This window comes from Rhinolophus sinicus, linkage group LG15 (genome assembly GCF_036562045.2).
Source record: "Rhinolophus sinicus isolate RSC01 linkage group LG15, ASM3656204v1, whole genome shotgun sequence".
Lineage (NCBI taxonomy): Eukaryota > Metazoa > Chordata > Mammalia > Chiroptera > Rhinolophidae > Rhinolophus > Rhinolophus sinicus.
In genome coordinates, this window is record NC_133764.1 from 3,638,221 (window position 1) to 3,780,636 (window position 142,416).

Here is a 142,416-nt window from a genome sequence, read left to right on the forward strand (position 1 = left end):
GACAGCTCTTTTAACTAATGTGCATACGCGACTTTAGAAACTTTCCTTAGGCTACCTTTTCTCTCCAGTGATTATGGTTCTGTCTGCTCATTGTTTCTTATTGGAAGGGGGGGGGCGGGGTGTGGTTCAAGGTTGTTTTCCCCAGCTGCTGCTTCCGGCTATGTGACTACTGACTACATCTTCACATTAATATCTTTAGATGAGTGGAAATTTTTAATTTTGATGAAGTTCAACGTGTGATTTTTAATTTTATTTTATGGTTAGCATTTTTTGGTCATGTTTTTAAAAAATCTTTGCCTACTCCAAAGGTCATGAAGAATTTTCTCCCTTTTCTTCCAGAAGCTGTATAGTTTTAGCTTTTATACGTAAGTCTGTGATCCATCTCAAATTAACTTTTGCGTATGATGTGAGGTAGAGACTAGTTTCATTTTTTTCATATAGATATCCAGTTATCTATGTCTTAATCCTCTCTCTGGTCCATTGAGCTACATACTTACCTTTACACCAAGACCACTCTGTCTTCATTACTTGCTTAATAACTTAGTTATGAAATCAGAGTGAGTCCTCCAGATTTGTTCTCTAAGATTATCTTGGCCCTTCCAAGTCCTGTGCATTTCCATATAAAGTATAGAATTTGCTATTAATTCTTACAAAACAGCCTGCTTGATACTCTATGCTAGCAACCATACTTCTATGAAAATCTCTTAGTTCCTCCAATTTAATATTCCTAGCTTCATTCCTTTAATTTTCATTCTTTTACTACCACTCTCCTGAGACTTAGACAAACTAATATTTTTCGTATTATTCTAGTTATTTCTCTTTTTCTATTTTTTAAATATTTTTATTGGAGAAGGGGAATAGGACTTTATTGGGGAACAGTGTGTACTTCCAGGACTTTTTTCCAAGTCAAGTTGTTGTCCTTTCAATCTTAGTTGTGGAGGGTGCCATTCAGCTTCAAGTTGTTGTCCTTTCAGTCTTAGTTGCAGGGGGCACAGCCCACCATCCCTTGTGGGAGTCAAACCGGCAACCTTGTGGTTGAGAGAACGTGCTCCAACCAACTGAGCCATCCAGGAGCTAAGTGGCAGCTCAGCTCAAGGTGCTGTGTTCAATCTTAGTTGCAGGGGGCGCTGCCCACCATCCCTTGAGGGACTCGTGGAATTGAACTGGCAAACTTGTGGTTGAGAGCCCACTGGCCCATGTGGGAATCGAACCGGCAGCCTTCGGAGTTACAAGCATGGAACTCTAACCGCCTGAGCCACCGGGCCGGCCCCTTGAGTTAATTTTTGTATGTGGTATGAGGTAACAGTTTATGTTTATTATTTATTTATTTAGCATACAGATGTCCAATTGCTCAAGAACCATTCATTTAAGACTTTCCTTTCCCCATTGAATTTCCTTGGTATCTTTGGTGAAAACTTGTTAATAAGTGAGGTCTATTTCTGGACTCTTTAATCTGTTAGGTGGATTACATGTCTATCCTTATGCCAGCACCACACTGTTTTGATTATGGTGTATTTACAGTAAGTTTGAAATCAGGTCAGTGGTCCAATTTTGTTCATTTTATTTCAAAGAATAGCTTTGGCTAGTCTAGGTCCTTTCAATGTCCATATAAATTTTAGGATCAGCTTATCAATTCCTATTTTTTAAAAAGCCTGTTGTCCAAGACATGGAAACAACCAAAATGTCCTTTGATAGGTGAATGGATAAACAAGTTGTGGTATATATACACAATGGAATACTATTCGGCGGTAAGAAAAGATGAAATAGGACCATTTGTGACAACATGGATGGATTTTGAGATTATAATGCTAAGCGAAATAAGTCAGACGGAAAAAGCAGAGAACCGTATGATTTCACTGATATGTGGTATATAAACCAAAAACAACAAAAGAAAAAGACAAACAAATGAGAAACAAAAACTCATAGACACAGACAATAGTTTAGTGGTTACCAGAGGGTAACGGGGGAGGGGGGTGGGAGATGAGGGTAAGGGGGATCAAATATATGGTGATGGAAGGAGAACTGACTCTGGGTGGTGAACACACAATGGGATTTATAGATGATGTAATACAGAATTGTACACCTGCAAGCTATGTAACTTTACTAACAATTGTCACCCCAATAAACTTTAATAAAAAAAAGAAAGAAAAAAAAAGCCTGTTGGGATTTTAATAGTGAATTACATCAAATCTATAGATCGATTTAGGGAGAACTGCCATCTTAACAATATTGAGTACTTCAATCCATAAACATGGTATATTTCTCCATTTGGGCAGATTAAGAGGGTTTTTTTTTCTTATTCTTATTCCAGTGTGTTTAGGAGCTGATAGGTATGGCTTAGTGGGCCATAAGTGTTTCTGTTTTCAGCCCTTACCTCAAGAGATGTCTAATAATGAACGTTTGGTTTTGTTATTCTTTTTTAAAAAACACACACAAAAAACACACCTCAAAACAGATCAGTTTCATTTTCTTCTGGAAACACTTTGTTTCTTAGTGCCCGGGGTTTCTCTGGAGCCATTCTGGGGCCTGAACCTCCTCTCTTCCCCCTTGGTGATCCAGCTTTTTTATTACATTCCTAGAGCCATTTCTCAGACTCTGCTTCTCAACCCCACATTAATCTATTCAGACACCAAGGCCTTTTACGCTCTCAGTACTCTGGACAGAGTGCTTTTAAACCCTCTGTCCACCATCATGCCCTCAAATATCCATCTTGTTTCTTTACTTTTCCTTTTGTCCTGGGCTGTATAAGGATGGGGGATAGTGGGTGGGAAGAAGGGCAGGACCACCCAATGAGCCAGGTAAGAGCTGTGGCTGAAGCCAGAGCCAGATGTGTCTCCTAGGAGTTAGGAATTGACCTTCTGCATCAAAAGGGTCACTGGCCTCCTATGTCTTCTGGTGTCTGAAGGAGTACATTTGTATATTGGAGGGCTCCTCCAGGCAGTTAGGAAACCCCACATGCTCTTGTGCCACAGCACCCTCTACTGGAGCCCCAACATTGACCCTCTGAAAGAACACTTCCTTTTGGTTGGTCTGGGAAGGAGTTATGTCAGACAGCCAACAGATGCTCATTGAGAACCTACTCTGTGTTAGGCATTGCTCTGTGTAACCATGAATATGAGTCTCTGAGTGCATTGGGCTTTCAATGTAAAATATGAATAAACTGAATAATATCAGGTATTGATAAGTGCTCTGAAGGCAAGAAAAGAATAACACCGTGCAGTATGGCAGGATAGTTAAGAAAGGCCTCTCTGAGGAAGGGGCTTCTGAGCTGAAACTTGAATGATGAGTGAAAGGGAAGGTCAAGCAGAAGGAATAGCACAAACGCTGAGACCAGCATGAGCTTAGTGCATCTGGGAGATGTGTTGGCTCGAAACTTTAGGTGTTCCCTGGGTGAAATTCACAATTAGCCCCTGTACACGGAGGACGAAAGAAAGAGGCAGACCATTACAGATAGGCAGGTGGCGGGTTCAGTAAGCAAGGAAACTTACATATGAGGCTTGGGTGGCTGCAAGATGAGTAGATCTCCACACCTGCCCACTAGAATCTTAAAAGTTTATATAGAGGCCTTAATTGGGGTCAGTCATGTATTCAGTCCAGATGGTCTCAACAACACCTTACTCTCTCAAGGCTGCTTCCTTGAAATGGCTCCTAGTGCAGGAACAGTGGGCGGAATGTACCTTCCAAGGTCAGGGGAGGGGGTAAGGAGCCTCTGATTGTTCTGGTCCAGCTCAAGGGTCACTGGAGGTCACATCCTCTTGATGACCTTCTCCAATAAGATGGATGGAAGGTTGTCATGGCAGGATTAAAGTGTCTAAAGGGGAGGTGGAGATTGAAGTTGAGAGCAAGGCATGTGTTGACCATGTTGACCTGTAGGCCATGGTAAGGAACCTGGATTTTATTCTAGGTGTAATAGGAAGCAGGGAATAACAGACAGTGAGTGATGTAATTTGGGTTCCTGGATTCTCCAGCAATGGAACATACCCACTCTAGATTGCACTGTTTGGCTTGGGGTTAGGAGGCCCGAATGCAGAAGAGACTATCAGAAAAACTATCTTCTACATGGCTACGGAATCTAACAATGGTGAGATGGGGGAGGCCTCCCAATAAACAGCGAGACCTCAAAGTCATGGCTACCTGTATGGACATTAGCCTGCATGAAGCTGTGTCTCTGAGCTAGGCGGTTTGAACCTTACTCTGGCATCCTGGTGAATCCGACTCACAGGGCTGCCCAGGGAAAACTTCCCCCATCCCTACCAGCTGGGGCTGAGCATGTCCTTTATGCCAACATTGTTTCTTATAAATGCCTCTATTATAGTGTTTCTCATATGGTATTTGAGTTATTTATTTACATGTTTCCTATTTAGCTGGATGATGAGCTACTTTAGGACAGGTACCAAGTTGTTCAACTCTGCTGTGTGCTGAGGACACAGATGACTGTTAGATGAGATATTTGCGTGGGGTGCAATTGAGGACAATCTTGAATAACTAAGGCATTTGGATTCGTTCCTGGAGCAACTCATTGCTGTTTCATCCTTAACAAAGACTGCTTTTGAGACACAGTATTAATGGTGGATTGTCCATGAATGGGCATGTGGCCCATCTAGTCTAGATATTTTTACCCTTGTTCTAAGCCATACCATCTGAGATTTTTGACAAACTGGGTTGGATTCTCATAGAACAGCCGGGCACAAGTCTATACCAAGGGATAAAGCTGTAGTATCCCTATTTTCCTTACAGAAAATAGCTGTAGTAAAATTCATTTTTTCACAGCTTTGAGATATAATTGACAAATCACATTATGTAAGTTTAAAGTGTACATGATTTTATATATATGTAATATAAATACATGTATGTATACATAAATGATTAACACAATAAGGTTACTTAACACATCCATCACCTCACAGAGTTACCTTTTTATGTGTGTGCACTGAGAACATTTAAGATCTACTCTCTTAGCAACATTCAAGTATTGTCAACTATAGTCATCATGATCTACATTTGACCCCCAGAACTTATCCATCTGATTGCAGAATATTCTTGATTCTTGCCACTGGGGAGATGTAATAGAGGCCTTCATCTATTCATCAGAGAGCCTCTTTGTAAGAGTTTACACAAGACATTTCTCTCAGAAAAGGCTCTGTTTCTCTTGGATAATCAACTTCACTGTATCTTAGGGATAGTGTGATATATGTCTTATCATGTTTCCCTCTTTGCTTTTGCCACTTAGGTAACTTAGCACTAAAGTTACAGACTATTTCTAGTAACCATAAAGGACCACTGGAGACAATCAGCATAGGGATTAAGACATTGGGCTTTGAAGTCCGGCACCTGAATTGAGATCTCACCTCTGCCACTTCTTAGCTGTGACTGTGGGCCACTTATCTAGTTTTTTCCAAGTATTTATAAAATGGGCACCATCGCATTATTTACTTTGGGAAGTTATTTTCTTGGGAAGATTAAGGAATACAATGCTAAGCATAAGTACTGGCACAAAAATCAACACAATTATAATCATTTTCACTTTATGGTAAATGGTTCAGATTCCTCCTACCTTTAGTATTTTCTGGTTTCTTATATACACACACACACACACACACACACACACACACACACACTTTCTGCTTCAGAATTGTGTAAATTGGTTGCAATTTTTTTTTAATCCTTTTTTTTTAAAAAAGGAGGTGCAGCTCACAGTAGCCATGTGGGGATCGAAATGGAAACCTTGTTGTTATCAGCACCATGCTCTAACCAACCAAGCTAACTGGCCACCCTGTAATTTTTTTAATCTACTATAAGATCTACTACAGATAAGAATCTCTAGAAAACCTGCCATAGTAATAATTAAATCTGCTTCTGGGAGGTTCTCCCCCTCACCACAGGATAGCAAGGGAGCATATTTTATATGTCTGACAGGATTAGGAAAACAGAAAAGTTGTGTGTCCTGCTTGAGGCATTCATTACTTCGGGTGACCCTTGGTCATCACAGCTTCATTACTACTAGTAATGTCTTTTGATATACCCTCTGACAATATATCTGTTTAGATTCAAAGGGCAGCACTTAATTTCAAAGTAAGTAAGGAATCTGTTCTTTAGCTTCCATTTGGGTTCAAGTAAATTCAAACAGAGGGGATCTGTTAGGATTACCTAATGCCTGGTACATTAACATAATTTAAGAAGTCTCAAACTTGGTATATGTTCATATTTTATAAAAGGAGACTCTGATATTTACCTTTTACAACTTAAAAAAAAAAATTTATTGTTGAAGTCAGTTTACTTTTACTTCCCGAGATGCCTTCATCCTCATCAAGGATGTACCTGAGCTATCTCAAGGACTGCTTTGCCAAAGGTTTGTCTAATTTAACTTTGTTATAGCTCTGTTGAAGTATAAATGATGCACAATAAGTTGCACATATTTAAAGTATATAAACTGGTAAGTTTGGATATATGCTTACACCTGTGAGACCATCACCAAAATCCAAGCTAATTAAACATTTCCCTCACCCCCCAAAGCTGCTCCTGCCTTTTTTTGTTTGTAATCTTTTTTTTTTTTTACTTTTATTTATTTTAAGTGTGCCTTTCCAGGACCCATCAGCTCCAAGTCAAGTAGTTGTTTCAATCTAGTTGTGGAGGGCGCAGCTCACAGTGGCCCATGTGGGGATCGAATGGACAACCTTGTTGTAGGAGCACCGCGCTCTAACCAACTGAGCTGACCAGCCGCCCCTGCTCCTGCCTTTTATAACCCATCCCACCTCCTTCCTTCTCCCTGCCTCCATCCCCAACTGCCCACTCATCTGCTTTCTCTCTAGATTAATTTGCATTTTCTAGAACTTTATATAGACTAGAATCATATAGTTTATACCCTTTTTGTCTGGTTTCTTTCACGCAGCATAATTATTCGAGATCCATCCATGTTGTTATGTATATTGATAGTTCATTTCTTTTTATTGCTGCAAAATACCTATTGTATCGATATACTACAATTTTTTTAATTACATGGATTTATTAATAATGTAATTGATTGTGTCTCTCTCCATGCTAGTTGGGAAAAATAAAACAAAACACCAAAATATTAAATCTGTGGTCCACCTCTAGCAAAAGGACAGACTTCAAGGCTAGCATTTTAAATACTAATCTCACTCCTAACTTCGTTTTCTTTTTTCCTCTCCTTTTGTTATAAGTTCCCTACCCACCTATGTTTCTTTTATTTGTTATATTATATACATTTAAGTCAGTTGTCTTGGGTATTTGCTGAAAGAAGGACTAACTACAAGTAAACAATGCTATTTTTATTTTATTTTTATCAGTTCTTTCCTCCTGTTTCTTTAGGGATGTTGGATTTTGTTGACCAGGTCACTTACAATGCTCATCATCTCCTACGTGGACAACTGCCTCCATCTCTGGGGTGCTGGACTCTAACCTCAACCCCCTTCTACTCACCTGCTGTGATGTCACCAAGTTATCACTCTTCCATAGAAATCTAATCATGTCATCCCCATGTAGAACACTTGCAGGAAGACTCTAAAGTACTTAGCAGAGCAAGGCATATCCTTCATTAGTCATTCATTCTTGCAACAAATATTTGCGAAGTGCTAATTATGTACCAGGCTCTATGATACCTGGCTAGATGGGGAGGAATGGTGATAAACCAGAGAGACATGGCTTGTACCTTCATGGAATTTATATCCTAGTGAGGGAAACAAAGAGATAAACAACTACGTAAGTAATGTAATTATGGATTGGATAAACATGTCATTGTTATGAAAGCAATAACTAGGGTGCTGTGACTGAGTCCTGGAGCAGGATGTATGTCAGAGAAGGTTTTTCTGAGGCAGTGACGTTTACACCACCTAAAACCTGAGACAAAAGTGGCCATGGGAAGAGGTCTAGGCAAAGGAAACATCAAAGACAAAGATCCAGAAGTGGGAAAAGGCTTAGATGGCCAGTATGGCTGCAGGAAGTGAGGGTGCTGGAGAATTAAGCTCTGCCAGCTTCTCCAGTCTTACTTCCAAAACCACAGCCACGCTAAATCACAGACATGCATAGCTACTAGCCATTTCCTCAACATACCACACCTTCTCATTTTTCACCTGCTTCCTTCTGGACAATCCTACTCCTCCTTGTGATTCGGATTCCAAATAATACCTTCACTGAAACCTTTGGGTTCCTCTCCTACCCTCCTCCAGGCAGCTACACTGCTACTTCTCCTCTTTGCTCCACAGTCTATACGTACTTCTCTTTTTCATGCAGCTAACATGTATTGAGTGCTTTCTATCTGCTGAGCATTGTTCTAAGCACTTCACCTGTATAAACTCAACCTTATGAGGCAGGTTCATTTAATCCTCAAAAATTCTACTCCCAGACAAGAACAAGCTTAAGGAGTTCATCACAACCAAACTAATATTACAAGAAATGTTCAAGGGATGGAGGAGGAGGGGGAAGGAAGGAGAAAAAGAAGGAAAAGGGGAAGAAGGAGAAGATTAAAAATATGAATAATAAAATGGGAATAACTTCATACCTATCAATAACTGCTTTAAATGTAAATGGATTAAATGTGCCAATCAAAAGACACAGGGTGGTTGAATGGATAAGAAAACAAGACCCAACTGACTCTGGGTGATGAACACACAATGGGATTTATAGATGATGTAATACAGAATTGTACACCTGAAATCTATGTAATTTTACTAACAATTGTCACCCCAATAAATTTAATTTAAAAAAAAAAAAGAAAGAAAGAAAACAAGACCCAAGTATCCATCGATAGATGACTGGATAAAGAAGAGGTGGTACATGTATACAAAGGAATATTACTCAGCCATAAAGAGAATGAAATTTTAACATTTGCAACAACATGGATGAACTTAGAGTATTATGCTAAATAAAATAAGTCAGACAGAGAAAGACAAATACCATATGATATCACTTATATGTAGAATCTAAAAAACAACATAAATGAACAAACAAAATAGAAACAAACTCATGGATACAGAGAGCAACATGATAGTTTCCAGATGGAACGGGGGTGGGGGGGTATAAAAGGTGAAGGCATTAAGAAGTACAAATTGGCAGTTATAAAATAGTCAGGGAGATGTAAAATACAACATAGGGAATACAGTTGTCATGCAAGGTGGCATGCGGGGTCTCTGGTCCCACTCCCCACATAAGAACGCAGGACATGGTGAGGCCAAAAAAGAACACCCATGGAGCCATAGATAGGGGAGTCATACCACTATAGTCTCACTGGCGGCTGCGTTGGAGACACAAGAAGCAGGAGCCACACTATCCGCAACCCGCCATCCACTTGTCTCTGCCAACCAACCTCACTTGCTAGCTGCAATCCGCCCTGCTAACTGCAATCTGTGCTTGCTAGCTCAGCCACCATCCTCTTGCTAGCCCCCATTTGCTGCTAGCATATCCACAGCAGTTATATTAGTGGCCAATGGCTCACTGGTTACAGCTGACGGCCAACTAGCCACAGTTGATGGCCATTTACTACCTGAGCCAGCACCTTCCCACGTGAGGCCGAGAGCCTGGAAACTGCACTCCTGGCTGTGCCCACAACAGTCAATAATATTGTAATAACTATGTATGTTTTCGGGGGAGTACTAGACTTATCAGGGGGATCAATTTGTAAGGTATATAAATGTCTAATCACAATGTTGTATACCTGAAACTAATGTGACTATCAACGGTATTCTTCAAACGGTATTTGTTGTGACTATCAACAACAACAAAAACCAAACAAACTATGAGCTAATAGGTATTATTACTAACTCAACCATGTAAATGAAGAAACTGAGGCCCAGAGAGGTAATTCACCCATAGTTACACAATGAGTAAATAGTAGAGTCAGGATTTCAACCAAGACAGTCTAGTTTGTACTTTAACTACTAAGCCTTTTTTCCCATTCAAGATTGATAATAGTAGCTAACATTTATCAAGCATTCCCAAGTGCCAGGCTTTCTTAACTCTTGATATGAATTAACTCATTGGATCCTCCAACAACTCTTTGAGATAGATACTCTCAGTCCTCACAACAATACACTTATTGGTGCTAACACCATGACTCTCTTGGGTGGGGTCCATGTCCTGTCCCAGTCAGCAATCTCATTGCCTCCCACACCCAGAAGTTGCTCAACAAATGTCTGCTGAATGAGTGAATAAACCAGCAGAACTTGTGTCTTTCTCTTGGCTCAGGATTCAAACTTCTAGAATACAGTGCCTAACAATAGTTACTTGGAGAAAATTATGATAATAGATTATAGATCTGTTGTAGTAAATATGCACCAAAAACTGATTAATACAAAGGCTGGCTTAATATGCATATTCTCTGAATTTCAAAGGTGAGATAAGGAAATTCCTTTCTGTTATCAGAGATTGTATTATGTATTAGAAGATGTACTAACCAACCCCTCTGACAGCAAAATAGGGGCAAAGGGCTGTTTTCAAAACAGCACCCATAATAAATCTAATCCATGTTTGACCCACCCAACAAAAATAACACAAAAATTTACAAAACCGTCTATATCTTTTGTCTAGCTATTCTGTTCTTTCACTTGACAGCAAATATTAGACACAATAACTAGAAGTTTAAAATGTCATTTCAATCTCAGAATAAGTTCATGACCCTAAAAAACAAATTGGGAAGAGTCAATGGTAATCAGAAAAAGAAGGATAACTCCTTCAAGTCTAAGGGAGTGGTACAAAATCAATTTATCAAAACAAACAATAGCTACTATTGCCTTGTCAGCTCTGGATACCTAATATAATTTTCTGACAGATTAGGAAATTCATACAGCAAGGCTCAGTTTCTTGGTCCATTGACTATGTTGAGAATTCCCTAGAAAAGTATTGGAAAAAGAAAATATCAGTCTTTCAAAGGATAAGCTCTGTAAAGAGCAAGGAAACTAAGCAAAGGAAACAGAGCAAAGGAAAAAGGCAAAGAGAAAGGAATGGAAATCACATTTGTTCAAATCTACTAAGTGCCAAGTGATTTACCTAGATTTAGGACTCCGTGTCTATAGATATTCCTATTACTGACCCTAAGCCCAAGCCCTGTCTCGAGGAAGGCCCTACCCAAAATTCGCTGAACCCCTAGTCATCCCTCATTAAGACTTTATCCCTGCCTTAAAAACCTTCCCCAAGATTCAGACACAACCCTCCCTCCCGAGGACCAGGCTACCCTTGAGGATGCGGCCGCTCATTACCATCAGAAGGACCCCTCTGTATCGTCTCCTCCACCCTTCCGCCACCTCCTTATATCATCCCTCAACACCCTCCATTCCTCGCTCCCATCGTCCACGGTCCCCTTCTACTATTCCTCACTCCAATCCCCTACTCAAACAGCCGCTTCCCTAACACAACAGATTGCCTCTCTTGAGAGGCCCTCCAGGAAAAACGCCAACACATTAGTCTTCTCAAAGAACTCCGTGCCCTTGAGGCTGAACTCGCTGCACTCTCTGGGCTGCCCTTTTCCCCGTCTACCCCTAAAACGAGCTCCTAAACAAAAACCTGTCCTCGCTTTTCCGGTCACTGCAGACAGGCTGCAGAGGTAGGTCCCGATACTCAGACCCCTGAGGACCCCCAAGAGGAGGATACCAGAGGGTCCGATAATGAGGCTGAGGAACAAGATAACCCCCTCAGAGGAAGAAACGGAACCCCAAGAGACAGACAGCGCTACCGCCCTTTAAACATTAAATATTTAAAAGACTTAAAGGCTGCGGTCCACGCTTATGGCCCTGTGGCTCCCTTCACGGTAGCCTTGCTGGAAAGCCTCACTGACCGTTGGCTAACGCCAAATGATTGGTTCACTTTAGCTCACGCCGCCCTGTCTGGCGGTGATTTTGTTTTATGGCGCACAGAGTATGCGGAAAACACACGAAAAATGGCTGAACGAAATACTCAGAGCCAGTCCTCCCGCTCCTGGACTAGAGATCGCCTTCTCGGCCGACCGCCCTATAACACCAATGAGACTCAGGCCGCCTTCCCCCAGGCTTGTTAGCTCAGGTCCAAAATGCCGGCCTCAAGGCCTGGCGTAAACTCCCACCCAAAGGGCCCACCAGCACCTCCTTGGCCAAAATCCATCAAGGGCCTGACGAATCCTATTGCGATTTCATCAGCCTCCTAACTGAGGCTGCCGAGCGTTTAATTGGAAAAGAAGAGTCAGATAGCGCCTTTATTAAACATCTTGCATTTGAAAATGCCAATGCCACCTGCCAAGATGCCATCCGCCCCCATCGCAATGGCTCCCTCTCAGACTATATTAAACTTTGTTCTGGTGTCGGGGCGTCTCACGCCATCGGTCTAGCCATTGGAGCTGCACTAAAAAGCTTCACACAGGACAATCAAAAATCCTGTTACAATTGTAAACAACCTGGTCATTTTGTCCGGGAATGCCCTTGATGTAGGCTTCTTCCCCTTAAACTGCACCGCTATTGTTAATTCCACTGCTCCTGCCTGCCCCGCTCCTAATCATGTTTTCATCTGCGGCAACGGCCTGGCCTTCACGGCCCTCCCCACCAATTGGACTGGCCTCTGTGCACTGGCTTTTCTCTTGCCAGATATAGATATTCTACCCGGAGATCAGTCACTTCCTATACCAGCCCTTGATCTTTTCCCTGGATGACAGAAACGGGCCCTCGCATTTATTCCCCTTATGGCAGGACTAGGTATAACCGCTGCTATGGCCACAGGTGCTGCCGGGGTAGGAGTGTCCGTAGACACTTATCAACGGCTCTCTCTCCAACTTATTGATGATGTTACCACACTATCAGATACTATTAATGACCTTCAAGACCAGGTCGATTCCTTAGCAGAAGTAGTACTCCAAAACAGACGAGGGCTTGATCTTCTAACAGCGGAACAAGGGGGATCTGTTTAGCTTTACAGGAACGATGCTGCTTCTATGCCAACAAATCCGGCATAGTGCGAGACAAGGTCAAGAGACTCCAAGAAGATCTTCTTCAACGCAAAAACAACTTCTTGACAACCCCTTTCTAACCAGTTTTAATGGTCTCTTGCCTGTCCTCCTCCCCATCCTTGGTCCCATTCTAGGATTACTCCTACTTGTCTCCCTCGGACCTTGGGCATTTAATAAACTGACAGGATTCATCAAACAACAAATAGATAACATTCTGGCCAAACCTATCCATATTCATTATCAACGCCTGGCCACGATGGACCATCCGGAAGGTAATTACAACCAGTTACAAACAGGCTCCAGCTATATAAACTTATAGCAGACACGGTGGCTGAAAACGTGTCGGCCCGATCTAAAGGGCTTGAGCACCAGACGGCTGCAGCGACTGGGTACTGCAAGGGAGGGTCCCGATTGACCCAATTTCAGCTCTCCCTGAACTCATGCCCAGACTACATAGGGGTTGGTGCCTACAACAAAAATAACTGCCCCACCCCTGGTCCACAAAAGGCACCGGGGGCTACGCTATTATTGGGACCGTCTGAGGCCCCTGAGTTCCGTCTTGGTTAAGGCTCACTCTCTTAAAAAGATAAAGAGAGAGGAGATGTAGGAGCCTGACTCAGAGAAACTATGCTATCCGGCAGCACATGACCTAATTCCTGGAACCATCAGTTTGCCCTTAGAAGGTCACGTCTCTGATAAGTAAAGCCCCTTCCTCATTCCGCTCTCTCCTTCCTCATTCACTCCCCGCCCAGTTTACCCTAACCCATATAATCTTGTAGCTGCAATAAAAAATTTGAGGCTTGATCAGAACTTTGTCTTGCCTCCATTTCTTCGCGCCTCCTATTTTCTCTTTTCAGGGTGTCTCCCTTCGGTCCCTGTTGAATGCCCCGCTGGTCGGGGCAGTGGGGGGGTATAAAAGGTGAAGGCATTAAGAAGTACAAATTGGCAGTTATAAAATAGTCAGGGAGATGTAAAATACAACATAGGGAATACAGTTGTCATGCAAGGTGGCATGCGGGGTCTCTGGTCCCACTCCCCACATAAGAACGCAGGACATGGTGAGGCCAAAAAAGAACACCCATGGAGCCATAGATAGGGGAGTCATACCACTATAGTCTCACTGGCGGCTGCGTTGGAGACACAAGAAGCAGGAGCCACACTATCCGCAACCCGCCATGCACTTGTCTCTGCCAACCAACCTCACTTGCTAGCTGCAATCCGCCCTGCTAACTGCAATCTGTGCTTGCTAGCTCAGCCACCATCCTCTTGCTAGCCCCCATTTGCTGCTAGCATATCCACAGCAGTTATATTAGTGGCCAATGGCTCACTGGTTACAGCTGACGGCCAAGTAGCCACAGTTGATGGCCATTTACTACCTGAGCCAGCACCTTCCCACGTGAGGCCGAGAGCCTGGAAACTGCACTCCTGGCTGTGCCCACAACAGTCAATAATATTGTAATAACTATGTATGTTTTCGGGGGAGTACTAGACTTATCAGGGGGATCAATTTGTAAGGTATATAAATGTCTAATCACAATGTTGTATACCTGAAACTAATGTGACTATCAACGGTATTCTTCAAACGGTATTTGTTGTGACTATCAACAACAACAAAAACCAAACAAACTATGAGCTAATAGGTATTATTACTAACTCAACCATGTAAATGAAGAAACTGAGGCCCAGAGAGGTAATTCACCCATAGTTACACAATGAGTAAATAGTAGAGTCAGGATTTCAACCAAGACAGTCTAGTTTGTACTTTAACTACTAAGCCTTTTTTCCCATTCAAGATTGATAATAGTAGCTAACATTTATCAAGCATTCCCTAAGTGCCAGGCTTTCTTAACTCTTGATATGAATTAACTCATTGGATCCTCCAACAACTCTTTGAGATAGATACTCTCAGTCCTCACAACAATACACTTATTGGTGCTAACACCATGACTCTCTTGGGTGGGGTCCATGTCCTGTCCCAGTCAGCAATCTCATTGCCTCCCACACCCAGAAGTTGCTCAACAAATGTCTGCTGAATGAGTGAATAAACCAGCAGAACTTGTGTCTTTCTCTTGGCTCAGGATTCAAACTTCTAGAATACAGTGCCTAACAATAGTTACTTGGAGAAAATTATGATAATAGATTATAGATCTGTTGTAGTAAATATGCACCAAAAACTGATTAATACAAAGGCTGGCTTAATATGCATATTCTCTGAATTTCAAAGGTGAGATAAGGAAATTCCTTTCTGTTATCAGAGATTGTATTATGTATTAGAAGATGTACTAACCAACCCCTCTGACAGCAAAATAGGGGCAAAGGGCTGTTTTCAAAACAGCACCCATAATAAATCTAATCCATGTTTGACCCACCCAACAAAAATAACACAAAAATTTACAAAACCGTCTATATCTTTTGTCTAGCTATTCTGTTCTTTCACTTGACAGCAAATATTAGACACAATAACTAGAAGTTTAAAATGTCATTTCAATCTCAGAATAAGTTCATGACCCTAAAAAACAAATTGGGAAGAGTCAATGGTAATCAGAAAAAGAAGGATAACTCCTTCAAGTCTAAGGGAGTGGTACAAAATCAATTTATCAAAACAAACAATAGCTACTATTGCCTTGTCAGCTCTGGATACCTAATATAATTTTCTGACAGATTAGGAAATTCATACAGCAAGGCTCAGTTTCTTGGTCCATTGACTATGTTGAGAATTCCCTAGAAAAGTATTGGAAAAAAGAAAATATCAGTCTTTCAAAGGATAAGCTCTGTAAAGAGCAAGGGAAACTAAGCAAAGGAAACAGAGCAAAGGAAAAAAGGCAAAGAGAAAGGAATGGAAATCACATTTGTTCAAATCTACTAAGTGCCAAGTGATTTACCTAGATTTAGGACTCAATTTAACAATGTAGGATGACACCTGGTCCACATGTTTTCTTTGCAGACAGGGACATTAAAAGGCTAAAAATGTTAAGTAAAATACACACAATCATAGGACTGGTATAAAACCAAGTTGGAAATCTGATACAGTTGTATTTCATTCCAAATGTCATACTCTTTTTGCTGTTAACACACTGCCTTAGGTAGGAACTTAACCCAGCATTCATTCCTCCTTTCACATCCCTCCATTAACAATTACAAGTCATATTTCACTGCCTCTTAACAGTTCTTCACAAAAGGCTCCTTCATTCTCATACCAATGGAATTCTAATGGCCAAGTCTACCAAACTGTCAGACCTGCCTGCCTCCATGTCCCCTTTCCTACACTCAAATCCCGTATGAAAACAAATAGGCTCGTATTTATAAGGTAAACTGAAGGGGATTTTGTAAAGCTTTTTTCCTAAAAGAAATCTTCCTATCATATTGGTAAAATTTTTTAACTCTGACAATACTAAGTGCTGTTGAGGATACAGAACTGTGGGAACTCTCCTAACATTGCTCATGCAATTGTAAGTTAGTACAATCACTTCAGAAAACAATTTGGCAAAGTTTAGTAAAGTTTCAGATACACCCCAAAATTCTATTCCTAGGTACATTTCCTAGAAACGTTCTCATGTATACAAGGATATATATGAATGCTTTATTTCATTGCTGGGAAAGTAAAATGGTGCAGCTGCTATGGAAAACAATATGGTGGTTCCTCAAAAAATTAAAAATAGAACTATCTTATGATCAAGCAATTCCACTTCTGGATATACAGCCAAAAGATTTGAAAGCAGGGCCTGTCGTGCGGGGCATCCGGCGGGGTCTCTGCTCCCGCTCCCCACAAGAGAACGCAGGATATGGTGAGGCCAAAAAGGAACACCCACGGAGCCATAGGTAGGGGAGTCATACCACTATATACTCGCTGGCGGCTGGGTTGGAGACACAGGAAGCAGGAGCCACACAATTCGCAACCCTCACTGCGCAGCTTGCTAGCCCAGCCACCATCTTCTTGCTAGCCATTTGCTGCTAGTGTAGCCACAGCAGTTACATTAGTGGCCAATGGCTCACTGGTTACAGCTGACGGCCAACTAGCCACAGCTGATGACCAATCACAGTTGATGGCTATTTACTACCTGAGCCAGCACCTGTCTGTGTGAGGCTGAGAGCCTGGAAACTGCTTTCTGGGGCTCTGCCCCCACAGGGCCTCTAACAGATATCTGTATACCCTTGTTCATAGCACCATTATTCACTATAGCCAAAAGACTGAATCAACTGAAGAGCTCATTGACAGATGAATGGATAAACAAAATGGAATATTCCATGCTATGGAATATTATTCAACTTTTAAAAGGAAGGAAATTCTGATAAGTACTACAACATAAATTAATCCTGATGACATGTTAAATGAAATAAGCCGGTGACCAAAGGACAAATACTGTATGATTCCATTTATATGAAATACTTAAAGTAGTCAAATTCATAGGAACAGAAGATAGAATGGTGATTGCCAGGGCCTGGGAGGAGGAGGGAATGGGAAGTTATTGTTTAATGGGCATAGAGTTTCAGTTTTGCAAGATGAAAACAGTTCTGAAGATGGAGGTGGTGATGATTGCACGTGAATGTACTTGGGGCGGCCAGATGGCTCAGTTGGTTAGAGCGTGAGCTCTGAACAACAGCGTTACCGGTTCAATTCCCACATGGACCAGTGAGCTGTGCCCTCCTCAACTAGGCCCTCCTCAACTAGATTGAAGACAACAAGCTGCCGCTGAGCTTCCGGAAGAACGGGTGGCTGCCTCAGTTGGTTAGAGCGCTAGCTCTCAACAACAAGGTTGCTGGTTCAATTCCCACATGGGATGGTGGGCTGTGCACCCTGCAACAAAAGATTTATAAAATGGTGACTGGACTTGGAGCTGAGCTGCGCCCTCCACAACTGGATTGAAGGACAACAACTTGTTGCTGAAAGGCACTGGAGAAACACACTGTTCCCCAATAAAAATAAAAAATAAATGAATAAATAAATAAATATTAGTAAGATGGTAAATTTTATATTGTATTTTTTATTACAATAAAAAAACTTTAAGTGGAAGCAAAATAGTAAAGGGTTAATTAAGATTTAATAAAGTTGGGTGGTGGTTTTATGGTGTTTGTTATTTTATCTCCAACTTTCATATGTTTGTAATATTCCATAATAATTCAAAACATTTTTAAGTAACTATTTTTAAATGGACAGATTTCGGTAATTTTGAGGCCCAATATAAAAATAATATAGAATTTTGTTCTGTGTTCATTTGGGCATTCAATATAAAAGTTGCTAACTCATTGGTAATAAATTAGGAGTTAGTCTCATACTTCTATTGAGATAAATTGCAAAATGAGAAAATGATAAACCACAGACTCCATATGTTAACTATCAACTGATAATGTCAAGAAAACAACTGTGAACGTATAACTGGAACACAGTTTTCTCACAGATTTTATTAAAAGACATCTAGCTAAGTAAAATTACTTAAGAGTCTCAGAATCAATTCCTCTTTTCTTTCAAAGGAACTGGCTAGGCAAAAACCATTTGCCAATGGAGATTAAGTACTCTTTATGCTTTGTATTTTTAGGGCCTAAGACTGTTGCAAATTTGATGGGGTTTTTTTCCTAGTTGAACAAAAGGGAAAACTGCACTTTAGGGCCGGCCCAGTGGCTCAGGAGTGGGAGCACCGTGCTCCTAACGCTGGAAGCCACTGGTTGGATTCCCACATGGGCCAGTGAGCTGCGCCCTCTACAACTAAGACTGTGAACAACAGCTCTCCCTGGGGCTGGGCTTCCATGAGCAGCCTGTGGCCAGCATGAATGGCTGGCAGCCCTCGTGGGCCGTCAGCAGCCAGGGAGAGCTGCTATGAGCAGCCTACTGATGACTGGTGCTGGCAGAGCACAAGGCTCATAATACCAGCATGGGACAGGGAGCTGTGTCCTACTCAACTAGACCGAGAAACTACTGCTTGAAACAGGGAGGGGAGGGCAGAACAAGGGGTGGGGGAAGAAAACTGCAGTTCATTCACTGAACAAACATTTATTGAGCAGGATGCCAAGTATTTTGCTAGATTTCAAAATTCCTGATCTTTGGGATTTTGTCTTTCTATACTTTAGTTTACAAATTACCTTTTACAATTTACTACCAGGAATATTACTAAAAGTTTCATTTGTAAATAGATCATAAAAAAATTTCCTCGTTTATTGTACAAGGACAGCACCCGCCTCCCTGCTGAAAACATTTTACTTTGTTGAGGTTAGCAAATGACCCACTTTGGCAAAACATTAAACCACGGGGCTGTATGACTAACCTGGCAACTGCTAGAACTCCCAGCAAAGTCATCGGTATCAATCATGAGATCTCCACTCTGGATCATTCTACCAATCAACATATGACTCAGGAGAAGCTGCTAGTAGGTGAAACAAGTTCACTTACTGTTAGGTTTACAAAAATAAAAATTCATATTTTGTAAAATAAACATCAACTACCTCCAAGTCCAAAATTACCTTAAAGAAACTTTATTTCTATCCCTTGATTATTCAACAAAGTAGCTCTTACCAAGTTTTAGTAAATTTAACTTAAAGCTGTCTAGGTGTTAACTCATCATATACCTGTTTATATTGTACATTTATCGACATAGTTTTAATGCTAATCTTAGAAATGAGGGCGGGCGGCGGTGGCGGCCTCTGGGCAGCAGAGGGGGTTCCGGGGCTGAGTCTGTGTCGTCGCCGGCAGCAGAGGCGGCACCATGGGCACTGGGTAGAGGGCAAGTTGGCCGCCGCCGCCCGTGGTGGTGGGAGAGCCCCTTTGGGGGAGGGGGGGAGGGGTGGGGGGAGGGAGGGGTGGGGGGAGGGAGGGGCGGGCAGCCGCTCCGCCGCCGCACTTTTTAGATTTTTTGCGTGTCGCAGGGGTGACCCTTCGGCATTGCAAAAATAAAATTATTTTTTAAAAAACTTTAAAAAGAAATGTAATGACCTTTTCTAAGTGCTATCTAATATGTGTTAATGCAAACCTTTACACTACTTCTTAGGAAGATTGGTATTACATGACAAACAGCCATTTGCGTGTTTATTTACACCCCCACCTCCATGACTCAGACACAGGGCTGCGTGGCACCCCCCCACCCCCACCCCGCTCCAAACAACCTTACGTAAGTTCCTCGCTCCTTGGGTTGGTTATCTCCTTGCCACAACCCAGCGGACACGGGAGACAGCCTCGTGGTCCTAGCTGGTTGGCAACAAACACATTAATGGGAGAAATACCTTCTTGAAAATTAATTCCCCATCTCGAGGAGGGTTTTCAGATCCTTAACCCACATTTCTCTTTTTCCCTACCAGAGTTTGGAGAAACAGCAAAGAGGGGGGAAGGAATATTTGCAAGTTTTGCCGGAGCCCGTTCTAAGCCGTTTCGTTTCGCCTGGAGCCGGAGCCTCGCCGCTCTGGGCCTGAAGGCGAGAGGCCTCCGCGGTGGGGTGGATGCGGGTGGGGGCTGTGAACCCGCAGCGGGTGTTACCACTAGAGGCTAGATGTCCTTTATAAGGATCGAGTGCGACAGAAAACCTCTAACTGTAAAAAGCGGGATTAAAGTTCCACAACCCTGTTCTAACCAAGATCCCGCCAGTGTGTGAGGGGCGCGCCCAAGATCACGGGGAGGTGGGCTTGTGCTTCACAGAAGACACGGGGGAAAACAGCTGCCGGCCGCGCCGCGCCGCCCCTAAGCACCTCCAAGACGGGAGCGGGGCGGCATTCCCGAGAATGGCACCGCGGATCCCCCTGCTTCCTCCTTTAAGGGCCGAAGAACGAGATCTGGGGTTTGGAGACGAATCAGACGACCCCACCATAACCTCTCGCCGGAAACACCCCCTTCCCAAAGGCGCGCCACTGTGGCGCACGCGCACTCAGTCACTTAGCAACACTGTCTCCACCAGCCGGGAGCCTAGCAACAGCAGAGCCGCCGCGTCCCCCACCAATCAGCGTCAGCCTCGCCTTTACACGCCTCACCAATCAGCGCCGGCGCTGCAAAGAAGTTTCCAGAGCTTTCGAGGAAGGGCCCCTTTACTCGAATTCATCCGCCTGATAATTTTCCTATATTTTCCTAAAGGAGGAGAAGTATAGCCTGGAATAGAGGGAAGTTGATTTGTTCGGGTCCTTTTTCGGCTGTGAGGGGTTTGGGGCTCAGTGGACGGGCCTAACTGCGTCACTGGAGGTGGTGCCGAGAGAACTACTTTCTGCGGCGCATGGACACGGCGGCTACGTAGGCAGTGATTAGTACGCAACAGACGTTGCATAAATTTCAGCTCCGCCGAGTGCCGGAACATTCGGAAGCGAGTGGCATCGTTGGCTGGTCGGCTGTTCCTGGTGAGGTGAATCGACGTGCTTCGATCTGCGGTATCTTCGCATTTGCTAACAGGTACTGACTGACCCGCAGCCTTCGAGACCTGGGAGGGGTGGAGAGGGCGCCTAGATGAGGAGAAGCTGGCCAGTTCTTGAGGTTGAGGGGGCCTCACAGAGAGGAATGGGGGGAGGGGTAGGCGAGATGACGCGGCGCCGGGCCTTTCCGGAAGAGTGGGCCTTGTTTACGTGAAGGGAGCGGGGGCGGTTGGCGCGCGTGCGCGGGCAGAGGCTAACGGATACTTAACCGATGGAGATTCCATCGTGTCTGCTTCAGAGGGGGAAAGCGGAAAAAAGGTATGGTTTCTAGAAACCTTTTAATTTTGAATCCGTGGAGGTGTCCCACTCCGTCTCGGTTTAAACGGGAATTTTTCCCGTGTCCTGTGAGGTTTTCTTCATTTTACGAGCTGTGCTTAGGTTTTGGGGAAATTGCTGGAGAGAGGAGTACTGAAAACGTATCTGCTACAGTTGAGAAATTTCTGGATGCTAACTTCAAACTGCTTTTGATTTCTCTAGCCGGTTTAAGTTGAAGTTTTGACTAAAGAATTCTTTGACTAATTTGTCTAATAAAAATCGGTGGTTTGTGAGGGATGTAGATTGTTTAAGGTATTTTCGAGAACAGGGTTAATGATTAGTTTTAAAGAATTGATTACATGTGAAAGCAGTAAGTGTAAAGATCCTGAAGTGATACACTTTTGCTTTGTAAACTTTATAGGTCAAAATGCAAATTTTCGTGAAGACCCTGACTGGCAAGACCATCACCCTGGAGGTGGAGCCCAGCGACACCATTGAGAATGTGAAGGCCAAGATCCAGGATAAGGAGGGCATCCCCCCTGACCAGCAGAGGCTCATCTTTGCAGGCAAGCAGCTGGAAGATGGCCGCACTCTTTCTGACTACAACATCCAGAAAGAGTCGACCCTGCACCTGGTCCTGCGTCTGAGAGGTGGTATGCAGATCTTCGTGAAGACCCTGACTGGCAAGACCATCACCCTGGAGGTGGAGCCCAGCGACACCATTGAGAATGTGAAGGCCAAGATCCAGGATAAGGAGGGCATCCCCCCTGACCAGCAGAGGCTCATCTTTGCGGGCAAGCAGCTGGAAGACGGCCGCACTCTTTCTGACTACAACATCCAGAAGGAGTCGACCCTGCACCTGGTCCTGCGTCTGAGGGGTGGTATGCAGATCTTCGTGAAGACCCTGACCGGCAAGACCATCACCCTGGAGGTGGAGCCCAGCGACACCATTGAGAATGTGAAGGCCAAGATCCAGGATAAGGAGGGCATCCCCCCTGACCAGCAGAGGCTCATCTTTGCAGGCAAGCAGCTGGAAGATGGCCGCACTCTTTCTGACTACAACATCCAGAAAGAGTCGACCCTGCACCTGGTCCTGCGTCTGAGGGGTGGCTGTTAATTCTTTAGTCTTACGTTCATAGTGCCCAATGATGGCATTACTCTGCATTCTAGCCACTTGCCCCAATTTAAGTTTAGAAATTACCAGTTTCAGTAATAGCTGAACCTGTTCAAAATGTTAATAAAAGTTTTGTTGCATGGTAGCATATTTGGTGTCTGTTGTCGTGAAATTATGTAGTGATTTAGGAACTAACTGGTTAATGTGTTCAAGGAGAAGGGGGTTTAACTTGAAGATGGTTGATGTGACCAAAATTAAGTCATTTGACTTGGGTAAACATTGAGTGTTCATGGTGTGGAAACTTTGTCTAAGTCTTGTGCTTTTCTCACTAGTGCGTTAGACTTACGTGTTTAACTTTAGTGTGTGAAATACAGCCCTAATCCTGTCTGCTGCATGTGAAGTCAGCCAAGAATCAAGTGGAACCCTAGTCAAGTTTTGAAAGAAGGCTGGCTGGTGAGAAAGATGACTTGAAAGCAACTCAACGGGTTAAAAGGTATTCTGATCTAAGGCAATTTGCTGATACTGGAGTGTTAGGTAGCAAATGAAAATGGTTTTTCATAACCAGCAGATTTTAGTGACTGGCAGCTTTATATTAATGTAAAGAAAAAAGATGGACAGCAAATGAGATTCTTTAATTTGGGACTTGATGAAAGACTTCTTTAAACCTAACAAGTAGTTCTCATGCTGCCATACCAATAAACACAAGGAAGTATATTTCTAATATAAGATATTTGAGGGAGTGAGAATCTATTTGGCCATTAGGTACCCTTTATTAAAATGTTTTTAATTCCACCACCTCTCACTTTTATAATCCCCTGCAGTGTAACCAGTAAACGTTTCTTGATTTGGAACAATAGTGGGGAGTGTATGTAAGGGAGAAATTGGAAGTCCTGGTTATCTCAAAAAGTTCATACCACAGTTGGGAAATAACTACTGGTACTTAAGCTGATGTGATCACAAGTGTGCTGTTAAGTGGAAAAACATGTAAAGGATCACCTAGAGGTAATTAGGATCATTATAAAAATGTAGAAAACCAAGCATCGGGCCTAGAAATAATGCCTTTGATACGCCAGGTACACCTCAGAAACAGCCTGGAAATTCACTTTGAGCGTAAAATACTAAATTGGGTTTCTTCATTAAGTTAGACACGGGTGATAACACTTAATTTTAGACAGTGAATTTAATTCTTCAGTTCTTTGGAGCGGTAGTAAAATACTTGGGCCAGGAAGGGGAAAAACTGTATTAAACCCTTGAGGTGGTAATTAAAATCGAGCCTTTAAGCCTTTAAAAGACTAAAGGGAACACATTGCACTGTTAACGTTAGGTGCTCCAGTCCCAGTCCCAACGTTTAACAATTGACTTGCCCAGGGCTTAGTTCTTGTTAAGGGCAAACCAAGGACTGGAATCCAAGTGTGTCCTGTCAACTCTGGCTTAGCTTTTAAAATCTGAGGTTTTATTAGGTTCTTTCCCCTTCAGAATGTCTTCACTAGTGCTTTTAAGCAGGCCTTAGAGTAAAATTAAAAACAGGCCCTTTGGCTAGTAAAGCTGGGTTTCAAAGATTAGTAGTTGTTTTTCTCACATTTTCCTTTACGTCTGACAAAAGCCTTGATTAGTAAACCTGAAGAATAGAAGCATTTCACTGAATAAAGACATGGTGGTTTGGGCCAATAGGACTCGCACACTTGTCATTTCTACCAAATCTTCACTATGACTTAAAGTGCTTAACCAAGTCTGGGGGCTTGTGAATCCCTTGAGAAAGTTTCAGCTGTCGCTGCCCCAGGATCTCTTCCATAGGTATCCCTAAAGTTATTCATGGATCTCAGCAAATTCACATGCACACAACTTGAAATTGGAGCAAGGAAAAGGCTCTCGAAATGTGTCTTTAACCTGTGATTTCAAATTGATTTTTGGAAGTGGGTTAATCTGGGCCTCAAACCTTACTCCACACTGAGTAAAACAGGCAATTGTTCATGGTTCCTGCTCACTCTTTAACTGCAGGTAAGGGGCCAGCAATGCTGTGGGGAAACGTGACTGAGAGTGGAGCTTTGCTTTGGGGTGTCAGGGATAGAAGAGTTAAAGATTTGTTCATAAATCTGAATCCAAGGTAACTCCGTCTTACCAACTATTCAACTTTATGTTCATTGTCCAGCTACCTTCTTACCTAATAGCCGGGAATCTCAAAGTTGTTGGTCCAGATGCCAAGGAGGCCACGGGAAGGAAAAGATGTTAGCCTGTGGTGCAAATACCTCACTGGACCTCCACACCCTTTATGAGCCTCAAAAACAGTGCCCCAGAGGGTTGCTTATGGGACCTTTGTGACTTGTTAGGGCAGTGTCCAAAGTATATGTGGGTCAGTCTTCTAAAAATTTAAACCCGTTTTATTTTGGACCTGTGCTGTTTTCTGAAAAGCGAATTCCATGTGTTTGTCAGAATTACTTGTGTTGCACATCATCATCATACATCTTGAGATCTGAGAGTTTGCAGATCAAACTGCCACTTAACCATCCCCAACTGTAATCTTCACTGTCTACCTTTCTACTTAGGAATTGGATTAAAGAAGGGTTTCTGTTACTATGTTCTTTCTTGTGATCTTTCCTGAAAGAATGCTTGCACCTGTGTGCAAAGATAAGTTAAAAGATAAATTGGCAGCTGAAAGCAAGTCCCAGGTGCTGGTCTGTAGCCTGATGCCACTCCAAGATCAAGTTTTCACCAGTTCTCAGTGAAATGAAGAAAATGAGAACACTGGATTATATGTAAAAGTAAGTCCATTCAATTTAAAAAAACTATGCCCTCTATAGAAATGTTCCAGTGTAATGCAAGGATTTAGAGTGTGGCTCTAGAGACACGATTAAATCTGGCTGCACTTACTGGCTTGTAACCTTGGGCAACTAATCTATCCTGTCAGTACATCAGATTCCTTATCTATAAAAGGGGTTAGTTATACCTGTCTCAGAGTAGTTACAAGAATTACATGTGAAGCGCTAAAAACTTAACCTAGTACTTACAATGCTATTTTAACAAAATTAGAAATGACTTACCATCAAAGAAGAGTGGTTAGATTATGATAATGCAATAAAACAGAAAAGGCGGTATGAACTGGCATAGAATATTCAAGAGAATAAAAAATACTATATAAAGATATGTGTGCACAAGCATACAGAAAAGTGGGCCCGTTTAACACTGGTTGCTTCAAGAGAGTAAAGGTGGTTGTGAAGGGAGATTTCAACTTTATATTTTAAAATCTCACCCATAGGCTTTGAGGAGGACTGAAGTCACTTCGTAGCATCAACATTGTTCACAAACATTCCTGTCAAAGAGCCAGCAATGTACTCCTGCCCTGAAATCAGACTGTGCTTCAAAATAGAAGAGAGTAGATAAGTCTCTGGTTCATTCTCTGATCTCCCAGGACCTCTAGAAACTACATCTCATGAGACTTCCTGAACCTCAAGACCTTCTTTTTAATTACATTCTTCAAATAATTTGAAGGGGCAGGCCATGGCTCCCTTTTAATTAGGCCCAGCTGACTCCAAACGGAAGCTTTAGACAAATGTTGATTTTGGGGAAAGTATCTTGCACTTAGTGCAACAATGTTAACGGAAGTAAGTTTTGGAATTTTCCTTTTTCATACTTTCTTGATCCCATTACTACCCTTATCTTCCCTCCCCCTCTCGCCCCACCCCTTTTTTTGTCACCAGAAGTTGAGTGGTGAAATTCACTTCCCAGCTACTAGGTCTCAGCCAACCCCTGTAATTTGTTCCAGCACATACTACTATGACCACACAACACCTACCAGGACTCCTCTTAAGGAACCCTTTTACCTTCAGAAATTTCTAATATCAGTGTTTCCGGAACTTTGTCTTCCAAACATTTTTATTACCACTGTGCAAAGTATGCTGTAGTAGAAAGGGCTCTAGAAGTTGTTGCCTTCTTCCTGAAAAATTACAATGTGCACTAGCATATTAAAGTCTCCAAGAAGTTCTGCCTTAAAGGAACTTGGTTAATCCAGGGTTTTCCAGTTTCTAATTTCACTTTATTTCACCTTCCTTTTCAATCAGTTAAGATCCCTCACATTTTCAAAACACTGTTCAAGCCATGACCTTCCCTGTCTCCCTGTCTAGCCCTACTGATTATACATGGTTCCAGGCTTCTTTCAGGACAGATTCGTGTTCCTGTGGACTCAAGATTTGCCACAAATGGCCTGGATATTCTGCTAAAATAGAACAGCACAAATATAAAACAATATATTTTCCCAATTCACAGAGAAATGGATAAAACTATTTTCAAGTTAACTTTTTCTTCCATAAGCTGTTCTTATCAGTTGGTACCTGCTATGGCTTGTCTTCAAGCAGGTGTTAACAGGCAAAATAATAGTAAATTTGGACATGTAATTTTTTAAAAAATCATCTGAGTTTGTAAAATACAAAGGTGACACAAGCTCTTGATAAAACATGTCTAGTGATATATAAGACTATCCAGTAGAAAGCTAAAAATTCTCTCTCACTTCGCCTCACATCCCCAGAGGAAACTACTTAATGAGAATATTTTCCATTCATTTATTCATTCAACAAATTTAAGTGTCTACTGTTATTTTCAGCATTGGAAATGCAGTAATGTTCAAACTGACCAAGTCCCTGCCCTCATGGAACTTAGAGAAGAGAAGACAGACAAATAGGTAAATACATCATATTTTAGATAATGATAAGTGCTACAGTGAAAAAATGAAGAATAAAGGACATCGGGTGGTCATGGAAGGCCTCAGATATACGATGACATTTGAGCAAAGGTCTGGAGGAAATGAGGAACTTACCTCATGCTAACTGGGGATGAGGGAAGAGTGTTCCATGAAATAGAGTATATCACATGCAAAGATCCTGAGGTAGAAGAAAGCTTAAGTTCAAGGAACAGTGAGATGGCCTGTGCAGCAGGAAGTTAGCAAGAAGGGTAGAATGAAATCAGAGGTAATATCATTTATCCATTTATAAGGCTACTGTAATGATACATATTGTAGGTGTCCTTCTGGACTGCTATGCCAATACAAACATGCATATGTGTGTACACGTCCCCATATATATTACTTCGTAATACATTTCCTTCAACCTTGTTAATGTCTGCATAGTAATTCACAGTAGGTATACCATTTTTTTCTTAAATAATTTTATTACTTTCCTAATTATGAAAGTAATACATATTCAATGTAGGAAACTTGAGAAATACAGAAAAAGAAAACATCCATTAACCCTATATCCAAATATACTCTATTTGGCATATTTCCTATTTTCCAAGTATTAATTTTTTACTTAAATAACAGTGAGTTCCAGTTGTAAAGACTCAATCAGTAGATAGTTATGTAAGAGTAAAACGCAGAAGTACTTTTTCAGTGCTCCTCCCCCAGCTCCTCTTTCCACATTTATCTTTTTTCTCTGTGCCAGTTGGTAAAAGTTTGGTGTATTTACCACCAGACTGTTTCCTATGTGTTTACATATACTTATGTGTTATATAAAATCATACTTTTAAAAGTATACATAAATAGACTCATACAGAACATACTCATTGTTTGGAGACATTCCATGCCAGTACATATAGATCTACCTCATTTTTTTCTGAATTGCTACAATGTACTCATATTTCGTAGTATGAATATCCCATATTTATCCATCTCCTTACTGATGGATATTTAGATTTTAATTTTTCACTATTAAAACAATGCTTCAGTGAACATCCTTGTAAATGTCTTTTATTGCTGTATCAAAAAAGTAATTTATCTGTTAAAATTGTGATAAATAGTGTTTTTCACACTATTATTTCACTTTTTGTTTATGGTGTCTTTTGTAAAAACAGAAGTTTTCCAATCTGAAAAAGAATCTGGCAATCTTTTTCTTTATGATTTCTGGGCCAAAGAAATAAGTGAAGGTGTAAGACTTGTTAATAACTATAATATGTTTTTTAAAAACAGGAAATCATACAATTTCTACACCCTTCTGGGTGAAGAGTGTTCCAGGAAGACGAATCTGCCACCCCATGACTCCCAGAGCATAACAGCATTCTTTCCCCGCAGGGATCAACAAACCAGTGACAGAGACTCTTTGGAGCTGTTGCTTGCCTACTGATTAGTGTAACGTCTGTCTTAACGCCCAGGTCGGTAGTGGTTTTGACAAACGCCTTTTATATCACATAACTATACTTTGCCAAGTATCCTGAACACTATTATAATTGTTTTCTATCACTCATGCGATAGCCCCATGCTTCTTTATAAGTTAAATGTGTTTCAAAATAACATGACTTTGAAATACTTATAATGCTATTACAAACAATGAAGACATGAGGGTGCTCCAACCAATGTAATTCTGTAGAAGTTAATATCAATATTTTAGGGGGGAAACGCAGCCCTTTGTTGATGAAACTAGTCAATTTTGCCTTGTTCTTACTGATGTTTTGGGTTTAAGATTTTACCTATTTTTTTTCAAAATGAAAATATCTTGGTTCATATTTTTTTATCTTGTTAAAGAAACAACACAACACATATTCATCATTTTTGAAAAATCAGATAATCTAGAATAGTAAAAAGAATAAAGTAAAATAACCTGAAGAAATTACCTGAATTTCCACCAACTAGAGGTAACTATTGGTAACAGTGTTTTTTTTAAAGGAGGTTCATACAATGTTTTGTTTTATATCCTGGTTTTTCTACTTATTACACATGGATATTATTAATACTTTCATTTAAATAGCTGTATAGCATTCTATTGTATATATCATAATTTATTTAATCTATATTAATGATGCATTTGTAGACAACTTCATTATCAACACCTTTATAAATGCATTTCTTCACATTTTTGTCAAAAGATAAACAAACCAGGAAAAAATATTTACAGCACATATAAAGGGCTAATTTCTTTACTACATAAGGAGTTTCTACAAATACATCAGAAACAAATTGACAATCCAATAGAAAAATAGGCAAAGAGCAGACAGTTCGCAGAAAAGACAATGGTTCTTAAACATATGAAAAGATGTACAGTTTTACTTATAGTAAGAAAAATGACCATTAAATGTATGAAATAGCATTTAAAAAAAATCTTTCACTTTGGCAAAGATAAAATAAGACTGCTAATACACTATTTCCAAGAGAGTAGAGAAATACATGCATTGCTGATCAGCATAAATTGGTAAAACCTTTTTAGAGGGTAATTGGTAAGTACCTATGAAAATTTGAAATGCACATACCTGTTGAACCCAGCAATTCCATTACTAGGAATTTTTCAGCTACTGTGTTTCCCCGAAAATAAGACCTAGCCGGACCATCAGTTCTAATGCGTCTTTTGGAGCAAAAATTAATATGAGACCTGGTATTATTATATTATATTATACCCGGTATTTATATTATATTATATTATATTATATTATATTATATTATATTATATTATATTATATTATATTATATTATATTATATTATATTATATTATATTATATTATATTATATTATATTATATTATATTATATTATATTATATTAAAATAAGACCGGGTTGTATATTAATTTTTGCTCCAAAAGACGCATTAGACGGCCGGCCCGGTGTCTCAAGTGGTTGGAGTTCCGTGTTCCTAATGCCAAAGGCTGCCAGTTCGATTCCCACATGGGCCAGTGGGCTCTCAACCACAAGGTTGGCGCTTCAACTCCTTGTGACTCCTGCAAGGGATGGTGGGCTGTGCCCCCTGCAGCTAACAATGGCAACTGGACCTGGAGCTGAGCTGCGCCCTCCACAACTACGATTGAAAGGACAACAACTTAACTTGGGGAGAAAATCCTGGAAGTACATACTGTTCCCCAATGAAGTCCTGTTCTCCCTTCACCAATAAAATCTTAAAAAAAAAAAAAAAAAAAGACGCATTGGAACTGATTGTCCAGCTAGGTCTTATTTTTGTGGAAACACGGTATTCTCACAAATGTGAACAAAGCATGAACACAGGTGTTCACTGCTGTATTCTAAATAGTAGTAATACATTTAAAACAACCTAAAGGTGAATAGCAGTATGTGTTAACACCTGTGTAAAAAGGAGGTTATTTATACTTTAATGATTTTGCATGCACATAGAATAAGTCTAAAGAATACATAAGAAATTGCTAATGATACATGTCAAATATATTTTAATAAAAAAGAAATTGCTAACAATGATTTGTTCCAGGAAGGGAGGCGGGAAGGGATACATCCTTTTCACTATATAATACCTTTTGAACTTCTTGAATTTTTATCATGGGCTGATATTATCTATTCAAATAAATAAATAAACAAAATTCACATTTATTTGATGAGTGAGGTTTAGTACCTTTTCTTTCCTTTTTTTCTCCTGTAAACTCTCTGTTCATATCTTCAACTTTTAAAAATTTTCTTCCATTGTCTTACTTATTGGTTTGTAAGAGCTCATTATATGTTTAAGAATTTTTACTCTTCGCTGCAGATACTGCAATTGTGGTTAGTGGTTACATTTTAGAATTTCAGTTTTCCCATAATTATGAGGCATTTAAGGCAGTTTGCCAGGATCTTAAAGACACAATCCTGTGTTTTTATGTGGTTTTCCATCCACACCAGTGCATATTTGTGCATTTAGGTGTCATTTCCCAGCTCCTTGGGTGGTCCTGGAGCTGCACCTTCCTTCCTGTTCCTGACACTGGAGCAAGGGTCTGGGCTCCAGGTCAATAGCTGGCATCCAAAAGAGCCTGAAGAAAGGCGAAGCCTAGCAGAGCTGGGCATCCATCCTCCTTGCTTCCGATCCTCCTCTGGGGATGGATGTGAACTTGCTGCTGCAAGGGGTGGGGTAGATTCTGGGACTAGATGGCTCTGCTGGCAATGGCAGTCAGTGCACAGTGGCCCCAGCCTTCAATTTCTCCAGTATGTGGAATGGAGGTAATGCTCCCAATTACCAGAATTGCTTTGCTTGGGCCGGCCAGTGGCTCAGGCGGTTGGAGCTCCGTGCTCCTAACTCCAAAGGCTGCCGGTTCAATTCCCACATGGGCCAGTGGGCTCTCAACCACACAAGGTTGCCAATTTGATTCCTCGAGTCCCTCAAGGGATGGTGGGCGGCGCCCCCTGCAACTAACAATGGCAACTGGACCTGGAGCTGAGCTGCGCCCTCCACAACTAAGACTGAAAGGACAACAACTTGACTTGGAAAAAGTCCTCGAAGTATACACTGTGTGGGGACAGAGCCCCAGAAAGTAGTTTACAGGCTCTCGGCCTCACGTGGAAGAGTGCTGGCTTGGGTGGTGAATGGCCGTCGGCTGTGGCTGATTGGCCGTCGGCTGTGGCCGGTTAGCCGATTGGCCGCTGGTATAACTGCTGCGGCTAAGAAGGATTGCCGAGGATTGCCGAGGAGACGAGCAGAACCGAGCAGAGCCGAGGAGAGCGGAAGAGGAGAGCCGAGAGAGAGGAACAGAGGAGAGAGTGGAGAAGAGTCGTTGGTCGGTCGGTTGGCGGAAAAGTGGACCGCAGGTCGGCGTCCGGTGGGCCCAGCCTCCAGTGAGACTGTGGTGGTATGGCTCCCCTACCTGTGGCTCCGTGGGTGTTCCTTTTCGGCCTCACCATATCCTGCGTTCTTGTGTGGGGAGCGGGAGCAGAGACCCCGCAGGCCGCCCCGCCTGAAAGATGGCTCGGCAAGAAGGCCTCCGCGCACGACACACTGTTCCCCAATAAAGTCCTGTTCCCCTTCCCCAATTAAATATTTAAAAAAGAGAAAGAAAGAAAGAACTGCTTTGCACCCTGAGTCAGAGTGGAAGATACTGACCATTACATCCAACAAAGGGGATGCTTGAGCAATTGGGGGGGAAAAAGACTTTTGGGACTGATCTGAGGAAGACCTTACCTCTAAGGTAGAATACCCTCTCCCCATCATTCCCGGCAGTCTTTCAACTAACCCAAGTTTCCACCCCCACTTTATGGGTTAGCTGGAAGCTTCCAGCATGTCCTGTTTCACCTTGGCTTCCTGCCAAGCAGCACGGCACCCCCTCCTAGCCCCATGGCCTGAGTGTAATCTCCTTTAGAAGCTGAAATGGCCTTCTCTCTTTTGCAGCCAGTACTTTAATTTAGAAGTGCTGATCGTCTTTTAGATAATGCTACTCTTCTCCGTCCTCCCCCGACCTTTTCTGGAAGCAGCTTGGCAAAGTTTACTGGAACAGTATGTCTCCTTGCCACCACAGCAGCCACCACCTCGAGAAGGGAAAAGACCCTGAGCCACCTGAGAGCATGACCAGTGGAGCTTAGAAAAACGGGTGTCTCAAGAGACAAGAAGGGAAGGGCTGAAGGGGCAAAAGTGGGGGCTGGAAGTGCCTACGGAGCATGCACAGCAGTGCGTCTCAGTCTCTTCACTTCTCTGAGCCTCAGCCTTCCCTGGGCTGCTGATACCTCTACTGTCTCTTCTCTTTTGTGCAAAACCACAAGAATGCTGCTCTGGCTTCCAGTAATGTGCTGATGATTTCCTCTAAGTGGCTGCTCCCCTGCAGACTGACTTCAGCCACCTAAAATAATTTACTTGTTTCACTTTCAGCTCTGTCCTCTCCACTGTGTTTCAGGCCAGAGCAGCACAGCATGGCTCCAAGGGCTGTCTACTGGGCCCAGGTGAGCAGGGCTGAAGTGGGTCTTCTGACTTGGAAATTTACATTGAAAGAAGGGGCCTGTGCCTAAAGACAAACCACAAAGTAAATAGAATATCCCCACAGGCCCTCTCAGATGATCCCAAACCACGGAATGTAAAGAAGGTGGAGACTCACACTTTCTGTGGGGCATAGTGTAGGGATGCCTAGAAATACGCAAATATCACCCCTTCCATTCTGGAAAGGTGAGGCCAAACAGCTCTGTGTGAATCCAGGCCCAAAACATCTGAGGGAGTGAGTATGTTGTTTTAAGTCTTACTCTAGAGCCTCATATTTATAGAAATAGAATTGGTCTTTCTTACCCTGTGCCAAGTGCTAAGGCTACCCAGACAAATATGCTCAGTCATCGTGTGGAAAAAGGCAAGTAAACCGACACTTGTAACATGGGATGATAACCATAATGCTAGGTCAGGGTCAAGCAAGACTGAATTAGCATAGCTGCTGGCCCCTCCCCAAGAGAAGGAATGGTGTGAAAATCTCTTGGGGAGATAGGATGGGTGTGTTGTTTTGAACTGGGAAGATAAAATGGAGGAGTGGGGTTCTGCCCTTGTTTCCCCACCACCATTTCCTTGGAACACATGGTTCCTGCCTCCACCTCTGCAGTGACTCAGGTCTCTGCTCCAGGAGCATTTAGAGCCAAATCAGGGCTTCCCAGAACTCCTGTGTTTGGGAGATGCTAAGAAAAACATGTGAAGATTGACTGGCTTCTGGCAGTTGGCTACTCATCCCCCCCTCAAAACACCCAGGCCTAGGGAATGACATTTTAGGGGTGAGTCCTCATGCTGCTGCTCTCTGGAGAGCAAAGTGTGAAAACATGACTTGAAGAGTATTTTTGTGGGGTGAGGAGTGACTGACTGTGTTTTACTTTCCTAGTCACCTAGCAGAAACCCAAGCTTGGATGAGTCCCAACACCTGCCTTCTCCCTGCCTGCCCCCAACTGCTGGGAGTGGGGGTGGGAGTGGGGGTGGGAGGGTGGGAATCCTACAACTAAGGAGATTGGTTTCATTTTAAATTCAGGATTGCAAAACTCAAGGGGGTTCTAAACAATGCCGGGCAATTATACTCTATTTGTCTCAGAGGTGATTGCTCTATTTTCTTTCTTTTTTTAAGATTTTTTTTTTTTTAATTGGGGAAGGGGTACAGGACTTTATTGGGGAACAGTGTGTACTTCCAGGACTTTTTTCCAAGTCAAGTTGTTGTCCTTTCAACCTTAGTTGTGGAGGGTGCCATTCAGCTTCAAGTTGTTGTCCTTTCAGTCTTAGTTGCAGGGGGCGCAGCTCACCATCCCTTGTGGGAGTCAAACCGGCAACCTTGTGGTTGAGAGAACATGCTCCAACCAACAACTGAGCCATCCAGGAGGCAGCTCAGCTCAAGGTGCCATGTTCAATCTTAGTTGCAGGGGGCAGAGCCCACCATCCCTTGCGGGACTCGAGGAATTGAACTGGCAACCTTGTGGTTGAGAGCCCACTGGCCCATGTGGGAATCGAACCGGCAGCCTTCGGAGTTAGGAGCATGGAGTTCTAACCGCCTGAGCCACCAGCAGGCCCTCTATTTTCTTTCTTTTACTCCCCCCCCCCCCAGAGCTCATGATCTAAACCTCACTTTTTTAAGTAAACAGAGGCCATCAGATTTTCCCACACTTGGCCTGAAACCTGCCCACACTTGGACCTGCCTTGCCTTCTTGTCTTCTGTTACCTGAACAGAGATGAATCCCTCCACCTGGGCCACCCATCCTCTCTCCTTCCCAAGGACTTTGTTCTTGCAGGTACCCTCCTTCCCTGCATTATCAATCTCTCCCTACTGCTGGATCATTCCAACAGCATACAAATAGAATCTTTTATTTCATGTATCTTTGATCTTCAAACAAACAATCCCCCCACCCCAGATCTCCTTCCAGTTACACCTTACCTCCCTGCTTCCCTATATGATGAAACACCTCCAAAGGGTAGTCTGCACATTGTCTCAACTTCCACTTCTTCACCTTCATTTTTTCTGGCTCCATATTGTCTTTTAAAAAAAGAAATAAGGGCAACCAGTTGGCTCCGTGGTTGGAGCGTGGTGTTCATAACACCAAAGTTGCCGGTTCGAGTCCCACATGGGCCAGTGAGCTGTGCCCTCCACATCTAGATTGAAAACGACAACTTGACTTGGAGCTGAGCTGCGTCCCCCACAACTAGATTGGGGGGAAAAAAAAGACAAAGACTTAACATCCTGGAAAAACACACTGTTCTCCAATATTCCCCAATAAAAAAAATAATAATTAAAAAAATAAAGAAATAAAACATCGTAGTTATAGTTGGGCTCCCAGTTTAAAAATGGCTTTCTCCTCAACCCCCCTAAAGGATCATAAGAGAATAGAAAGGTGTAAATCCTCAAGGACTAAAAGAGTAGGAGAGGAAACCAAGCAGAAGTATGGCCAGCAGTGTTTGTACCACAAACAGTAAATGACCACTCATAATTCAGTAGAGAAGCTGAGACCTTCGTGCTCTGGGGACCCACAGACAGAGGAGACCCTGCTGACTGGGGGAATAAAGTGGACATCTGTGTACTAAACTTTTGGAACCATGACACCACCCTAAGGGGTGCTCAGGCAAGCCCCATCCATGCATCTGGCTTTTGGTACCAGACATTTAGGAAAGACTCTACCAGGAAAGGCAGAGATTCACAAAAACAAACAAACAAAAAAAACGGGACTAGGCAAACAGAGAAAATTCTGATGTACGAATTTTCCCATTCTCTTTCTAAATCTGAGCCCTAAGTGCTGCTTTCAGAGAGTGGTCAGCATGAGCACCCAGGTCGGGCGGGGTCCTGGCTAATAACTTTTCAGAGATAGGCTTTAGTAGCAATAAGGCAGCTCCTGTTGACTCTAGGGAGGGTCTAACACTCAAATTTAAATCATTATCCATTACTTGCTATAAAGCCTAAATTTGAGTGGCATTTCTGAAATTTCCTAAACTCTTGTTCCAAACTCCTGCCCCTGGTTCTTCAGTCAACTTGTCATTTCCTCTGCTATGACCTGAATGTCTGCGTCCCCTGCATTCTAATGTTGAAATCCTAATGCCCATATGTAATGGTATTAGGAGGTGGGGCCCTTGGGAGGTGCTTAGGTCAGGAGGGTGGAGCCCTCATGAATGAGATTAGTGCCTTATAAAAAATGGACACAGCCAGAAAGTGCCTGGCTGTGAACGAGGAAGAGGGCTCTCAGCAGGATGGGACCATGCTGGTACCCTGATCTTGGACTTTCAGCCTCCAGAACTATGAGAAATAAGTTTCTGTTGTTTATAAGCTGCCCAGTTTGTGGTGTTTTGTTATAGTAGCCCAAACGGACTAAGACACCTTCAAAAGCCTAACCCAGCCCATCCTTCCCTTCACAGGCCTGCAGTACCTCCCCACCCCAGGCAGTGGCAACAAACTTTTCTCAAAGTCTAGGGGTGGGTGGGTGGGTGGAGGGTAGGGGTTGGTCAGATACTGCCAAAGGGAATTGTAGCAAGAAAAAGCTATACAGGATCTTAAAAGCCAGGGATACACAAGGATGGTACATACTGTGTGATTCCATTCACAAGACAATTCTGGAAATGGCACAGCTACAAGAATAGAAATCCAATCAGTGGTTATCAGAGCACGACTGTGGGGGAGGGGAGGGCAAAGGGGCCCCAGAGCACATTTGCAGGTAAAGAAAATGCTGTATATCTTGATAACTGTGGTGGTCATACAACTGTATATACATTTGTCAAAATTCTTTGAATTGTCAGCGTAAAGAAGGTGTAAATTTTTTTAAATTGCATAGTAAATTTTTAAAGGGTGTTAATTGTGGTCACACAGCAGCCTAGCCGTCTGTCCCCCCCCCAACCTTTCCCTAAGGAAAGAAGAAGTTGTGGGACTGTGCCTCTCTGGGATTGAGTTTATAATATCCTGAGTCTTTCCATCTGGTCTTCAAGAGAAGGGTCTGTTGTCAAAGACGAGTAAGATTCCTCGCGGGAGGGACAACTCAAGCCAGGCGGAACCCCGTTGAGACCCCAATGAGATGCTATAAGAAATAATAAAAAGCAGCCTTGCCCCTCCTTCCTCTTGTTCTTGTGGGAAGCTGCTGCTTGGCCCTGCCACTCCCTCTCACCTTATTGTGAGAGAGGCCCATTAGAGCATTAAGATCAAGCTCTTTCTGCTCAGCTCATGGGACACTTTCACCGCGAGAGACTCTCTCCCCCAGGGTGGTGCATACCGCACCTTAGTCATCTTGGGACGACATGCTTCGGCTGCTTTGGGACAAATAATTGGGTATTGAAATCATTTTTTTGAAATGGTGTAAGAGTTTCACAGACCCTGCCTCTAATCATGTGATGCTCATTGTTTGTAATCAATAAATACTGTCAGTGACCCGACTCGGGGCTCCAGTCTCTTGAGGCTGCGAGTCCCTTGGTCCTCTGTGATTTAACTGTATATGAGTCTTTGTCTCTTTATTGTAGTCTAACCCTCGCCGCCTCCCTCGCCTTCCCATGGCTTGTGTTGTGCAGGTCGGAACAGTTAATTATAACACAAGAAATCTGACTTTTTTTTATGAAACAGGTGGAAACGCAAAGGGAGATCAGATTGCCTGGGTTCAAATCCCACCGCCATCACTTACAATGTGCTATGAGTTACTTCATCTCTCTTACTCTGTTTCCCCTTCTCTGAAGTGGAGATACCAAGGGGATCTACCAGCCAGGGTGGAGGTAAAGACTTAAAAAGAAAATGCCGTTAAAAAGCCTGGCTGACAAGCTCAAGAGCGCTCTTCCAGCTTTTCCCTGGTGCTCTCCAAGCCGGAGGGAGGTGCTAACTGTTCCCATTCCTTGGGTGCACCCCTCTAGCAATCACCCGCTTCCTTGGGGGAAGACAGAGGCCACAGGCCCTGATACCCTCACTGGCCTGCTCTGTGACTAGGGGAGAGAGTGGGGCTTGAGGAGCGCGGCTCCCGCGTCCAAGGGGAGGGCCTCTAGTCCTCCCACTCCTGAGCCTGGAGCCTCAGCCATGCCCTCGGACACTTGTCTCAGAAGCTCTGGAAGTGCACGTCGGATGCGCACGTAGAAAGGGGGGTGGGGGGGCTCGTCTGGGCCTGGGAGACGCGAAATGGGGGAGTTGCCGGGAACTGGGACAGTGGGGGCGGTGCCTGAAGGGCGGTGGAGGGAGCCAAGGGGTGGGATGTGGCCGGGCGCGGCTGAGGGGCACCTGGTGGTGGTGGGGGGGGGGGGAGTTGGGAGGCAGAAAGGTGCGGTTAGGGAGTCTTGAGAAGGGGTGGCGGAGTGGGAGAGGAGCTGCAGCGGCCAGCTTGTGTGGGGAGGCGTGTCTGCGGTGGTGGGCGTGGAGAAGGCGAGGCTAGAGGGGAGCGAGGCTGAGGCGCGGTGGGGTGGAGTCCTGGGGGGGTGGAGGGCCGGGATGCTGTAGGTAGCGGACGGGGGCAAGGCGGCCGGCCTTTTGCATCCCCTGCATCCAGCCTCCGGGCTGGACCGCGGATTCTTTGGCTTGACCTCGGACGCCGCCCAGATCATCCTTGTCTCGGTTCCTGGCCCGGACTGATCCTGCCTGCGCCTGGCCTTTCTCCTTGCCTCTGTCGCAGGTTCTGACCTGTCCTGTCTCTGGATCTCTAGGCCTCAGTCTCTGTCTTCTCTGTCTTGACTGTGTCTCTATGACTGGCGGGAGCTTCCTCTCTCTGCCTCATTTTTATCTCTGCTCAACCTTCCCCCACTTTTTCTCTGTTCTGGGTTCCCAGATGGTAGAATATCCCTTTCTCCTAGTCTTTTCGGTAGAAAAACCAGATATCCATTAACCAAAACAGGGGCTGTTGCAAATGGGCCCAGCTCCAGCCCAAGGTTGGGGAAATTCCCCAGAGGCTATGGGTTCAAGCTGGAGCTCCCAGATTTGGCCCAGGGCCTGGCTGTGGCTCTTCTGGGTCCTGGGAGAAAGACACCACACATCCGGGCCTGGCTGAGCAGTGGCCTCTGGGACTCAGAGTGCTCCCTGGGGTGGTGTGGGAAGGGACAGAGCACTTTCCATGAGACCTAAATTTCTCTCAGGCCAGACAGGCTGTGCCCACACCAGCAGGACTTTGGTCCCCTTCTCCTCTAGGAGGCGCCCTTGGCCTGGATGGCCCTGTAAGGCCCCTGCCGCTCTGAGGACCAAGGCCACCTTCGCTAGCATTTTTTCCTCCCCACTGTGAGCCTTCTCCTCTATCTCTGTCTCCCCATTTCCAGGAAGCCGGTCCAGCCTACTAAGCTGGCGTGTTTCTATTTCTTTTCTGTCAATCTCAGACACAAACGGCTCAGGGAGGCTGTGTGGTCACACAGCAGCCTAGCCGTCTGTCCCCCCCAACCTTTCCCTAAGAAGACGTTGTGGGACTGTGCCTCTCTGGGATTGAGTTTATAATATCCTGAGTCTCTCCATCTGGTCTTCAAGAGAAGGGTCTGTTGTCAAAGACGAGTAAGATTCCTCGCGGGAGGGACAACTCAAGCCAGACGGGACCCCGTTGAGACCCCAATGAGATGCTATAAGAAATAATAAAAAGCAGCCTTGCCCCTCCTTCCTCTTGTGGGAAGCTGCTCCTTGGCCCTGCTACTCCCTCTCACCTTATTGTGAGAGAGGCCCATTAGAGCGATAAGATCTAGCTCTTTCTGCTCAGCTCATGGGACAGTTTCACCACCAGAGACTCTCTCCCCCAGGGTGGTGCATACCGCACCTTAGTCATCTTGGGACGACATGCTTCGGCTGCTGTGGGACAAATAATTGGGTATTGAAATCATTTTTTTGAATTGGTGTAGGATTTTCACAGACCCTGTCAGGCGGGAGACCCTGCTCGCTGCGCCATTTGTCGTGCAGGGCGTCCGGTGGGGTCTCTGCTCCCGCTCCCCATACAAGAACGCAGGATATGGTGAGGCCAAAAAGGAACACCCACGGAGCCATAGGTAGGGGAGTCATACCACTTTATTCTCTCTGGCGGCACTATACTCTCACTGGAGGCTGGATACACACTGTCCGCAAACCGCCATCCACACTTGCCAGCCCAGCCGCCATCTTCTTGCTAGCCCCATTCTTTTTTCTCTTCTCCTCCTTTTTTCTCAAACCGCCATCTTTTCCTCTCCCTCTCCTAGCATAGCCACAGCAGTTATATTGTGGCCAATGGCTCACTGGTTACAGCTGACGGCCAACTAGCCACAGCTGATGGCCATGCAATCACAGTTGGCCATTTACTACCTGAGCCAACACCTTTCTATGTGAGGCCGAGAGCCTGGAAACTTCTTTCTGGGGCTCCGCCCCCACAGACCCTGTCTCTAATCATGTGATGCTCATTATTTGTAATCAATAAATACTGTCAGTGACCCGACTCAGGGCTCCAGTCTCTTGAGGCTGCGAATCCCTTGGTCCTCTGTGATTTAACTGTATATGAGTCTCTGTCTCTTTATTGTAGTCTAACCCTCGCCGCCTCCCTCACCTTCCCATGGCTTGTGTTGTGCAGGTCGCAACAAGGCTGCATCTGGCCAGTAAACATGGCCCAGCCCAGACTCTGGACCAAGTTTTGGAGTTAGTACAAGGAGAAGCAAAGTCTTTAGGTGCAGGCTCTGGCTTGTCCAATTGCCTCCCCACAAGTCCCACCATTCCTTCCCTCTAAGGCCAGAGCAATTCCCACCTTCCAAACTCTGAAACCTCCCACACTTCTCTTTAGAATTTACATTAATTATGCACAGTCTTTAGACATCTCTTGCACATTTGAATAGGATTCCGATAGCGATTTCCCCCATTATCTGAAAGTAGAGTATTCCTATGAAGACTTTCGCAAGCTGAAATGGTATAAAGCAAAGGAGCAATTACAATTAGTTGATATGGAAAAAATTTTGAGCATTCCCAGATCCAAAAATAGCCTGCCAAAGGACACCAAATAAGCTCAGTTATGTCCAGTTTTATGCTAAGCGTAACACCCTAGTGAGCTGTCTTATGCTTTTCTTAGGACACATCTTGCTAACGGATGCACAAAATTGAGAAAAAGCGCAGATGCTCACAGACACAGTTCAAAGCTGTGGCGCTTGATGCTGAGATGCTGAGGGTAGGTCCCAGGAGGATCTTGGTGGCCACTCTCCCTGCTCAGGGTGGGCAGCCTCAAGGGCTTCCTGCAAAACAAACACTGAATGTGATTTTCTCTTACCTTTTTTCGTAAAAGCAAAAGTCCTCTTCAAATTTTTTTTTGGTTAGCAAAAATAGGTACTAATGTAGGTCTTTTCATTAAAGCAAAATGGTGTAATGTGAACTTTCAAAATGCAGGGATGTCTAGGGTGGGGATGGGGAGAAGGTGAGGGGATTAGAAAGCACAATCGGTACCCATGAGAATGCCACAGGGAAACGAAAGACAGTTTGGGGAATATAATCAATACTGTTGTAAAGATTTTGTAGGGTATCTGATGGACACTTCTTATTAGGGAGACTACTTCATGGATGGTGTAGATGGCTGACCACTGCGCTATACACCTGAAGCTGAATAATAATGTCAACTATAATTATATATATATATATATATATATATATTCACAGGATGTGGAGTACAGCATAGGGAATAGAGTCAGTGGAATTGTAACTGATATATACGATGTCAGAGGGGAAGTAGTTTGGGGGAGGGGGGTTATCACTTTGTGAGGGGTATAAATGTGTAACTATTACATTGTTTTGTACACCTAAAACTAAAAAAAAAAAAAAAAAGCAGGGATGTCTGTATTTGTTTTTTCAAAGCCAATGGTAAAAAATTCAAATAGTACAAATGATACTGAAAAGTAAATTGCCTTTCCATCCGTGACCCTTAGTTCCCCTCTCCAAAGCATATTTCTGACACATTTTTCTGACCTCTCTCTTGTTTTTATTAAAATTGATTCTGAAAATAAATTCAAGTAAAAGATACATTGCTTTACAAAAAGTGACTAAGTGTGAAATGAAATGCATAGGAAAGATATTGCATAAAGGCTGCTTGGGTAGATTTTCCTTGTGTAGAGAATAAGCTGGGTGAAGCTTCTTGAAATATGGTTCCAATGACATTGGGATTAAGGACGCTTTGCTTCTTTGCTTGATTAATTTTCCCCTAAAAACACAGGAATTCTTCTCTGCACAGAGGCCTTTAAAAAAAAGACATAATTCTCATAAAATTCATCAATTTAAAGTGTACAATTCAATGGTCTTTTGTATTTATTTTTTTTAGGAACTAAAATAGAAATTTATTTATTGAGGGCAAGTGGATGCAAGCCTTGGATATAAAAGTCAAATGCTTATCTGGCTTTAATTGACTTTTCTTTCTCTTGTCAAATGCGGTAGGATTTTATTTGTACATTTTCTAAGGGTCCCAATCTCCTCATGAGATCCTATACAGGGTGAAGCTGTGGGGCAGAGATTCTTTAAGCAACCCTTTGGGAGAACTCTCGCCAGGGCAGGAGTAATTTCTGAATGCTGCCTACTTCTTTTCCTTCTGCTATATGTGACTATATAAAACAGTCATTGTCCGCAATGGCGAGCCCAGCAATTAGTGAAAAGTAGTTCTGGAAGCCTACTTTGCCATCTTAGCACTGGCCCAGGTCCTTCATTATCCTGTCGACAGCCAAAGGGTCTTTTTGATTTTCAAAATATCCATGGAACTCCTTTTCTATGAATACTTTCAGGTCTTCCTTTGTTAAGTAGCCTTTATCCCCAGCAAATTAGTGAAACATGAAAACCATGTATTCTACGGCATGTTCCATTTGAGATGGCATTTGGGTGAGGTCTGTTGAAATCTTGGCCAGAGACGTGGCGGGGAGGCTCGGCTGGCTGAGGTGCATGGCCAGTGAAATCTTTAGTATGCAAAGAATTGTGCAACCACCATCACAATCAAATTTAGAACATTTTCATCACCCCAAAAAGAAGCCCTATACCTATTAGCACCCCATTTCCTCCCAAATCCCCTTGCTCTAAGCAGCCTCTAATCTACTTTCTGTCTCCATAGATTTCTTTATTTTGGACAGTTCATATAAACAGAATCATGCAATATGAGATCTTTTGTGACTAGCTTCTTTCACTTAGCCTAATTTTTTAAAGGTCATTCATGTTGTAGTATGTATCAGTAAGTACTTCGTTGCTCTTTTATGACTGGATAATATTCCACTGTATGGAGAGACCACATTTTGTTTCCATTCATCAGGTGACGGGCATTAGGGTTGTTTCCAATTGGCTATTATGAATAATGCTGCTGTAAACATTTGTGTATGAGTGCTGTGTGGACATGTGTCTCCATTTCTTTTGAGTACATGCCTGAGAGGAATTGCTGGGTCATATGATAACTCTCTGTTTAATCTTTTGAGGAATAGCCAGACTCTTTTCCAAGTGGCTGCCTCATTTTATAATCTACCGGCAGTGTATGAGAAAGTGTCTGGCACATAGTGAGTGCTCAGTAGGCATTTGTTATTATTAAAGGTGAAACCAAACAATGAATAAATGTTAACAATAGTGGGTAATGAGTTATGATCAGAGAAGTACAAAGGTGTCATGGGAACACATAGTGGGAACCCTAACCCAGTCTAAGTTCTGCAACAGGCTTCCCAGAGAAAGTTTTGTTTAAATGGAGATGTAACAGATGAATAGGAATTGGTGGGAATAAGGATAGTGTTTGTGTGTGTGGTGGGGGGGAGGGTTCCTGGCAGATGGAACAGCTTGTGCAGAGGCTCAGAGGCAACAGAAGAGAGACTGAAATGTGTTCAGAATATCTAGAACAGTCCTGTCTCATAGAATTCTCTGTGATAATGGAAAATCTCTGTACCTGTTCTGTGCAATATGGTAGCCACTAACCAACCAACTGTGACTATTAAACATTTGAAAAATGGCTAATGTGACTGCAGAATTGAATGTTTAATTTAATTTCATTATAATTGATTTAAATTTAAATAGCCACTGTGGCTAGTGACTATCATATTGACAGCACAGGTCTACAGTGTAACATGCAAGACAGGGTTACAATGAGAGATGAAACTGGAGTCATGAGAAGGACACCCAGATTGTACAGGGGTGTGGAGTTTGCATTTTATTCTAAGCACTGGGGGAAACCATTGGTTGGGAGTGGGGGACTTAAGCCAGTGAATGAGGTGATCTGGTTTTCATTTTTGGAAGATAACTCCAGTTGCTGTAAGGAGAATGGATTATGAGGGTGAGGGTGGGGCAGGAATGAAGCAAGGAGACCAGTCTGGAGGTGGCTGCAGTCTCCCAGGGGAGCGATGATAGTGGCTTGGACCAGGCAAAGACAGAGATAAATTTGGTAAATTTGGAGTGTGTGTGTGTGTGTGTGTGTGTGTGTGTGTGTGTGTGTGTAGAGGGGGCTTGCTGATGGTTTGGATTTTTGGGTGTGAAAAATAAGGAAGTATCTACGGCTTCTACCTGGATGGTGACTGTGTCTCCAAACCCCAGGGTTGAGTTCAGACTAGGGCAGTACATGCCTGGCGCCTGTACCCCCTGCCCTCCACCGCCCATGCTGGAAGCACCTTTAACTAGGGGAAGTCCAATCCTCAGTGCCCACGGCTAGTGACCTTGGGGAGGCCCCAGGAGGTGGGAAAGTCCCCTCAGACTGTTGGGTGGGTGGATGGGGTGCATTCCCAGGGGCATGTGCTGGACTGAGCCTCTCCTCTCCTCTCCTCTCCTCTCTTCTCCCTGGGGGCCATCCACATCAGCTCTCCCTGCCAGTTCTCAGTCTGAGCCACATGTCTGTTAAGAGGCTGCGGTGAGGAAAGGGAGAGGCAGATCGGTGTAGTGGGGCAAGACCCCTCCACCATGCCAGCTCCCAGTGGAGGTAATGCCCCAGCACCCAAGGGTTGCCTCTAATTACCCCATCCCCATCTTGGGCCTCAGTGGCTAGACAGTAAGGGTGGGGAGGAGATGGGGCGCGTCTCCCAGAGCAGGGTGTGGCCAGTGATCCAGATGGTCAGTTGCTGAAGGCCACCCTGTCCTGACTGGGGAGTTAATCCCCAATCCCCACCAGGCAGGCTGGTGGGCTGAGGGCGTGGAACACCGAGAGGCAACAGCCCATCAGCCCGAGCTCCCAGTAGGCTGGGGAGGTGCTGCAGCTCCTGAGCTGTCAGGCCTCGCCGCCCCTCCCGGCTTCACTTCCTCCCGCAGCCCCCGCCGCCTCGGAGGCTGCGGGATCCCAGAGCCGGCAGCCAGCGGCCGCCACACCCTAGCTCAGCCGTGCGGGGTAAGTCGGAAAGACAATTCTGGGGGCGTCTGAAGGGCGGGGCCCCCAAACCTGACAGTGAATGATGGGGTGGGATCCCCAAGTGGGTTCCTTGCTTCTGCAGCCCTGATCCAGGGTCTAAGTGGGGCTCCCGTTCCCTCTATCTGCACTGCTAGACCTCTTCCTTCCCCGCCAGGGTGGGTGGGGGCTCCAGCATGGAGGCAGGGGCTGGACAGACAGCTGTTGCTGCTGAGGTCTGTGGTGGTCTGCGGAGCAGCCAGGGAGGCGGAATGGGGTGGGGTGGGGTTGGGACATAAGCCAGCTAAACGGTGTCCGTCCCAGGAAGAAAGCCCCAGCATGGGTAGAAAGATGGTGGGTCAAAACTGCCTGTTGAGGCAGTCAGCCAGGTCCCCACCTCCCCTGCTTGTGTGAGAAAGTACCCCACCCAGGTTCCTCAGGGCTGGGGGAGCCCGAAGCTGGACAGAGAGAGCCCTGGCCCTGCCACCATCCCACCCTCTCCGCTTCCCAACCCCGTGCTCTTTCTGTTCCCTGCTCCCCTCTCCCACCCTGCTGTCTCCCCACCCATCTCTGACTTTTTCTTTCTGCTTCTACCCACTGGGGGCACAGGGACTTCCTCTCATCCCCACCCCCCACTGTGGCTTACACCTTGCCATGCAGTGGGGGCTGTGGTTTCAGTTCTCTTGGGAGAGTGAGATAGTGCTGTCAGTAGAGCTCCGCCAAGGGCCTGAGGTGGGGCTGCCGCTCAGAGGGGGCTTGGGCAGCCAGCAAAGGGTCTCCCTCTCCACTCTGAAGCTACTAGAGACCCTAAGGCACAGAGAGGTGACATTTGATGCCGTCAGAGATGAGTCAGACTGAAAATACAGATGGGCCCCAAAAGATTTTAAGAACTGAAGAGGAAGTCATGATAGGGTGAGGTGGTTTTAGACCAGACTCTGCCAGCAGCTACCCTGTTTCCCCAAAAATAAGATCTAGTCGGACAATCAGCTCTAATGCATCTTTTAGAGCAAAAATTAGTATAAGACCTGATATTATATTATATTATATTATATTATATTATATTATATTATAAAGACCTGGTCTTATAGTAAAATAAGACCAGGTCTTACAGTAATTTTTGCTCCAAAAGATGCATTAGAGCTGATGGTCTGACTAGGTCTTATTTTCGGGGAAACACCATAGTAACCTTGGTAAAGTCACTTCCCCTTTCTGTGCCTTAGTTGTCCTGGCAGCAAAATGAGGGGTTTGATAGACTAGTGGTTTTCCAACGGTTTCCCCCAGAGCGCCCTCTCTGTGGTGAAAGACTGAGTGACGCACTCCCACCTGACAACTGCACTTTTATCTGTTGTGAATATTGACTACTGGGCAAGATGTTGTGTAGAGAAAGGGTTGTGCTGTTGATGCAAACATTTGTTATCCCTGGATCAGGAGCTGTGGCCTCTCATATCAGGAAGTCCCAGAGAGAAAGTCAGGAACAATCATGGCCTTTCCTATGGGACAACGTCAGAGAGGCCAACCTCTTGGGTCCCTGTTCCTACCCTGTTCCAGGACACAGCGCCATCCTCACGCCAGGAGACTCCTTCCCTCTCTTCCCTCTGCCTCCCTCCTTCCTCTCCACTTCCTGTTGGGCTGAGCTCCACACAGTGGGTGGTTCTAAATGTACTTAGCTTCTAAACTTCTCTTTCTGCAGCCCCAGCCAGACCTCCTACCCCTCCCTACCTGGGGCAGGGAGGAAAGAGGGGACTTTGAAATCTCTGTCTCCATAGAGGTTCCAGCTGGACAGAGCAGCTTCCACACGTCAGGATGACCTCACCCTCCAGCCCTCCGGCTTTCAGGCTGGAGACACACGATGGAGGTGAAGAAGATGGTGCTGATATGGACAAAGGAAAGCTGGGCCGTGGAGATGGGCCACCCCCCATGGAGTCACGTTTCCAGGAAGAGGATCAGAACTTCTCCCCTCAGATCAGAGTGAATCTCAACTACCGCGGAAAGGGAGCAGGTGTCAGGTGAAGCAGCAAATGGAGGTGCAGCCCTAGGGCCCCTCACTTACATCAGAGCACCCCTGTGGGGTCCTCCATGAGGCTCTGATGGTTCTTGGGTCTGGCAGGCTGAACTCTGCTCTGCTTTCTGGGGTTGCTCCTTCTGGAAACTTCCCTATTCTTGGCCTTTTGCTTTCTGAGGTGTTCTTCATAGGGACATACTCTTCCAATTCCAAGTATTCAACTGAACTTTGCATCCCCCTGTGTGTGCCCTGGCCCCCACCCTGTCATGTCCCAGTGACAGATGGTAGCAGGATCTACACTCCAACCTGATGAGAGAGTCAAGGACATCTGTGTCCCAGGAGCTCCTGGGTTCTGCACCAAGGCTGACCCTGTCGCCCAGGGCATGCAGACGCTGGGGATTGTGGATGGTGGGCTTCTCCTGAGAGTCATCTTCACTTGGATTATCCTGTGGTCTCTACCAGTTTAGATTGTGTGAGCCCACTTCTAGCCCTGTGGGAAGGGTGTGGGGGTACACCTGCCATCCCCCTCAGTGTGAGGTCTGACATACGAGGTCTGACCAGGAGAAGTCTCATGGTTCAGGCAGGACTCTGTCAGAGAAGCCCCTTCCTTCCTCCTCATGCCTGGGACGCAGCCACCCGCTTTGGCTTCCCAGCCCAGACCCCCTATATTGTTTGTGCTGCAGGAGCACTGTCAGATTCAGACCAGGACAAGAGCGGATGCGTGCGAGGCTTTCAGGAGCTGGGGAGCCTCCCTGACAAGCAGAATGGGCCCCTTGATGCCCTTTGGTGTCTCAATCTGTGCCCTTGTGGGGCTTCCCTACCCCGAGAATATGATATTACTCTGTAACAGGAAATAACTTTGTCCAAATAGTCACTTCCCCTGGGTGGACTACCCAGAGGGCTCGCTAGTCAGCCACAGAGCCCTCTTGGTCATGTTGTGGCCACGTGGTCTGCTGGGCAGATGATGGTGCATCTGACCAGGCCAGGCAGACATGCAGCTTCCTGGTGTCGGGGAGGCAGGGCCGGGTCACATGAATACGGCTTAGGACACTTTCGGATACGACTGATCCCAACAATCCCCTCACTCATCAGCGTTGACAACCCTTACTTGGTTGGCCCATTCCAGGGGAGTCATGAAACTAGGACTTGAGGGTCCCTAAAGTGTCAAATAGCACACACACACCTTTGTTTGTCCCTTCATATATGCTGGTCATGGTGCCAGAACACCCCCCGCCCCCATGAGCTTGTTTCTGTGAATAGTGACATGCCCAGGAGGGGGTACCCCTTCCCCTTCCCTGTCACCAGACACGGCTAGATTCTGAAGAGCTAAAAGGACGCTTCTGGGACCTTTCCCGGAAGTGTGGCTTCTCAGTAAAACTCCAATGAGCATCTGATAGGTTTCAGTGCTGAGCCCATTGTCTCTGAGAAACTTCTGTCTGCCCAGCCTAGAGTTTCTCTGGGGTTAAGAGTCAGGGTCTGGAGTTAGTTAGACAGCCCCCATGGGAACCCGGTTCTGCCACCTTGTGACTTTGGCGAAGTTACTTTATCTCCTTGTTTGTCTAATGGAGAAAGTAGAGATTCCTGCCCCCAGGGATGAAGTGTGCATTAAAAGGTGCAGATACTCCATTATTAGCCCACAGTGGTTTCTGAGAGGATGAGGGACTTTTCTCGATTCCTTTGTTGAAACCAGCAGTGCATATAGCCCCCAACAGTCTGTGGGCACCTCCTATAGCCCCATTCCGACCTGGATCCCAGCTCAGGAGCCATGACAATTTCCTATGCTGAAACTGACACTGTGGGATTATGAGCCTATTACGAGATCATCAAGGCACCCGATGCTGAGAAACATCTGTGATGCCTGGAGCCACAGGGATGCTGGGGACCAGAGCTTTGGGCAGTCCCCCTCTCCCCTCCTGGGGCTCTGAGCACTTGGGGTCTCCTTGCTTTGCCCTGGGAGGGCAGAGGTCCTCAGAAAGGCTCCCATGGGGCTCCTGGACCTGCGGGGCGCACAGTGCTCACAGGGCTCCCTGAGATGGGGAGCTTTCTGGGGGGCCTGTGGCTCTTCTACAGCATCATTCACAAACTACATTCCTGCAGCCAGCCGGACCCAAACCGCTTTGACCGTGATCGGCTCTTCAGCGTGGTTGCCAGAGGTGTCCCTGAGGAACTGGCTGGGCTACCAGAGTACCTTCGCCGGACCAGCAAGTATCTTACCGACAAGGTGTACACAGGTAGGCCTGTCCTACGGGCCAGAGCCTCCATGTCTTGCCAGCTGTGCTGAGACTGAGTTGGCTGGATGGGCCTTGACCATGGTCAGGAGCCAAGGGGCTGGTGTTCTTTTTCTTTCTTTCTTTTTTAAGGGTGAGTGTCCTTAGCAGCCCTCCTGCCGGAATAGCTGCAGGGGGACCTTGCTGACAGAGCCAAGGACGCGGCTTATAGTCCTGGCTGTGCCTACCACTTTCACCCACCCCACCAGCTCCTGGCCTACCTCTGCCACCTGCAGCCCATTTCAGTGGCTGAATGGATTCTGTGGGGATCCTCAGTGCATTCCCTCTCCCTTCCTTCCTTCCTTCCTTCCTTCCTTCCTTCCTTCCTTCCTTCCTTCCTTCCTTCTTTCCTTCCTTCCTTTCTCTTTAAATACAGCATTGTTGAGATATAATACACATATCATATACTTTACCCATCTCAGAGCACTCTTTTCCCAAAATCTAAATATCTTTATTGTTTGGGCTGATTGGAAAAATAACTTGTGCATCCTAGAAGATTCATAACAATGAAATGCATAAAGCTGAGGGTAAAAAGTCTGTCATCCCGGACCCCTGTTAATAATTTGGGATACATCTTTTCAAACTATTTAAATATGTTAGGTATATAAAGAGGGTGCCAAAAACATGTATACACATTTTAAGAAAGAAAAAAACCTGTATTAAAATTACACTGATGAGCACCACTTTGAGCACCTCTTGTAATTGCAGAAGTCAAACGTGACTTGTATTCATCTTTTGTTATCGGTATATATTGAGTATTTTAATTTTAATACAGTTTTTTCCTTTCTTAAAATGTGTATACATTGTTTTGGCACCCTCTGTATTTACTAAATGGAGTTGTGCCATGTACACTAATTTTTGTAATGTGCTTTTTTTGCCCCGTACTACATCTTGTAGTATTGTCCATTGCCATATGTATGCCTCTAACTCAGTCACTTTACAACTGCAGAGTTTTCCATTGTTTAGATTTACCATCATTTCATTAACTAATTCCTTATTACTGGCCATTTAGATTAGTTTGTAGTTTTTGGCCTCAGCAATACCATGTGCCAGACCCTCTGTGTGCTAAGCATTTTGTATATAATTCTATTTGATCCTGACAATAACCCCGGAATATCCCCATTTTACAGTGAGAAAAACAGGTTAAGAGAGGCCAAGTGACTTGCCTGAGGAGACAGAGCCATTAAGTGGTAGAGCCACTGAACAAACACTGCTCGGAGTGTTCTTGTACAGACAACATTGCACGTAGGACAAATTATGTCTTAGAAACAATTTCTCAGGCAGAAATGGTAGTCAGTGGAGACTCAATACCCTGCGTCATGGCTATGCTTCCACCAGTCATGTGTGGCAATCTTTTTTTATCCTCCCCAGGAGCACTTTGGAGCCTGGGCTCCCTGTGCAGGCTGGCAGGCAGCCCAGCCGCTCCAGCCTAAACACCCTGGTGCCCCTCCCCCCTTCCCCCACAGAGGGCTCCACAGGGAAGACGTGCCTGATGAAGGCCGTGCTGAACCTTCGGGATGGGACCAATGCCTGCATCCTGCCGCTGCTGCAGATCGACCGGGACTCTGGCAATCCCTGGCCTCTGGTGAATGCCCAGTGCACAGATGAGTACTACCAAGGCCACAGTGCCCTGCACATCGCCATCGAGAAGAGGAGCCTGCAGTGTGTGAAGCTCCTGGTGGAGAATGGTGCTGACGTGCATGCCCGGGCCTGCGGCCACTTTTTCCAGAAGAAAAGCCAAGCGACTTGTTTCTATTTTGGTGAGCAGTCTTTCTTGGTTAAAGTGAGGCACAGAGGGGGGTCACACGGTTAATGGGTAGTAGAGCTGGCCCTTCAAACCAGGTCTGTCTGATGCCGGGACCCCTGCTTCTAATCATTAGGTGGCTTGCAAAAGCCATTTGTCTTAAGAGATGTTTGCCATTGTCTGGCCAAAGAAGCTCACCACACACCCAAGCCTGGACCAGGGCTGGGGAATGGTTGCTAGAACTGGCCTGTGACAAGACTCAGCCAGACAGGGCCTGGCTAACGGGCGTCTGTGTTAGGCAGCAGTGGGTCTAGGCTCTGTTGAAGAAAAGAGAGAGAGGCAGGGGAGATGGGGACCTTGGTGATGGCAAAGAGCTTTGGTCCCCTCTCCCTTGTGTCAACACCCACAGGGCTGCATTTACCAGCACTCATAGGAGAAGGCACTGCTGCCTTACGTGGGGCCTGGGACCCCAAGACTATGCTCCATACTTTCCTAGGGGTGCTTGACCCATTTCGAGGAGGCCTGGCCTTCTGTCTAAGGAGTATGAGGTGGAGGCAGGTGGAAGCTGGGAGGCCTGAGTCTCAAGCTGCCTCCTTGGCTCCCAGGTGAGCTGCCCCTGTCTCTGGCTGCGTGCACCAAGCAATGGGATGTAGTGAGCTACCTCCTGAAGAACCCAAACCAGCCTGCCAGCCTGCAGGCCACTGACTCACTGGGCAACACGGTCCTGCATGCCTTGGTGATGATCGCAGACAACTCGGCTGAGAATAGCAAACTGGTGATCCAGATGTACGACAGCCTCCTCCAGGCTGGAACCCACCTCTGCCCCACCGTGCAACTTGAGGACATCTCCAACCTGCAGGGCCTCACGCCCCTGAAGCTGGCCGCCAAGGAGGGCAAAATCGAGGTGAGTGGCTGGCCTCCCCTCCCCACCTTTCCAGGAAGCAGCAGGACTCACCCTGAGATTTCTACAAAAAGAGCCTGGGGTAGTGGCCTAGATCAGTGGTCTCCCCGCTTTTCGAATGAACACTCCTATTAGTAAGAACATTTTCAGCACGCATGTGTGTATTTATTGATAAACTATATCTGAACTTACATATTACATTTAAAACACAGGGATTTAAAAAAAAATCATTTGGGTTTCTTGATTAGGAGACAGTCTTTTCATATACTTGCCTATTCTGCTATTAAATTTACTCTTAAGTTTTCTTCATCTTGATCAGTAAGTATTCTTTGTAATGAACATATTAGCATTTTGTTTACTATAACAGTTCCAAAATTTTCTCCCAGTTCAACATTAATTTTTATGATATTTTTTGCCACACAGAACTGTTACATTTTTATGTATGTGAATGTAATTATTTTTTCCTTTAGGGTTCCTTGGTTTTGCTATTGCTTAATCCTTTTGCAAGGTTATATATCTATAACCTTATGTGTATGTTATATCCATATTTTCTTCCAGGCTTTTACAGTTTCATTTTTAATGCCTAAAATTTTGATTTATCTGGAAGTCATTTTGGTCTAACGAGTAAACACGATCCAGCTCTACCTACCATTTTCCAAATGGCTCACCAGTTGTCTGATCCTTACTGCCAAAGCTGGCTTCATGGGTATACAACCGTGCAGTTTACAAAGGGGCCTATGCTTAAAATTCAGGTATTTTTGAAGGCTAAGATAACAATAAACATAAGTAGAAGTTTTGCTATTTTATTCCTGCCCTCCAAGGTTCCTGGGGAGTGGGAACCTCCCTTTGTTATCTATGTGGCCTGTGGAAGCTGCTCCTCAACCTGGTCTTCCCTTCTCCCCATTCCTCATTTGTGAAAGTAAATTACTTCTTCACCTGTTTGGGTTAGTGACTCTTTCTGGTCTGTTAAAAGCTCTGGACTCTGACCACCGAAGGGCACACACATGGGCAGCTGGTAGCCTCTGATCTCAAGGGTCCTTAGGGACCCCTGGGCTGGAGATCCCTCTGCCGTGTGAGGAGTCCATGCAAGAGGCCAAGGGGCAGGAGTGGGGAAGGAAGAGCTGTGCTGGCTGGCAGACCTGGGCATATGTGGGCAGGTAGGAATGTCCACACTGTGGCTGAGCATGTGTAGATGTATGTAAGAGTTTATACATACAAAGACCCATCTGTACAGTGTGTGTGCACGTGTCTGCTGCAGCTCTGCAGACAGTGGGTAGCTCTGCTGGGTGCTGAGTGTTTCCCAGACTCCCAGTCAGTGCTGGGAGGTAGGCAAGCAGCCAAGCTCACGTGGCCTGCCCTGCAGATTTTCAGACACATCCTGCAACGGGAGTTCTCGGGACCGTACCAGCCCCTTTCCCGCAAGTTCACCGAATGGTGCTACGGGCCTGTGCGGGTGTCGCTGTATGACCTGGCCTCTGTGGACAGCTGGGAGGAGAACTCAGTGCTGGAGGTCATCGCCTTTCATTGCAGAAGCCCGGTGAGCCTGCAGGGGCAGGGGTGAGTGGAGGGGGCCTGGCAGAGCTCCCTGCAAGGTCCACAACTCAGGCTGTCTGCTGGACCACACCTGCCCTATTCCGTGCCAGTGGGAGTGTGGCTGCACGTCCTTGTCCCAGTTGTTGGGTCCACACTCATTCCACACTCCAGTCCCACCCGAGTGGAGATCATACCAGGGTCCTGGTGGCTACCACTGCGGGCCTTTCGTTGACCAGCACCTGCTCTGGACCGGAAGGAGAAGCCCTGGGTCACTCCCTAGCCATGACGGTGTGGCGGCGGCAGGTGGGGAGGGTTACTTGGGGCTCCCCTCTCTCTCCCCTCCATTCCTTCAGCCCTTGCATTGAGGCCAGCATGAGTGGGCCCCTACGTATACCTGCTGAACGGACCCTGGCTCTCACATTCCCACCCCAGCACCGACACCGAATGGTGGTTTTGGAGCCGCTGAACAAACTGCTGCAGGAGAAATGGGACCTGCTCATCCCCAGATTCTTCTTCAACTTCCTGTGTTACTTGATCTACATGTTCATCTTCACCGCTATTACCTACCACCAGCCTGCCCTGGAGAAGGCAAGGCTGGGCCCGGGGAGGCGGGGCACATGGTAGGGAGACCTCTTGGAACCAGCCCTGGGAGGAGCTGGGGCAGGGATGACCACTTCCACCTTGCAAATGCTGACGCTGAGGGTTTGAGTGCTTGAGTGATGTGCTCAAGCTCTTACCCAGCTGGTGATAGCGTGGATGCCAGCAGCCCAGGAAGAACAGTAATAGTTAATACTTAGTGTATATCATATGTGAGAAAGTATTCTAAGTGATTGACAGGTGTTAGCTTATTTAATTCATGTTCACAACAACCCTCTGAGATGATGAACTATTATCATCCCCAGTTAACAGTTAGAGAAAGGAGGCACAGAGAGGTTAAGTAACTTACCGAGGGTCACACAGGCTGTAAGTGGTGGAGATGGGATCTGAATCCAGACAGTCTGGCTCCCAACCCCATGCTCCCAACCACTATGCACTGTGCCTCTCAATAGACTAGAATCCAGGGGTCCTGCCCCGGAGCCCATGTTCCCTCTACTGCTTCGAGTGGCCTCTCTACAGCTCAGGCTCTCAGCTGTGGCTCTCAGAAGGTGGGCTGTTGGTGGTCCTACCCAAGTATCTCTTCACAGGCCCTCCTCCCCATGAAAGTGACAGCTGGAAACTCCATGCTGTTGTTGGGCCATATCCTGATCCTGCTTGGGGGCATCTACCTCCTCATGAGCCAGGTGAGGGCTCCTCCTATCCCCTCCCCCCACTCCCCCTGGCTCCCAGTCCACCCAGGAACAAACCTAGAACTACAAGGAACCTCAGAGTGAGTTAACCACAGTCCCTTTGTTTACAGGGACACCAAATCCGATAGCTGGTTGCACCCTGACCTGCGTCCTCGCAGTTGAAGGCTTTGCCTTCTGGGGCTGGGTCCTCTCCCTGCTATGCTTTCTGAGGTGCCCACAGGGTAGCAAATGGCTCCTATGATTCCTTGACAGTGCCCGCTCTGCTCCTAGGGAATCGAGCTAGAAGCCCCCACCAGGTCCCTGGGCGGGGGCATTCCTCACTCAGGGAGCACAGAAGAGTGGGGGCTGGCGGGGCTCAGCCCAACACCCCCAGCAGGGCCTCTTCAGTTGAAAATGCTGCAAACTTGCAGGAGACAAGCTGGGCCATGGCATTGAGACTCTCTCAGAGGGGGCAGAACCTGGGCACCAAATCCAGGTCGGCTGGAATACAGGGTGGCTCCTGGGAGGCAGGGAGAGGGAGAGACAGGAACTCTCCCCCTCATCATATGTACTACATGAGTTCTTCACTTGGATCCACAAGGAGCCAGGAGACCCCTGGCATTCCCTGGGTGTCTGTGGGTTGCTGCAGATGGGATCCAAATGTTTTGGAAACAGGATCCAAATCTTAGCGATCAGCAAAATTCATGGGCCTCTCCAAAAAGTCAAAGCTGCTGCCAGAGCCCCCGGTGTGGTCTTGGCCAAGCTCCCACAAGGCCAGCAGTCAGGGGCATAGTGGGAACCTGTGCTGAGGCCCTGAGGGCCCACAGGGCTGCTGTCGTGGCCTGGAGAGCCGGTTTCACTCCCTTGTCCTCCTCCCTCCCCCCGCAGCTGTGGTACTTCTGGAGACGGCGTCTGTTCATCTGGATCTCGTTCATGGACAGCTACTTTGAAATCCTCTTGTACGTGAGTCCTCACTCCTCCTTCATCTCAGGCAGAGGACACCAGGCGGGCTTTAGAGGGGAGGACCCAGGGCCAGGGAGCTCCAAGGGGTTGGGACCAGAGCACAGGCCAGACTCAGGAGTCCGGCTGTCCAGCCTGGGGCTCACTATACACGTACTCCCATTCTTGTAGATCATTTACCAAGTTCTTGCTATGCACCAGTGGAGCCTGGACTCTTTACCTGTCTTGTCTCATTGAATCCTCACAAATGCTCAGGCGTGATTACTACATATTACCCTATATTACGGCGGGGGGGTCTGGGGGTGAATTCAGGTCCCAGGGATTAAATAACTCGCCTGGGATGGAGGTCAGGACCTGACTGCGTCCAGACAGATGGAGGACTTCTTATCCATCGGACTGTCATGGGAGAGGCAGTGGTGGTCAGCACTGGCCAGTGGGGGTGAAGGGGTCCTTGCCAGGTGGCCTGCAAGCTGACCCACACTCTGCCCCCACAGTTTGATCCAGGCCCTGCTCACGGTGCTGTCTCAGGTGCTGTGTTTCCTGGCCATCGAGTGGTACCTGCCCCTGCTTGTGTCCTCACTGGTGCTGGGCTGGCTGAACCTGCTTTACTATACACGTGGCTTCCAGCACACAGGCATCTACAGCATCATGATCCAGAAGGTGAGTCTGGGGTGACCCCGCTGCAGCCAGACTGGGAATGGCTGGACCCCACAGTTAAGTGGGATTCCTTTGGGCCTCAGCCGGCAGGCACCTTCTTCCACAGCTAACCTGGGCAGAGGAGAACCTAAGCATGTCTGCCTGTGCATCACGCACCCAGACACTCGCTGAATGTAAGCATGAGTATGAGCGTGCCCATGCCTGCTCTCACTCTGCATGCATGAGCCAACGCCTGCACGTGTGTTTGCAAGTGCCCACACAGGAGCTACATGCATCTTGCACACCGAAGGAGCAGAGACAATGCACACAAGCTCACCTGTGTGCCTGTGCCAAGGGACAGCTGGGCATATGGATATGCATTTATTTATTTATTCAACAAATGTTTAGGACGTATGTACTATGGGCCAGGCCCTGTTCTAAGTGTTGTTCACTAACAAAATAGACAAGTCCTTGCTCTTTTGAAGAGGACATTCCTGTAGGGGAAATGGAAACACTAAGAAAACAAATGAAAATGTTACAGACTGCCAAACGCTATGAAGGGAATACATAGCACAGTGTGATGGAGGATGGCTGGGCAGAGAGTGCTTCAGACAGGGTGGGCTGGAAGGCCTCTGTGAAGTCGTGACAGCTGAGACCTGAAAGAATGATTCAGCACAGACTCAAGGAAGAAGCATTTGAGGCAAAGAGAACAGGAAAGAAAAAGGCCAGAAGCAGAACAAGGCTGGAGTGCGTGAGACAGAGCGAGGAGGCTGAGGAGAGTGAGGGAGAGGGAGGCAGGTCGAGAGGCCCTGAGGTTTTTAGAACATTTTTAAATTGTGGTAAAATATACATAACAAAATTTACCATTTAACCATTTTTAAGTGTACAGTCACATTGTTGTGCCACCATCCCCACCATCCATCTCCAGAACTTTTTCATGATTTCAAACTGAACCTCTGTACCCATTAAACACTAACTCCCCATTCTCACCTTCCCCCGCCCCTGGCAACCACCACTCTACTTTCTGTTTCTATGAATCTGATTACTCTAAGTGCCTCATAAAAATGTAATCATACAGTTTTTGTCCTTTTGTCACTGGCGTATTTCACTTAGCATAATGTCCTCCAGGTGTTCATCCATGTTGTAACGTGTCAGAATTTCCTTCCTTTTTGAGACTGAATAATATTCCCTTGTATGGATACACTACATTTTGTTTATCTATTCATCCCTCAATGGACCCTTGAAAAGGGAAGCATCCACCGTGTGATCTCATGTAGATTTTTAAAAGACCCTTTGGCTCAGTGTCGCTCCATAGGGCCCAGTGTATGCAGATGTTTATGTGTGTGGAGGGGACGGTGTGTACATGGAAACCCATTCCGAGGGTCGGGGGTCATGTCTGGTGGCCCACCCACCCACCCCGCTCCTGGCGCGTGTGTTCTAGGTCATCCTGCGGGACCTGCTCCGCTTCCTTCTGGTCTACTTAGTCTTCCTCTTCGGCTTCGCTGTAGGTAAAGGCCCCCCTCTGGCCCCTGCTCAACCCTTGCCCACCCTGTACGCCCTCAAGTCTGCCCATTGGCCTCCCCTGGCTGAGGACCCCCTTCCACCCTCCTGCAGCCCTGGTGAGTCTGAGCCGTGAGGCCCGGGGCCCTGGGGTCCCCACAAGCTCCAATGCCACGGAGGCACTGCGGCCCCAGGCAGGACAGGAAGGTGAGGAGGACAGCTCGGCCCCGTACGATGGCATCCTGGACGCGTCCTTGGAGCTCTTCAAGTTCACCATCGGTATGGGCGAGCTGGCGTTCCAGGACCAGCTGCGCTTCCGCGGGGTGGTGCTGCTGCTGCTGCTGGCCTACGTGCTGCTCACCTACGTCCTGCTGCTCAACATGCTGATCGCCCTCATGAGCGAGACTGTCAACAGCGTCTCCACCGACAGCTGGAGCATCTGGAAGCTGCAGGTGCCCGGGAGGCTCCTCTCCCCCTGCCCAGGTTCTGTGGAAAGTGGGCAAGACTCAGCTGAGCTGGGCCCCTGCAGCAGGGCCAGGGCCCCAGGCGGGCTTGCCCTTGTCAGGGTCTCCATCAGCCACTCCTTCCTTCATAGGGCTGCTGTGAGGATTGAATAAGCTTAGCTCTCAAGCCCTTAGGCCAGTGCGTGGCACACAGTAGGTGTTCACTGTGTTAATTATTATCAGCATCATGATTATGAAGTATTTCTTGAGTGCCTGCAATGGGGCTAGACATAGTTCTAGGTTCTAAACACACAGCAGAGATATTAAAACAAAGTCTGCCCTATGAGCTCCCATTCTGTGTTTATCGTATGTTAAATGGGCAGTTTGGTGGGTGAGGCAAGCAGGCTGTGCAGTCCTGGGGCTGGCCCGGCTTGGAGGAGTTGGGGGACCAGAGGTCCCTGAAGCCGGAGGCTGATATGACACCCACCTAAAGTGGAAGCAAGAGCTGCTTCTTGACACGGGAAGGGTGAGGGGTAGGTCTGGGCAGCTGGTGCAGAGAGAGCCTTGCCCAGGAGGCTGGAGTGTGTTACCAATTCACTGCTCACCCTGTCTCTCTGAGCCTCCGTGTCCTCCCCTGCAAAGTTCTATGTTCTACCTACCTCGAATGCCAGTGGGAAGGCACTTGTGTGGGGTAGAGCAAATGAACCTCCTCACCAGGTGGTGTGAAATTCTGGAAACTGTAATGATGCAATAGCAAGTAATTGCTGAGCACTCTTTACGTGCTGACTTCTCCCGAACTACCAGATACAGTGTCCTCAGTCTTTAAGTGAGGAAACTGAGATTCCCAGGGGGTGAGGGCCTAACACCACACAGGTCATCAAAAGTTGGAGTGGATTCCAATCCATGCGCTTAGTGGACTTTGGGTTGTACTGGAAAGTGCTGTGTTGCATCTTCTTGACTGCTCTATCCGATGCGTCCTTTGTCCCCAGAAAGCCATCTCGGTCCTGGAGATGGAGAATGGCTACTGGTGGTGCAAGAGGAAGAAGCAGCGGGCAGGTGTGCTGCTGACAGTTGGTACCAGGCCGGACGGAAGCCCCGATGAGCGTTGGTGCTTCAGGTGAGTGAGAGGGCAGGGAAGGGCAGCTGGTGCCGCCAGCCTTAGTCTTCTGAAAACCAGGCGACCACTGCCATGACCCAAGGCTGCTGGGAAAGGAAGGGCTTAGGAGTGATGGGGACTCTGCCCCGCCTTTCTCCCCCCCCCACCCCCGCCCTCCCAAGGTGAGGTCAGGGATGCTGGATCTCATAGGCCTGGGGCTGCCACTGCCTGGTGCCCTACCTGTCTGGCCATTGCCTGTCCCATTGGCTGAAAATGAAGGTCCCTCCCTCGTGGTCCCTGACCTATCCTTCTGGCCTGAAATGGGGTACAATTAGGAGGCCAAGAAGCCAGAGGGACACTCAGGTTATAGCACAGCAGCCTTGCCCTGGCTGGTCTGCTCTGCCCTCCCAACTCCCTCACCTGGCCACGGAGGCTACAACCCTTCCACAGGGAACAAACTCTTCCATGCCCAGGGAAGGCATGGGCACTGAAAGAGGAAACCTGGTGACAGATAGACACATTTTCATGAGGCAACAGTTAAGCAAGGAGAAGGGAGGGTCTTAGGCATGTAGAGAGTAGCGACATAGGGCCCCAGAACCTGGGAACGCAAAGGCATACCTGATCTGAACTCTTCTCTGGATGTTCAGGAAACTCAGGTCACTGTGAACAGTCTGAAGGGACGGATGCCTGTTCTTCCATGTGGGCACCTGGTCCAGAGGGCAGCAGGCTGATAGCTGCAAGCATAGGGCTAGAGGGGATCGTGGGTGGCCCAGTGTCCTGTGCAGGAGGGCAGAGAAACCTCACCCTCCTTGCAGTCTCTTTGTCCACTGGAACGTCTGTTCAGTCCACCCACTCAGGAGCTGGGGCCCTTCTCCTGGGGCAAAGGTGGCTGCACCGTTGGCATCCTGTAGCCTCAGAACTGCTCTGTCATCCTCAGGGTAGAGGAAGTGAACTGGGCTGACTGGGAGAAGACGTTGCCTACGGTGTGTGAGGAGCCTTCAGGGCCAGGCATCCCTGGTGAGTAGCCTTGGTGAGAGGCTGTGCGTGTGTGTGTGTGTGTGTGTGTGTGTGTGTGTCTGCCTGCCTGCCTGGCCACACAGCCACGGAGAGTCTGGGGCAGGATCTCTTCTGTGGTTACTCCCCAGCTCCATTCATTTAAAAAGACTGACGCTGTTAAAGTGGTGCTTCCTTCCTGTCCTTTCCATCCTCACCTCTTAGCTGGCCTGTTTTCAGGCAGTCACCTGGGAAAACCTCTGAGGCTGTTAGTACTTTCACCAGCCCAACCTTCATCCTGTCCTGCTTCCCGCCTCTTCATCTCCATCCCCTCCTCTTGGCAAGTTCCAATCCACTGCACCCTTTGCCCATTCAAGTGCCAGTCCTGGGCTGAGCCTGGAGAGCCAAGTTAGGGAGGGCCCCCTACTCAGCCCATAGCTTAGGTGGCATCTCCCTGAGCCCCCACTGGCTCGGTCCCGGTCAGCCTTGCTGACTTGAGCACCTGAGCTTTCCCCCACTACACGAGCCCCCAGCCCTTTCCCACCTCCAGCTCCTACATCTCTGAGGAGAAGCCGCTTCCTATGCCTTTCCCACCTCTCATGGCCGGCGTCTTCTCCACTCTAAAACGGCCTAGTATGGCAATGGCGCCTCCATCCCCACCCTGCTGCTTCTCACCAAGAGTGATGCCTGTTCCGAGGACTAGGTCTCTCCACAGCATTCCATTTCTGGAACCTTCAATAGCTGCTACCCTATCTTCCGTTAGCTCTCCTCCTCTCTCATTCATTGTCCGACAGACTCCACTTGCTTGTGCCTGTAGCCCCAACCCCTCCTACCACAGCCTGCTGTGTCACCCATGACCGCTGTGCAGGGGCTCCTCTGGCCTCCTGCTCCAAAGCTCACTGGTTTCCTAGGCTCCTGGGTCCCTGACCAAGGCCCTCGCAAACCCATGTGTTTCCTGCCCACCCTCTCTGTGTGTCTTCCTTAATTCTGTCTCCCGTCCCTGCACTGTCAAAACTCTGAACGTTACTTTGCTCCTCCTCTTGCCTCAAGCATTCCACACCCCAATCCCACACCCCACTGCCTGCTACGGCCGCCAACTGGACATGCCCAACAGGAATAGCCTTGGGGCTGCACTAGCAGGCAACATGTATGTAACCCCACCCCCTCCTCACCCAGGTGGGAGGCCTTGATGGTTTCTGCCCCCACAACCTCTGTCTGGTGCTGTGTCCTCCAGGCTGCCCAGGCCGCCACTTGGCTTCTCCGCCCTCGCCCCTCATTTCTCCTGATCCTGCAGGGCTGCTCATCCTGCACCCTGACCTCCAGACAAGTCTTTCTGCTTCAGGTTTATCCCACTCCAATTCCTCAACGTAGACAAAAACTACACACGGCCCTCATTACACTATGCCTCCCACTGCCTGGAAGGCCATACTCGTCAGTGTGGAAGTCAAAGACCAAAACTGTTGTCCAACCATTCCCCACACCTCCCTCCATGTGACAGCCAGCCTGTCTACCATGCTTCTTGTTCTTTGCTTCCCTTGGCCCTTGTCTGTGCTGGAAGTGCCCTTCCTGCTCCTCTGGGTGTCCAAATCTGCCTCCTCTCTTACGGTTTGGGTCCCCTCTCTCCTATGAACTCTCTAAACACCTAACTCGCACTTCCCTCTAGCTCTTCAGCAAGCCTCAGGTGTTCTGGTTTCTAATGCAAAAGGCTGTCACCTCCAGAAACCTTAAGCTCCTGGCAGGAGGCCCCTCACTAGCACAAGGCAGGAGTTCAGGAAACGCTTGTGGAAGAAGGGAGGCAGAGAGAGGGATTGCTGGGGACTTCAGAATCCCCTGCTGTCACAGGTCATGATGTGGTTTCATGGCTATGACCTCCTCCTGTTTCCCTAGCACTTGCCTCCTGAGGACACACCCCAAGGGCCAAGTCACAGTGCTTTTCATCCCATTTACAGGCACCATGAAGAACCCTGCCCAGCCCGGGGAGGACAGTGCCTTGGAGGAAGATCATCTGCCCCTCCAGCTCCTGGAGTCCCACTGAGGGCCCAGATGCCGCAGGAGGCAGGCAGGGCAGAAACGGGGAGTATCTCCAGCCCTATCTGATGGCTCTGGCTCCAGGGAACTTTAGTGGCAAATATAAATAAATATTTTCTCATGACTGACTATCCTGGAAACATTATTTGAACAAAGTTACTATGCCCTTGGGCTGGTCAACATCTGCATGACTCTGTGGGCACAAGCCTGCGTCTGGGGCTGGGCTGTTCCCGCTCTGGGCACAGGACATCCTCACCTGCTGCTCCCAGCCTCAAGACTGTTGTGTTCCTGCGTGCAGGTAGCTGGCTGAGGTGCTGTGCCCGTTGTCATGGCAGACATGGTGGTGGACATGGGCAAACACAGCCACCTCTTCTCCCTCCCCCACAGCCTCCAGACACCTCCAAGATGTTTCTCCAAGCCTTTGAGCTCCTTGGCTTAGGTCAGACTCTGGATTATTGCCTTCTCTCCCCATTGGGCTTCCTGCACAGTTTTCACCCCTGTAAGCCATTCTCTGCAGGGCAGCCAGAGGGACCTTCCCTTAGGAAGAGAAGAGAAGCATGGTACGTCTGTGTTCTGAAGGCTTGAGAGGTGCCCCAGTGCTCACAGGATGCACTAGCTGGCATCCCCAGCCCTCTGCAGTTTTGCCCAAGCATTTCCAGACACCTCTTCTCCCACACCCCTGCTGCCCCCCATGTTGTCCTTGGCACTTTCAATAAATTCTTCATGGAGGCTGATGGACCTCCTGCGTGTCTCACCCCTTGACCTGGCTCTCGCTGGAAACCCCTTCTGCAAATAAGATCCTACATTTATTTCTAAGATGAGCTCAAAAATTGTCTCATTATAACTTTTCCTATTTATTCCAGTCAAAATGAATTGCTCTCCCTTAGGGTAATGCGAGTTTATAAATTGTGTATGCATGGATTGCATTGTGTTTTTTTTTTAAGTGGGAAAGACCTGAGCATGTTCATATGCTGAAAGGAAAGCATTAGCAGGTTTCCACTGCTGGTGAGACAGGAGCATGGATAGAGAAGCCTGGGTGAGTCAGAGGAGAAGGCTGGCTCGCTCCTCAGAGGTCATTCTAAGGAGGAGGTGAGGGCTGTCAGAGCGCAAGGGTGGAGCGGCCCCGCGGATATTTTGGAATATTTGTGGGGGGAGAGCAGACTGGCAAAGCTTCTTACCGTGTTTCCCTGAAAATAAGACCGGGTCTTACATTAATTTTTCCTCCAAAAGACGCACTAAGGCTTATGCTCAGGGGATGTCATCCTGAAAAATCATGTTAGGGCTTATTTTCAGGTTACATCTTATTTTCGGGGAAACACGGTTGAATTAGGAGCAGCTACTGCCCAGCCAAGGCTCTGCAGGGTTTCCAATACATTATCTCATGTGATTCTCAGCACAACCTTCTGTGGCGCCGTTGTCTCCTTTCCAGATGAGCAACCGCAACCTCACAAAGGATGAACTTGCTCAAGGTCACGCAGCGAAGCAAACGCGGGGCCAGAGCTTAGACCCAGCAACCGCGTTCCAGCCCCTGCGCAGGCGCCCTCGCACCTCGCCGCGCGCCTGTGGCCCAGAATTCCCGAGGCAATGGAAGAGACCATCGGCTGTACAGTAGGGGGGAAACCTTGGGTGGCAGGGAGCCTGTATTGTTAAATGGTGTGGAAGTTCCTGTGAGTCTTTGTCAGTATCACCCTCCCTTCTGTGACGAGTGGAATGTTCCAACTCCTTAAGGGCCTGGGACACAGCGGAAGCAACCTTTTCATTAAAGCTGTTATGGAGGTGAGTTGTGTTTGCCTCTGGCTCTGGCAGCTGGTTGCAAAGGCAAATGAGCTAGTGCCTTTCAGGTTTTTGGAGGATGTTTTCGGGAAGCTTAACTGGAGGGCGGAGGGCGGCTTCGCCCACGTGGGCTTCCGGGCAGGCGCCGTGGCCGGGTGTTAGGGACTGGCAGGGCCGCGGTGGGCCGAGGCTCACGGACAGCGTGCGTGTTTGACCTGCAGGCCCGCCGCCCTCGCTGGAGCCTGAGGAACCCGAAGGCCGGGACCCCTTTTCCTGGGCTCGCCGTAAGGAATGAGCAAACCCGAGAAAACGGGGTATGTCGGGGTCTAACTGCACCGGAGGGCGCTGCACGTGGGTGGTGAGGGTTGTAATGGGACCACGAGGAAAACTTGCTCGACTGTCCTGATGATACTAATACTAGGAAGTGCCGTCAGATGCGATAACTGACGATTTTTATGCCTCTGACCGCAGTCGCTGAAACCCCGACAGTTCAGTTGCCTGTAACTACCAGAATTTGTCCTAAATGCACATCCGTCTAACATTTCAGGTGGCAGACCCGCTGCAGAGTATCGAAGTCGGCAGCATCCCACCCTGAGGTAAGGCCTAGTCTAGGTATGGTTTAACACGGAACTTAGCTGTAGCGTTTGTTACTTTAAATGCTCTGAAATGGCCTGGTATAGTTGTAATTTTTATGTGTTTAACATAATTATGCATTACTTTGTTGCGTAATTGCAATGGAAATGGCTGCCTTTAACCTGAAACTAAACTGCAGCGATCTGCATAAACAAACTCCATTAAAATATCCCCTGGCTGTTTTTAAGGGAACATTTAGCATAATTCCAGTTAATGTCCAGGGCTCTGGGGCAGTACTGGGAATGGAGAGGTGCTTGACTGCTCTGATGAAATCACTAATAGGAAGTGCCGTCAGAAGCGATAACTGACGATAACAATTCCTGGCTGACTGCAGTCAAGTCCTCACAGGTTGCTGGTGCCGGGAGTAAGTTGCTCTGAACTGTGACTCTTAATTTCTATATTCACTCAGGTTGCAAGTTAGTGAGGGACCGGCAACCATTCAACAGCTGAGTATTGGAGTGGGGAGCATTGGCCTTGAGAGGTAAGCTTTGGTCTGCAGAGCGATTAGTGGTGGAGGATGCTTAGGTGTTAAGTTGAATGATGTAAAATTACTATTGGTCAGATACTGGCAGTGGAGCAGAGTGCAGAGCAAACTCAGGAGTTCCTTTTTTACCTTATGGCTATATAATCCCGAGCAAATTGCCGGAATACTATCAGATGTAGTTTTCCTCCTCCTTAAAGAGTCTACGGTTTGTGATGTTTAAAGTACTGTAACTAAATGGTTACACCCAAGAAGCAAATTATGACTAAGTTCTTAAGGACTTTTGTTTGTTAGGATGGACGTAGATTTGTAGTTGAGGCTATGATCAGAACTGCCTCCAGTTCTTTAGCATTTGCTGTCTGTCTATGGATGCTCTATTCACTCCCCCAGGTTTTGAGTGCTGAAGGACGATCGGTACCATTTCAAAGTTGGTGGTGGCAGTGGCAGCGGCTGCTCACCCTGAGAAAAGAGGTAAGATTTGATCTGGACAGTGGCTACCCCCGTGGTAGAATGAATGAGCAGCTAGTTTTGTTAAAATTGATTTGTAGAAAAGGGTATCAAATGATGAAATCACCCAAAATAGCTGGAATTACCGGCAGATTGTGTAGTGGTGAACCTAAGGTTTTCTGAAGATATCTTTTATACTGTTGAATGACTGTTGTTTGGAGTAGAAAGTAAAACTGATACTTAGTTTCTTTGCAGGCTAATTTCCCAGAGAATGGTCAGCTGTGCTGCCACAGGGGCAGAATTTGAAGTCCCAAGGACCAGTAGTCACCATCAACTTGGACTCTGAAAACCAAGGCTTCAATTTTTGGTGTAGAAACATGCCCACCTTGTGCTGAGTATCAACAGGCCATTCTTACCAACATGGAGCTGAGAAAGGAATATGGCAACCTTTTCTAGGACAGGCACTTCTGGTGTCATTAAATTCATGAGCTTTCTAGTATTATCCCTTGCTCAAAAAGGAGCTCCTGTATGTAATGTACATTTGAATGTATAAATCTGTTAGATTGGGCAAGGGTCTGAATTCTTTAAGCTGGAAACATTTCCTCCTGAAATTTCCATGCATAAACTAACATTGTAATAAAGGATGGTCTTTGGTATTGGTTCTTAAAAATGTATTTGAAGAAAAAATATTTGATCACTGCTGTCAAATATTAGCAGTCCAGGTATGAGCATTTATCAGCTTCCCTGTGGTCAGTCTGAGCTGTCTTCCCCATAACTTCAGATTTTGAGGGCAAAAATCCCATAGCGTTTAAGGCATCCATACACTTGAATATGCTCCCTCTAGCCTGCTTGCCTTGCCAAATCCTTAAGCAGTGCCAGGCAGACCCATCTTGCTGCCTTCCCAGTCTCTCTGGACTTGCTGTCTATACTTGGGTCTAGGTCTTGCTTATTGTACCTAGAAGGGATTTTTTTTTTTTTTTTAAACTTGGTGGGCCTTGGATAGGGAGGGTTAAAACCTTGGATAACTCTTGAGAACTTTCAGTTCTTCCACCTTTCCTGAGGCACTAAATCTGCCAAAAATTTATAGGAAGTACTCTTAACCTCATCCTGGTCCTCCCAGTAGGTTTTGGGAATGTGTTCAAAGTGTCGGATTATTTTAGGGGCTTAGAAGCAATTTTATGGTAAAGGGGTCCTTAATCCTTTTTAAAAGCCTCCACATGAGCGACAGTGGAATCCACATTAAAGTCTGATAGTCTAGGGCAGGGGAATAGTGTCGGGTTTGAGTAGGCCTTTCTGTGCATACCTGTGGGCACCATCTGCCCCAGATCCCCTAGGGTGCTATGTATTGATGGGGGTGTTGGTCCCATGGACAGGCCCCTGGAATCATGGGTTTGAGGGAAGTCAGTTAACAGCCCAGGGTTCCACAAAGAGGAGGTAGACAGCCGTCAGTCCACATGGGGACAAGGCTTCTGGAGTCTGGCAACCTGTCCCCTACCCCAGCCTCCTTCAGTCAGGAGTTAGAGTAGGAAGATTCCAACCTGACTTGTGCAAGGGCACAGATCAAAGTCCTGGGTTGGATGTAGGGCCCCAACTCCACCTTTGCTGGAGTAGATAGCTCAAACAACACAGCTCAAAACTTGCAGCATCCATTAAATCTGGGCTGATACCTGGAGCCAGAAGGCAGATAATGGGATTGACAAGGGGGGAAATGGAGTGAGAAGTATTACACAGCCCCTCTTCCAGGTATTACAATGGGCTTCCTATGGGTGGGGCTGCCCAGTGCAGTACTGGGTTACAGCCTGAGCCCTGCCCTGTCCCATACCCTTAGTCCACCTCAAGCCATCCTACCCCAGACTTCCTGGTGAGGGCCCCCACTTTCATGTCACGTCTGAGCTTCACCTGCAGTCTCCCTGCCCTCCTGGTCTTGGGCAGGAGCCACAAGGTTCCATCTAGGGTCCTCCTGACCCACTGTCCCATCCTGGACCTCCTCCCCACCGCCTGGGCCTTCACCCAGCTCCAGGATGGTGGGTAGGTGGCCCTGCTTCGGGGAGCGCTTGCGCAGGCTGAGCAGGAAAGGCTGGGGCAATGAGAAGATGTCCACGTTATTGCCCAGGTCAATCCACGTCACACTGGGGAACTTGCTGGGGTCCTTAAGGGTGTCGGTGAGGTCACGCAGCAGGGCTCGTGTCAGCCGGTTGCCATTGAGGGCCAGTGTGGTGAGGTGGGGCAGTGTGCTGAGTGCCGGCAGTAGCTGGAGGACCATGTCATCTGTGAGGCCTGTGAAGCCCAGCTCCACGCTATCCACCTGCTCCCCACATCGCTGCAGGTAGCTGCTCACCCGCTCCAGGTCACGGGAGGTCAGCGGGATGCCCGACAGATCCACTGTGTTGTCCAGCGGGTTCCCAGCCAGGACAGCCTTGAGGCTGGAGGGGAGAAAGGACAACCAATGGTCAAGCAAGTAGGCAGGCCTTTTCTCCAGAGGCAGCAGTGATAACACCGTGCAGCCAGCCTCTTCTCCAGGGATGGGAGGAAACGGACCTCTAATCCCCTGGCACATCTCAGCCTGGCTGGGTCCAGCTGGCTGGAGCCTGAGGGACCACGGGAGAAGCCCAAGTGTTTCTGCAGGGGCCAAGCGTTCATTCTGGTGTCACAATACCTGGACTTTTATCTTCTTTTTCTACTCAGGGTGACCTTTAGTTTGTTCCTTAACCTCTCTGCCTGTTTTCCCGAAAAATGGAGCTAATTGAGTGCTGCGACAGGGTCCTTATGTGAAGTAAGTTAATAAGTGCAAAGTATTTAAAACTGCCTTGTTTAGGTGAGTGATGAATTAATCACTTGGGCTGAGCTTCCTGCTTCCCCAAGAGTGGCACAGGATCTGAGGCTTCCCTTGTCAAGGCCATCTTCCCCACCAGATGGGGGATCCTTAGGGAGAGCCCTGCAGGACAGCAGGCGGGGAGCCTGGGAGCTGCTGGCTCCCAGAGGCTGAGTGCTCTCCTCTCTGCCTGCTGCCACTCCTGCTCTTCTTTCTTCCTCTGCCCCTTGCTCTGGGGCCATAGCTCCCCATTTCCAGGTACCCCAGGCAAGCTCTTAGGCCCCACCTGGGACGGAGAGGGAAGAGGGAGGGCGTGTTCACAGCCTGCACACATTAATAACAGCAGCCCAAGCAGGATCACAGCTGGGACTTCCTTTCTGCAAAACCTGTGTCCTCAGGATCTCCTGGAGCTGGAAGGCTGCCCACAGTTTGCTCATCTTGCCCAGCCCCAGGGAGTTTGAAGGTAAAGCTCTCAAGGCCTGACATGTAAGGGCTTGGAACACTGCCTGACATTTGTTTAGCGTGATTTAAGTGTTTGCTGTAATTCTTATCAATGTCATTAATAAAGCAGGCCTATTACACCAGAGAAATAGGTAGTGTGGCGGTTAACAGCCTGAGCCTGGGGTTTGAATCTAGTAGTCCTGCCCCTTACTAGCCGGCTGACTAACTAGTCAAATGGCAGAAGTTACAGCCCCTACCTTGGTCAATCCTTCAGCAAGTGTTTGTTAAGCTCCTACTAGGTGCTGCGTGCTGCCCTAGGCACTGAGGCCACAGTGGTGAACAAGATGGGCAAGACCCCCATTTTCATTCTGCCTGAGGGGGGCTAGACAACAGACAAGGCAATGTGAGTGAAGTGAGAGAACAGCTTGGGAGGCATGGCTACTGAGGGAAGGCTTCTTTGAGGGGTAACATTTAAGCTGGCACGCAAAGAAAATAGCACGCCATCAGAAGGCTTTGGTAAGAGTTCCAGCAGGAGTGCAAGTGCAAAGGCCCTGAGGCTAGAAAGCTTGGTGTGTATGAACCAGCAGGAAGGCCAGCCTGGCTGGAGTATGGGAGAGTGGAGGGGAGAGACCAGAGGGGCTGAGGGCCCATCATATAGGGCCCTGTTTGCATTTCACTCAGTGTGACCTGGAAGCCACTAAAGGGGAGCGAGGCTTCTGAGGCTTCACACATAATGAACTGAGTGTATGTGTGTATGTGTGTTGGGGAGATAGAAGAAGAGGCCCCTGGATCCCAGCAGGGCAGCTCAAACTTCCAGCTCTTAAATCCTAAAGAAATGGCTCACAAAGTCTCATGGCATTTCAGGTTCCATGGGTCCTCCTGGCCTGCTCTGTCCCCAAATATGGCCACTGCCCTCAGCCCAGTGGGAGCCTCACTTTCTCCACCTGGGAAGGCCTCCCCTAGGATTCACCTCCTGCTCCCCAACCCCCAACTTGGAGGGTGGGGTTGTCCTGAAGGGAAAGGAGCTAGAGAGCTTTTTTCTCAGTGAGGGGGTGTCCTTCCCCTCCCCAGCTGCAGGACCTGGAAGGATGAGCCCACGGCAGCATCAAGGCCCTGCCAGTCTTGCAGAACCCAAGGTGCTCTGCCCCCATGGTCACTTGCAAGAAAGGCAGAGGTGCTTCCTCCTCCAGAAAGCCTTCCTTCCAGCTCCCCTCCACTTGCTTCCTGTCACAGCGCACAGATTGTGTCCCACGTGCCCCTCTCCCCCAGTTTTCAGAGGGCCACAAAACCCCTGAGGGTCCTCACTGCTGCATGGGCCAGGGATATGCCTGGGATCTGGGTTCCCCTAGGGGATATCCAGGAGAATTAGGGGGTGGGGGTTCCAAGAGTGTGTCCATGTTCAGTGCACCAGGAATTAGAAAACTTATGCCACCCCCTGCACCCATCCATCAGAATGGGCCCAATACTCCCCAGCTCCCACCCCACAGACCAGGGCCCTGCCTCCAGTGCCTCTCATGGCTCATGCCCACCTGTAATGCCCTCCTGGCTGCTTTCTCTCACCCCTGAATTGTCTTTTAATTTCACCTCCTTCAGGCAGCCTTCCAAGACAACCCTCTCTGGTCCAGCTCTTCCCTTCACCCCACTGTCCTGGGAGCGGGTGCTGTGCACACACCCAGCCTGCCATAGACTGACTGTGGGCTGCTCTTATAGGCCGGGTCGGGTGGAGGGAGGAGGGGCAGGGCAAAAACACTTCAGGTGACCATGACTCACCAGGCCTGTGGCTTCCTCTTCACCAGCCCCCGGTGCCGCCTCCATTGGGAATGGGGGCTGAGATGGTATGTCAGCTGCCGGCACAGCTTCTCCATGGCGCCCAGGGCATCGCCTTCCTGCAGAGGTAAGCACAGGCGGGGGTCCCTGTGTTGCTGGAGCGGGAGGGGGGGAGCCCAGGCCCCATCTCCAGCTTCCTGTCCCTGCAGGAAGAGCATGGCACCCCCAGGCTGAGGAGGGAGGCCTGATAATTGCTGACTCAAGGTGGGTGCCCTTAGCAGAGAGCAGTGGTTGCAAACTGATCTGCACAGTAGTTTTAGTTTTTGTGAATTGGTTGCTAATATAAAAAAAATGGAGATTTATATAAAAGTCTGGATTCCAAGTGACCTGACAATTGACTAGAGCTGAGTTGCCAGCTGATTCCTTAGCCAGGATTCACCATGGTCCTTGCCACTCCCCAGCGTCCAGGGCCATTCTGCTCATTCACTGGTTCAACAAATATTTATTGAGCCCCTACTAGGTGCCAGGCACTTGTTCTAGGAGCTGGGGACACAGCCATGAACAAATGTCCTTGCTCTTGTATTTCACATAGAGGAGGAAAGTGAAATATTTTTACCATGTCTTTTACCTCTGTCAAAAGTGGGAAAATAAAGGAATGAAGGGGCCACGTCTTTCCCAGCCCAATTTACTCATCTTTGTTACCTGTCTGGCCCATCAGCATTTGATTGGAGACCCTGGGTGCTATGGCCTGAATTTTGTCCCCCCAAAATTCTTAAGTTGAAGCCCTAACCCCAGCACCTCAGAATGTGACTGTATTTGGAGACAGAGGCTCTAAAGAGTAAGGTAAAATGAGGTCATGTGGGTAGGCCCTAATTCAGTGACTGGTGTGCTCATGAGAAGAGATGAGGACACAGACATATACAGAGGAAAGACCACGTGAAGACACAGGGAGAAGACGGCCATCTACAAGCCAAGGAGTGAGGTCTCAGAAGGAACCAACCCTGCCAAGCCCTTGATCTTGGACTTCTGGCTTCCAGAACTGTGAGAAATAAATTTCTGTTGTTTAAGTGGTATTTTGCTATGGTAGCCCTAACTAATACTCTGGGTGAAAGGGTGCAGCAGAGAGATATTAGAGACTCCAGCTCCATTCCACGGGAAGTCAATTCAATAGTCACTGAGCCCTGGGACAGTGAGCGGCCGAGAGCATGTGCTCCTGCCAGATGGTCCAGTGCCAGGGTCAAGGGCCGGAGTGCCAGGGCTTAGATGCAAACCCACGTGTGATAGCAACGTGGATGTGGCGAGGTTCAACCATTAACCCACGTCCAGTGCTCGGCAGAGCACCTGGCACAGAGTGAGCACTCAGTAAACTCTAGCTTGAGTCTTATTATCATCATCATCACCACTCTGCTAATGGAGAAGCAGCATACTGAGTAAATAAGAGCATGAACTTGGCACCAAAGTGTGGATTCAAATCCTTACTGTGTGACCTTGGGCAAATCGCTTGACCTCTCTGATCCATACCTGTGAAGGGTTAATAGTACTCACCTCACAGGGGATTTTGTGAGGATTAAATGAATGATTACTTGTAAAGTGCTCTGAATACAGCTCAGCACATAGTAAGCTCTCTAGGAATGCTCAGTGAATCAATACTGTGCTGTACTGTAAGAGTAGCACCAACACACGGAACTCTGGCAGGGTAAAGAAGGAAGATTACTTCCGCCCAGGCTCAGATTTGAGGCTTTTAAGAACAGATGGACTAGTTTGTCCCTTATCCAAGGGCTTGGAGGATTAGGGGGGTGTTACAGGTGTGGGGGCAGGTGACAGTCTGAGGCCTGACTTCTTGCTACTTCCATAGCTACCACTTTGGTCCAAGCTACTATCGTCTGTCATGTAGGTTAGTGCACACAGACATTACACTAGGGCTTTATGGAATTCCCACAACACCCTAGTGTAGTAAATGCTTCATTGTTCCCATTTTACAGAGGAGGAAACTGAGGCTCAGAGAGCCAGGGCTGATGGAAAGGCAAGAGGAGGAGACTGAGGGAAGGAGACAAGAGATAGGAGGTAGGAAGAGAGGAGTTGAGTGTCCAAAGAGGTGAATATCTGCACAGGGATCCAGCAGACCAAGGAAGGCCCAAGACTGAATGGAATCGGTTTAGAGGAAACCTCTGGTCTCTAGTTCTCCAAGAGCCTCATCGCTTCCTACTGCCTAAGCCTGCCTGGGAAAGAAGCGAATGTCACCTGCCACTCCGAGCAACTGCATTTACAACTCCTAGAGCTGACATGTCCTGATTCCTAGACTTCATTTCTTGCTAAGCCTGGACATATGTTGTGTGTGATGGGAAATAATGGGTAGTGAAGCAAGCAGGGGCTCCATCATGGGGGTTGCAAGGGAATCCCTGGAAGGGGAACAGCAGGGTCACATGTGCATGTTAGGGCCACCCCTCTGACTGGGAGATGGAGAAAGGGGTGGACTGGAGGCAGAGAGGGTGACTCAGGGCCAGGCCCATCTGCTTATGTGTGGTTTGGGGCATCCCCACCAGACCCATGGAAAGGGCTGAAAGTGACTCAGGCCACCACACTTGACTGACAACGCACAGGATGGAGAGGGTATGAGCAGGGCGGGGATGAGGAGGGATCTTGGCTTTGGGCTTGGGACCTAGATAGAAGGCAAGAGGCTCTGAAGAAGCGGGTGAAAAGGCAGGACAGAGGGATGACCGGCTCCTGTGGGGCCATGTGGAGTTTGAGGGGCCTGTGGGACCTCCAGCGGGGAGATGTGATTACATTTATGAGGCTGGGGCTCAAGACAGGCCCAGGCTGGACGTGTCCATTGACATCTGATTAAAGTCCCTGGCCAGGAAACGAACCAAGAGTGAAGGGAGGGGGAATAGCTGCAACCTCAATGGGGCATAGACACAATGGATGTGACGGAACAGAGAAGCAGAAGTAAGCAGAGCCATGGACGCCGAGGAGAGGGGGGCGGGTGGGGCTGCAATGAGGAGGCCTTGGCCAGCACAGGCTCCGGGACGGGCGGTCATGGGAGGGGCCAGGGTGAAGGCCAAGTTTGGAAGCCAAAGGGAGAATGGGAGGTGACAATGGGTATGGTGATCTAGAGACACAGTTCTTCACCTGGGACTCACACTCTGGGATCACCAGGGAGCTTTAAAAAACAACTGCCTGGGTTACCACAGCAATGGGTGAGCAGTTCGGGTGCAGGTTTTTAAAAGCTCTCCAGCTGATTCCCCTGTGCTGACAAGGTGGAGAAGCACTGCGTCATACACTTTAAAACAACAAGGACCAGTGGGTGGGATCTGGTGGTCTGCCCAGCGTCTCTCCTGGGACTGCCCCAGGACAGAATGTTGCCAGTCTCCCACAGCACCTGCTCCAAAGCTGAAAACAGCTCCTCAGCTTCAGCTCCTCCTCCAGCCAATTACCATGGTTTCTAAAATCAGGGACCACGGGCTCTCCCTCCATCATCTAGGCCTGGGCATCTGGGCCTTGAAGGAAGGAACAAGAGAAAGAAAAGGAGGCAGAGCAGCGGCCGCAGCGTGCCGGCACTGCCACCAGGGGGCATCCGTGCGCAGGGCCAGGCACAGGGCTGACGGCACTCCTGCCCCCTGCACCTGGGAGACGCCCGGAGCCTGTTCCTCTTCCACTAAACCGGCACAAGAGATACAGTCACTTAACAGAGGTGATTTGACACTAAACGTGAGCTAGTATCTTCACAGAAGTGAGCGCTCCCCTCTGCTTGTCTGGACTAAGTAAACAGCTAATATTTCTAGAGCATCTAATACATATGGTAGGCATCGTCTCTGCGTTGCACACATGAACTCACAACAATCCAATGAAACACGGGCTACTGTTATTCCCACTTTACAAACGAGGGAACTGGAGCATAAAGAGGTTGAGCCGATTGGCAAGCCACACAACGTGCAAGATGGAATCAGGATCCAAACCTCAGCAGGCTCTGAGGCTGGGGCGCCCAAACTTCCATCCGGGCCTGCGCTCTGCTCTGCCCTCCTGGCGATAATCTTTTGCTTAGGTTAGTTCAAGGCGTTTCTATCAACTGCACGCAGAATAGCCATAAGCAGGCCCATCCAATTTTTTCTCAACTCCATCCCTTTTTGAAGCCCCTTCTAGGCCACCCTCCAGTGGAGAACAGGACAAAGCAGGCCAGGCCCAGACATGGAGTAAGAGGAGAAGGTGGGGAAAGGAGGAAATGCTGTTTCTGTGTGGTCTCAGCAGTAAGAAACAGCTGCCTCGCAGGTACAAAGCAGCTACTTGTGCAGCCCTGCGTGCCCCTTGTGCAACCCTGGCTGGGGAGCTCTGACAACAGGCACCGCATGTTACACACGTCCATGGGCCCTGCACCCAACACTCTGATCCATTTTCCCCTGGTCCCTCTCTGGGACCTTCTGAAAGTGCTGCAGTCCAACAGCCCTTTTGCGCAACCAGACCCCACTCCCACACCACAGCTGAGTGGTCCAGACGTGGGCATTGGAATCATGATGAGACAGGGACATACCCCTGACTCCTCAGGGCTGGACACTGACCTGTAATTGGGGAGCCACCTTGGCCTTATTTCCTGCCCTGTGGCCTGGGAAAGAGGGAGTGGGGAGTGGGGAGTGTGGTGTGGGGTAGGGTAGGGTGGGAGGAGGTAGCAGAGGGGAGATGTTTGCGCTGTTTGTCTGTAGTTTTAGTCCCTCTTTCAAGCTTGGCTGCCTTTGGGCCCCACAAGACTCCTCAGTATCAGGATAAATTCTCTTCCTAGCTTGAGGCAGCCCAAGTAGGCTTCTGGTACTTGCAGCAGAGTCCTAACCCACACTGGAGGCTCAAAAGCAGTTTTCGGAATCAATTCTGCAGCTCTTCCTCCCACCCATGAGAAAGGAAGGAGAAGGCAGGAGAGAGGCAAGTCAGGGGTGCCGGGCACTGTACTGCAGGGTGGAGTGTGGGGCAGGGCAGCAGCCTCTCGGGAACTGCCCAATGCTGGGGGCCCTGGAGAAGAAGCTGAGGGACTCTCACTCACCTGTCCGGGAAGATGCTGAAGGCAGACCTGCACTCCCCTCCAAGAGGGGTCCCATTGTAGGGACACTGCCCCATCTCTCAACTGTCAGGCAGTGACACCCACCTGCCATCTTCACTACCCCAGGCACATTTGTTTGCTGAACCCAGGAGCCAAACAAGCAATGCCTTCCACTGCTATATGCCCAAAGGCTTCCCTCATTCATTCATAAATTCATTCATTCATCAAATACCGACTGCCTGGCCTACTCTGCACTGGAGACCATGTGCTATGTTTTCTGTTTACTCTCTCTTCTCAGTCCATTCTCTGCCCTTTTCTGTGCTCTGAAGGCTGAGCTCCACAGACAGCATCACACATCCAGCCCTTTTGCCCCTGGCTCCCATTTAGGTTAAACTAATGGGAGCAATTAGGAGAGAGATGGGAAGGCAGGGAGAGAGAAAGGTCAAAAGATTTATTTTTTCTCATGCCCTTCCTGCTTTAACATGTATGGCAGCCAGCTTCCAAGAGAGCCCCCACGACCCTGGCCTCAACGTGGTCTCCTTCTGTACTATCTCGGGGCTGATTTGGGCCATCAGTAGAATATGGCAACAGTCATGGTATGTTATTTCTGAGACTAGGTCATAAAAGATATTATGGCTTCTGCCTTGCTTTCTCTCGGATCACCCACTCTGGGAGGAGCCAGCTGCTATGATGTGAGGACACTTAAGCAGTCCTATGGAGAAGCCCACATGGCAAGGAACTGAGGCCTCCTGCCAAAGACCATGGAATGTGCCGTCCTGGAAGTGGGCCTGCCAAGCTCTGTCAAGCCTTCGGATACATGCAGCCTTGGCCAATGTCTTGAGAGACCCTAAGCTAGAACTACCTAGCTAAGTTGCTCCAGAATTCCTGACCTACAGAGGCTGTACAACAGTAAATGTGTGTTGTTTTAAGCCCTTAAGTTTTGGGGTGACTTGTTATACAGCAATAAAAAACAGCACGGTTCTGGAAGGCATTCTCATCCTGGCTCCAGCCACACAGCTTCCACCCATTGCCCCTTCCGTGGTAACAACTTCCTGCTGCTGCTAGAGTTTGGGGTCTCAGTGTCACCTGTTCATTTCCTTGATCCTGCCCACAACCCTGGAAATAGCTCCTGAATAAACTCTCTTAAAAAATCACAATGGAAAGGGTCTCCTGCTTCCTGGCAGGTCCCTGCCTGGTGCAGGATGTAACTGTGAACAGGACAGATGCTGTATCTTATCCTGCTGCAGTTTATATTCCAGTGTGCAAAGCAGACAATATGTTAGCCAACAAATAAATAAGCAAGATAATTTTGGAGACCAGTGAGTGAAATGAAGAAATAAACAGGGCCTGAGATAGAGGCTGACCAGGAGACCAACGCGAGGTAGGCTGATCAAAACGGCCACTGAGAGGTGACGTTCAGGCTGAGTCTGGAGGACAGGGAACCTCAGACAGAGGAGACAGGTGTGGTCAGGCACGATAGCGAAGTCCCTAAGGTAGGAAAGGATCTGGATCCCCCAGGAACAGAGAGGAGGCCCATGCGGCTGGAGCAGAGTCAGGAGGGTGGAGAGTGAGAGAGATGAGATAATATGGGAAGTTCTGGCAGGGCCAGGGAAGGAGTTTGAGTTTTACTTAAATTACAACACAATGCTGCACAGAAGCTTTTTTAGCAGGTATATATATGATCCAATTTACCTTTGCAATGGCTGTCTGGCTGCTCCCAGAGCCTAGAGAGGAAGCCCAAGAGTCCAGCCGGAGGCTGACCCAGTAGTCCTGGGAAAGCAGGACATGGCCGAGACTGGCCAGGATCCAGGGCCTCCAGCAGGGCTAACCCCATCTGGCTGACTCTGGAAATCTGGGTGGGAGGCCAGCCTGGTAATTTCCAAGACTCTGAGCCCACAAGGGCTGGGGTCTACGGTTGTGTCTTACTTGCCACATGTCCCACAACTGACCTGCGAGGTCTGAGGCCCCTGCTTGGCATGTGGTCAGTGCTCGCTGATTAGTCACACCTCAGCTTCTGTGCACGGAGTGGTTAGCTGTGCCAGGTACACACCAGTGCTTCGAGAATCATGTCACTGAACACTCAAAACAGCCCTACAGGAGAGAGTATTGTTGGGTCCACCTCAGTGGAGAAAATGAGGTTCAGCTAATTAAGTGATCTGAGAAAAGTTACCGGCAGGCAGTGAACAGAATGTTTGTGTCCCCTCATTTCCTATGTTGAACCCCAATCTCAATGTGATGGTGTTTGGAGGGAGGGCCTTTGGGAGGTAATTAGGATACGATGAGGTTATGAGAGTTATAAGAAGAGGCCAGAGAGTTAGCTCCCCTTCTTTCTGCCCCATGAGGACAGAGCAAGAAGGCAGCTGTCTGCAAAGCAGGAAGAGGGCTGTCACCAGGAACTGACCATGCTGACACCCTGATCTTGGACTTCCAGCTTCCTGTGAGAAATCAATTTCTGTTTATAAGCTACCCAGTCAATGGTAATTTGTTGTAGCAGGCTGAGGTAAGACAACCCAGGTATGGCTCCTCTTTTCCCCACCCAGATGGAAGGGACAGATCGCAGTGCTGGACCCTTGGCCACCCCTGCTTCTTAGGCCTGTCCTGTTTCTGGGGTCTGACACGCGCAGTTAACCACCTGCAAGCCCTTCCTGTATGGAGGGAGGCGGGGTGCTTGGTTACTCCCACAGGCTCCTGCTCCTCCTGGACTGGCGGCATCCGTGTGAGCCCCAAGTGAGCTCTGACAGCCCAGAGACCCAGCATCTGAGCACCCTGACCCGTGCAGCACCGGGGCCCAATTCCCACCTGGGGTTCTCACCTGGAGTGTGGCCTTTCTCAGATCACTTCATTACCTGAACTTCACCTTCCTCAACACTAAACGGGGCATAAAAGTAACATCTCTCCTATTGAGCTGCTTTGCGTGGCCTATAGCCTGTCACGCTCTCACCTGTGGGTAACTAAATCCATGCCCCAGAAAAGGCAGGGGTCTTATACCTGCTGAGCCAGGTATAATCTGAATGAGTGGAGAGGGTGGTTCCAGCTCCAGCCTATGCCCGTGGCTCCTGGCACCAGCTCCTCTTCCTTGGCCTCGAGGATCCCAGTCACCAGCCCTCCTGACAGGCTCTTACCTCCGCCTATTTGAGCCCAGCACTCCTGCCTTCTGCTGCATCCCCACCAACCTGCCCCCACACCTGCTCCCAGCCCTCATAGCTAGCCCCCAACCTCCGAGTCTTGGCACCAAACAGTCCAGAAGCTGGAGAGAAGACCTAGACACAGTCCCAGATGGCAGGTCAGCCCCAAGCAAGGTTCCAGCCCCCTGAGTGACCGTATTCAAGTCCGCATTCAGGCCGAGCGAGGGGTGGGCTCGGGAACCGCCTCCTCACTCTTATCCCAGATCCTACTCTGAAAGAGGAAGCGTCCTCTCAGCACTCCTTGGACCTGCTCTGGCTTCCTGTCCCTGCCACAGAGGAAGCGCTTCTTTTGGAAGCTGCTGGAAAATGAGGGATGTAAGAGAAGGAACCAAAACAACACAGAGAAAAGCTCAGGCATGCAGCTGCCCCTACCCCTGGCCCTCCCTTCCCTGCGAGGGTCCCAATGGGCATGTCTGGGTAGGCCAGCCTGGCACCCAGCAAGGTTCCATGGCCCAATCCGGGCCCTGGAGCCAGGAGGAAGAGGGGCAGACCCTCCCATCCAGAAGGGGCTGAGCAGAGCCTGTGGAGCCCAGAGAGCCCTGGAGCTTTTCCTGCTCAGCTCCGGAAACCAGGCAGGTGGGGGACACGAGTAAAGTGGGTGGGTATAAAATGACACTCAACCTCAGGGAGAAGACAACTGGGAGTGGTGGGGACAGGCAAACCTGAGAGCACCATGCAGGGCCATGTTCCACTTGCATGGCACCTTTATGCAAAGAAGAAAAAGCCCGCCTCTAAACAGACATAATCTTACACCAGTGCCCATGGCTTGGTGGGCAGAGAGAGCCGGATTTGAACTGTCTCCTGTCTCCCCCAACCTCTGCCACTTCTGTTTGCATGTCTTTGTGCAGGGCACAAGCTACACAACTGTACATGGTGGCCCTGGCCCCACAGAACACGGGTGGCTACTCAGCTCCAGCCATATAGAAATGAGGGCTTCATGTTGCTGGAGCTCCCCATTTTTCAAGGGCAGCTGAATATAGGGATTGTGTGAAATATTCTGATTTTGAAATGTTGGCAGTGAATCCAGATTTAAAACACCCCACGGTCCAAACAAAACCTGTGCTGGCGTTGCCAATATGCAGCCTCCCCATGGATGTTGGGCTTCAGGATAGGGGGGTACCACAGGCCTGCCCTCTTGGAGCCTGTGTGTGGGCCCATCCTCCTTGGGCACCGAGCTGCTCTGCTCAGAAAGGTGCCTGCCTCACACTCCCAGACCTGGCTGGCTCGGCCACAGCCTCCCTACCGGCTTGGGGCAGTGGATGTAGCGGGCCAGGCTGATGATGAGATCGTGTGTGATGGGGTCCACCAGGTTCCGGAAGCTGGCGTAGCGGTACAGAACATCATCCAGCGAGGTCGATTCCATGCCTAGGTCCTGCAAGAGTAAAGGGTGCCCAGAGGTCAGGGGCAGTCCCACCCTACCCTCCAGTCCCACCCAAATGCCCAGAGCAGCCCCTGGAAGGCGGCTCAGCCTCTCCCACAGCAGAGCCCTGGCAAGGGAGGGGACGCCCCCTTCGAAGAGGCTTCCCAACCTGCAAGGAAACATCTACAGAACTTCCCCCTGGGGGCCAGGCAAGCTCCTGCAGAGATGGCCTCCAGTTTATAGTCCTCTCCCAAGATAGCGCCCCAGCCATCGCCTAATTCCCCAAGAAGGAAGCCAATGATGGGTGGCCAGGTGTGGCGCTCGTGGCTGTTTCTGCATCTGGAACTTTCAAAATGGCATGAACAGTAAATTCCCCTGCTTTGTGACAGGATCATGCATTGATATTTGTTTTCTTCTTGCTTCTGAAGTCATTTTTACTGCTCCTCTGAGCCAACTTCAGTGTCTCTTTGTATTGCGGGGTTTCTGAGTTGTGGGATTGAAGGCAGAAGCTGCCAGGCACCAGGAGGAAACCCCACTGGGGCTCCCAAAGAAAGGGTATCATGTGGGTCCTCCTGTTGGGAGGGGAGGGAGCCTGGTGCAAGGGACACTGCGTTGGGCAGGAACAGCGGCAGAAACCACAGGGACAGAGGTGCCCCAAGCCTGAGGAGGGAATAGGGATTAAGAGGTCCCACACACTAAGAGCCCAGGCTGAGAGCCCCTGCAGAGACCCCTGCCCACCAGCAAGGGATTCTAGGGGCTTGGCCAACAGCAGTGAGCACTGTGGATTAGAACCCAAGGGCCCTGCTCCAAATCTTCTGGATTGTGTAAGAACCCATGTTTCTTGCACAACCCCAGGGAAAGGGCAGGCACCTCAAACACGACTAAGCTTGAATATCCTACCAGCCAAGCCAGCGGGAGCTTGAAATAAATTGCTTTAGAGAAGTAAAGAAGCATGCTTTTCTACCCTGGAGTGTTGGACTAAACTTTATGCCCTCTAAGGTGAAAGAGCAAGAGTATACCTTCTGTCTTTTCTCATACCCCTCCCACGGTTTCTGTTGTCCTTGGGGAGAAGGGCGGGAGCTGTGGTTCCTGCTCCTAACTTGGTACCTTGCACAAACCAGGCAATGACATTCCCACCCCAGGGACTGCCCCCACCTCACCCTGAGGACCAAGGGGGCCACTGAGGCTGGGCAGGGAAAGCAGGCACCACCCACTTTTTCTGCCCCCATCCTAAGCTCCCTAGGCCCCCAAGCCACATGTGCAGCTGCTTTAGCACATCCCAGAGAATGAGGCTCCCAGCCCAGGCTGCCTGGGTCCAGTGACCTGGGGACAGGAAGTGTGTGAGTGATGGGTGAGTCGCAGCAGGGGTTTGCTGTCATTTCAGTGGGATATCGTGAACTTTTAAAAATGCCTTCCTCATGTGATTCTTAGAAATCCCTGTAAGGTAAGTAGGCATCATTATTCCCAATTTACAGATAAAGAAATTAAGGCCCAGAGAGGCTGACTTCTTTAACTGTCAGAATTGCTGGAATCGATTGTACCAACTGATGACTACAATTCACACTGCTGTGTGGCATATTTGAAAATTGCTAATAGAGTAGATCCTTGTTAAGAAAACAAGCCAAAATGGAGTCACTTTTGCTAAGCCACATTACCAAACAAAAACTTGATAACCAACCTAATTGCAATTCCAGCCTCTCTCCTAGGAGTGGAATTTTAAACCACTCGACCTGGAAATTCCTGGTCGTCACTAGTGAGGTGATCTGTTTGATAAGAGCCCCTGCTTTCCCTGAAGGAAAGAACTTACCTGAAATAATCCCCTCATTTAACTTCATAGTTCCTCCCTTTCTGCCTATAAAAGCCTTCCATTTTGTACAACTCATCAAAGCACCTTTCTATTTACAAGATGAGATGCTGCCCAATTCATGAATTGCTTAATAAAGCCAATTAGATCTTCAAATTTACGTGGGTGAATTTTGTTCCTTAACACCCTAGTTCTCATCTCAAGCAAAAAAAAAATTATTTTTCTATTTTCTTTTTTTCTAACTGTATGAAGTGATGGATGTTAACTGAACTTACTGTGGTACTAATCGTTTCACAACATATATTAAGTCAGGTCAGTATGCTGTCTACCTTAAACTTTGCAGCGCTGTATCTCGATTATATCTCAATAACAATGAAAGAAAAAAAAATCACATGTAATAAAGATGTTAAAAACTTTTCAGGAATGGTGGGGACTGGGCCTGTGCCCCAGCCTGGGCCCTATTTTTGAAGGATTGCTCTGACTTATCTACCCCTGTGATGAGCTGGGCAGGAGGCAGGCTTGAGGGCAGAGATGTTGTCCTGTGGTTTGGTGGCAGACATTTCTAAGAGCAAAGAAAGACAGGGTCTTTGCTGGATGGGTCCGGAAGGGCAGGGTGTCGTGCCCGCTGCCTCTATTGGGAGCCTTGCTGAGCTACGCTCCAGCCAGTTCCTGCCCGTAATGGTTAGGGGCACTTGCTCCCTCCTCTTGTAAGAAAGGAATGGGTTTCAAGCTTAACTGAGGACACCAAACAGCCAGTCTTGGGGGCTCTGTTTTCTATTCGGCAGGAATTGAGCTCAGAGGCCAGCCCCCATAGATCCTCTGGCTGCTGAAATAATTTACTGAGGACCCAGATCTGGGGGCTCAAGGTTTGGCATGGATGCAAGGGGAGGTTCTGAAGTGCTGGCTGCCATGTGTAAGAGCTGAGGGCCTCTCCTCTGTAGAACCAAGTGCAACACTGCCTTGGACCTGTCTCTGCCCTGGCTTATTCAATCCCTCAGCCAGGCTGCATCCTGCGCAAGCTACCTACTGTCACCGAGCCTCAGCTTCCTCATCTGTAAAATGGGGATAGTGACCCAGCATCACAGGTAGGTGAGGGAAAGAAAACCAAGTAACAACACATGTTCCCCCACAGGGAAGAGAATCACTAACGGCTCCCCCCACCTCCTCCCCTCCCTTCTCCCCTTATGTAGTGTTTCTTAACCTTTTTTTGGACCACAGACCCATTTGAGAATGTCACAAAAGCCATGACCTGCCTCTCTAGAAACACCCAGGAGTCGGGGTAGGACAGGGAACTTGTTGCACACAATCTTTCTAGGCCTCATGGTCATCAGGGCAAGTTGGAGCTCTGGGGACACTCATGACCTCAGGACACAAACTATTACCCAGTAATGTACAAAAAAATGGCCTCACCCTCCCTGGGGCAGGAGGAGGCTGGGAACACAGGAAGGCAGAAAGTCCAAGGGCTTGTGTTCTAGGGTCTGAGAAGGCCCATGTGTCAAAGAGCTGAGGCTGCCCTTCCCTGGGGCAGGAAGGTGGGGTGGAGGGCAGAGTCTGGGGTGGGAAGAGAGGGGTGGTTATTCCCATGGGCAGAGGCTAGATTTGTGGTCACAGGAAGAAGACAGAAGATGGACGTATTTTTCCTTTCCTGCCTGTCTTGCAGGTTGGCTGCCATGTTGTAAGAGCTGAGGGCCTTAGGTTGTGGACTTAATGCCGGCCTCCAACCTCCTCTGCTTCGCCCATGTAGCCCTCTCCTCGGTGTGTATCCCTGCCCGAGACACGTGTGTGGCGTTCTCTTCTTACAGTCGCCCTGCATGTTCTTGGGAGAATGCACTGGATTATAGGCTCTACCCAACCCCCAAGTCACGTACGTCTGTAGGCAAGAGACCTTCTCTCCTCTTGGGATCTGTTCCCCATCTGTGAAATGGTCAGGTGAATTACACTAGCAATTACCAAACTATGTTCCAAGATTTGGGGACTGATGGCAACAAGAAAAACACCAAAAGAGTCAGCAAGGCTGCAGGAAGGCCCAGCTCTCAGCAGAGCAGCTCTACTGATTGCCCCTTGATATTTAGAAGAAAAAAAAAAGTTCTGTAGCTAATGCTTGAAAACCATGGACTGGATGACTGCTTGGGTTTATTGTGTTCCTAGCAGCCCTGCACCATCTCCCCATTTGCCCCTCCTTTTCAGGCCAGTAGAGGCCATCCCATCCTGGGAGGATCAAGAAAACCCTAGTTGCTAACCTCCAGGAGGTTGGGGCAGTTCTGGGAAGATGCAAAATGTCCTACCCTGGAGCCCCCTCCCTCCAGGTCCTCCTGTCACTCTGGGTGACCAGTATACTAACAGTGGCTCCATGTCTCCAGGCTGCTGTTGTCTGGGTTCATTTAGTCGTTGCTTGGGAGGGGACAAGGGGTGGGAAGGCAGGAAGAGAATAGGGAGGAGGGTCTCCCCAGGAAGGCAGATGTGGCCTTGCTCACTGTGCTTTGGGTAACTGTGAGTCATGGCCACCGCCCTCCCTGTGAATTCCAGCTGGGGCGGGGCTCCTGAAGGTCCCAGGGCTCCTCATTACAAGAAGCTGCAACAGGGAAAACCAGATGGGACTGGACAAAGGCTGCTGCTCATTTTATTGCTTTATTTCTTTCCTTTAACCCCACCTAGGCCCAGGAATGCTTGTGCTGCTTTAGGACACTTCATGTGCCCTGAGGACATTGGGTCACTTCTGGCCTCCTTGTCGTCCTCTCCATGCACCCATCCCCCTAAGCCAAGTTACCAGGGATGACTGTGTCACGACTTTGCACCAAAGGCCCCACTGACACTGCCTAACGGGGGCCTCCAACGCTCCACTCCACTCTGCTGGAATGATGCCGCTGCATGCATAGGGGTGGGGGTTGGAAGAATCACGTGGCTCCTCCACACTGCTCTACAAACAGCTTTGGCCTTGGAGGGGCTGATCTGCCTTGAAAATACCAGGCAGCAAGGAAAATCCTAGTTTCCTCATTACAGGTCTAAATGATACCATCTCTAGGTACTGTGCATGCGGACCGTTCCTGATCAGAAAACCCGGGAACATTAGCAAGTGTGCCTGAGTCACAACTTGGCTTGGACAATGTCACTGGCCTGGGACCAAGGGGGCCAATGACTAGCACATGTCACCTCACAGAAGCACGGACCCCATGTTACATGAGCTTGAAGAACCAGATTTGGGGACTCGTTCCAAGGAAAAGAGAGATTCTAGAGTGAGGCGTATGGCTTTCCAAAAAAAGTACAGATTTACATAGGAAGATTAGAACAGCATTTCTCAAAGTGTAAAGGGACTCTTGAGACCGTTTCAGAGGCTCTGCCCGCCTCTTTCCAATGACATATCAACGTGACGCTACATATCTACGTGACATATCTTCGTAGACTTCAACTGAAACAACCTATCACAAGAGACCGAATGCAGAAGCAGTAGGTATGAGAACCCTTCTGTTAAGCCACATATTAAACAGATTTGCAAAACCATGAAACGATGCCACTCTTTTCACTACATTTTTTTTCTTTTGGAAAATATAGTTATTTTTATAAAAATTTCTTTCAGACATGAGCTCATTAATTTTAAATAAATGAGTAAATAAATCTTTAAAATATTTGTTTTAATTTCTAATATAGTAAATAGCGTTCATTAGATATAACCCTCAAACAGAAAACCTCTTTGAGGCCCTCAATAATTTTAGAGTATAAAGGTTCCTCAAAAAATTAAAAATATATCTACCATACAATCCAGCAATCCCACTTCTGGGTATATATCCAAAGGAAATGAAAACAGGCTATCAAAGAGGTAAGTATCTGTACTCCCATGTCCACTGCAGCATTATTGTTATTCATAATGGCCAACACGTGAAAACAACTTGTGTCTATCAATGGATGAATGGAAAACGATGTGGTACATACATACAACAGAACACTATTCAGCCACGAGGAAGAAGGACATCCTGCCATTTGCAACAACATGGATGGACACTGAGGACATTATGCTAAGAGAGATATGTCAGACAGAGAAAGACAAGTACTGTCTATCTCTTATATATGTGTAATCTAAACAACCAAAATAAAAAATGAGTGGAATGGTGATTACCAGAGGCTGGAGGAATGGGGAAGGTGTTGTTCAAGGGCATATATAAGGTGTGATCAAACCATACAGGGAATGTTAAAAAAAGAAAAAATTATTACAGTAAAAGACACAATGCCTTTAAACCCCCTCAAAATACTCCCCCTTGCTTCGAACACACTTATCCGATCAGTCTTGCCACTTTCTGAAGCAGTTCTGGAAGTTCTCTTTCGTGAGTGCCTTTAGTTGCACTGTCGTGGCTGCCTCTATGTCCAGAATCATTTTGACTTTGGGGAAGAGCTAGAAGTCACACGGTGCCAGATCCAGTGAATAAGGTGGATGAGGACACACCGTAATGTTTTCATTTGACAGAAATTGCTGTACCAGAAGTGATGTGTGACATGGAGCGTTGTCATGATGGAGGATTATTTACGGCACACTTTTTTTATTTTTACACAAATTTTTTTATTTTTTTGATTACAGTTGACATTCAATATTATATTAGTTTCAGGTGTACGACATAGTGATAAGACATTTATATAACATATGAAGTGATCACCCTGCTAAATCTAGTACCCATCTGGTACCATACATAGTTATACAATATTATTGACTGTATTCCTTATGCTGTACTTTACATCCCCATAACTATTTTTAACTACCGATTTGTAATTATTTTTTAAATTTTATTTATTTATTTATTTATTTATTTGTTTGTTTCAGGTGTACAAAACAATGTAATAGACATCATTTATATCGCTCACAGTGTTAATCCCCCTCCCCCATCCACTATCCCTCTGACATCGCACACAGCCATTACATTCCCACTGTCTCTATTTCTAATGCTGTACTCCGCTTCTTGCAAATATATATATATATATATATATATATATATATATATATATATATATATATAAACTTGTAGTTGACATTCATTATTGTTCAGCTTCAGGTGTACAGTGCAGTGATCAGGCATCTACATCATCCCTGAGGTGGTCTCCCTAATGAGACAAGTGTCCATAGGATCCCCTACAAAGTCTTTACAACATTATTGATTACATTCCCCAAATAGACTTTCATATCCCCGTGGCAATCTTGTGGTTACCGATGGTGCTTTCTAATCCCCTCACCTTCCCCCTTATCTCCACCCCTCCTCCCATCTAGCAACCCTGTTTTTCCTCTATGTCTCTGAGACTGTTTCTGATTAGTTCATTCATTTACGGCACACTTTAAAACACACCTCTCAACCATAGCTCACACCCGACTGACTGCACTGAACAAATTGAAGCTTGTCACACACTGTTACTAAGGTTCAACAAATTGAAGCTTGTCACACACTGTTACTAAGGTTCGATGTGCTGCTTCCCATATTGAAGATCCCCGCCTTTCCATTGGATGGCACTTGGCAGCAGCATTCACTGTATTTTCTTAACACAACAGGGCTCCGTGTCACATATTGCTTCTGGTATGGCAATTTCTGTCAAATAAAAACAGCACAGCGTGTCCTCATTCACCTTATTCACTGGATTTGGCACCATGCGACTTCTGGCTCTTCTCCAAAGTCAAAAAGACCATGAAAGGTAAACATTTTGAATCGATTCAGGACATCGAGGCAGCCATTACAGCACAACTAGACATTCATGAAAGAGGACTTCCAAAACTGCTTCAGAAAATGGCAAGAACCATGCGGTAAGTGTGTTAAAGCGAGGGGGATTAATGGTAATGTGTCTTTTACTGTAATAAGTTGTTTTTTTTTAAAATTTAAGCAGTCACTGTATTTTTGATCACACTTCGTACTTGTAACAAGAAGTCTTGGAGACCTAATACACAGTACAGTGATTATAGAGAACAAAACTGTATTAGAAACCTTAAACTTGCTAAGAGGCTAGCTCTTAATTGTTCCTGCCACTAGAAGAAACAATTATCTGGCACAACAGGGATGTTAGATAATACTATAATGGCAACCACATTGCAATAGAAATGTGTCAAATCAATATATGGTGCACCTTAAACTTACACAATGTTAGATGTCCATTATCCCTCAATTTTAAAAAAGAGTATAAAGAGGGATCCTGATACTAAAAGAAGTTTGAGGACTGCAGGGTTAGAAGAGGGTACTCTGGGAGAAAGGGACTATCCTGAAGGGAGGGGAGCCCCTGGGAGGGGTTTCTCTTCCCAAGGCCTTCCCTCTGGGTCCTGGAAGAACTCCCAATCGACACACAGCGGGAGCCCCTGGGAAGGGTTTCTTTTCCCAAGGCCTTCCCTCTGCGTCCTGGAAAAACTCCCAAACGACACACAGCCAGCTGTCTCTCCACTCTCCTATCACCGTGACCCCTCAGTGAGGCTCCCCAGGGGCAGCTTTGTGGGGTGGTGTCGCGAGATCTGGGAAAGGGAAGCTCACCCTCTGTCCACAGCTGGTGTCTGGGAGAAGGAGCAATGTTCAATCCAAGGGACTGTCCTGGACTAGTGAGCTGGCACCACAGGGGCCCAGGACCTAGGGCAGCATCTAAGGGGACAACCCAGCATCAAGAAAGCAGCTGGGGGGAAGGGTCACCAGGTTATTTTGACACTTGCCTAACTGCCACCTCCTCCCTTCTTGCCCTTTGTTGGTAAAACTAGAGATTTTAGAATCTGGTTACAACTCTAATTTTTTTTTTTTTTTAATGTTAAGACGAACCTATCAATAATACAATTTGTTTTTTTGCATTCAGGTTTGGACACAGATTTACAAGCCAGTGAGACTAAGCTGGCATGCCAGTTGCCTCTTCTCAGTCCTTCCCGTGACTAGATACATGCCTGTACTTTGTGTTCTTGCACGGCAGGTGAACGTCATCCAGAACAAGTTCTCCCTTCGGAATGCATACCTGGATGTTTCTTCTCTGAGCTCCAGTCTATCTGAAAAATCCTTTATGCTGAGTTGCACCTGAAGATAACCTGGCTAGAGAGAAACCCCTTTTGAAATAGCATAGTCCTTCGTCTCTTGGCTGCCCTTGGGTATTCAGCACAACAGACCACTCTGAGGCTGCCTGATTTTTGTGTCCTTGGCTGCTTTTTCTGCCCAGATAGCCAGGGGATTGTCTTTGCCACCGACCTCTACCTGCCTCTCCTAGCCAGTCCCAGCACACTGCCCCTTCCTAGGAGCATCAGTTCATTATAGAAGGTAACCTGAAAAGCAGTTCACATCTCTACAACAATCTCTCAATGTCACCAAAAGGGTATCCCTTCGTGATACCCCCAAAACTCCTAAAATCTTTTCTCTGTATCTCATATCCACCCTGCAAACCCTCTTAGCACCCAGCCCTTCCCCTCCTAACCTAATACAAATCAACTTATCTTCTTTGGCTGATCCAGTTCTTAGATCCCCCCCATCCCCTGCACACACACACACACACACACACGAATATGGTGCACTGCTGGTGGGAATGTAAAATGGTGCAGTCACTGTGGAAAACAGTATGGCGAGTCCTCAAAAATTAAACAGAATTACTATATGACCCAGCACTTCCACTTCTGGGTAGATACCCCAAAGAATTGAAGGCAGGGACTTGAAGAGCTATTTCTACATGCAAATTCATAGCAGCATTATTCACAACGGCCAAAAGGTGGAAATAATCCAAGTTGTTGTCTAGGGATATATGGATAAACAAAATGTGGTACTATGTGCACAAATGGAGTATTATTGAGCCATAAAAAGGAATGAAATCTGATATACGCTCTACCATGAAGAATGCTGAGGACAAGCTAAGTGAAATAAGTCAGTGGTCACAAAAGGCTGATGCCATTTACCTGAGGTACTTAGACAAATTTACAGACAGAAAGTAGAATGGTAGTTGCCAGGGGCTGGTAGGGAGAGAGGTTGGGGAGTTGTTTAATGGATATAGAATGTCAGTTTTACAAGATGAAAAGTGTTCTGGAGATTGGTTGTACAACAATGTGAATGTACTTTACAATATTGAACTGTAAAAATGCTTCTTAAGATGGTAAATTTTATGTTAGGTATATTATGCAACAATCTTTAAACAGGGTCCCAAGACCCAGTCAGGCAAATACAAAGACACCTTCCCCAGATAAGAGGGAGCAGAAGGGGGCATATGCATCCGGACATTTTTTTTTCTGCCTGTCATACTTGGTTATTAAAAATTTTGCCATGTGTCCAGTTGCAGATGTTTTCTCTGAATTTACCTTCAGTGTTGGGGGTCTCTCCATCTACAAACACAGATCTTTTTACAGTCTGTCTCTTATCAAGAAAACCACTGTTGGCTCAGTGTCATCTTTTCTTTTTTTTTACGGAGGGCACAGCTCACAGAACCAGCAACCTTGGTGTTATTAGCACCACACTCTAAGCAACTGAGCCAACCAGCCAACCCTCTCAATATCTTCTGAATCGATCGTTTTTCATGTTCTTTCCATCACACACTCTTGTAGACAGTCTCGAGTCTGCCTGCCCCGTCATTGATTTCACGTTCTGCAGCAGCAACTCGACTTTCGCTGCCTCCAGTAAGGACTGCACGTCAGCCACTGGCTCATCATCTTTGCAATCTTTATTTTGCTCATTAATCTCCCTTTTTATTTCACCCTGTTGTTTTTTTTCCCCATCTCGGTTTGGCCTCTTGTGGCATTTTGTTCTTTTCCCACAAAGTTCGTTTCTTCCGTATTCTGCATGGATCATTTTCAGAGGTCAGGGTTCAGCTTCCATAGTATTTATCCTGCGCCCATGGTTTTTTGCCCCCACTTGTTCACCCTTGAAGGAGGTGCAGTCTAGTGAGACCCCCGTCTATGATCTGTCTGGTGTGACACTGTGATTTATAATGAGAAATATATTTTTGGTCTCCTCCCACCCCATCCCCCCACCCTCGTTTGTGCCACAGAACTCCTAAAACCCCTGGGACTTCCTAAGTGTTGAGAGTGACAAAGGTGACTTTTGTTATGTTAAGGGAGCGACTTTTGGAAAGCCACTAAGTCGCCTAAGGTGGGGAGGGGTGGGGGAAGCTGGTTGCCAAGGGAACCAATCACATGAGGAAGTCCACGAAAATCCACAATAGTATATAGTGTCTGTATCCTAGGACTTTTCCCCGTCCCTGGCCAAGGCCACCAGCCATGCTGGACTTCTGTCAGCCACACCTCTGAGATGACCCTCTCTCCTGCCTGCCTGGGGGTGGCAGCTTCTGAGAGTTGCTTTCTCTGAAAGCAGAAAGAAGCGAGGGGGACAGGCAGTGAAGGGAAGGTGGAAACAGCACTTTTCCTACCACAAAATCATCACTCACATGGAACTGACTTTCCGATTGGCAACGTCCTCTAATTGAGGGAGAAAGGGCTTCCTCCCTACATTTGTCAAGTCTCAGATTCCTGAGGAGAAGCCAGGACCAGCTCCATCTGTCTTAGAGCAAGAGGAGGTTCTTCCCAGACTGTCCACCTGTCTTTGTTTTCAGCATTTTTCATCTTTTTTTTTTTGGTGTGTCTTCTAAGGTATTTCGGGGGACAGTTGAGGGAAGCCACATTCGAGGCTGCCAGGCAAATGCTATTTTAAACCACAACTACCTTCTACCCTTTTAAACTTAAGGTTTTAAACCCATTCCCAGAAGGAAGGTCCCCAGGGAAATTAACTTGTATCTGTCTCTCTCCAGGCATGACTCCACAATTTCTGCAACAGAAAGGACGGAGGCAGCAAGCTCTGAATACTAACCGGCAAAGGTGGATGGAACGCTTCAGTACTGAAACCACTGGAGCCTGAATGCACAAAGTTGTTTGGGAGGTTGTAATCAAACATAATCCACCAGAAGGAAATTAATTAGTCCAGAGGATAAGCAGGAAGTAGAGGAGAATTTCTCTTCGTGGCTCTAGAACATGCAGGCAGCTCCTCCCGAGAGAAGGATGCAGTGTGGGGACAGAGCCAGGAGTGCAGTTTCCAGGCTCTCACCCTCATGTGGAAAGGTGCTCACTCAGATAGTAAATGGTCATCAACTGTGATTGGATGGCCATCAGCTGTAACTAGTGAGCCATTGCCCACTAATATAACTGCCATGGCTACGCCAGCAGCAGATGGGGGCTAGCAAGAAGATGGTGGCTGGCAAGCGCGGATTGCAGTTAGCATGATGGAGTTGTGGATAGTGTGGCTCCTGCTTCCTGTGTCTCCAACCCAGCCACCAGCGAGACTATAGTGGTATGACTCCCCTATCTATGGCTCCGTGGGTGTTCCTTTTTGGCCTCACCATGTCCTGCGTTCTTATGTGGAGAGCGAGAGCTGAGACCCCGCATGACACCCTACATGACACACAGTCTGTGGAATACTGGCCTCAGCTGGGTGACTCAACTCCATGTCCCCTCCCCACCATGACATTTTGGCTGGCCTGGGGTGGGGGTAGGGGGTGATTCCCAGAGAAGGGAAGGAAACTGCCAGGTGCTGTCAGGTAAATGCAGCCCCAGGGAGAGAAGCCAGAGATCTCAGAGAAAAAGGGCCTGCCTGGTGCAGACTCTAGGCAGCTGTTTGCTGATGAAGACAACGGCGTCTTGGGAAGGCAGGCAGAGTCTTGAAAGTGCCATGGGGAATGGGGGGGACCCCTGGGGTCGATGTACACACTGAATACCAGAAGCAGATGTGGGATGCAGTATGCTAAATGGTGGCCCCTCAAAAGACATGTCCACATCCTAGTCCCTAGAACCTGTGAATGTTACTTCATTCGGAAAAAGCGTCTTTGCAGATGTGATTAAGTTAAGGATCTTGTCATGCGAGAGACCCTGCTTGCTGCGCCATTTGTCATGCAGGGAGGCCTGCGGGGTCTCTGCTCCCGCTCCCCATACAAGAACGCAGGATATGGTGAGGCCAAAAAGGAACACCCACGGAGCCATAGGTAGGGGAGTCATACCACTATATTCTCTCTGGCGGCACTATACTCTCAATGGAGGCTGGATCCACACTGTCCGCAAACCGCCATCCACACTTGCCAGCCCAGCCACCATCTTCTTGCTAGTCCCCTTCTTCTCTTCTCTCCTCTCGCGTAGCCACAGCAGTTATATTAGTGGCCAATGGCTCACTGGTTACAGCTGACGGCCAACTAGCCACAGCTGATGGCCATGCAGTCACAGTTGGCCATTTACTACCTGAGCCAGCACCTGTCTATGTGAGGCCGAGAGCCTGGAAACTTCTTTCTGGGGCTCTGCCCCCACAGATCTCAAGGTGAGATCATCCTGGATTATCCAGATGGGCCCTAAATCCAATGACAGGTGTCCTTATGAGACACGCAAAGAAGACAGACACAGAGATAAAGGCGATATAAAGATGGAGGCAGAGATTGGAGGGACGCAGCAGCCATAACCACCAGGAGCTGAAGAGGCAAAGAAGGAAACCTCCCTTACAGCCTCTGGAGGGGGAGGGCCTGCCAGCACTGATTTCAGACTTCCCGCTTCCAGAATTGTGAGAGATTAAATTTCTGTTGCTCTAAACCACCAAGTTGGTGGTCATTTGTTATGACAGCCCCAGGAAACTAATACATGGAACTGAAATAAAGGGGGTATTTTCCCCAAGGGGAAAAAGTCAGCGCAAGTGGGCTGGGAGCCCCTCTTCTCCTCCAGGGGTGCTGACCTCAGTCAGGAGCACAGTTGTGGACAACCAAGGAGCATTACTGTCATGAGCCCTGTCTCATCAGCCTTGGTCCTGTGAGCAGATATCCCTGACACATTCTCCTTTGCTCTCTGCTCCCAGAGGGGGGACTGGGCTAGTCAGAAATGCTTCCTGTAGGACCACCTGCCCTAAGAGGGTTCCCAGCTCAGTATGAGAAAGACCATTTTAAAAAAAAAAAGTGGTGAAAGGAATTCTGACACATGAAACAAGGATGAACCTTGAGGACATTATGCTAAGGGCAATAAGCCAGACACAAAGGACTAAGGCTGTATGATTCCACTTACATGATGTACCTAATCAAATTTATAGAGACAGAGAGTAGAGTGGTGGTAGCCAGGGGCTGGAGGGAGGGGCATGGGGAGTTAGTGTTAAATGGGTGCAGAGTTTCTGTTTGGGAAAATGAAACGAGTTCTGGAGATGGATGGTGATGATGGTTGCGCAATAATGTGAATGTACTTAGTCACTGAACCACACACCTAAAAGTGGTCCAAATGGTAAATTTTATGTTCTGTGTACTTCATCACAATTAAAAAAAAGAAACAAGTGGTGAGCTCAGTCACTGGAAGAATGTAGGCAGTGGAGAGATACTCAGCACTGCTGTACCAACAGGGAAGGTACCCACTAAGGAGTCTGCCTTCTGGCTCATTCTCGTAATTAGCATGGCCTTGGACGCAAGATCCCAGAGCCAAGGGTATGAGGGTGTACGCCATCCGAGAGCGTGCCACTAAATAGCTGCAAGAAGTGGGGCTCTGAAGACTGGAAGAATAGGGAAGGACTCTGAAAGAATCAGGTAATAAATAGAATCTAATCTAGTGATGAAGCTGTCTGGATGGGGGAGGAGGAGGAGGAGTTTGGGCCTGGGGGGTTGAGGACTGCAGAAAAAGAAACAATTTGTACCAGAGGACGTGGGCTGAGACCACCCACTGGAGGTAGCACTTGGGCGGCTAAGGCCCAAGAAAGCATATCCCTGGGCTCATTGGCTCTGAGGGGTAAAACCCACTTGCTTGGTGACAAAGTGTCCTTAACCCAGAAAGGGTTGAATTAAACTGGGAGATACTGAAGTAAATCAAGCTCAGATAAATTTAGGAATGTATAAATCTGGTATTTCACACTTGGTAACATGTAAGAGAATTAGGTATATATATCAGAGTACCTACAGATTAGTTTTGCAATTCCAATTTAAACCAGGTAATTGAGTAATTGACTTTAGGCTTATGATTTTAAGCAGAATGTGGAAAGAGGATTTGGCTGAGTCCGTGACAGTTTTGAGATGTTTAAGAGAACTTAATATTCACCCTATTTATATGCTTAATTTGTTACATTTTAAGAACTGTTTAGGAACTTGGAATTTTAGGATGCTTTATAAACTTAAGAAAACAGGATACATTAAATTTGTAAAAATCAGTGGTTTCAGCCTTGGATGCTGCCTCGCCAGGGGGAGCTGGCTCAGCGCGCACTAGCCCCACAGGCCCATGGAGCTAGTGTCACCCCAGGGGATGCCCACTGTGCGTGGCTGACCCACACCTCCCACCCACTACTGGAGAGGGCGGTCCAACTCTCCGGCAGCTGCTCCTCCTGGTCTTCCTCAGACTGGGTGTTCATACGCACAAACTGCTCCACCACTCTTTGGAGAGCTTTGGCCGGCACCATACCCTGCTCGCTGCGCCATTTGTCGTGCGGGGAGGCCTGCGGGGTCTCTGCTCCCGCTCCCCATACAAGAACGCAGGATATGGTGAGGCCAAAAGGAACACCCACGGAGCCATAGGTAGGGGAGTCATACCACTATATTCTCTCTGGCGGCACTATACTCTCAATGGAGGCTGGATCCACACTGTCCGCAAACCGCCATCCACACTTGCCAGCCCAGCCACCATCTTCTTGCTAGCCCCCTTCTTCTCTTCTCTCCTCTCGCGTAGCCACAGCAGTTATATTAGTGGCCAATGGCTCACTGGTTACAGCTGACGGCCAACTAGCCACAGCTGATGGCCATGCAATCACAGTTGGCCATTTACTACCTGAGCCAGCACCTGTCTATGTGAGGCCGAGAGCCTGGAAACTTCTTTCTGGGGCTCTGCCCCCACAGATCTCAAGGTGAGATCATCCTGGATTATCCAGATGGGCCCTAAATCCAATGACAGGTGTCCTTATGAGACACGCAAAGAAGACAGACACAGAGATAAAGGCGATATAAAGATGGAGGCAGAGATTGGAGGGACGCAGCAGCCATAACCACCAGGAGCTGAAGAGGCAAAGAAGGAAACCTCCCTTACAGCCTCTGGAGGGGGAGGGCCTGCCAGCACTGATTTCAGACTTCCCGCTTCCAGAATTGTGAGAGATTAAATTTCTGTTGCTCTAAACCACCAAGTTGGTGGTCATTTGTTATGACAGCCCCAGGAAACTAATACATGGAACTGAAATAAAGGGGGTATTTTCCCCAAGGGGAAAAAGTCAGCGCAAGTGGGCTGGGAGCCCCTCTTCTCCTCCAGGGGTGCTGACCTCAGTCAGGAGCACAGTTGTGGACAACCAAGGAGCATTACTGTCATGAGCCCTGTCTCATCAGCCTTGGTCCTGTGAGCAGATATCCCTGACACATTCTCCTTTGCTCTCTGCTCCCAGAGGACTGGGCTAGTCAGAAATGCTTCCTGTAGGACCACCTGCCCTAAGAGGGTTCCCAGCTCAGTATGAGAAAGAAAAAAAAAAAGTGGTGAAAGGAATTCTGACACATGAAACAAGGATGAACCTTGAGGACATTATGCTAAGGGCAATAAGCCAGACACAAAGGACTAAGGCTGTATGATTCCACTTACATGATGTACCTAATCAAATTTATAGAGACAGAGAGTAGAGTGGTGGTAGCCAGGGGCTGGAGGGAGGGGCATGGGGAGTTAGTGTTAAATGGGTGCAGAGTTTCTGTTTGGGAAAATGAAACGAGTTCTGGAGATGGATGGTGATGATGGTTGCGCAATAATGTGAATGTACTTAGTCACTGAACCACACACCTAAAAGTGGTCCAAATGGTAAATTTTATGTTCTGTGTACTTCATCACAATTAAAAAAAAGAAACAAGTGGTGAGCTCAGTCACTGGAAGAATGTAGGCAGTGGAGAGATACTCAGCACTGCTGTACCAACAGGGAAGGTACCCACTAAGGAGTCTGCCTTCTGGCTCATTCTCGTAATTAGCATGGCCTTGGACGCAAGATCCCAGAGCCAAGGGTATGAGGGTGTACGCCATCCGAGAGCGTGCCACTAAATAGCTGCAAGAAGTGGGGCTCTGAAGACTGGAAGAATAGGGAAGGACTCTGAAAGAATCAGGTAATAACTAGAATCTAATCTAGTGATGAAGCTGTCTGGATGGGGGAGGAGGAGGAGGAGTTTGGGCCTGGGGGGTTGAGGACTGCAGAAAAAGAAACCATTTGTACCAGAGGACGTGGGCTGAGACCACCCACTGGAGGTAGCACTTGGGCGGCTAAGGCCCAAGAAAGCATATCCCTGGGCTCATTGGCTCTGAGGGGTAAAACCCACTTGCTTGGTGACAAAGTGTCCTTAACCCAGAAAGGGTTGAATTAAACTGGGAGATACTGAAGTAAATCAAGCTCAGATAAATTTAGGAATGTATAAATCTGGTATTTCACACTTGGTAACATGTAAGAGAATTAGGTATATATATCAGAGTACCTACAGATTAGTTTTGCAATTCCAATTTAAACCAGGTAATTGAGTAATTGACTTTAGGCTTATGATTTTAAGCAGAATGTGGAAAGAGGATTTGGCTGAGTCCGTGACAGTTTTGAGATGTTTAAGAGAACTTAATATTCACCCTATTTATATGCTTAATTTGTTACATTTTAAGAACTGTTTAGGAACTTGGAATTTTAGGATGCTTTATAAACTTAAGAAAACAGGATACATTAAATTTGTAAAAATCAGTGGTTTCAGCCTTGGATGCTGCCTCGCCAGGGGGAGCTGGCTCAGCGCGCACTAGCCCCACAGGCCCATGGAGCTAGTGTCACCCCAGGGGATGCCCACTGTGCGTGGCTGACCCACACCAGCCAGACACTACTGGAGAGGGCCGCTCTGAGAAGGTCAGAGTTAAGAAACTGCTGAAGGAGGTCACTGGCCACCCACTGGTTCTTGCCTGACTTGCCCACGTGGCTGTGGGGCGAAGGGCAGGTAGTGGGGATTCTTTGGTCCCATCTCAGGGCTGTTGTCCACCCAAGGATGGCTTGTGACTCTCACGACAAGCTATGGTGACTCAAGGTCACCAGGTCCCTGCAGGGTTTTGAAGCCAGGTATCCTGGCAGGCTGGCCCTCCATTTTTTTTTTTTTTTAATTTTTATTGGGGAATATTGGGGAACAGTGTATTTCTCCAGGACCCAGGACTCTCTAGTCATTGTCCTTCAATCTAGTTGTGGAGGGTGTAGTCCAGTTCCAAGTCCAGTCGCCATCCTCAATCTTAGTTGCAGGGGGCGCAGCCCACTATCCCACATGGGAATCGAACGGGCAACCTTGCTGTTGAAAGCCTGCGACCCAACCAACAGAGTCATCCGGCTACCCCTCTGGCAGCCGAGGGGCAGCTTGTCGCCCCCAATCCAGCCGTGGAGGGTGCAGCCCACTGGCCCATGTGGGAATTGAACCGGCAACACTGTTGTCCAGAGCTCGCGCTCTAACCAACTGAGCCATCCAGCCGCCCCCTGGCCCTCCTTAATTATGACAAGTGCTTCTGCCAGGTCTGCCCTCCACACCAGGATGTGGCAGCTTTACTTGGGGAGGGGCTTCATGGCTGCGTGTTGTTTGTGTTTTAACTTTGAAGACTTTAAAAATGATACCCTCTTCATGAAACAGGCCTCTGGAAACAGATGCCTGGCTGTAGTCAAGTGTAATTTAATTAAAATCCAAGAAACAGCAGCAGCAACAAATAAAAACCAAAAGGATGCTTTCTCTTTAAAAAAATATATCAAGTCTGCTGGGAGGCACAGCAGCCTGAAGAGGGTTTGGTGTGCTCCCCTGTGAGCACAGCTCTACCCAGACTCTGCTGGGTGGAGGGACAGGAGACCCCCCAGGGCCCTGTGCTGGGTTAGACTGTAGGTCACTGTGTGGTCCAGGGCGAGTCACCCCTTGCACCCTTCGGCAACCCCCCAACAAATGATTTCACCAGCTCATTCTTCCTGGAGAGTGAGCAGAAAGCAGGAGAGACAACAGGAGAGGGCCTTGGACCACAGGTTTGGAACACGAGAAATTCAACAAATGTCCATTTCCTTTCTCCTCTCAGACATTTTTGGCTACTGTGCTTTACGACTCTCTGAAACGGTGGTGGCATTAGCAGTATTTCCCCACCTTATTTTCCAAGTCCCTCCCCCTGACAGAGCATCTTTTGGGATAGGGTTCTGCAGAAAGTCCCTGAGGTCCACCGGCCCCTACAGTCCACGAATTCTCAGCACTTATGATCCATCCTAGCACCCTCCTGATTGCGTTGCTTGGGAAATAATCAGAATCAATTGTTTACACATTCTAGTGAATGCACTTAAGTCCATGTGTCTCTCTCTGTGGTAAATTTTGTCCATTTTAAGAGGAAAGGTTTGGTTCATTGTCAAAGGAAGTGTAGGTAATGACAATGAGGTGGAAGAATTATTTAGAGGCTCCTCCTCCCTAGTAACCTGCTTTCCAAGTAGGACAGACTTCACAGGAACAGCCCATTTCTTGGAGTGAGAAGCTGAGGACCTGAGGGCTAGCTCATACAGTGAGCAAGTGTCAGGGACAAGAGAGCCCCAGGGCCCCCAGAAGCTTCTAACTCCATCTCTCCCAGCTGCCAGGCCTTGGAGACAAGTGTATTAGTTAGGGTTGTCCAGAGAAACAGAACTGATAGGGTATATTTATGTGTCAGAGAGAGATTGGTTTAAGGAATTGGCTCACGTGATTGTGGGATCTGGCAAGTCTGAAGTCTGTAGGGCAGGTGGGCGGGGGGGACCCAGGGAAAAGCTCATGTTGCAGTCTCGAATCTGAAGGCATTCTGGAGGCAGAACTCCTTCCAGTATTTTCTCTCAAGGCCTTCAGCTGATTGGATGAGGCCCACCCACATTATGGAGGGTCATTTGCTTTACTCAAAGTCCAACGATTTAAACGTGAATCTGATCTAAACCATATCTTTGCAGCGACATCTAGATACACGTTTGAACACAAACTGGGTACCACTGCCTAGCCAAGCTGACACATAAAATTAACCATCACAACAAACGAAGGGTCTTTATCACTTTAAATCTCTAGGTCAGAGGCAAGACCCAGGCAAAGCCTCCGAGAATCTGAGTGAGCAGAGATGAGTCACACTGGAGAAGGAATCTAGCTCACTCCCAACTCCAGGCAGGAAGTGGTACAGAGGGAGGAGGAGATCCCCCAGGATCCCTGGCCATGGCGAGGCCCTGCCTGCCCCTCCACGCTTAGAAAATTTCCCGAAGACCTTTCAAGTCAGAATCAGCCAGCATGACAGCTGTCACTAAGGAGTTGCATGTCATTCTCTGGGCAGTAGGGAGGACAGGAGCTGACCTGGGAAAGGAGCCACAGCAGGACCCCCCAGCCAGATGGTACCTTCCCCATCTTAAGGCTTGTTCTTCAGGGCCTCATTCTCTGGGAGATGGAAGAACAGGGGTCACAACCAGTACCACCAAGAATGAGCCAGTGAGACTTAAAGGCTGCAAAGGAAGGGGTGAAGAGAGGACCCTTTGCCTGTTTCCTGGGAGGTCACTGAATTTGTCCAGAGTCCAGGGACCCTGGGAGGGGAGAGGGTGAAAGGTAGAGGTGGGAGGCGAAGGTGGGAGAGGTGAACCGAGCAAAGCCATAGGCCTGTGAAGACCTGGAGATTTCTGCCAGGGTCCCAGGCCTCTCTTTCCATTTCAGCATCCCTGGATTCTGCCCACAGGATCTCCCTCGGTGGACCTCTTCCCCTAAGAGCATGTCCAGGTGGAACCTGCCAGGAACACTTTGCTCCACACCTGTTCTCACATTCCCAACCAGCTATCCTTACTCCTTTGGCTTTCCAACCAGTCTTTTGCCAGTTTCCTAATTCCATCCTAATACCCCCTTCTTTTCAGGCTTACCTCCCTGGCCTCCCCCATGTCCCCTATTCCCCTCAGAGTGCCCTCTTCTGGGTCCTTGCTCATGGACCAGCCTCTCTCTGAGATGTATCATACCAAAAACATTTCTATTATTTTCGCCCTGCTTGACTGGGCTGATTCTCAACCAGCAGGCAATTTCTGGAGAGATGGGAATTCTTGGACCAGGTAATGTGGCACCTTTCATGTCTGAGTGTCCATATCCAAGAACTGCCCCTCTCCACACTCCTGATGGTCTCCGGCCAGTAGCTGTCTGGATATCCCATCGGCAAGGATTCCACCTAAAAGTGCTTTTACCCCAACATTCCACAACTCTAGAAGGAAGTGGAAAACCTATGTCTATAGTTGAGAATCATAAAAAGTTCACAAGACTAGTACATCCTAGGAGAAACTAGATTGAATGAAATTATTTCGTCTGGAAATGTGGAGGTTATTTACAACGGGTGGGAAGCATCCAGTCCTATTTCCTCCAGAACTGGTAGAGACAGGAATGTACAATAAACAGTCTGGGAAGCTGGAGGGGAATTCCTAGATCGCTGGGACATCGGGGACCAGAGCCCATGGGATCCCAGAAAGGAAGGAAACCATGATGTCCCACTTGTCCCCTAGCACTCCCGACTGGGCATGACTCCAAACCCACACAGGACATCTTCAGTTCTGTCTGACACCTTCTGAGAGGCAGGAACCTTCTAGAAGAAGATGCCCAATTGTTTCTGCTCCTCAATTCAGGAGGAAGAGAGCAAGCATCTGGCTCAGAGGCAGACGTCTGGCTGTTACTTCACCATTCCCTGCCTTGGGGGATCTGGGAAGGCAGTGCCTGAGGGGCTGACTGGGAGAATGAGTGAGGCTCCTGACTGGCCTCAGCTGATAGACTCTGAACTTCTGTGCACTTTCACCAAGGCTGCCAAGTACAGCTGTATAGGGTGTGCACTGCACAAAATCATCTGGGTGGGGCTGAACTCCCCAAACCTTGACTTTGGCTCTGCCAACCAGAGAGGCATCTTCTACTTCTCACAAAGGCACTGTATGGGCTAGGAGCTGCCCTACATCTCACCGAGGTGATGGGGCATCCTTGGGTCACCTGACCTCCACACCTCCAGAGTCCTTGGTTTCCTTATGCTGCCAGGAGCAGAGGTAGAGCCAAGCTCTAACGTGGGGGCAGTGAGCTCATGAAACATGCCCATCACTGGGAACACCTTCTCTTCAGATCATGGTGCTGCTTTCTGCTTCCTTCAACATTAGTTTATCATGGTCTGAGCTACCAATGCCTCAACATCTTGCTTTAAAAAATAAACTGTGAAAAGGCATCACTTAGAGAACACTCAGGGGAACAATGCTGCCCACTCCTCTCCTCTCCCAAGGTCTGCCCCTTCCACTGCCCACTCACGGCAGTTCATGCAACAGTGAAGAGGCAGCCAGGGCCCTGCCACATGCAGTCCCGGAGCCTGTTCTTCACCCTGCCCCTGAGAATGGATCCGAGCTACCTGCCCCAATCCGAGCAAGTTCAGAAAACAATGAGTTATTCACCGGGACAGACCAAGGCCTCACTTCCAATGCTTCTCCAGGCATCACTGGGTGGGTTAGGGACTTGGAAGGCAGGGCCTTGGTGCCAATCCTGCGTGACCCTATGCAAGGCCCGATTTCTCCTGGGGCCTCATGCACCTCTGCAGAAAATCTCAGCTCTGACTGCAGCAGGCCTTCTCACCAAAAGGAGCCACAGGAGCCCCTTTCCCTCCCTCCAATTCCATCAGGGAGGCAGAGGGGCAAGTCCAGGCCCCTTGGACCTCTAAGGACATTAAAGCCCCAGCCCTGCCTGTCCTCTGATGGCTGGGTCTCAGATGAGGCTGAGGCGGGTGCTGAGGGGTCAGGCCACGGGAGGAGAGGTGAGATAGCGGTGGGGCTGCCAGGTGTGCTAGGACCAGCTGGCTGTGGTAAGGCTGCGCTGGGCTGGACAGGTCCAGGTGTGGGGTGGGTTCTCCTGACCCATGTGTCCCCAGCACCACGGGAGGGAATCCCACCCCACTCCTGCTGCTCTTTGTGGGGCCTGAGCCTAGTGCACCAGGAGGCTGCACAGGGGCTGGGGGTCCCAGGTTGCCACCTTCCCAGGCCACCAGTCCTGGCTCCCAGCAGATGGATGATGTGTTTGTCTCCTTCTGGTCTCCTCTTGGAGGCCTACCCCTTGCCTGGTGGCTCTCAGTGGGAGGGGGAGTGTCCTGCAAGCTTCCTTGGGCAGGCTGTAGCCGTGGGTGGTGGCTCCAGGGCACTGCAGCTGTGAGGTGGGGGCAGGGCGCCTGTTGAGGGCACAGAGAGAGCCGGGGCTCCCTGCAGGGCACTGGTGTTCTCCGGGAGGAACCCTGAGCTGAGGGCACAGGCGAGGGATAGGGTTGAGCATCAGGGCTGCTGAGAGAGGGGCTGTGCAGGGCAGGTGAGGCAAAGCCCCAACTAGAGGTGGGGTGGGGGTGACTCCCTACAGCTCCAAGGCCCAGGGCCTGCATCCATGTAGAAGCCCCGAGGGAAACGAGAGGTTTGCACAGCAGCCAGCATGTGCCGTGTGCCCTGTACCTGTGAATGTCCCCACTGCCATCTCCTGTTGCCACTCTTCCGGCTTTCTGCCCAGCATGGCCACTCTGCATCTGTGGCCAGAGTCAGTGGCAGAGCCAGAATCTGACCAGCTCTACATTCACTCACCACCCAGCTACAGCAACATCTGCCCCTCTGATCTCTCCTAGAAAGAGCACCATGGCAGGCTCTACTTTCACCACTTCTTCCTGGTGCCATCCACCCCGTAGTGAAAGAACTCACCCAGGAGTGAAAGAACTAGGTACTCCTGTAGCCAGGTACCTGAAGCTCCGCCTGGGCTGGAAATTCTGGGTCTCTGTGGGCAGGAGAAGCACAAAGCTGGGGTGAGATGAACACTGAGTGACCCCTCAGAGGGGAACTGGGGGAGGGAGGGGAGAGAAGCAGATGTGAGAGGGGCCCAGGCAGCCTCCACAGGAGGCAGTGGGGGGAAAGGGGTCAGGCAGGCAGCAGGTCCCAGCAGGCCTGCCCAAGGCTGGAGACAAACCTGTTCTCCTCCCTGACACCCTAGGTGAAAGGCCCATGGCTCCTGGAACAACACAAGCCTCTGTCAACAATACCTTTGCTCTCACACTGCGGCTTGGAGCACCACAAAAGCCTACAAAGTCTCCTGCTCTGACCTGACCACATGTTCTGATTACCCTCTGCTGTCAGACGAGGGGCAGGCAGCTAGGACTGCTGTCAGCAGGACAGGCTGGCTTCTGCTGTGGCCAGGGTGTGGGGTGTATGGGGTTGGTCGCAGGGCCTCAGGGGTCTGCTTTTCTGCGGAAGCCCTTTACCCTGTGTCCTGGCTCTTATACTCGCTGGGGACAAGGGAGGGACCTCAAGGCATGAATGTGAATCCAGTTCAGAAATAACCAAACATGTGGGAATAAATGCATCTTTCTGACACCTCAGGCCAGCTGAACCTGAACAGTGGCAGGAAGCCTCAGTGGTCATCTCAACCATCTACCCTCTCATTTTGTAGATGGGGAAACTGAGGCCAGAGAAGGGAAGGTGCTGGGCAAGTTCAGATCTGAGCTGGGATCAGAACTCCCAGTTCCCACTGGAGGCAGCCACAGCCGAAGAACCCTTACTCTGGGCCATGCTAAGTAAGACCTCTCAGATCCTCATGGTCCCTCCCTGTGGTAGGGAACAATTATTACGACTGCTTTTCCTGTTTGGTTGCCTGCTGCCTCCCCACTGCCTAGAACAGTGCCTGGAAGAATGGGCACTCAGTTGTGGATACATTAATTAAATTCCTACGGTCTTATTTGTACTCATCTGTATTTTCTCATTTTCCTATTATTGTACACCACTTTCATATTAAAAAAACCCACCCCCCACCCCGCCACTTTTTACTTTCAGCAATAGCCTGCCAACCTCACAAGATTATTTAAAGAGCAAAATAAATACAAGAAAATGCTTTATGGACTAGAAAACAGTATACAGACGGGAAGGGTGACTCTAATGCTTGCCTTCCCACCCAAGGCACTGAGCCAATAACCAAATAACCAAGTTGAGTGCGGCCCCTTTCTTTTTTTTCTTTTTTTTAAATTTTATTGGGGAATATTGGAGAACCGTGTGTTTCTCCAGGGCCCATCAGCTCCAAGTCGTTGTCCTTCAATCTAGTTTTGGAAGGTGCAGCTCAGCTCCAAGTCCAGTCGTCGTTTTCAATCTTTAGTTGCAGGGGGTGTAACCCACCATCCCATGTGGGAATTGAACCCGCAACCTTGTTGTTGAGAGCTCATGTTCTAACCGATTGAGCCATCTGGCCGCCCTCTGGCAGCTCGTTGTCTTCAATCTAGTTGTGGAGGGTGCAGCTCACTGACCCATGTGAGAATTGAACCAGCAACCCTGTTGTTCAGAGCTCGCACTCTAACCAACTGAGCCATCCGGCCGCCCAGTGGGGCCCCCTTTCTTGACCACCACCTACTCCTTCCAGTTCTCATGGTCCTACTGCCCTGTCTTCCTGCCTTGGAGGCTGGGCTTGGGGGAGCGGGGTACAGAGGGAAGCTGACCAAGATCAGACAAACTAACAAGAGATAAAAAGTCGTTTTTCACCCAGGGGAAGGGAGAGAAACACACAGACACAAAGAGAAGTTGTAGGAAGCAGGACGGAGAAAGGCAGAAAGATAGGTATGGACATGGAGGACCAAAAAGAGGCAACTCTGGAGGTGGGAATGAACCCCAGTCCCAAAGCGAGGCCACCTCTGTAGGCAAACACACCTGACACTCCCCACTCTTAGCTGTGTCTGTCCTGTGTCTATCCTGGTTAAGATAAAGTTAGAAACATCAAAATGCCACATCCCTTTGAGCAGCAGCCATTGGCAGAACTCCATATGGCGGCAGCAACCAGGAGTTTGAACTAACAAAAGTTAGGAAAATAAAAATAAAAAGCTGGGAAATACTCCTGGAAAGCCATGTGGCACTGCTCAGGGCCAGTGGGTAGGGTGGGTGGGGTGGGGAGGACAGCAGGCACTTTAACAGGAGTGGGTGCTGCCCCTGCTCGGTGTGACAAGGTCACTTGTCTCATGAGAACAGCCAACTCTTTAGCGACAGTGAGCCTAAGATACAGCGACTGAGTCTGCTGTTTTAGACAGCTGGGCCCCTCTCCCACCCTGCAGTTTCTCCTAATGAGAGAGGGTATGATACAGCCAGCAGGGGCCAGAGGATGGAGCAGAGAGGGCACGTGTGTGTCATTTTTCTCATGCAGTCACCCACAGTGCTGCTGTTGGAGGGAAAGGGGGGTGGGCAGATGGCTGGCCCAAATCCTCACTTTGGGGGGGAGATCTCAGATGTTCACCCCACCCCTCGGGCATCCTGATGGGGAAGCCAGCGAAAGACCCTACTCACCTGAGTAACCCTTCTGCAAGGTGACTTTGCCTGCAGGAGGTGTGTGGGGTGCGGAGAGCAGCAGCTGGAACCCTGAGAGTGGGGAGGAGTGATGGTACCCACTCTGCAGGTTACTGGAAGGATAACGTAACTTGGTACTGGGAGTAGAACACTAGAGACGTGTAAGCCAGACCCCACTGGCTCAAGAGCTCAGGGGCAGCGGGTCCTGAGTTTAAAATCCATCTGATAAGGATTTTCTGAAAACCCACTGTGCCCAGTATAGGATATTATGTATGGCCTATGCCCCAGAAAAGTGCGTAGGGGAATGAAATAACATTAGGGGAGGGTGCACACCAATGCACCAAGTGGGGTCATGCGAGGAGGTGTCCATGGACAGACCCCAGGGTATTTTAGCTCTGAAGAGAGACAGCAAAGCAGGTTTACCTCTGAGTAGGTGGGCATTTGGGGCTTTTGTTTCAGAAAGAAGGCCCCCATCCAGCAGGCCTGAAGCCAGGGGGGCTGACCCAGCTTCAGGCCCTGGCCACACAGAGGCTGTTGTGTCTCTGGCCCTGGAAACCAGTGAAGCAGGTCCTGGCACTGGATTCCTTCTGCATCTTTCTTGTTGGAAACACCTGTACCCAGCCCAGTCAGAGAGCGGTGGATTTTAAAAAGTAAGGTTTCTCTGTGGATGGAATGAACATGATTCAGCACAAGCAGCAGACCAGGAATGGGAAGGCCAGGCTCTCCCAGCAGGCTGTGCTCCCCTCCCACCACCTTGGTGGAGGCCCTAAGCCACACCTCCCGGATGGGATCCCCGAGGTGCCCATGAAGGCCGGGCACCATGCCACTCCTCTCTCTCCAAGAACACCACCGCCTGGCAGGCTGCCAGGAACAGCCAAGCCCCAAGGACCTTGCTCCTAGGAATCCAACCACACAGAAGGCAAAAGTGCCAGATCTCACGACCACACTAAAGCACCTGGTGAATATACGCCCAGATGCACAACTATGGCTGAGGAGCCAAATGGTTTCTGAGGACACACTTTGACAATGGTGGCAGACACACATCTTCGCAGCTCACAGACTTACTACAGAATGACACAGGCCTGCGGGTGTTCAGTACCATGCCAGGGACAATAGTGGTGGTGGGGGCGTCACCCTCAGGAAGCACATGACGTAGTCTAACAAACAAAATGGACATGGGGGATAACTGCATGGATGGTTAAATGCCACCCAGTGTGACGGGACCTAAAAGGATCTCAGGGCCATGGGTTGGCATGGCCAGAAAGGTGGCCTTGGAAAGATAAGGAGCATTCAGTGGAAACAAGGAAATACATTCCAGGTGAAGGAAGACTAAGGCCAAGACCAAGGGAGGGGGCCTCCCTGCTTGGTGTCTGGTGGCCCTTCAACCTGTTTGCCTAAAGAGATTTTCATAGGTGGGGTGTCTGAGGAAAAAGGTGACCTTCAAAAGCTATTCTGTTCATCTTTCTGTCCTCAGATAGGAAAGACCTGCCCAGTCTCCAGGTTCCCAGGGAGCCTCCAAGTGCTCGTCCATTATCCAGCCCCCCCCCCTTGGGAAGCAAGTCACCCTAGGTCCCGGGGGGTTCTTGTTTTGTATTATGTGATGTGGCTCTTGCTCCCAGGTGTACAGTGAAGCCAGCCCTGCCATCCTGGCCACAGCCGACTGAACCAGGAATCCAAACCACACCATTGGGTGGGGCTGACAATGGACAGCTCTGCAGTACAGGGCAGTGCCAGACTGAGTGGCAGTATACCAACCCAATCAGACCCTCTTTATGGGAAAGCAGGAAGGCTGGTGCACAGAAGGAGGTGGGCCACTTTAGCTTGGTGTAGCCCAGGGAAATTGACCCTTTATTCTGTTGCATGAATATGAAGTTTGCTGACATCCCAGTCTGGAAATTTTGGGACTCAGAGAAACTGTTGGGCTGATGAAATGACACCCTACCTTCCACATAGCCTGACACTCACCCATCCTCTCTCCATGACTAAAGGTTACTTCTCCCCCAGGACTCCTTAAAGATGGCAAGCCTGATCCCAAGACTCAGGGAGGGACACATAAGGAAGGGTGAGGCCTGCAGGAACAGGGTCTGGGGAAGGGGAGAGGAGTGGCCTCTTTTACCCACAGCTGACTTTTACCCCCAGGGCACCCACTCCAGACAGTTTCTGAACTTGCAGTGAGCTTTTGACCCAGACTGAGCCCTGGCCAGGTAGACAGAATCCAAAAGCACCTTGGGCCTGGCCTGAGAGAGGATACCAAGACCTCGCCCATTGTCTGGCCAGACCCTAAAAAGGGCAGATTCTCCTGTTTCTTATCATCATCGCTGTGAGAATGTGTCTTGATTTGCAGAGCCAACACAATTTCATACTTTGTAGCATTTGCTCTGCCTGGTACCCCTGATACTTTGGGAAAGGAAGAAAAACAACTGAGAGGTTATCTGTGGGGTCAAAGCAGACTGGGGACCAGAAGGCAAACCTCTAACCCGATCCTTGGCCCAGGCTCTTCTCATGATTACGTTGCTCCTAAAGGGATGGGGATCACACTCTGCTCCTTCGAGGCAGCTTCCCGGCATCCTGCCTGCACCCCTGGCCACAGCTCAGGGCCGATAACGTTAAGCAAGGCCTCCTGATACTTCTCCAGCAAGTGACAAGCATGGACAGTCCTGTCCCTCAATCAGGGAACCTCCCCCCCCACACCACCTCACACAATCTTACCGTGTTTCCCCCAAAATAAGACCTAGCCAGACCATCAGCTCTAATGCATCTTTTGGAGCAAAAATTAATATAAGACCCGGTCTTATTTTACTATAAGACCGTGTATAATATAATATAATATAATATAATATAATATAATATAATATAATATAATATAATATAAATATAATACAATACAATACCGGGTCTTATATTAATTTTTGCTCCAAAAGACGCATTAGAGCTGATGGTCCGGCTAGGTCTTATTTTCGGGGAAACAGGGTAGATGCGAATGAGGGGCACTCAGAAGCAGCAGCATCAACAGCCACCCTGGATTGCCACACATGATTCCCTCAGTCCCTGTTTCCATATCCCAAGCCTGTAGCAAGTCACATAGCAGGGATGGTACCAGACTGGAGCATATTCTGAACTTGGGGTTTGTGAACCCTCTGAAATTCTTTCAAGAGTGTGTATGTTGGCACAGTTGGGAAGTGTGTCCATAGTTCTTTCATGGCCTCAAGAAACTCCAGGACTTGAGGTTAAGACCACAGAAATTGAAGAGCTCGGGTCCCCTCCAACCCTGGGACTCTGGACATACACAAATGCTGCAGCCATATACACATTATCAAACACAGGACAAAGTGCCATGCAAATGCCGGAGGCTGTTATTGTCTTGACTACTATTCCTCCCTGTCTGTTCCTCAACACCCACCCAGCAGGTTCAGGATGACATCACTACAGGACTGAGCACCCTGAGCTCTGCACTCGCCCCTGTCTGCCTACTGAGGTACCAAAGCCTCCCTGGTCTGACCCCTAGTGAGACCCTGGGTGTTTTCATGTCTCTTAGTGACTGCTTATTCCCTTTCTGAACACCACCACCTCCAGATTCGAGGAGGAAACTTGAAAGGAAAACATGATTTGGGAGAAAGGGCCACTTCCGTGCACAGCACAGACCCAGCTCAGCATTCCTCTAAACAGCCTCACGATCCTAGAAAACTGGCTCTGTTTTTCATAGACATGTAGACACCCAGTGCTCCCCTCCCACGCTGCCTAGGGCCCTGGTCTGTACATCCCAGGCAACAGGGCAGCTCTCCAGGCCCCTTTGGCAGGCCCATCACTGGCTCTGGAGAGGACCACAGAGCTTACCCACAGACAGAGGTCAAGGGAGCCAACACACCAGGAGCTGGTAGGCAAGTTATTCTGCTGCTTTCACAGAAAAAGGGGAAGTCTGATTAAACCCATCCTCCCCCATCAGCTCTCCCAGCCCTACCACTGAGAAGGTGTCAGGACACCAACAAGACCAATATTTCTCAGGAAATGCAGCCTGTCTCAAGGACCCTGTGGAGCCACAGGAACTTAATTGTTTTTCGAAAACCAGGGAGGAGGTCAGATTCAGGATGTGGAATCAGCCTCAGAGGGACTGGAGAACCCCAAGGTGTCTGCCTCCTGGGACTGGCCCTGGAGAATGCTGACTTCATTTTGTTTCTTTCCCCTCCAAAAAGGGCTTGTTTTGACCCCCACCTGACAGCCAATTCCACTCTTCTGTTTCCCCAGAAGCACCCAGCCCGGTGCTGGAGAACAGCACGTGATCAGTTGAATCTTCTTATTGTCTGGTGTGCAAATAGGATATGATGGTCTGAAAAATCCATTATTCTGTTTGAAAGCAAAAAGAGTTTCCACAGAGGCCATATGCTGATTTCCAATTTTTGAAAGACACAGAAATACACACCGCTAAAGTTAGGTGGTACGTAATGTCATCTTTCTTTGATGATTCAATTCAGAGAAGGCACCTGGGAACCCCAGCAGCACCTCAGGCCTCATTCTGGATGTTGTTTGGAAAAGCAACGCAAGAGCCGCTCCTCCACGCCCACCACCATCTTCCCAAGTCCCCAGGTCTCTGCTTCCATCTCCATGTGCAATGCACAACTTGGGAACACACACACCAGACATAAAGGAGGAAGTGCCGCAGAATCAGGATGGATGTGCACCCACCTCCCAGGAAGGTGCCCCTCCAGCTTCTTTCATCAGTGACAGGAAAACTTCAGAAAGGCCACCTGATATCCACTCCACCATCCGCAAGGACTCTACCACTAATGGGGTCAATCTAGCAAGAATATGGGCCCTGGACTCCCTCCGCACCTAAAGCCAGGTGAAGACAACCTATTTGGTGATGCAAAAGGTGCACCCTCCTGCCTCTATTCCACTCAACAAAATCCACGGACCAGGCTATCCCTATCTCAAAAAAAAAAAAAAAAAAAAAAAAAAAAAGGAAAGAAAAATAAGCCAAAGAGAGGTGGATGAGTGTCCGGCCCAGGGCAGCCCCAAAGAACAGGGAACCAGCCAGATCTGCAGTCAGTCGGTAACCAGTGGGACAGGGGCAGGCAGAGGGCAGAGTGCTGGCAGCCTCCTGAAGTTCCTGAAGCCAGGTAGTCAGTCACACAGGAAACCAATCCAGCTCCCCTCTCCGCTCTCTCCACTGTTCAGTAGGGGCTCATGGCTGAGCACACGTCAAAGTTATTCAGGGGAGATAAAACAGTGTCTTCCACCTGAAGTGCAATCTAGGATGCCTCCAGGTGAGCAAACGACCTAGGGACTGGCATCTCACCAGCCCCAGGGCTGTGCCCTTGGATTCGCCCAGAGAAGCTCACAACTGCGCATTCCTTGAGGACCCTTGGCGGGTATGCCTACCAGTGGGAAGAGAGGAAGAAAGCGCCCTGACTCAGACCAGGCATCCCTCCCAGCATCCCCTCCCAGCAACCATCCCTGGGACCAGCCTCCTCTGCCTGCGGGGGAGAGAAGCGGGAACATTATTCCAACAGGTCCCTGCAGCTGGGCCTCATCCGACCATCCTTCCTCCGCCCTGCCCTGAGGCCTCAGATTCCGTGGGAGCACCAAGGCACCTGCTGCCAGAGCGGGCTCCATCCCCGCGAGAGGGGGCCCTGGGCGGTGCCCCTCGTCGTTCCCGGGCCTTCTCGGGAAGGGGCGGGGCGCTCCCGGGGCCGGCGCGCCCCCCGCGTCCGCTCCCCGCGCTCACCTGGCGCAGGTGCTGCAGCAGCGTCCCCGCCTCCTCCCGCCGGCCCTGGCGCACCATCCGCAGCAGCTCCTGGACCATGCCGACGCGCCGGTGGTAGGGGGGCAGCCCCGCGCCGGCACCCGCGCGCCCCGCCTTGTCCCCGGCGCGTAGCAGCAGCGACGCCCAGAAGTCGGGCCGTTCGCGGCGGGGACCGGGCGCTGCGCCGGGGCTGGCTCTCTCCGCCAGGCTGCCCTTGGTCTGCCGGGTGCCCATGCCGCCACGATGCTGCGTTCTCGGCCGGCAGCCCGTCTGCCGGGCTGCAACTTTGGGGGAACTGTTGCGCGCGGGCGGCGCGGAGCGGGGACGGCGGCCCGCGCTCCCCTCGCTCCTCCCTCCGCGCTCCCCGGGCGCGCTCCCCCGGAGCTCGCCGCCAGCCCCGCCCCGCCCCGCCCCGCCCCGGGCTCGGCTCCGGCTCCCGCCCCTGCGCCCGCGCCCTGGCTCCGCGCCGCCGCGCGCTGTGTGCCTCTTTACCTCCCAGCCTCTTCCCTCCTCTCTCCTTGCTTCCCCTCCCCTCCCCTCCGCTTCCCGCCCCTCCTCTCCGGGCCGGGGGCCGCCGGGCGCCTCCAGCCGGCGTCGGCCCGGGCACCGCGCCCCCTGTCGGCCGCTGCACTGAGCCTCCCGGGGCCGTGGCGCGGTGGCGACGGGGGCGGACAGGCCCCAGTGGCTCTCGCTCACGTCCCCCACTGGGTTCCCCATAAGCTTCTACGGCCCTGCGCCAGGGTGAGGCCCGCGGGAGGTGAAGGGAGGAGGCCGGTGCACCCGGCGACATGGAGAAAGTTGGGAGCATGGGGAGGTCTCAGACTGAGTCGGGTTTCTCAAAGTGGGCTCCCTAAGCACCAGAGCCCAAGACGTCTGGATCGCTGGTTAAAAACGCAGACCCCCGGGCCTCGCCCCAGACCCACTGAATGCGAATCTTCGCGGTGGTACCCTGGGACCTGCATTTATAGCCAGTCTGATTCAGAGGTACACTCCTTTGACACCTGTGGGGGACGGGTGGTGGTGGTAGTTGGTGCTTGGACACAGAAACTATACGCAAGGTTGTGTGTTGTGTATGTACCCTTTTATGGAGAAAGTCCATCTGTTGCTTCCATCAGTCTCTCAGAGTCTAGACCATGAGTGTGTAAAGAACTGCTCTCCTTTGTTCTCACTCTCACACCTCTGGAGAAGGTTCCTGGGGGTAAGCCCAGTACAAAAAAAGCAGAGGCATGCCTGCAAGTAGGCCCAACTGCACCCTTTATTGGCCCCGCTCCCTCCTTGGCCACCTCTGCCAGGCCTAGCCCTTAAAGAACCAGAACTCCTGGGGTCTCATGGTGCTTGGAAAGCCAACCAGGGCCCTGCTAAAGATGGGGGGCCTTCCCCATCACAGACCACGGACTGCTCTGGTCTAAACCACAGGGCTGCAGGAGGGGCAGCAGTTGTGTGTGCTTGCCTCTGACCCAGGCCTTGGGTGCTCCTTTTGGGGAAAGGACAATGTGGGCTATAGGGGTAGGGGAGCCAGATCCCAAACCAGAAGGAGCACAAAGAACCCATCGTGTACTGACTGTTAAGCGTCAGGCAAGTGTCAGCTCTTTCCTCTGTCATGTTCGAATAAGAACGCTTCAGAAACTCCAAGCAGGGTACAGGTTTGCACCAAGAACTGTTCCTTTTCCTAAACTGAATAATCACTGGGTCTTCCCATAGGTGTGTTCTCTGTCAATCCCAAGTACCTGGAGGATGAGGCTTGTATCTCCCCCAACAGGCCCTCTTCCCTTTGGACATCCCACTTCCAAATGTCCATCTCTGCCGACAGAGAACACTCAGTCTTCCTGACAGCTGGCCTTACAGGGGTTATAGTGGCACCTTCTAAACTTGCCTGGATTCTTTGTGTGTAGAACATGTTTGTTGGCATCTCCAGAGAACCCAGGCTGGGAAGCAGTTTGGTGCCTTTCATCTCTGGCCTGCAGGATTACCAGGTAAAGTGACCATCAGGGAAGCTTGCTGATGAGGCCTCTCCTTAAGGACAGCAGACTCCACCCACGGCCTGAGCTAGTAGGTTGGCCTGCTTGAGGGTGTGTGGCTGGGGCAAATGCCATCCGAGTGGAAGAAGGCTCAGGCTAGTCCCTTACCTGGGATCTGAATATCATTCCTTTCCTCCTCTTCGGTGACCTGATTCCATCCTCTTCTCCTTGCTCTTAATTTTTTCCCAACATTTTCTGGCTTGTTCTCCTCAGTCTTTTTCATCTGTTTTGAAAGAAAACTTTCATTTGTCCCCATCTCCTCCAGTCACCAATGTGCCACCTCTCTCTTTCCTTTTCAGCTAAGTTTTTTTGAAATACCTTTTATTTATTGTCACATCTTCTTTACCTCCATTCATTCCTCACTCACTCCAGTTTGGCTTCTGGCCCTATTACATCATTGAAATGTCTCGCCAGTGACCTAAATTCAGTGGCCATTTTTAGTCTTCATCTTATTTGACTTTTAAGCAGCATCTGATCCTGTTGCCTACTCTGTTTTGATTCAAACTCTCTTGGCTTATAGGGAACTACTGTCCTTCAGGTTTCCTTCTTGGGGTCCTCTGGGAGTTCCTTTTCTTACCCCTATCCTTTACTTGTTGGTGTTACCAGGGTGTGACCCCAGAACTCTTCCGAGGCAGTGTTACTTATATTCCTGGCTTCACCTGCGACACGCACACTCTGATGACTCCAAGTCTCCCTTTTCAACTCATCAGCTAATAAGTTTACCTGTCACTGACTCTTGGATGCTGGCAGAAGACATGAGACTCCTGGGTCAGAAACATAGGACTTTATTACTCAGGTACACACACCATACAGCGTGAACATCAGCACGTGAAATCTGACAATTAAGTTCGAGAACTTGTTGCAACACTGTTGCTAACCTTTTTTTGATATCAGAGGGATTATTCATTATGAATTTGTACCAACCGGACAAACAGTTAACCAAGTTTACTACTGTGTTTCCCCGAAAATAAGACCTACCTGGACCATCAGTTCTAATACGTCTTTTGGAGCAAAAATTAATATAAGACCTGGTCTTATTTTACTATAATAGAAGACCAGGACCGGGTCTTATATTAATTTTTGCTCCAAAAGATGCATTAGAGCTGATGGTCTGGCTAGGTCTTATTTTCGGGGAAATGGTATTTGGAAGTGCTGAAAAGGCTGCATGAAAAAGTTAGACAATCTGAACTTTTTGCCAACAATTCATGGCTCTTGCATCACGACAATGCACCAGCTCACTCGTCACTGTCTGTGAGGGAGTTTTTAGCCAGTAAACAAATAACTCTATTGGAACACCCTCCCTACTCACTTGATCTGGCCCCCAGTGACTTCTTTCTTTACCTGAAGATAAAGGAAATATTGAAAGGAAGACATTTTGATGACATGCAGGACATCAAAGGTAATACGATGACAGCTCCGATGGCCATTCCAGAAAAAGAATTCCAGAATTGCTTTGAAGTGTAGACTAGGCCCTGGCATTGGTGCACAGCTTCCCAAGGGGAGTACTTCTAAGGTGACTGTAGTGATATTCAGCAATGAGGTATGCAGCACTTTTTCTAGGATGAGTTCACGAACTTAATTGTCAGACCTTTGTATTTGAATCAGTTCCTCTTGTCTCTGAGTCCCACAGGGGCAGCATGATGGGCCCAGATGGATGCTCCACATGCAGCAGGGTTGTGACACTGAGCTTAGGAATCTACTGCTTTTATAGGAAACAGTGAACAAGCCTGGAGGGAGACAGTATCTCATTGCTCACATATCCCAGAGAAGTGGCCCAGGTAAAAAGGGGTCAGGGTTTTGCTTTCTTGGCACACACAGCAAGATGTGAAGAAGTGAAAGTGGCCTGTGGAGCATTGTCTCTGTCAAAAGTGGGCATTGCATACTCAAAAATGGGTGCCTGCTTATAGAGCGCCTTCTGGGAGAAACGCTCTGGTCTCAGTATCTGCAGCTGGTCCACCAAGTCTGGTTAATGCTGCTAAGGACTGGAGCTCTCATCTGTGTGCAGTCACCATGTGCTCAGTCTCAGGCTGTGTCCTTTCTGTATATTATGTTGTCGTTCTTTCAACAACTGTGAAGTCGGTTTTATAATCACGATTTCACCGGTGAGGAAATGGGAATTTAGAGAGGGCAAGTGACTTGCTCAAAATCTCACAGATAGTAAGGGGCAGAACTCGGATTCACTCTTAGGTCTTTGTGACTTGAAAGCCTGTATTGTTAATATTACTCTACATCATTGATTCTACTGTTTAAATATTACATCGTACAGCCACTGCCTTTCTGAGGAGCTGTCATTTTGACCGCAGTCATTGCATTACAATAGCCTTTCCAACTTGTCTCCCTCCCCACCTCTAGTCTTGCCCCTTATAATGTGTCTTCCATGTAGCAATTGGAGTGATCGCTCTAAAAATGGAACACACACACACACACGCACATGCACACACACGTGCACACACACGCGCACACGCACACACTCCCCTCTTCAGTGAGTCCTATCACTTTTAGTCCAAACTACTTAACATGGCATTGATGTCCCCAGCTGCTACACGGTCCTCATGTCCTCCGCTTCAGTCACCATCCAGTGTTCCTTACACCTCTCCCAAGACCCCATACTTTGTGTTTTTGCACATACTCGTACTTCATTGTCTTCCTGGGGTGTCCTTCACCCCTTAACAGATGCTTACTCATCCTGTAAGACTCCGTTTAGGTGCCAAATCCTTCAGGAAACCTTCCCCGAATGCTCCCATGCCTTCTGCCATGTGACTGTAACACCCTGTGAATATGATAGAATATCTTGTACTATGTTCTACTGTTTCTTGGCACATGCTGTTCTTCTACCTGGAACATTCTTCTTCATCCCCTCATTGGTCAATCCCTCCTTGTCCTTTAGACTAAACTCAGATGTCGCTTCCTCAGGGATAGCCTCTGAGATTCCCTTGCCTCCCACTGGCTAAAGTTAGGTATCCATCTGGCGTGCTCCCCAGGTCTCACTGCCTGTGCCAGACACGGCTGTGATGGCCTATCATCACACAGGGGCAGGCGTCCAGCAGGACTGACAGAGCACAGTGCCTGACACATCAGAGGAGCTCAGAAAACACTTATTGAGAAAACGCACAACCACCTCCAATGTGTTAGCTTAGTGCTAGGGACCCAGTACACAGAGGGAGCTCAAGAAAAGGACTGAACAAACCAGACACTAAAATGCCGGTGGGATTTGTTGACAGGGAAACTACTGATGATCTTCAGAAAATCAGTTTACAGGGAATTAAGAAGCAAATGGGAGGCAAATAAGACAGTTGAGAGAGTTAATGTAGCTTGCTCTTTCACGACACTTGGTTGTGAATGGGACTGCTGGTTTTTGTTGTTTGTTTGTTTTGCATGGGAGAGAGATCATTTGATTAAGAGGTAATCATGGCGAGACAGAATTTTGGGTGTGAATCCATTGTCTACTTGCTGCAAGTAAATAAAACTAGTGACAAAAAAAGGTAATCATGGAATGTATCCTTTCAGTCATACTCTTTTAAGCGTGTAATTTTCGTAACATGGGAAACATTGGACTTTTCTCACCATCAAAGCTGGAATTAAGGAATTCTCATCATGATTTCTCTTTTTGTGTGTGTGTGTGGGAGGCACATCTCACGCAAAAGCGTGAACACCCAGTCATCACACTTATGATTTCTCTTTGAACACTCACTTCAGTTTCTGTTCATGTTGTAAGAATTTGAAGTATAATATGCCTAATGGAACTTAAAGATCATTCAGGTTATTAAATATTTAAATCAAAATATCAAATATATGGACCAAACAGTAAATATTTGTATCCAATATGTCAACCTCTTATTGCTGCAATAGGCATTACATTGATAATATTTAATCTTTTTCTTAATGAGCTTGCAAAAAATTATTATGATAGCCCATTTTGCAGAGGATAAAGCTGACGTTCAGAAACAAGTGAAGAATTTGGCCAGTGCCTTCTTGATAGTGATTGGAGAGCTGGGATTCAAAACCAAGTCTGCACTGGTTTAGAAAATACAGATGCTCGATATATACTTTAAACACTATTCTTTGAAAATGTTGTTGTCGTGTAGTTGCTGTTTGTGTTTGAATATGGGGAGAGGACTCAGGCAGGGACTCAGCTGCACAGAACGGGAAGGGCCCTGGGGACGTGGGTGGGAGGGGACCTAGAATGTAGCTGGAGGTGGTGAGCCTGAGACAAGCGTCAGGTAGACTCTGGCACGGATTTGGGAAAGGAGGAGGAAAGATGCAGACAAATTTGCAGATGTCAGAAAAATTGGAGGAGTTCTTGCCTTGTGGTCTTATTTTTTTAGTGTCATAGAAAGCTACCTGCTAAAATGCCAGGGGAGAAGGCAGGGCACAGGCTTGTGGAGAGAGGTGACAATAGCACTGCAGCTGAGGGGAGTGGGACAGAGAGCAGTCTGAGACAGACGGGAGGTCAGGCAGGATGGGTGTGTGGACAGCCTCCTGCTGAGGCAGGACACAAGGAGCTCTGAGGGCATCCTGTTTCCATGAGGTTTGCTGCAGCAGCTCCAGAATCAGAGCCAAGAAGTGGGGGATTAGAATGACCCCTGCTGGGATTTCTTGGGGCAAATAGGTGACAGTAGGTCCTAGAAGCAATGACCTGTGGAATATTATCAGGGAAGGCGGGGAAGCCATAAGGAGTCCAGGGATGGGATAAAATGTACTTCATCCAATGGTTCTCAAACTTGAGCAGGCATCAGAGTCCCCTGGAGGGCCAGTTGAAACACGTGTGCTGAGCGCCACCCTCAGTTTCTGATTCAGTAAATCGGGGGTATTTGCATTTCTAATGAGTTTACAGGGATCCTGAAGCTGCCAGTCGGGTCTGTTGGGGACCACAATTTGGAAGAACTAGGTAGGGCATGGGATGGAAGGGAGTAAGAGTTTCTCTCCTGAGGGCTCATTAAGGTTGCAAAGTGGACAGAACCATTTCTGGACCCGTTGGAATTTAGAGCATCACCAAAAGAACTGACCCTGAGGGAACACTGAAAGCACACACACACGCACACATACACACACTGTCATGCGGGAGACCCTGCTCGCTGCGCCATTTGTCATGCAGGGCGTCCGGCGGGGTCTCTGCTCCCGCTCCCCACATAATGCAGGATATGGTGAGGCCAAAAAGGAACACCCACGGAGCCATAGGTAGGGGAGTCATACCACTATATTCTCTCTGGCAGCACTATACTCTCACTGGAGGCTGGATCCACACTGTCCGCAAACCGCCATCCACACTTGCCAGCCCAACCGCCATCTTCTTGCTAGCCCCCATTCTTTCTCCTCTTTCTCTTCTCTCTCTGCTAGCGTAGTCACAGCAGTTATATTAGTGGCCAATGGCTCACTGGTTACAGCTGACGGCCAACTAGCCACAGCTGATGGCCATGCAATCACAGTTGATGGCCATTTACTACCTGAGCCAGCACCTGTCTATGTGAGGCTGAGAGCCTGGAAACTGCTTTCTGGGGCTCTGCCTCCCCCCCCCCACACACACACACACATGCACAGCAACAAGGGTCCCTGTCTCTTAGTTCATTTTCTTCTTGAAGGAAGACCCTCCCCCTTTCTAGGAGGCCTGTTAGCCTATTCTCTTAGCAGCTCTTCCAACACCTGGTACATTCTCTTGGCTACCAGGTAAATGCGTCAGAGTCCTTGAATGATGACATGGGGGATGAATGTCAACACCCACATTTTAGTCCGAAAGTTCATCTGTGTGACATTCCAAACATTGGACCAGTTCTTATCAGGAACCTTGAAGCCCTAGGATGCCTTGCCCAGGCCTTTGGTCAGGCCCGCAGATGAGAGACTGGCCTCTGAGGGGGGCAGGAGAACTAGCATCCAGGTCTCCACGAGTTCCAAGCTGTCTCCTTGCAAACAAAGCACCAGAAGGATACACCCTGGGACTCGTCTGCCGAGTGCCACTGAGACCTGTGTACAGGACTGACTTCATGCTTCTTTCCCTCGGTTTCTCCAATGATTCCTTTATCACTCCATACAGGGTTTGCTTTAACTTAGTTGCTTGTTTAGTTATGTAATAAGTGCCCATGGACTCACCATCCAAAACACAAAAGGAAGCCAAACCAGTCCCTTGGCAATAACTGACATTTCATTGTAGGGTTCCCTCCCACCCCGTCTCCCTGCCTCCTGAATCCTGTGTTCACCATTCCTTGCTTTCCTCTTTATGTTATTTTAAAATTGTTTACGGTGGAAAATTTCAAATATATGCAAAGCTGGAGAGACTAGTATAGTGAATCTGTATGTCTCTATGGTACAAATTTTAACTTTTCAAATCATGCCCAATCTTATTTTATTCAACCCCCCACCCATTTCCTCTGTTTCCACATTCTTTACACAGTTCTTTGCACTTACTTGTGTTCCTAAAGGGTATCAGGGTTTTTTTTGTGTGTGTGTTTTTTTTAACTTTTTTATTTATTTTAAGTGTGTTTTTTCCAGGACCCATCAGCTCCAAGTCAAGTAGTTGTTTCAATCTAGTTGTGGAGGGCACAGCTCACAGTGGCCCTTGTGGGGATTGAACCTGCAACCTTGTTAAGAGCACCACACTCTAACCAGCTGACCTAACTGGCTGCCCCAAGGGTATCAGTTTTTTATTTTGGTTGTCTTTATAAAATGGTATCTTGCTCTATGGAATTTTTTTCAGAGCTACTTTTTCCACTTAATATTGTATGAGTAAGAATCATCCTGGTTGCTGTACATCACTGTAGTTCATTCATTTCCACTGAGTAGAATAGTCCATTGTAGGAAAGTTTATTTCTCCCCTCTCCCACTGATGCCATTCAAGTTGTTTCTAGCCTTTTGTTAATGGGAAGAGTGCTCTTATGAATATTTTTGTATGTTCCTGCTTGTCTGGTATGGTTCTAGGAGTGGAAGGTTTAGCTTCACGAAAAATGCTGGGTTGTTTTCTACTGCATTACTGCCCACCCCCAGCATTGTACGAGAGGTCCTCTCCCCATCCATATTCTCTTCTCTCCAATAGGCTTATTAATTTTTCCAATTACTTTGCAATTAAAATGGAATCTTATTGGGGCCTTAATATGCGGTTCTTCAATAAGTGATGCCTTAGTCAGCTTACGCTGCCATGACAAAGACTAGGTTTTGGACTTGCTTGGGGCTGTCACCTCTTCCTTCTTTCCTATTTTTCCCTTTTGGAATGGCAGTGTTCTAAGCCACCTAGTCTGTGGCATTTTGTTATGGCAGCTGAGACAACTGATGAGTTGACTCTGTTTAGTGACCAATTTATTTTCTTTTCTGTTAAATGCCCGTTTACTCCTTCCATCCATTTTCTATCAGGTATTCATTTCCTATTGTTGCTGTAACAAATTACCACAAACTTAGTGGCTTAAAAGAACATAATTTTATTAACTTACAGTTCTGAAGGTGAGAAGTCCGAAATGGGTCTTACTGGATAAAATCAAGGTGTTGGCAGACCTGCGTTCCTTCTGAAGTTTCTAGGACAGAATCTGTTGCCTTCACTTTTCCAGCTTCTAGAGCAGGGGTGTCTAAACTGCGGCCCGCGGGCCAACTGCAGCCCGCAATCCATTTTTTATTGGCCCGCAGCAAATTCCAAAAATATGTTTAGTTTACTTAAATAAACCAGGTGAGGCAATATGTACTTCACCTCGAGTGAGTGGCCCGGCTGTTTATGTATTTTACCGCATATGGCCCTTGGTGAAAACCGTTGAAAAAAGTTTGAACACCCCTGTTCTAGTGTCATTCCTTTGCTTATGTTCCCCTTCCAACAATCACATCATTCTGACCTCTGTGATGTCATATCACCTCTCTCTCTCACCCTCCTTCCTGCCTCCCTCTTATAAGGACCCTTGTGATTACATTGGTCCCTCCCAGATACTCCAGGATAATCTAAATTAGTGTTCTGAGACCCAATGTCCCACATGGGAGGGATTTCCCCCATGCCAATAAACAATTCTTAGACACCAGCAGGGTGTCTGAGAATTCAACTCAATTTGACACCATCTGTCCAGAGATAGTTATGAGATTCCATAGGTTAAGGGTTCGGTTCTACAGGACTGCCCACAATCCTCGCACATACGTCAGACACCAGACACAAGCCCAGGTTACCTGTGCTTCTGACCAGCTGGCCACAGATTGAAAGTTCCAATGACTTCCTCCTTGGGTTCAATTAATTTGCTAGAATAGCTCACAAAACTCAGAGGAACATGTTACTTACTAGACCACCAGTTTATTATAAAAGGATATAACTCAGGAACAGCCAGATGGAAGAGAAGCATAGGGAAGGTATGGAGAAAGGGCAAGGAAGGAGCTTTCATGCCTCTCCAGGCCTGCTATTCTCCCCTCACATCACATGGGCACCAATCTAGAAGCTCGCCAAACCCCATCCTCTTGGGTTTTTTATGGAGGTTTCATTACATAGATGTGATTAATTAGGCCATTGGCCATTGATTCAACCTCCAGTTCACCTCTCCTCTGGGAGGCGAGGGTGGGAGGAAGTTGGGGGAGTGGGGGGATAGGGGCAGTGGGACTGAAAGTTCCAACGCTCTAATCACACGGTTGGTTCCATTGGCAACCAGCCCCCATCCTTAGGTGGGGTCCAGAAATCACCTCGTTCACATAACAAAAGACACCCTTTCTTCCCCTCTCAACACTTAGGAAATTCTAAGAGTTCCCAGAGCTGTGAGCCAGGAATTGTGGACTAAGACCTAATATAAGTCACAATATCGCATCTCCCCACCTCAAGATCCTTAACTTAATCATACCTGCAGTGTCCCTTTTGCCACGTGTGAATGAGAAGGGGCTACAGAGCAGACCTGACAAGCTCAGTGACTGAAGGTAACTACACAGGGTGATCTGATCATAAATTCCTAACTGGGCAGGTCATGGAGGCCAGCAAGTCCTGGGCATATAGCTTCCTTAGTAAAAGGTCAAGCTTTCCCTTAAGCGAGCCCAATCCATTGTTCCTTTGCATCCGCGTGCCTTGGAAATGTCAGAGTAATTTTCTTTTCCAGAAGCATAACCACAGGCACTGGAGTCATCACGAAACTCTTCATTGTTACCTTGTTGCCCGCATACCATCTCTATTTACTATAAATGTTAAATGTTAGCTATCCTGTGCCCACCAATGTAAAGGAAGTAGTATCCATTTTACTTTTTAGCCAATCCCAGAGATTTCCCCTCTTTGCTTTCTCCAGTCTCCTTAATGTACCACCAAGGGATTTCATGTAACCCTCCTTATGTTTTCTCCTTTGATTCTAACTGTATAAAAAGAACGGCACATCCTTGGGTGTCCCAGAGTCTGTAACTTGCTGTTTTCCTGATTCTAAGTCAGTGGTTCTCAAACTTGGGCATGCATTTGAACCACCTGGAGAGCTTCTTACAACACATTGCTGGGCCTCATTCCAGTTTCTGATTCAGTAGAGCTGGGTAGGGCCCAGAATTTGCATGCCTAATAAGTTCCCAGGTGATGCTAATGCTGCTGGTCCTTGGACCACTTTGAGACTCATGCTCTAAGCAAGTCACTGATTCTCTCTGAGTCTTTGTCTTTATCTGTAAAATTGCCCTTCTCTCCTGGTAGAAGCCAGCACACCTAGAATGGTAGATGTGATCATCAAATGAGATAAAGTATAGGAAAGCCCTTTGTAAAGAATAAAAAAGACACACAGAGGGAAATTATCAATGTAATGATGTTTAATAATCACTCTTCCCAGTGTGTTTCCTTCACAGTTTACATAGAATGTTCACATATAACACTAGCAGCTGATTGCTTAGGAGCAGTGGCTATTTTACTTCATTTACCCTGACCACAGAAATGTTAGGTAACCACTGGTGCTGGAAGGATGGATGCCTGTCTTGTCCTGCCTGGGAGAAACCTTTGGATTTACCCTTGTTGTTCATTGTTGTTCACTCCACAGACAGAGGCTTGATGATGCTTTGAGTGTATGTAGTTATTTTTGTCAACCATCAACTGCCCCCACTCCTCCCTAAGAAAGCTCTCCTGTGAGTCATCGGGAGGCCCGGGAGGAAACTGGCAGCTACTGGGCTACTCGGCTGGTATCTGGCTGTTGAGGGGAAGGAGGAGGAGTGATGTCTCCTTGGGCTTTCTTTGAAGAAAAATTCCATAGATTCGTAGACTCCTGGAAAGTTGGTCTCTAAAATATGTGTATATATATACATTTGGTGTGTATATTTTTATTGGTATTTCACTCATAGATTCAACAAATATGCGTTGAATATCTGCTAAGCAGCAGACATTACTTTAGGCTCTGAGGATACAGCAGTATACAAAAAAACAAAGTTCCCCCTTGCATGGAGTTTATGTGCTTGTAACATACACTGAAAGCCTACTATGTATCATGAAATTTATAGTCTGGTAGGGAAGACAGACTTGTAATCAAATAAATAAAGTTCAGTGTTATAGGGCCTTTGGGAAATAAAAATATGGTGGGGTACAGTGCATCACAAAGGAGGAAGAGTGTCCTGAAGAGAGTCTCAGTGGCCTGGATATTAAAGACGGGTGGCATTTTCCATGTTGACTAAGGGGAGGCATTCTGCAAAAGAAAGCATCATGCTGTAGCTTGGCACATTGGGTGCCTGCAAATAGATTCATAGAGTTAGAGTATAGGGTGCAAGGGATGGAGGGGAGGCTGGAAAGCTGGGCAGGGGCCTAGCCATGAAGGGCCTTAGGTGACAAGGATTTGGGGCTTAATCCTGCATTCAAGGTATTGAAGTGTTGAAAAGTTGTAGTCAGAGAGTGAATTGACCGTGTTCTGCTGTGGGAAGATTCTTCTAGAGGAGGTGTAGAGGTAGCTAATAGTGAGGAACTGGAGGCAAGGAGACAGAGATTGCACTAGTAGACAGAAAATGATGCAGCATTGTTGAATTATACCCTTGAAATCAGTGAATTTTATGGTATATAAGTTATTTCTTAATAAAACTGTTAATAGCTAAAACAACAACAACAACAACAACAATAATGATGGAGGCTGAAACCAAAGTAAGGGTGGTCAGGATGGAGAGATAGGGTCATAGAGACATGTTGAAGATGTAGAATTGACAGGACTTGGTTACAAGTTGAACGAGGGGGCAGGAAAATGCTGAGGGAAAGAGAAGAAGCTAGAGGAGCAAGAGTGTGGGGATAAAATGACTTCTGCGTATGTTGAGTTTGAGATGCACATTGTTAAAGTGCAGGAATGTGATCTCATTAGGCACAGATAGTTGAGAACGACCACATTTAGAAGTAACTGAACCCAAGTGAGTGGATAAGGTCACTGGGGATGAGAAGATGGACAAAAACAGATCAGTGGGGGTATTGTGTCGTTTCACATGCTGGAGGAGGAAGGGGAAACTTTGAAGAGAACCTTTGAAGAGAGGTAATGTCAAAGAGGAAGAAGGCAAACTGGGAAGAAGCAGGGTCTTCCCTGGATGACTGCACCAAGGGTGGAGAAAGTTCCAGAAAGGAAAAAGCAGTCAGTGGTGGCAGATGCTGCAGACAGGTCAACATGAGGACTTGGAACTTTGGATTTAAGAAAGTGAATTGCACCCCTGCCAATAAATAAATATTTATGAATGAATGGAAAAACTTGGGAGGTGAGACAATGAACATCATCTCCAAAGAGAGACCACTGTCATATCAATTTGTTCCTCTCTAATCTTGAGTCCTCTGTTTGTACCCGGAACCTCCATCTTCCAAGTTATCACTGAAATGAGTAAAAGGGTATCACAAAGTAGTGGGACATTACACTAGAAATGAGGAGAAAGCAGCTGTCTAGGTTTCAGAGACTTCAAGGAACTTCTGCAAGGAGTGATACAAGCAAGAATAAATTCAAAGAATTTCCTGCAGACAGTTAAACCAATATACACACAGAAAAAGTGGAATGGGCACTCAGCAAAAATTCCAGAACATTCTGCACTTTGGCAAAAGGCACACTCTGGCACACATCACAAGAAATGGCACACCGAGCACTATGCTGGACATGAGGAAAACTGAAGAGACTAGGAGAGACAAGATTCTGGTCTTCGGGGAGCTAGCATTCTAATAGAAGAGATGGGAAAATAATAAACCAATTAATTGCAGAATGTGATAAATGCTATAAATGAAATAAACAAGGATGAGCCAATAGAAACTGGAAAGGGATCACTTGAAATATATGATATCAGGTTATCTTGCTGAAAAATTTCCAACTTTAGTCACATAGTAAATTTCACGTGCCATCATAGTTTATGGTTGATCACATCTTGCCCAGTTAGAATTTTCTCCTGCCACATTTTGGACAACGCTGGCTGCCAATGGTAGGAGTGGTGAGGGGAGGGTTACGGGGAAAAGAATTCTGTGACAGGCTCCCTGAGGCTACACTATGATTCCCTGGCTCAGAGCAGCAGGGATTGGAGGCACAGATGGGTTACTGGGAAGGTGGAAGGAGAAGGTGAGCAAATCACAATTTAATAGGTAGTATGCGTGTACAGCGATTGTTTATGTCGAAGTAGTACCCATTCCTCTCTGCTGGTAACACATCCTCCTCCAGCCGCAGAAGGCATGCTCAACCCAAGTCCCTCCCAGAGGTTTTCAAGCTGGAGGCCCAGGGGACCCTCTCCCTCTGGCCAGGCATAAGGATACAAGCTCAAGAATGATGGATCCTTTTCTGTCCTGTGAAAAGGCTTAATTGCAGAAAGCAAAAATGAAGTCAGCACACCTAGAATGCTGGAGCAAGAGAGTCCTGCTGTTCCAGCTCTCCCTGTAGCTAGGTCCACCCTATTTCTTCTTGTGGTTTGATTATCTGAGCTTTTTCCCTTATTTTGCCTAAGCTCGTCGTGGTTGAGGTTCTGTTTGCAACTAAACTGCCCTAATTATTATGATGTCACTGAAGTCACACAAAGATAGAACGGTATCACAGCTTCCTCCTGGCGGTGAGGCTGTGCTGAGCAAAGCAAGGGCCCTTCACTAGTGGGCTTTGACATGTGCAGCCCTACCAATTAGAGGAGAGGGAACCCCAAACTCACCTCAGGGGCAAAGTTTCCTGCCATATTTACTTCATTCAGAGGTCTCAGCTCTGCACGGCTCCTAGGGCCAAAATGGACTTTTGGGGAATGGCTGTTAATTGGCTGGGATGAGCTAAACTATGTTGACAAAGAGACCCAAAGAAATTATTGGTTCAAACACCAAAGAACTTTATTTTGCATTCATATCACAGATTGTAGCAAGTTCTCTCAGTTGGTGGGTAGCTCTCCCCCATGTAGTGATTCAGGGAACCAGGATCCAACCTGTGGCTCTACCATAGCCTAGTTTTTATCTATGTCTTGCCAGCACAAAGGGAAAGATAATTCTCAGAAGCCTTGGCTGGTAGTGACACACTTCATTTCAGGTCACATTCTATTGGTGGGAACTAGTCATATGACACCAAATTGCAAAGTCAGTTGGAAACTGTAGTCTAGCCTTGTTCCTTACTGTATCCTCCTCCCATCATTACGAAAGTGGAGAATGATTTTGGTGGGCAGAAAAGTTTCTGAGAGGACTGAATGGTAGGCACTCAGGTGTTTGGTTCTAGCTCTAGACCAGGGTTTCTTAATCTTGACACTATTGACATTTTAGAATGGATAATTCTTTGGGGGTGGGAGGAAGGCTGCCCTGTGCACTGTAGGATGTTTAGCAACATCCCTCGCTTCTGCCCACCTGATGCCAGTAGCACCCCTTTCCTCACTCCCTTGGTCCCTGTCAAGACATCAAATATGTCTCCAGATGTTGCCAAACGTCCCTGGGGCACAAAATCACCCCTGATTGAGAACTATTACTCTAGATTATGAGAGCAGTGGTCAGAATCTTTAGTCAACCAGGGATGAGATGCATGAAATAACCTGCTCACACTTTGTCACTTGGGAAGCTCATGACTTTGCAGCTAGATTTTGCTCACAAGATTGAGACAGATTAGCTGAGGTGCTGACTTGAAGTTTCATGAGTGATATGAACTCCAGCCCACAGGTTCCCAGATACATGAGAGTAATTCTGAGGAGAGTCTGCAGGTGCTCATTGCAGCCAGAGTTGCATGCAAAGAAGTGCTCTGTTAAGTCTTTCCACTTCACTCGATACAACACTCAAACCTGCACTGGCTTGTTTGCAACCTTCTGAGTGATTTCGTGCTGATTCCCCGAAATTTCTCTGAGAAGTCAGATGTTTTGATTCCTTACCTAACATGAACCAGTGTTTTGTGAGCAAGTGGTGGATTCTTGTTCTGTATGGTCATGGTGAACTAGAGGGTGGGCAGGCCCCTAGGAAGGGTGTTTATTTGCAGGAAATGTGTTGTCTTGGAATAAACAGTGACAATTCCTTGCCGCCTGGTGGAAACTAGAAGTATTACTGTCCAGCAAAGCACCCAGATGCCAATAGCTTGCTTCATCTCTTAGAAACACAACAGCTGTTCAGACTTTATAGGAAACAGGTTTTCTGGCTGCCGCTGATGGGGGGTTTCTTCATATCCCATGGAGATCTTTGTGACAAGCTTCAGGGTTTGGATTGTAGTCCCTGACAATGAACTCTAGGTTTGTGTGTAGCTGCTGCATAGTATAAAGTACAGTTGACCCTTGAACAATGTGGGAATTAGGGCACTGACACCCCTGCACAGTCAAAAATACGAGTATAACTTTTGAATCCCTAAAAAGTTAACTAATAGCCCACTGTTGACTGGAAACCTTACCAGTATAATAAACAGCTGATTAACACATATTTTGTATGTTATATATAGATTATATACAGTAAAGTAAGTAAGCTAGAGAAAAGAAAGTGTTAAGAAAATTATAAGGAAGGGAAAATACATTTACAGTACTGCACATATTTATTGAAAAAAATCTGTGTATAAGTGGATCCACACAGTTCAAACCCATGTTGTTCAAGGGTCAACTGTATTAGTTTCCTGATTTACAGGGAATATACAAAGTTCTTGAACATTAAGTAAAATTGGTTACGTAAGTCTTTTTTTATTTGAAAGCTACTTTATTGAGATAAAATACAAGGTCAAAACCAATGAAGTTAAATTTGAAATCCTGCTGAGGAAAAGAAATAAAGAAATTCTCTCTGCTGCTGGAGTTGCACAAATAACAGGTTTATGTCCGACTGAGATTTGTGTGCAAATAACTAAGTACTCCGATTATGAGCAATTTGGGTCTGAATAAGCATTTGATGTCTCACAGACCCATGTGTATCATTCTCTCTGAGCAGGCCTGAAAACACTAGATTTTCTGGCTTCTTACCAGTTGCTATTTAGTCTGGAAACAACAATGAAAAATAAGATAACTATCCTGTGTTGCCAAATGATGGTTCTCGTGAGGCCCAGAAGCCCTCTGTGGTCTGGGATTTGCCTCCTTCTAGAGCCCCATCTGCTCCTGGCCAGGCCTCCTCTGTCACCTAGAGCCCAGCAGAACCAAGTGCATGGCCACAAATGTACCAGAACATGTCAGGCCCCAGGCATTGCTCATATTTTTCCCTCCCCAGCTCCCAAAGCTGATGACTATTTTGTCCAGGTTTCGGGATTCAGGTCACAAATTACAGTTTCCAGAAAAGATTGTTGACTTTCAGTGTGGCCTTTCAAGAAGAACTCGCCACTGGTTCCCCTGTGCCCTCATGTCATTGTTAGGTCTTTATCACCCAGAATACTTTATAGCAGTTTATTGCACACATTGTTTAGATGTCTGCCTCACCTCTGCTCTGAGGGCAGGGCCAGTGTTTCATTCTTCTTGGGAGAAATAAAAATTTATTGAACAAAGAATAAACAATAATAATGCAGATGCTATCATGTGACTCTACTTTTTAAAACTTGTGATAAAATACATATAACATAAAATTTACCACCTTAATAATTTTTAAGTGTGCAGTTCAGTAGTGTTATGTACGTTCACCTTGTTGTGCAACCATCACCACCATCCATCTCCAGAACTTTTTTCGTCTTGTAAAACTGAAACTCTACACCCATTAAACACCAACTCCTCATTCCCCCTCCTCCCATCCTCCAGCTCCTGGAAGCCTCCATTCTACTATCTGTCTCTATTCGGTGAAATTCATGACAGATCCATATTATGGGCACTTCATATAAGTGGAATCATATAATATTTGTCCCTTTTACTTTATTACTTTTAGCTTATTCCTCTCAGCATAGTGTCTTTCAAGGTTCATCCATGTTGCAACATGTGTCAAAATTCCTTCCTTTTTAAGGCTGAATAATAGTCCATTATATGGATACCCACATGCTGTTTGTCTATTCACCTGTTGATGGACACCTGGGTTGTTTCTACCTTTTGGCTATCACGAATAATGCTGCTGTAAACATGGGTGTACAAATACCTGTTCAAGTCCCTGCTTTCAATTCTCTGGGATGTGTACCCAGAAATGAAATTGCTGGACTACATTCTGTGTTTATTAATTCTTTGAGGAATGACATACTAGTTCAGGTTAGTATGTTGCACATCTTTAATGCTCATGATAGTTCTAGGAGGGAGGACAACTATTATTTCTTTCTCAACAAATGAGGAAATGAGGGCAGAGACAGTCAAGTTGCTCAATTTCGGAGAGCTAGCCAGTGGCAGAGCTGGGACTGAACTCACGATTCGCTTCCCAAACCCATGCTTATGAGCCCTGTGCCATATTTGCTTTCCTCCAAAAGGGTGGGTAAGGACCCACCAGGGTTTGGGGAAAAAGAACTTCCTACGTAAGAGGCATAGTACTTGTAGATGCACCATGGTTAGACGTGTGCAGCTTTACCCCAGTCAGTCACAGGCTTGGATACACACTTTTCAGTGTTGCATGTCCTAGAATGAGACGGGCTAATGAGCTCACATTCATGTTTGGTTATTACAAATTCACTGATTCAAACTCTCAAAACCAACTCGGTTGCTGTGCATTCCTCTTAAGTAATGCCTTAATGTGGAGGTCGTTTAAGTCTGGAATACATCTCTCTGATTTTGTAACTCAACGTCTCCTTTAGCGCTTCTAGGCATGCAGGAGAGAGTTGGTTCTTAATCTATTAAGTCATTCAGAAATAATCTACCCATAAAGAGCCTTCTCCACCTATCTCATTAAAGACCAGGCAGCTGATGAAACTATCTGGTGAACGGTGGGTTGTAAACACATATCCAGATACACCACTGTGTCAACAGACATGAAACTTCCCTTGCGTCGTAGACACTAGACGTAAGAGAAGAAAGGTGAGGGAACAGACGGAGAGTTCATGCTTTAAAGTAACTTCTCGGCTCCAAACATATAGCAATGACAGATAAAATACTGAAATGGAAAACCCAAAATAACTAGATAAACTCAAAGGTAAGATGAATACTTGAAGATAGAAAAATCAAGCAGAAATGTAACACTGTTCCACACAAGGCTCACTGCTGGAAGTGAGGGGCAGAATACGTCATGGGAAGAGGTTGGGAAAAAATAGATGATTGCTAATCTCCGCCTGCGGAAATGGCATTTCAGAAGCTGCGAGACGAGAGAGGTAGGAAGACCCAGATGAGCATCACAAGCCAGTCACCAGTTGGCTTGTTGCCTGACTCTGTGTAACTCTAACACCACCAGGGGGCAGGAGAGTCCCAAAATGTCATTGTAAGACCAGCTGAGCCACGGATCAGGTGGAAGCAATGCAAAGCCACTACGCAGTGAGGCCATACCAAGAAGGAAAAAAATGAAAATGAAAACTTTCCAAGAAAATAAAAAATTGGAATGTGAATCCGCTCCAAATTCACACTTTGGAACTGACTGATGAAGACTTCAAAATAAGTATGTGTGTCATGCTCAGAGACACAAGAAGGAATATCTTCTGTTTTTAAAAGGAGCAAGAAATTATTTAAAAAGCAATCAGAAACAAAGCAGGAACAAGTGATGTTTAAAAGAAACAATTCAAAAATCTTCAAATCTTGGAAATGAAAAATAGTCATTGAAATTTAAAAAATTACTCTACATTAAGGGATAAACTTGACCCTTTGACAGGCTCAAAGAGAAAATCAGTGAATTGAAACAGAGAGGGAAAAAAGGATAAGGAGATTAATTGTATCTACTTTTGGGGAAAATCAGCATGCTGACAGTATTTGGATTGTCACAATCCCCGTGGATGACTTCCTCCTCAGAAGACTGTTTGGCCACTGGTTGGGCCAAAGGGTGTTCTGGGTCACTTCCTACTGGAAGTTTCTCAGGGCTTTGGACCACCAGCCTTTCCATAGAACATCTCCCTTGGATTCATGCTAGTTTCTTGGATAAACTTAGACATACAGGAGGCCTCAGGAGGTGCAGATGCACAGTGAGGTGTCCACCTGGGAGTGAAGCAGGGCCTGGTTAGGACGCCCCATTGTAAAGGCCTTGCCGTGTCCCCAGCCTCACCTTTTCTTGACCTATAGCTTAGTAATAGATTGTCCCCCTGTGGCTTGAGCTTGGAATGTCCCCTGTCCCAGTTACCAGCTTTAGAAAATTACCCTGAAACTTATGATTAATACCCTTATGTTTATTGATCACAATCTCCATGGCCTCGCATTCTTTCCAGGCTACTCCCATCATTGTTCCTGGGTTGCTGACGCCAACGGAGAACCACCTTGCCAGAAGGAAAGCTCCATGCAGACCCTGGAACCATCATGTAGCCTCTGGAGGAACGCTCATATTTTCCCTTAAATACTCTAAGCTGGTCTGAGAACGTTAAGGCAGTTTTTGAAGGTGTTAACCTGCTGCCTTCTAGACCACTGGTGCTCTGACAATAAATGCTTGTTTGAAAGAGCCCAACTCCTGTGTGGGTCTATTGGCTGCGCAGAGCAGGCAGCACTAGCCCTGGACTTGTTTGCCCTCCAGTTGCAGGAGATCTGTGACATCTTTGGTCAGATGCATCTTCCGTGTGGGTCTGAGCAGACTGCTTGACCCACTTCTAATTTTTTTCTTTTTTTACATCAACACGTTATGTTGCCTCATTAGTCTTTTCCTAATCTTGTTGCTTCAACAGTTTATCTAGAGTAGCCTATGAAATTTCCAAAATTCATCTCTGTGAGAGAAAACCCTCCAGATATATGTGTGAAAAATAAGTTAACTTCTATTTCCTTCCTGCTCTTGGGTTCTCCCTCATACCAGGAAACATGGAAAGAGGAGCATTTAGTATATTATGGATTCCTACTGGGAATCAAAGTGTGAAAGCAGGTGTGGGTGCATGAGTGAACAACGTAATATAACCTATATATAATATATATTGAAGTTGAATGCTCAGAAGTTACTTGTAGTAATTGAAATGCATGCCCCAAAAGGTCATAAGACCACTTCTCTAAGCATTCCACTATCTGGTGGTTGTGTATTTTCTGGCCATGTATAAATCACTGTGGTCGATTAGAGCTGAAGTAGAATAATATTGTATGTCAACTATAATTAAATACACACACACACACACACACACACACACACACATGATTGTCAGACAATTAAGTTCGCAAACTCATCCTAAAAAAAGTGCTATATACCTCATTGCTGAATATCACTACAGCCACCTTTGAAATACTCCCCTTGGGAAGTTGTGCACCTATGTTAGTGCTTAGTCCACCCTTCAAAGCAATTTTCCAAAATTCATCTCTGTTGGAACTCTTTTTCTGGAATGGCCATCAGAGCTGTCGTCATATTACCCCTGATGTCCTGAATGTCAGCAAAATGTCTTCCTTTCAATATGTCCTTTATCTTTGGGTAAAGAAAGAAGTCATTGGGGGCCAGATCAGGTGAGTAGGGAGTGTTCCAATACAGTGATTTGTTTACTGGCTAAAAACTCCCTCACAGGGCAGCCGGTTAGCTCACTTGGTTAGAGTGCGGTGCTCTTAACAACAACGTTGCCGGTTCGATCCCCACATGGGCCACTGTGAACTGCGCCCTCCATAACTAGATTGAAACAACTACTTGACTTGCAGCTGATGGGTCCTGGAAAAACACACTTAAAAACAAATAAAAGTTAAAAAAACAAACAAAAACTGAAAAAACCTTCCTCGCAGACAGTGCCGTGTGAGCTGGTGCATTGTCGTGATGCAAAAGCCATGAATTGTTCGCAAAAAGTTCAGGTCGTCTAACTTTTTCATGCAGCCTTTTCAGCATTTCCAAATAGTGAACTTGGTTAACTGTTTGTCCAGTTGGTACAAATTCATAATGAATAATCCCTCTCATATCAAAAAAGGTTAGCAACATTGTTAAAACAATGTCATACCTCGTATATGTAGTTACGGGATGTGGAGTATAGCATAAGGATGGAGGGGGGTCATCACTTTGTGAGGACTGTAAATGTCCAACTATTATGTTGCTTTGTACACCTGAAGCTAAAAAAAAAAATAAAAAAAAATAGAACGTGTCTTTTTGTACTGTCTTCCTTCATATATCTCTTCTTCTAGCCCAACATGAAGGGCATGGTTCCACACAGGTATGTATTTCCTGAAAAAAATAGAGGCTGCGCAAAGCTGTGGGACAGTTGTTAACTACATCTTTGGATAGTTTCTCTGTTCATCTGCGTCCTTTATCATACCTTTTAATAAACTGGAAAATGTAAGTGTTGCCCTGAATTCTGTGAGCTGCTCTAGCAAATTAATCCAACCCATAAGGGATTGTTGGAACCTCTGATCTATAGCTGGTTGAGATTGGTGTCTGAAGTACGTGTGTTTGTTTGTGGGGAGCAGTCTAGTGAGAGTGAACCCTTAACCTGTGGAAACAGACACTCTCTCCAGGAAGATATTGTTAGAATTAGGTTAAATGTTAGGACACCCAGCTGGTGTCTCAGGGAATTGCTTGGCGTGGAGCAAAACCTCCACACATTTGGTGACCAGAAGTGAAGTGTTTTGTGTGAGTAGTAAAGGAGACACACAGGAAAGAAAGACATGGTAGGGAAGAACTGTGGTTTTCCCTACATAAGAGGTGGAAAACTGAGTTTTTACTTTATAATTACATACATAATTGATTAAATCGTTGGAAATTGGTAATTAAGTCAACCTCCAGTCCCTCTCCACTCTACAGCAGGGCTGAAAATCCCAATCCTTGGGGCAGCCCAGTGGCTCAGGCGTTTGGAACGCTGTGCTCCTAACGCCAAAGGCCTCCGGTTCGATTCCCACATGGGCCAGTGAGCTGCGCCCTCTACAGCAAAGATTGTGAACAATGGCTCTCCCTGGAGCTGGGCTGCCGTGAGCCACCAGAGGTCTGCATGAGCTGCCGTGAGTAGCCAACCAATGACCACGACCAACTGCCTTAGCCAGGTGGAGCGCAAGGTTCATAATACCAGCATGGGCCAGGGAGCTGCGCATACAACTAGACTGAGAAACAATGGCTTAAAAACTGGGAGGTGGGAGAGTGGGAGGGGAAAAAAAAAGAAAATTCCAATCCTCTAATCACATGGTCGCTTCCCCTGGAAACCAGCCCCCCATCCTTAGGGGCTTTCCAAAAGTCACCCCAAACTCAGGTGTTATTATGAATAATAAAAGACCCTCTTCTCATCTTTATCACTAACAAAACCCAAATATTATAATAAAGAATGCTCCTATTCCTCTTATCACTTAGGAAATTACAACTTTTAGGAGCTCTGATCAGGAGCTGGGGATAAAGCCCAAAATATATATTTATCATATATCAATATTACAGACATAGTGTATATTTATTTATTTATTTTTATTTATTTATTTTTTTAAACTTTTATTTATTTTAAGTGTGTTTTTTCCAGGACCCATCAACTCCAAGTCAAATAGTTGTTTCAATCTAGTTGTGGAGAGTGCAGCTCACAGTGGCCCATGTGGGTATCGAACCAGCAACCTTGTTGTTAAGAGCACCACACTCTAACCACCTGAGCTAACCAGCCACACCGACATTGTTTGTATTTAAGTTAGTATTGTTGCATCTGTCTGACAGCTCAACCAAAGTAACAACATTTCTGCTGACACTGGTAGCACTGAGGGCAGGAAAGGAAAAACCACCAGGATGTTAGAGAAGCAGGAAGGTGCTCCACTTCCAGGCTAGATTTTCTGTTCAAGGTAATATTCACAAATCCTGAAAATGAGGCTAAATTAAATTTCCAAATCAACAGCCAAATTAATTCCCTACTTTTTTACAATTTAACAGCAGCAAGCATTAGAGCAAATCTTTACTCACTCAATGTAAAGTATTTGAACTGTCGGCGGAAAAAAAATATCCTGCAAAAGAGAAAGGTTTTAAGAGTTTATTTGAGCCAAACTAATGACAATTGCCGGGAAGCCAAATCTCAATGGACTGAGAAAATGCCCACAAAATGGCAGTTTCTTTTATACATAGAATCAAAGGAGGAGGGTTACATCAAATCCACTGGTGGTAGATTAATGGGATGGGAGAAAGCAAAGCTAGGAAGTTTGTGGGGTTGGGTAAAAGTAAATTGGAGAGACAGGTACTTCTTTTACATAGGTGGGTACAGGACAGTTAATAGTTTGCTTTTTACAGCACATAGAGATGGTAATCAGAGGACAAGAATAACATTGAGGGATTCTGTAGTTTCCTGCTCTGGTCCGGAAAAAGTGATTACTCTGACAATTCCAAGAGCACATTATCTTAAATGCAAATTGGCAGGCTCACTTAAGGAAAAGATTGATCTTTGTCAAGGAAGCTACAGGCCAAGGATGTGACTACTGGCCATGACCCACTTTTAGTTAGAAATTTTATGTTCAGACCATGTGGTTATTTTCGGTCTCCTGAGCTTGTCAAGTTTAACATACGGTCCCTTTTTCCATCCTTAGAACAAGGCTGCTCCTTTGAACACTGCTGATTTTTATTTGCTTTTTAAAGTTATTGTAACAGTGGACTGCTTCTGCTTCTTTCCCTGACTCTACCTTAATTAACCTGCATTTCTATAGGTATGCTAATTGACTGGAGGAGTTCTGCCTGAGACTTGTGTAACTTCTGGACTGACCAATTGGGAATAAAGAGATTTGGAGAGGAATCAACATGGTGACGGTGGAGGATGTAGAGCTAGAGTGGGAGACTGAGACCAGCGGTCTGGAGCGGCCTCTCAAGAAGCCACAGAAACAGGACAGTGGTGCGGCGGGCTTGGAGAGAGTCACCGACTATGCGGAGATGGAGATCCAAAGTTCCAGTTGATGCCGTGCTAAGGGGTGTGACTGGCTGCCTGCCGCTTGCAAAAGTTAAAAATTGAGAGACATGGTTGCTGGAAGGGAAAGCAGGTTTATTAAGAAGGCCGGCTTTCCGGGAGGATGCTGGCCTCCTGTCCAAAGGTCATCTCTCCATTCCTAACCAGTCAGAAGGTTTAATAGGTACACAAGAAAAACAAAGGAAAGGGGGAGTTGGTCAGGCAGGTCTGAGGGCTGACATCCTTCCTGGGGCCTGGTCTGTTTTAAGATAATATTATCTCCGGACTCAGACTAGACCACGGAGGCCTGGGGCTTTATGTGTATTCCAGTGTCTGGGCGCCTGAGGATTAAGAAATTGCTCTTTCCAGGTTAGGATTTTGTTGATGAAATGGATTAATGAGGTATGGGTAGCCTTGAGAGAGGGAATAAAAGAGTTCTTCAGTTAATCAGCGAGGGCAGAAACAGGAAATAGCTGACTACTGTGTTTCCCTGAAAATAAGTCCTATCCAGACCATCAGCTCAAGTGCGTCTTTTGGAGCTAAAATTAATATAAGACCCGGTATACTATATTACATTATATCATATCATATCATATCATATTATATTAAAGACCCGGTCTTATATTATAATAAAATAAGACCAGGTCTTATACTAATTTTTGCTCCAAAAGATGCATTAGAGTGATTGTCCGGCTCGGTCTTATTTTCAGGGAAACATGGTATGTCAGGGCAGATCTAACTGAAAACTAGCTCGGTTTAATTACAAGTGGCTAGGTAGGTGGCTATGCAGTGAGTCAAACTGCAAACTAAGTCTAATTATGTTATTGATTTATCGAATTTCATCCTTACACAATCTGGAGACGGCTTTGTCCGTGATTGGAGACAGACGTTCCCGGGAGCAGAAAATTACACAGGAGTGGGAGAAGGAACTGGCAAAAGCCACCATCAAGAAAGAAGATCTGGAGCTGATAATGACAGAGATGGAGCTCTCATGAGCAGCAGCAGAGCGGAGCTGGAGGGGGCACATGGGCAGTGAGGTAGAGGCTCTTATTGCCCTAACCAACTGATTTGTGCTTATTCCAATAAAAATGTCTTTTTTGTTGTTGTTGCAGCTGTTTTAAAAAAAAGGGAGGGCGACCAGTTGGCTCAGTTGGTTAGAGCGCAGTGCTTATAACACCAAAGTCACCGGTTCGATTCCTACATGGGCCAGTGAGCTGCGCCCTCCACAACTAGATTGAAAACAACGACTTGGCTTGGAGCTGATGTTTCCTGGAAAAACACACTATTCCCCTACATTCCCCAATTAAAAAAATTTTTTTTTTTAAATAGAGAGAGAGAGAGAGATTTGGAGATTGCCCGCTCTTCCTTGGATCCCAACTCTTGCACTGCCCATTCTCCCTTCTCGACATAAAAGAAGTCTGAATTCTGGGCTCTCTTAAACTGGATTTGAGAAAACCAGAAATCTACCATCTTCTTATTATGGCACCAATTCGAAAAATAAAAACTTTCCTTATTGCAAACTCTAATCTACTGAATACTAAATATTTGATGCACCGAGCATACGGGCCTTGTGACTACAACATTATCTGAGACACTTTCCCAGAATGCCCTATGCTTGACTTGGTAAAGAGATTTTTACAGGTTTAAAGATATGTTTTTCTTTTAGAAGAGGAGTGATTTGTTGAACAATGATTCCACTCTACTTTAATTATCCAGGATATAACCATTTTCAAAATACAAAATTGCATTTTAAGCATTCTCTTTATTTTCTTACAGGTTTAGATTTCTGATACGTGAAAAATATCTACTTCATTGCACATCATAAATATGTTGTTACTTCTTAGACTCCATTTCTCTGACCTTCATAAGAAAAATACATGGAGGATAGGATAGCACGATGAGAAGGCTTAACCAAAGTTCAATATGAAAATAATTTCCTTTATTTTCCCTTAAATCTCATGGAACCCAGGATACAGCTTCATGCTCACTGTGTTATCATTTGCTGGAAACCTGCTGGTGACCCTGCCGCTCCTTCATTCACTGAAGACTTTTGCTCACAAACTCTCAATCCCAAATCTTAGCATCATGCTCAGTTAAGTCAGTATCAACAGTATAGAAAAAGCAATCCCTCATATTTGAAAATAAAACAAATGAACCTGTGTGTATTAGTTTCTTAAGACCACTGAAACAAACCATGACAAACTTGGTGGCATGAAACAACAGAAATGTATTCTCTCACGATTCTGGAGGCCAGAAATCCAAAATTAGTTTCACTGTGCCCAAATCAAGGCAGGGTCACGCTCCCTCCAGAGGCTCTAGGGAAATTCCTTGCCTCTTCCTGCTCCTGGTGGCTGTTGGCATTACATGGCTTGTGACTGCAACATTCCAATCTCTGCCCCCATGGTCACATTATCCTATTCTCTTCTGCCTTCCTCTTTTAACATATTTGTGACTGCATTTAAGGCCACCCAAATAATACAGGATAATCTCATCTCACAATCCTTAATTATTCATACCTGAAACATCCATTTTGCCATATAAAGTAACATTCACAGGTTCCAGGAAGTAGGACTTGGATATCTCTGGGGGCCATTATTTAGTATACCACACTGTATATCAAGTTTGTGTTACAACACTCGGACAGGAATTTTTCCGTTATGTTAACTTAACACATTAACTTAACTCTAGGTTATATTCTAAGGATAGAAATAATTTAAAAAGAAGTCTTAAACTTTTTAGTAATATTGTTTGTGGTAGCGTTATGGTTATTCTGGGACTTGTTTGTGTATTGTTTCATAAAGCATATTGGTATAATTGTTTGATAAAGCAAATTAATACTTATATTGGTATAATTAAGAACTTGGGTTTTCAATGTGGGAGAGTAGAAATATAGATGTCAGATTGATGAGTTAAGTAAAAATTCTGTTGTCCTGAATGGAAAAGGCCTAGAAATACTGTTCACCAGTGATGTATACCCCTAGCACCTAGATTGTGGTCTCTAAATACTAGTTCCCATTTAAAGGAACCAGGGCTTCTTTCTCTTTTTAATTTTATTGGGGAATATTGGGGTACATTGTGTTTCTCCAGGGCCCATCAGACCTAAGTGGTTGTCCTTCTATCTAGTTGTGCAGGGCATATCTCACTGGCCTATGTGAGAAACGAACCGGTAACCCTGTCGTTCAGAGCTCACTCTAATCAACTGAGCCATCTGGCTGCTCTGGAACCAGGACTTTTTGAAGAAATGGTTAAATCCAGGTCTGGGGCAGGAAATGTGCAACATGAACCTGGACACCTTGTCATTTCAGGAAACAAGTATTAGAGACAACAAGTTATGTAAAGAGCTCAGGAACCAACTTAAAAAGACTTCCACAAGTCAAAGGTGGGACAATTTGAGCATTAATAAAAATAACTGCAATGAATTTGAAATACATTAAATAGTTTAAATACATGAACTCATAATGGCACTTAAAAAGCAAGTAAGTTAACAAACAACTAAATAAACAAAAATGTCCTCATTGGTCATTTTCGAGTAGCCTAGGAAACAAATTTATTATTTTGAAAACTGTTTAAATAAAGAAATAAATCACACATTTATCACTTTCCTATATAAACTGTACCCCAGGGTAGCCCAATAGTTCATAAGGGGAAGTTTCTCTTTACAGAAATAATTCTATTTATAAATGAAGAAGGAATTAACAGATTTGGAATGTCACTACTTTGCAACCCTTAATGAATTGATGGATCTAGGTAATGATCACCAATAGTTGCTTATATCACAAAAAGAGAAATCCAGACATTATGTGTCTTCTGATAGAACACAAACCGCCTGTGAAGTATTTTTTCCAAAAAATTGAACTTGAATAGATCAAGCCTCTTGTGCTATCAGTTTATAGGAAACACATGGGCAGAAGAACATGTAAACTATCACCCCAATTAATCAGCAAAGTCCGGATTGTGGGAAACAGGACAAAAAACCTAATTTCTCCAAGAAATATATTGAAAGAAATTAAAATGTCAGAGGAAATTTTAGATTGAAAAGGAGACAAGTGACTATCAATTAACTCCAAAGTGTGCAACTTTCTTGCGTTCTGACTCAAATATGTGCTGCCAAAGCGAGCACGGGTTCTGACTCAAATAAACTGACTGTAAAAAATGCAAAAAATTTACCTCAAACAGGGCAATCTAAACACTGAATTTTTGATATTAAGGAATTTTTTTAATTAAATAAAGGTGTCACTGTTTATAAAGAGTCTCCATCTTTAGACATGTATACCGAAATGTTTACAGGTAAAGTAATATGACACTCAGATTTGTTTCAAAATAACGGGAGTGTGTCGGTAATGGAAGTGTGGTGGGCATTGGAAACGAGATAGGACGACTGTTGAAGCAGGTCGACAGGTCCTTGAGGATTCATTTGGAGACTAATGAGAAAGCTTCTGCAATCTTCTTCGAGGGAGATGAGGGTAGCTCCTATAATGGGGGCCAACGCGGTTACTTTTCCCGTCAACAATTCCCTCCATCCCTGAAAGCTGAGCTCCCTAAAGTAGCTCAGTTGGTGGTGTTCCTGTGTGCACCTAGAGCGCGGGGTGCACACCTTCCTTCCCTACAGCTCCGAACCGCCTCTCTTCCCCGCCACCAGAGGGCGCGTGCAGACGCTCGGGGCCGTGCGGGACGGAGCTACAAAGACCGGGAGGTGCGCTTGAGCAGTGGGGGCTGTAGACCACATT

At 47.3% G+C, this 142,416-nt stretch overlaps 3 protein-coding genes, 3 non-coding genes and 1 pseudogene across 9 annotated transcripts; 5 read left to right on the forward strand and 2 right to left on the reverse strand.

The window, feature by feature from the left end:
* The first annotated feature begins 21,141 nt into the window (after positions 1-21,141).
* Positions 21,142-22,812, forward strand: UBB (ubiquitin B). Its single transcript, XM_019757429.2, has 2 exons — positions 21,142-21,278; positions 21,975-22,812. Exon 2 carries the CDS (start codon positions 21,981-21,983, stop codon positions 22,668-22,670), a length of 690 nt encoding a protein of 229 aa, XP_019612988.2. The 5' UTR covers positions 21,142-21,278; positions 21,975-21,980; the 3' UTR covers positions 22,671-22,812.
* A 19,985-nt stretch (positions 22,813-42,797) lies between these two features.
* Positions 42,798-43,064, reverse strand: LOC109461283 (protein S100-A10; annotated as a pseudogene).
* Positions 43,065-45,187: 2,123 nt separating this feature from the next.
* On the forward strand, positions 45,188-66,881 carry TRPV2 (transient receptor potential cation channel subfamily V member 2). 3 transcript variants are annotated; one of them, XM_074319413.1, is made up of 20 exons: positions 45,188-45,526; positions 47,290-47,529; positions 49,623-49,756; positions 51,259-51,552; positions 52,142-52,440; positions 53,801-53,974; positions 54,403-54,558; positions 55,155-55,250; positions 56,124-56,194; positions 56,690-56,855; positions 58,340-58,783; positions 59,764-59,891; positions 60,808-60,887; positions 62,813-63,451; positions 63,836-63,927; positions 64,321-64,978; positions 65,212-65,260; positions 65,707-65,778; positions 66,169-66,249; positions 66,481-66,881. In XM_074319413.1, exons 2-14 carry the CDS (start codon positions 47,327-47,329, stop codon positions 62,896-62,898), a joined length of 2,331 nt encoding a protein of 776 aa, XP_074175514.1. In that variant the 5' UTR covers positions 45,188-45,526; positions 47,290-47,326; the 3' UTR covers positions 62,899-63,451; positions 63,836-63,927; positions 64,321-64,978; positions 65,212-65,260; positions 65,707-65,778; positions 66,169-66,249; positions 66,481-66,881. The 3 variants fall into 3 exon arrangements, with proteins under 3 accessions (XP_074175514.1, XP_074175513.1, XP_074175515.1); XM_074319414.1 differs by adding an exon at positions 58,273-58,339 and having other exon boundaries at positions 45,205-45,526; positions 58,446-58,783; positions 63,836-64,978; XM_074319412.1 differs by having other exon boundaries at positions 63,836-64,978.
* On the forward strand, positions 65,063-65,131 carry LOC141569045 (small nucleolar RNA SNORD49). Its single transcript, XR_012492439.1, has one exon. It is a non-coding gene; the product is annotated as a small nucleolar RNA SNORD49 (small nucleolar RNA).
* Positions 65,557-65,627, forward strand: LOC141569044 (small nucleolar RNA SNORD49). Its single transcript, XR_012492438.1, has one exon. It is a non-coding gene; the product is annotated as a small nucleolar RNA SNORD49 (small nucleolar RNA).
* Positions 66,338-66,410, forward strand: LOC141569056 (small nucleolar RNA SNORD65). Its single transcript, XR_012492450.1, has one exon. It is a non-coding gene; the product is annotated as a small nucleolar RNA SNORD65 (small nucleolar RNA).
* Positions 66,882-67,857: 976 nt separating the features above from the next.
* LRRC75A (leucine rich repeat containing 75A) lies at positions 67,858-112,966 on the reverse strand. Of its 2 annotated transcripts, XM_019757415.2 has the most exons (4): positions 112,558-112,963; positions 80,697-80,825; positions 71,249-71,364; positions 67,858-68,648 (listed from the first exon to the last, which is right to left on the reverse strand). In XM_019757415.2, the coding sequence occupies exons 1-4, from the start codon at positions 112,807-112,809 to the stop codon at positions 68,108-68,110; spliced, it is 1,038 nt and encodes a 345-aa protein (XP_019612974.2). In that variant the 5' UTR covers positions 112,810-112,963; the 3' UTR covers positions 67,858-68,107. The 2 variants fall into 2 exon arrangements, with proteins under 2 accessions (XP_019612974.2, XP_019612975.2); XM_019757416.2 differs by lacking the exon at positions 80,697-80,825 and having other exon boundaries at positions 112,558-112,966.
* Between the last annotated feature and the right edge of the window lie 29,450 nt (positions 112,967-142,416).

Excerpts from the sequence above, each read along its gene's own strand:
- TRPV2 (XM_074319412.1), top strand. The coding sequence starts at position 47,327 with ATGACCTCACCCTCCAGCCCTCCGGCTTTCAGGCTGGAGACACACGAT. Across the intron at positions 47,530-49,622 it reads GGAAAGGGAGCAGGTGTCAG|CCAGCCGGACCCAAACCGCT; the intron begins GTGAAGCAGCAA and ends ACATTCCTGCAG. Across the intron at positions 54,559-55,154 it reads ACCAGCCTGCCCTGGAGAAG|GCCCTCCTCCCCATGAAAGT; the intron begins GCAAGGCTGGGC and ends ATCTCTTCACAG.
- LRRC75A (XM_019757415.2), bottom strand. The coding sequence starts at position 112,809 with ATGGGCACCCGGCAGACCAAGGGCAGCCTGGCGGAGAGAGCCAGCCCC. Across the intron at positions 80,826-112,557 it reads TGCTGCAGCACCTGCGCCAG|GACCTAGGCATGGAATCGAC; the intron begins GTGAGCGCGGGG and ends TTACTCTTGCAG. Across the intron at positions 68,649-71,248 it reads AAGAGGAAGCCACAGGCCTG|CCTCAAGGCTGTCCTGGCTG; the intron begins GTGAGTCATGGT and ends TCTCCCCTCCAG.
- UBB (XM_019757429.2), top strand. The coding sequence starts at position 21,981 with ATGCAAATTTTCGTGAAGACCCTGACTGGCAAGACCATCACCCTGGAG.